Consider the following 143206-nt stretch of genomic DNA (forward strand, 5'->3'; position numbering starts at 1 on the left):
TTGCCAGATCTCGAATACATAACGGTCCGTGACGGGTAGACGAATTTGTCGTCGGACTGCGTTGTTGGCGCCACTTTCTGCCGCCGTTTCATCATTACCATTGCCAGACCAATACATCACGTTTCGTGATGATCTTACGACGTACCCTCATAATCACATCTTTGCCACGTCAAGACAAGCCGATCATTGCATAACTTATCGTCTCATTGAAAATTTCTTACGTAACACCACACGCAAGACCGTGGTTCCTTCCAAATGATACGTCGCCAAGTTGAGTTCCATGCAACTTTTCTTCTAGCCATGCACACGTCCAAGCAGACACGTCCAAGCAGTCAAGGAAATGGAAAAAGGTTGACCAAAATCTTCGGCCACGTCCAACCATGTGTCCCTTAAGCAAACGAAGATGTTGACTTTGATCATGCAGCAACCATGCACGTTGTTCCCCTCTGTCGACCACCATGCATACGTACATTTGGAGAGCCGAGAATTCTGCTGCCCCGCGTCAACCATTTCACTCTTGGCAGTCAACCAAAGAGAAAGGTTGACTCCCGAAATTTGCAGCCACGTCAAGCTGCTCATGCTGCATGCAAACGAAGAATTCTGGCCATCAAACCCACAGCCACGTTTCTCTTTTCTTTCAGCCGGTCAACCAGAGTGAAGATCTTGACCAAGCAGCCACGTTACCCTTCTTCGGTGGACAGCAAAGGAGACCTTAGATTATGCTGCAGCCACGTACGTGCATGGAGTTGCAAGTGTCATGGGCGAAGGGAACACTCCCCACACGAAGACACGGAGTCATGGAGTTGTCTCCGTTCCCTACTGCCACGAAATTTGGGTTATTGACTAACAAAGTCAACCGAGAGCAAGCGGGAGAGAGACGACCTCTTTTTCTTTTCCATGGTTATAGTTTCATTCGCCAATTTTAGTTTCATTGGCCCATCATTCCTCAGCAAACCTTCAACAGAAAATTCCTCACGGTCTCATTCCCTCCCTGCTACTCATCAACGGCCACCCACGCCACTGTCGCTTCAGTTCGGACCATAGCAGCTTGAGATTTTTGGAAATTGCCACCAGCCGCATCTCCGTCCGCCGTCGCGTCGTCCAGTCACCAGCCATGCTCGTAGCTGCAGCTCACGGTTCGCTCACTGCCGACGCCACTGGACTTGAGGCAAGTCAATATCTACTAAGTCAATATCTACTAACCTATACGACGTTAACTCCGTCGTTGCTTGATGAAGTGCGTCCCAAATATAGAAGAAACTTTGTTGAAACCCAACAAATATAGAAGGCACCGAGGCTGATTACAGGGGTTCATGGCGCACAGAAATCTCTCTGTTTTTAAACAACACATTAGATTTATGATTAATTAGATATCCCGTTAGGTGCCCTATCATGTCGCGATCAGCTTCTTTATTTCATAACCTTGGGCAATGTGTCGTGAATCTGAAAATTCCAACAAATTCTAATGACCATTATAAAAGAATGATCAATTCTCCAACATCACAAAACATCATGAACTAGTTCAATTTGCCATAGCAAAGGGCGATATGACGTGAATTTAGAATGCCCCGCCATCCAACTTTTTCCCCTCTATGTTGTATGTAATGTACTTACCTTATCACTATGAAGAAAAGATGAGGGAACAAAAGTAGTTAGTGAAAAATACATAGGATTCGTTGTGAGAAGAAGATGGAAAAATAGAAATTTTTTTATTCATTAATAATTTTCAATCTCTACCCCCAAATTTCCTCCCTCTCTCTGGTTCCCATATATATATATATATATATATATATATATATATATATATATATATATATATATATATATATATATATATATATATAAACGAAGAGATTATATAGGGAGTGAGCAGCATTACCATCCTCTGTAGTGTTAGAGATATTCAGGAAAATCATGATAGTTTCATATCTCAAAATCATGATAGTTTCTATATCTCTTAAGATTATGCAAATATATGTCTTTGATTGTGCATATCTTGATTGAAAATTCTCCATTTTGTCTTTTCCGCATTCTTACATTTTAGTGGGTATTAGAGCCTCCTTTCCTAAGGCAATCCTAATGCATTAGGTGAACTTCGCACCTGATGCACCTCAGAAATTTCTCAATTATATTTTTTTCCACTTTGTCATTCTCAACAATGCACCCATGCATCCCAAGCAAGTAAACCCATCCCCGTCTCTCCCAAGTGCATCATTCTTGTCTAAGTAAGTGTCATAGTGGTTGTTGTTGATGCCTAAATTTTAGCATTTTATTTAGTTATAATTGCATAAAAAAGGAGTAAGTTTTAAGTCTCTAGCAAAAATATCAAGTTAAATTGCATATAATTATTAGGAGCATAGTCATTAATATCGATAAACCCATAGCATTGCATTGATGCTGATGGACTGGCGTGAGGAGGGTTCCGAGCTTGCTAATTGGACTATTAACCGTGATGAGTGAAAATTGGGCCAAGTCCTTGAATATTGTAAGAGCCGAAATTTTCCGCTGAAAAATTGAGCAATTAATCTTGATTTGATTATTATTCAAATCTTGGAGGATCATTGTTCAATTTGATTTGCTATTATCAGGATCCTAAGAGATAATAGAAGTTTTCGCATTGGTAAAGTGTATTTCTTAGAAATTTAAATTGGGAATTTTAGAATAAACCTAGCACTTACACGATTAAAGGGAGAAGAGGCCACACGGTCGAGATACACGGCCATAAGAAAGCGAGAGAAGAAAATAAAGGGGGGGTCGGCCATTAGAGTTATTGGGTTGCATCTCACGTTGCTGGCCTGGGCGTCTTCATCAGAACGTTCTTGATTGGTACGCCATCACTTTGCAGGAGACAATCCAGAGAGAGACAGAGAGCAACCGAAAGCACAAAAAAAGGAGGAGACTTTGAAGCGGCGTTCCTTGTCTGGATTGGTACAAGCCGAGAGAGATAGCGGAATCTTTCGCAAAGAGAGAAAAAGTGGGAGCCACGATATCCTAACGTGCACACTACCTTCGTGTCGCACCCTTGCGTTGCCAATCTGTCGTTGTCCACCGGCGAGTCTTTTGCAGCGGCGCTCTACCTCGTCATCATGTCAAGCTGAGTCCACACCGTGCAGCATATTTCCAACGGCGTTGACGTTTTTCTCAATGAAACCCGCGATCTCGGTGGTCCTTTTAACGTCAACGACACTCAGTGTTCGCGACCGTTGCCTGCTGTTTCCTGCACAGCACATTCACCAGACTCAACGATCTCTGGCGGAACACCGCTCGACTCTGTTGCCCCGACAACTACCCCGCATGTTTACATTAATCACTTGTGGTTCCTGCAGATTGCCGATGGCCCTCCAGCAAGTCTTTATCGTCGACCAGCTAGCTTACGAAGCTTGCTGGTTTTAATCTCTTTCTTGAGGTGAGAATCAACTTGAACAAGCTCAAAAATGAACTAGAGTAGAAGATAGGAAGAAATCGTGAGCTCCGACGAGGATCCGGACGAGCTTCAACCACCACAACGTCAAGGACCAGTCAATAAGTAAGATCGCAAGGCTAGGAGGGGCAAAGGACCCCGCAGGATCGCCAAATTGGCGATCGGAATTGCCCGTTGCTCCTTATGTGCCTTTCGGCATTAAGCACGTAAGGATGCCCAAGGAGGTTTGGTCGTCGATCAGCGGCTTTTGACCGAAGGAAGCAGGTGTTGCGATCAACAAGGGGGAGCCGTGAGGTAGATCGAAGATGTGGTGGCCCGCCAGTGGCAGGCAGTGGGAGTAGGCCGGCCAAGAGAGAGAGAGAGAGATTGTTGTAGTGAGAGAAAGTTGCCTTCTTAAATGAGCTCCACCTTGAATTTTTGGAGGGATAATGCATATGTAGTCCCCCCCCAAGATGAGATCCGGGCTAGGATTTAATCTTCCAAGATAAGATCAAAAGTCCTTAATTGTTAAACTTTCTTGTGATTGGAGGAAATCAAGCACGTCATATTGGAAGGCTAGGATCAAAACCTCAATGAATGGCCAAGATTAATTTTTTGATTAGTGATTAATCAAGGGTATTTTAGTAATTTCCTAACTTTAGGGCATTTTTGTAATTTCATTCAAAAAGGGGATGGGGGTGGTCAGCCAAAGAGTTGGCCACCTCGTGGTGGTCACTAGCCATCAAAACCTTGTCGAAAAATGGTCATTTGCCACTGAAGGCGAATCAGACCAATTTAAATCGATTTTGACTAATTCGATCGATCTTTGGCAAAGAATGCATGCTATTAGATCATTAAAAATACTTGTCCTATTCGATCAAACATTTTAGTAACATCTCAAATTAGTCCAATTATCTCATAAATGATATTAGTTGCACTCAGATTTAATGGGCACGCATATTCGGATTTTCTAACCAATTAACGCAATTTCCGCAATTCCCATCCTCAATTGCCAAATTGATCGCAATCGAATTCAATTTAATGAAATATCAATTGAACTTATGATGACCTAATACATTCAAATTGACATTAACACGATGAAACGAACACACTAAAATGAAATTTATGTTCAACTATCAAATTGATCCTTAATTTATCAAATTGAACCTTAATCTAAAATGGGTCAACTTGAATTGCATCGATGGAAACACATTAGCTTGACTTTTCAAAGTTCAATTAAGCTAAATCCATCAAATTGGAATGTCCCCTAGTGAAATTGACAAAATCAATTCCGGACTTAGACTATCATTAAGAAAAGGAATTCATTAACGGTGAAATCTTTCAAACTTTGAAGAACTCTTTGAGGCTCTTGATTAGGGTTAAAAATGGAAATTTTCATCGCGTCATGCCAAACTCTAAAATTGGTTCAATGACTAATCGTGAATAGATCAAAATATCGTACAGGAAATTAAGCTAAAATATAACTAGAAAGAAAGTAGTTTTATTTTTTATTGAAATTTGAACCTAAATCTGAAAAAAAAAATGGAAAAATAGATTCATAATCGATTTTTGAGAATTTTTGTGGCCAAAGTCAAATTGAAGCTAAAATAAGATGTTTTGTAGATTTTCACCTTTTTTTTTTTTTTTTTTTTTTTTTGGTTAAAGGTTGACCAAAAGTTAATATTAATTATTAAAATAATGATTAATAGGGAAAATTTTGATTTTTTTTTTTAAATTATGACCAAAGTGAAATTAGGACTTTTTGTGAACTTTTTGTACAAAAAGCCAAATTTTGATGCGGGTTGACTTTACAACTTTTAACTTTTTTAGTTTTTGATGAAATGACTAGGAAATTAATCACAAATGAAGGACCCATAAAAAAGAAATGAAAAATGATATTTTTGCTCGAGAAACGTGTTCCATCTCGATTGGAAATCTTAATCTCAAATTTTTCCATTGAGGACACATTGGCTAAAAAACAAGTATCAATAGTTATCTCATTTACTCCAATGTGACGAAGATCTACAAAGATAGCCCTTAAAAGCAAATATTCCACAGATACAGTGAACTTAGCTCTCGTGCTACAATACAAAATCTCAAATTCAACGATTTCAAGAATTACTATTATCATGATCACCTTGATGCTCTTCTACTCTAAAAGTCAGAGAAATACACCATAAATGTCAAAACTTGGCACGGGTGGATAAATAAGTGCCAAAACTTTCAAAATGTATACTAAAGTGTCATATTCAGAGAAAAAATGAACATTTAAGTGCGAATGGTGAGAATTTCCGACCAAATAGTTGAAGTGGCTTTTTCCGACAAGATTTTTAATTGATATGGCAATTCGTTTAAAAAAGATTATCAACGTAGACACCAAGACTATGCTAAATGACTTCATTTTTTTAGCATTTAAGTTATCACTTTCTGCAAAACTTGGCATATAAGTGTTCACTTTTAACTACGAGTAACACTTACTTAAGTGATCACTTACATCATAACTTGACGCTTGAGTAATCTTTTTTAACCATGACTGGCACTTAAGTGAACATTGAGGATGACGTCGTTTTAGACAAGGATTCCCAAAGTAGACATGTTGGCAAGCTACGTAAACCGGTTTTATTAATAACATAATGCCATGTCATATTTCTAGCTAACACGTTGAATTTCTGGTAAGCTCGTTAGAGTTGGCACTTAAATATCTAATTTTAAAAAAAATGCATTTAAATGTACCTTTTTTAATTTTTGGCTTCCATTCGTGCCAAGTTTTAGCACTTTTGGTGTACTTCTCTCCTCTAAAAGTTGATGCTGCTCCATCTCTATGCACCTAAGTTCGGTTAAAGCACTACAACATTGTCTCTATTTCATCTTAGAACTTTCTAAAGATACTTTGGGTATATATAGAGAGTCGCTTCTCATAATAACACCCGATTTTCAACCAAGGTTCAAATTGTCTGGAATCAAAATCGGCACAAGCTTTTTTTTTATACTTATCTTTGAGTGCAAGGTCATAGTTAGAGATAAAATCACTCAAACATGTTTGTCTATGTATGTATCCATCAAAAAAAAAAAAAAAGCATTCACTCACTTCTTTGATTAGTTGATATGCCCACGAGAAAGGAATTTTTCAAATATATTGGCACCCACTTTTTCCTATTCCTCATACAATGTTCGAAGTCAGTCATTATCATGGAATCCATGTGCATGAATTAGCTCACCTTCCAAGCAATCTCAAAATCACTTACATATAATGAGTTGTAAACTACTATTCTATTGCTAACTTTATACCATTATATTGAAAATGACCTACTAATTTTTGTAGCAATTTTTGCATTACATTTCATAAACAAAGGCAATGACGAGCAAATTGCTTTATAGTGGTCAGTAATAATAGCTTGAGGGGCGTTTCCTGACATGCAATCAAGTCAAGCTTTAATCAACCCGGATGAAAGAGCTTGTTGTCTCATTGCAAGCAAACCACATCCTGACAAAACTAAGTGACCATGATGATTGACACCAACAAATGGAGAAAAAGGCATATCATATTTATTTGTCAAATAAGTGGTATCAAATATGACTACATCTCCAAAATATATATGCGCATCTCTTGATTGATTGTGCGTCCACCCAAAAAACATTATGCGATCTCTATTCATCATCCAAATCAAACATAAAATAAAACTATAATTTTTCAAATGCATGGTTGAAAAATAATTGAAAAGTGCTTGCCCATCTCCTTCTTACAATTTCAACATTTTTGTACTTTGTAACATGATGCTGAACATCTTCTTTCAAAATGTAAGATCTCATTTCCTCCTTCTTCAACAACTAATTCTTGAAATGAATTATTTGTTCTAATCCCTACATCATAGTGCAACTTGATTTTTCTTTTTGTTATGGAGTCAATATTCCTGTGTGATGTAAAGAATATAGTGCTTGAAGAGTGTAAGCGAAAGAGAGGAAAATTGATATTTTTATAATTAGGGATTACATCAATATATATAGTGAGCCTTGGGGTTCACTAATAATGAAGAAGACTAAACTATCCTTCAACAGAAGAAGACTAAGCTACCCTTCAACACTCCCCCTCAAGCTGGAGCATAAATATTAGAAGCCCCAACTTGTTACATAAAGTAGTCACTCTACTACCCCGTAATGACTTAGTGAAAAGATCAGCAAGTTGGTCTTTGGTCCATGTAAATTGGAGTGTTATGTCCTTATTTTGAATCTTTTCTCGCACAAAATGGCAATCTACTTCAATATGCTTCGTGCGCTCATGAAAAACCAGATTTGAAGCAATATGCATAGCGGACTGGTTATCACAACACAAAATTGAGGAAGCTAAAGATGGCATGCTAAGTTCAAATAACAACATCCTCAATCAAAGCAACTCACTAGTCACATAATCCATTGCTCAATATTCTGCCTCTACACTTGATCAAGACATTGCCTATTGCTTCTTACTTTTCCAACTCACAAAATTGCCTCCCAAGAACACATAGTAGCCAGAAGTTGATCTTCTATCATTAGTGCATCTAGCCTAATTAGCATCAGAGTAGCCAGTGACACTAAGATATTCATGATTCTTGAACAGAATCCCTTTACCTAGTGCTCCCTTCAAGTACTTGACAACACGTGGCACTGCCTTCCAATGTGTAGTGCAAGGAGCATTCACAAATTGACTAACCATGCTAATAGCAAAATAAATATCTGGTCGGGTGACAGTTAATTAGTTGAGCTTACCCACTAACCTCTGATACTTACTCAAATCACGAAGTAAGTCTCCATGTTCCGCATCAAGTTTCACATTAGGATCCATTAGAGTATCGATAGGCTTAGCTCCAAGAAAACCAACCTTACTAAGGATACTAAACAAAGAATGATCCACGGTGCAACGCCGCAAACCAAATCAAATAACCGCATCACTAAAATGACAAACCAAGCATGAGGAGACAGTTTTAACCCACATGATGCCTTGTGCAGGCAACAAACACTATTAGACTCTCCCTGAGCAACAAACCTCGAGAGTTGCTCCATACATATATACCTACTCTGCCAAGTCACCATGAAGGACATGAAGTTGATGAAGAGTCCAATCATATTGAACAGCAAGAGAAATGAAAATACAAATAGAAGGTATATTTGCGATAGGAGAAAACGTATCAGCATAATCAACTCCATAGGTTTGAGTGTAACCTTTGGCAACCAAACGCGCCTTTAGCTGCTCAACAAAACCATCTAGCTAAAACTTCACTATGAAAACCCAACGAGACCCCACAAACTATTTGTTAGCAGGTGATTATGTAAGATGCCATGTCTCATTTTCCTATAGCGCCTGCATTTCATCCTCCATAGCCCACTACCAACCTGGATGAGCAAGAGCCTCTACAATAGTATTTGGCATAGACACGGTAGATAAAGAAGCAACAAACGAGGAAAATTTAAGAGAAAGACAATCATAGGATAAAAACTGAGAAAAAGGCTTACTAGTATGTGTATGATTAGACAAAGTAGTAGAAGGGTAAACCGGGAATTGGGTTGACCAATGCAAGAACACATACCCTTGCACGATGCAATGGGAATATCAATAGTAGCATCGGGCTCAGAAGAAACTAGCGAATCAGAGACCTAGGCATTAATTGATGGAGAATCATGCATATCCAATGCAGGCAGCGATTGTACTACCTCGCGTTGAACAAGACGATGCCGTTGAAAGTCCTATCAACAAATTGAAAATCGAGCAACCCCCAAGTATACTTGGCAAGGGGACTGACGGTGAAGGAGCTGTGGCCAAGGACAATGTATCTTTAAAAGGAGTCATCGATTGGGCAAGAGAAGAGTAACATGACTGATGCTCAAAAAATGTTATATTTGCCAAGACATACAACCGCTGACTAACCAGACTATAATACTTGTACCCTTTCTAAGTTCGAGAGTACCTAAGAAACATACATTTGTCAGCCTGTAGATTGAGCTTATCATGACCAGGGGCGAGACAATGCACAAAACAAACATAGCCAAACACACGGAGTGGTAAAGAAAAAAGTGAACTTGTAGGATGGAGAGTAGAATAAGGTATGCCCCCCATGAAGTACGGAGGATAGGAGGCAATTTATGAGATAGCATGCCATAAGAATAGCATGGACAAGGAGACAACGAGCAACATTCAAGAGATGGTGATTTTTTCATTCCGCCACCTCATTTGACTGGAGAGTATAGGGACGGGAGGTTTATTGTAAAATCCTGTGAGATAAAAAAATGATTGAAAACTAGAGTAAATGACCATATATTCTTTGGCGTTATCGGAGTGCAAACATTTAATAGAAACATAATACTGATTGAGAATCTTTAAGTAAAACATACGAAAACAGGAAAAAACTTCAATTCGATCTTTTATTAAATATAACCACATTACGTGGGAATAATTATCCACGAATGTAATAAGGTACTTGTAACTAGACATATCATTGACACGACATGGCCCCCAAGCATTAGAATGGACCAACTCAAAAAAGACTTGACACACGACTTTGGACACTGGAAGGGAAAGATACCTAATGATGTTTGCTAAATTGGCAAGCATCGCACTAGATAGGGCTCATAAAAGATGAAACAAGAGAAAAATGAAGTATGTCAGGCAATGGATGACCCATACAACAATGCATTCTAAAGAAGTCAAAGGTGGTGTTCTTCTGAATGGCCATAGTAATAAGTTCTTTGTTTAGGTAGTACAACCCATTGGACTCATGCCCTCCACCAATCATCCATCCAGTCCTCAGATCCTAAAAGACACAACGAGTGGAGGTAAATATCACAAAACAACTCGAATCTCTAGTATGGGAACTAACAAAAACCAAGTTATATGGGAAAGCTGGTAAATGGTAAATAGATGAAAGAGAAAGAAAGGGACCCAAGGTTACATCTCCTTGACTAGTGATATAAGACTATGAACCGTCAGCAAGTGTAACAGAACTAGGCGACATAGGGGTAATACTAAACAATAAGTTAGAGTTACCAGTCATATGATTGGTGGCACCTGATTCTACGACCCAAGAAGTGGGTGCAGAAGAGAGTAAACAAGATGAACTACCTGAAAAAGTTTGTGCCAAAGTAGCAGTAGGAATTGAGGAATCCACCACCTAGTGGGGACATAAAAGGACTCATACTTGGCACAAGACAACATAATAATGCTAAGCAATTCTTATGACTAATCAGCAACCTTCTACACTAGGGGGTCACCCACTTCGACATAAGCAACCTGTGGACAAAGCTCGGGATATAGAGTATAGTAATAAGCCTTAGTATGTTCAGGTTGCTAATAGTGGTTGCAATAACGTGAACTTCTAACACCCCTACCGCCACAACAACCACGACCCAAAGAGAAACCAAATCTGCCACGGCCACAGGAACCATGCCTCCAGCCTCCACGACCACCAGAAGACTAAGAAACCATAGCACTTACTACAAGTGCATAATAAAGTACAGATGATGAAGTAGGCATGCATCGAAGGACCCGAGAGAAGATCTTATCAACTGATGCAAGAGTACTTTGAGAAGTAATCTACTGTTAAAGAAGAATGAGCAAGACTAAGCCCCCGGAGAAATAACATAACTCTCATACCTTCCTAATGCTTGGCCAACTTTTTAATGTCATCAATGGCAGGCAAATAAGTGTCCAATCTCTCACAAAGAGTGGTAAACCTAGAATAGTAATTGGATATAGACATATCTCCTACACGTGGATCAAATAACTCCTCCCAAACATCACAAACATTGCTCGTGTTATCTCTTCCTAAAAACACAATAGCACACTTGTCCCAAATGCTTTGGCTAATGTACACTGTATAAACTGAGGACTAATATTGGAATCCATGATATTCCACAACAATGTCTAAATGGCAGCATTGCTAGAGCACCAATCATTCACCTTCATTTTATTTGTTTTATCCAAATGAGAAGGTGAAGTCAGATAACTCAACTGTTTGGTGGCCAACAATTACGTCTCAACCGTCATAGACCAAGAAGGGTAATTGGTCTCATTTTGCTTAACAGAACTCAACTTCAGATTAGTAAGACTAATATCCATGCTCACACTAGGTTCAAAGTTTCTAGCCATAACTCAATAATAAACAGAAAACTATTCATATATCTAAAGCGACACTAAACCATCCAACACAAAGTTCTAGATCAACACAAAACCTATCAAAATTCCAACACTGCAAACAAACCCACATCACTTTTTCGTTGAGAAATGAATTCACTAATCATTATATGAAAACCGACCGATCAAACTCTCAAATGATTGCATTCACTACTCTTGCAATCCTTGGCCACATCACTTAGAAGATGGGTAATTGCGCGCACATCACCTAGAAGAACTTCATATCCTATTGCTTCAAAGTGCTTGGAAAGTCTGACACACTGGATGCTTCCCAAGAGAGGAAGGAGGAGCAAACCTCATTTGCGATGCCATTCTGGTTGCGAGAATAGGCAAGCACAACTACGGTTCAGACGATGCTAGATCCGGTTGCCAAACCTTAGCGACAGTGACTAGAGCATTGTGGATGTGCTGTCCGGCAACGGTGGTTTCTTGCCGTCTAGCAATGGTAGTTTTCCCAGTGATGTAACAATGACCATCGACGGCTAGGGTAAAAGCTGTATTTTTGTGGCTCTGATACCATGTAAGGGAAAGAGAAGAAAATTGTTATTTTTTAGTTAGGGATTACATCAATATCTATAGTGAGCATTAGGGTTCACTAATAATGAGGAAGACTAAACTACCCTTCCACAAAGATATGTTAAATGATTATGATTGAATACAACTTTTGTTATTTCCCACTTCTGAGACTCAACTAGATGTACTCCAACCATTGTTAGGCAAGTGCATCTTTTCTCTAGTCTTGATTTAATCAACTCATTTTCGATCTTGGACCCTTAACGACTGCAACAAAGTACTACACCATTTTTTTCCGTTGTTGCCTTTTCTTTTACACGAGTTCAACACTGTACTGCCAAATCCCACTTTTTTAGCAAAATTGTTATAAAATGCATAAGCCTTATCATATAAATTAAACTACATACCTAAGCAAGGTGCAAATTTCATGTTCTTCAGTATAGTGACGCTTTCATCACTAGTATCTTCGATTGCATTGATCATCCCGTCTTCATCACCACCACTATTTTCATTAGTGAAGTTACTTTCATTATGAACTTCATCCATCTGAACAAGATAAGAAGAAAAAATTATGCATTTTATGTCTAAAATATATAGATACAAACTAAAATTCGATGACAGTGAATACCTATTACTTTCTTGCAATCAAAAAAGCAGAGATGAACAAATCTTTCTCAATAGTTATGACTTATTTAATTACAAAATCTTACAATAGTCGAAAGTTCAAAGTATACAAGATAATTACATAACTATTTTTTTAGTTATTGAGTTCTTTTTAAATTTGGAAACAATATCTGCATAATATTTTTCTTTGGCCGGAGATAAGATCCACTATTTTGAAAGTTACAATTGAGCTCTTCATATATTTTTTATTGTTTCTTCGCATATCAACCAATTTCAATTCGTTCCTTACGATTTAGTCTCTCAATTGTAGCTTGCAGGAAAGAAATAAATGTGGAACCGGCCGAGGAAGTTTACCGGTTTCCTCAAGAAAAGTCTCGTGGCTGAGCTTTGACCGTGTCTCTGTCGTCGTATGGAGACAGTCCCTTCAGCATTTTCCCAATATACATTACATCATCGTATTGATCAGATGGGACAAGAATCGCCCCTCCCATGTTCATTTATTACTCTACAGCGAAACTGGCGGCCGCTGGCAGCAATGTGACCACCCTGACCCTGAAAGTGAAGAGCCCGAGTCAACATTTAATTCTTCGGTGAGGCCCAAATCTGGCAAAAGACTCGTATCTCACCGGTGTCATAGAGGCAGAGACGTCTTTCTTTCTCTTTTTTTTTAGCAAAGAGGCAGAGACGACTTTGATTATAGCACGATTGTTCACTGTCCTTCTGCTTTATGGCTCTGGACATTTGACCCGCCGCAGTTGGTCCGTCACGGTGAGGAAAAAAGAGAATGGCTTCCTGCTCTCTCTTGTCTGCAGATTCAGCTGCAGCCATCTTCTGTTCAAGAACCCAAAGTAATGGTGAGTTCGCACCGTACCCCTTACTTCATTTGCCTTTTTTCTCTTGGCTTAGTCTTTTCACGTCTGGTATCTCCTGGTTTATCTGGAAGATGACGGATCTGGAAGATGACGGAGAAGGGAAGAAAAAAGAGGGCTAGGTTCAAGGTTGTGGGTGCCCTGCTGCTGTTCTTGGTTGCTGGAGCCAAAAAATAGGATGCCATTTTTTTCTTCCGTTGTATATGTTAAGATGCTTGGAGCTTTAGCTCTGCATTTGTTCTGCGGTTTCATCTCGGTTCAGCTTAAAACATGAGTAGTTGTACTAGTAGAAGAACAAGAAGAAGAACAAGAAAATGATTTTACCTTGGGGAAAAAATACTACCTAAAAGCTTACTCTTCTTTGGATCTTACTGTTTTTGTGAGGGGTAAGGAGGAATCAGTTAATTACACCTCTCTTTGTGGAAGGTTTAATTACAAGGAGTGAACGAGGACATATACATCGTAAAATTGCCATCCCTCATCCCTGTGATATGCCGGTTATTTTTGTTCAGCAAGATGTATTTTGCTTGTTTGATTGAGTGATATTATTCAATCTAGGAGAGAAGACAGGGCAAGGGAGTTTCGTGCTGAGGACGAAATTAAACCATCAAAGGGCATATGGCTCTCGTGCTAGCGTGCGGGCATCGCTGAGCGCTAGCTTGAAGCCAACTGAAATTCCTCGTCAATGGTACAATTTAGTCGCTGATCTACCCGTTAAACCTCCTCCGCCCTTGAATCCCAGGACATTTCAGCCGGTTAAACCCGAAGATTTGTCCCCTCTTCTCCCTGATGAGTTGATCAAGCAGGAAGCTAGTCTCGACAGATTTATCGATATTCCTGACGAAGTTCGTGACATTTACCAGCTTTGGCGCCCGACGCCTTTAATAAGGTTTGACATTCTGCAATTTAATATGCTGTTTCTCTTTCCCTGACAATAATGCTGTTGCTATGAAATTGTGAGAAGTATCTTCTGACTTTTAGTTCGGTTCAGAGCGAAGAGATTGGAGAAGCTTCTCGACACTCCTGCCAGGATCTACTACAAGTATGAAGGTGGTAGCCCTGCTGGGTCACACAAACCAAACACATCTGTGCCTCAAGTCTGGTATAATGCACAGGAAGGCGTCAAGAAGGTCGTAACTGAAACCGGTGCTGGCCAGTGGGGGAGTGCCTTGGCCTTCTCATGCAGCTTATTCGGCCTCGACTGTGAGGTAAGAAATGTGAAGGTTTCTTGAGCAATTTTATCGACTGAAATCATACAATTGTGAGCTTCTCGATTTCACATTAATAATCGGAGACTTTGAAAGGCCAAAGTAAATGCGGTTGTAACTAGCTAGATAACAGCCGAACACTAGTCATATCTCATTCTTCTTTTCTCCCCTAATGCCATCTCAGACGATTCTTTAGCTATTACGTACAGAACGATTATGTGAACTCATAGCCGACTTTTGTTTATGTTTATTGAAAAAATTTCATGCTTAAAGTTGCCAGCTTGCTCGGGATTTGAGTTCTGTAGTGGGAAGCTATTCTTGCCAACCATTGTGGACAAAATCTACAACAAAGATTGAAGAATTTATCAGTAGAACTTGAAAATAGCGACTTCAAGATGCTGTCAAATTGAAACTCAACTCTTTTTACAGGTATGGCAAGTGCGTGCTTCATATGACCAAAAACCATATCGTAGATTGATGATGCAGACTTGGGGCGCAAAAGTACACCCATCTCCCTCAGAAATTACTGAGGCCGGTCGCAAAATCCTGCAAGAAGATCCATCAAGCCCGGGGAGTTTAGGCATAGCTATTTCAGAAGCTGTAGAAGTGGCAGCTAATAATGCAGACACCAAGTACTGCCTCGGAAGTGTCCTCAACCATGTTCTGCTACACCAGACGGTCATCGGCGAGGAGTGCATAAAACAAATGGAGGCAATAGGCGAAACCCCAGATATCATTGTAGGGTGTACTGGGGGTGGGTCCAATTTTGCAGGACTCAGTTTCCCATTCATTAGAGAGAAGCTCAAGGGAAATATCAAACCCATCATAAGAGCCGTCGAACCAACAGCATGTCCTTCACTAACAAAAGGCGTGTATGCATATGATTATGGTGATACAGCGGGGATGACCCCATTGATGAAGATGCATACTCTGGGGCACGACTTCATTCCCGATCCTATCCATGCTGGTATGTTAACTTTGGCAATTGGATCACTCTCTCCATTACCTTTCTGTGTTCTTTATATCTGCATTCCATTTTCTTCAGGAGGGTTGCGTTACCACGGTATGGCACCACTGATATCTCATGTCTATGAGTTGGGTCTCATGGAAGCAATTGCCATTCCCCAAATTGAATGCTTTCAAGGTACGTTTTCTCCAAACCCTGCTTGAAAAAGGAAATCTGACAATCCGCACTTCTCCCGTCATCTCTAGAAGTAACCTATGTTTGCAGAGTGGCTAATATCTTGACTTCCTTGGTTGCAGGTGCCATACAATTTGCCAGGTCTGAAGGGATAATACCAGCACCAGAACCGACTCATGCCATTGCCGCAACAATAAGGGAAGCCCTCTTGTGCAGGGAGTCTGGAGAATCCAAGGTTATACTCACGGCAATGTGCGGGCACGGCCACTTCGACCTGGCAGCTTACGAGAAGTATCTGCAGGGAGATATGGTTGACTTGTCATTTTCGGAAGAGAAAATACATGCATCCTTAGCTAAAGTCCCTCGAGTGATTAGAGACTAGGGAGGACATTAGTTGGTAGTATTATACTGATTCTCAAGTAGCTGTAGTTTCTCATGAGAGTCGCAGAGTGATGGTTCAGTTGCTCAAATGGTCAGTGCAATAATCTTTTGGCATCTGACTACTTGACGTCAATTCGAGATTGTATCGGTCCCCCTTTGCAAACTTACGACAAGCATATCGCATGTTTTTTTGGCTACTGTAATAGAATTTTATGGATATTACCTTCACAACAATGAAATTCCATTTTCACCGGGAAGTCAAGCGCGGTGTCTGTGAAATTAGAGATCGGATTTGAATCTGGTGATATCGAGTACTCCATAAAATACCAGGATCATCGGCTGTAGCGCTTAAGGTGCCCAACATCTCCCCTCGGACCTCTCCCTTCCTGGATTTAAGCCCTTGCGTATCCACTCGAAGCTCCCCTATTCTGGAATCAAGCCCTTTGATGCTCTCAAATGTGGGGAAATTTGTCTAAAATGTCCTAAACTTATCATTTGACGGCTGAATTCAAATATAAAATATTCAATTTTGTAAATTTAATGCTAAACTAATTATCAATGTAGCTTTCCTGACCAATTTTAGGTGAAAATTGTTTATGTTGATGCCAAATATCAAAACACGGTAAAGTCATTTACATAAATAATTATTGCAAATATTTTTTAAATTTTCCCCTTTTTATTTTTTTTATTTTTTTATTCTTATTTCACTCCACCAATCTACAGCCTCAGCAATGGCTTTCCCTCCACCCATTTACGGCCTCAGCAATGGCCGGCGGAGGTCACTGGCCACAACCTTCCATACTTCTTCCTACTGACACTTTTGTTTACCCTAACAAGATTCCGAAAGAATTGAAAATATTAATAGCGGGGGTAATTGATAATGCGCCAGATGCCAAGGATGTCATATCGGTGAGTGCCGAACGCTTTCGCAGTGACAGAAAACCATGACAGAATCACCGCACATAGATTTGGTGAAGGGAATTACGACAAGGTGGGATGGAGAAGAAGTAAGGTGATACCTGTCTCAAAAACAGGACAATTTGGACTAGCTGACAGAGGAGACAATTATGAAGGACGGCAATATGGACCGAGGGACATTCAAAACATATAAAGAGGAGGCGAATCGACAGTACTACTGCTTTCTGTGACAATCAAACAAGATGAATTTGGCCATGGATGAGCTTGTCCTCAAGATTGGAGCAGAGGCAATAGAAGTCTCGGCACTGCACTCGCGAGCCGAGTCGACATCACCAAAGTAGAGACTAAGCTACCCACTTAACAAACGTATCCCCTCAAAGATGTCTCTCCCAGTGGAGAAGAGAAGGGCAGCATAGCTCAAAGGATGACCTGCCTTCACATTGGAGCAGAACTGGTCGAAAAGGATGACATGCTCTCAAAGTCGGAGCAGAAACAATGAAGGCCAAATATAGTCCTAGATATTTCTCTGGATTAATTTGGCCTATGCATTGCCTAAAAAGTATAAGCTATTAGATAAGACTCATTTAAACGCTCCATTGAAAAGGAAAAAATGCCAAATACAGTCCCATTGTCTCACAACTGTACCTTCTTCCAATCAAGAAGGATGAAGTTTGCATAATTTTACCTTGTTACAGACACTAGATTCACAAAGATTAAACTCAGATGAGCCCTTTTTCCCCTATTTTAGCTATGCCAAAGTTTTGGCAAGTTATCCTATAAAGTAGACAGATAGCTGGATGAAAGGATCTGATCTCAAGGAAAAATAGATACCAGACACAAGACAAGGTACGCTTTTAAAACTCTCTATTTAGTGAAATTATAGCTTACGTGAAACTAGTTATTCAAACTCACAAGAATTTTAATGATCTCCAGAGAAATAAAGCCACTGAAGAAGAATAAAATAACATTGTAAGGAAAATTTCATATTATATACAAGAATAAAGCATACAAAGAGCATCCACAAGGGTATACATAGACCTGATTCGGCAGGACACCAGAAAACTCTCTTAAAAAGAAATCTTGAGGAAGACTAGGATCTGCAAAGCTAAAATATAAAGCACGAAACCCGACCTAAGCAGAGCAGGTCTCTGCAGGCTGTCCCATCGACCAGTGGTAAAGAGGGGTTTGTGTTGCACGTCAACCATGTAATCTGAAGAAGCAGACCCTCTGTCAAACATGCTTCTTCCAAACCGGTTTCTCGTAGCATTTACCTCCGAAGAATTACTCTCCAGCGTCTTCCACAGCCCATTCAACCTCTCTAGTTCCTTTTCTTTCTGATGAACTTCACTGACCAAGGCTTCTGCTTGGGCCTACAATCAACAGAGAGACTTCTAATGTCTTCCTCCAGGAAAGTTGCCTGAATTTCTTATGTAGGAAGAAGTGCACATCACTTATTAAACAACTAAATTACCTGCTTTGCTGCCAGTTGCTCCAGCAAACTGTGCAGCTGTTTGTCCAATATCTTCTCTCTCTGAGCTGCAAAGGTCAAACAATTTTTAGATTAGAGTTGTCGGTGGCTACCATTTCTGTAGTTCACAGACAACTATGAAAGACTCCAGCAATAATATTAAGAGTAATAAAGGACGTCCTTGCTTCAATATTAGTTCTCTTATCACTGCATATATCTCTTTTGCTCAATTCTCAAGCCTCAAACATGTCCCTTCCCCACCCCACAATTCAAGCGGCCAGAGAATAAAAGAAAATGTAGATGAGAATGAAGGTGAAGGGGAAAAGAATTATCAGTGAACAAAAAGGCAATGATGATTGAAACTGATCTAGTGACATTTATGTTTAATTAAGACATACAAACCAATGGGCCCTGCGACTATAAGACTCCATCAACAATTCTCAAACCTTTGACGGAGGAGCAATAAGAAAACTGAAGAATTTTGATACTACTAAATGGATTAGCTCTTATTACTTTGTATTTCTCAAAGTTATCCCACAAAGCTTTCTCATGTAGTTTGTAGGGGCTTTATATACGAGTAACTTCCTTCTTTTAATAGCTTAAGTTTTTGGTTGAACATTCCAATGTCTTCACCTAATAGCTTAAGCTTTCAGTTGGACATTACAATGTCATATCAGAGCCCCAAGTTTTAATCTTCATGCCCTACTATTTCATTTTGCCTCCTCTATTTCCTGTCATTATTTATCCAGTTTGCATGTAAAAGGAGGTACTAAAGTAATTTAAGTCGCTTGAATAATGGGATTTATTGGATCTTATACACATCCAATTTCGCTGCACATGGTGGGACATTCGAACAGCGGTATAGAACTTTTTCTATTTCTTTGTTTAATTTTAGTATTACTATCTAGAATAAGGAGTATGTGACTTTCAATTCACTGCCTAAGATTAAGGGATCTATAATTAGATTAAACCCTTAAGGCTTAAAAGTAGGTGAGCCAAATTCTGTCACATTAATTACTGTAGACTTTTCATTTTGTTGCTTGCTTTTTGAAACCCTAGAGAATTAGTAAAATCTGTTCTAGCTTTGATTATATTGCTGTATCTTGTTATTTTATATCGAAAACTTGATTCCCCTACATCACTTTTGATTCACTCTCACTGCCTCAGTGGCCAGTACTACACCATTCAGAACATCCACTTTATCATTAATTTTGCTCTTTAAAAAACAAAACTGTCATGTATCTATCATTCATGTACCCCTCTAGTCAGCATGTGAGACCAAAACCAGCATACCACTAGTTTGACGCCATTCACATAAAAACATCATGTCTTGGTATCCAATTCTTTTACCAAGGCGTTTCACATTCAAACTTCTCTAATGAATTCATAATGACCCAGGCTAGATACCTGGTGAAGGCTGTTTGAGTGCATTTTCCTGAATCAGTGCCCATCTCTTCTCTACATTTTTAACTTTCTCCTCCAGTGCACTCTGCAAATAAAGCTCTCGGCTGATAAATAAGGAGAACTCAGATAAAAATAGATAAAGGGGAAAGGGGGAAATCTATGAGCACAAGAACTTAGTAGTCAACTACCGACCAACTCTTTCTTCTTGTTCTCCAATTTCTCTAGCACAGTAGACTTAGAAGTTTCCGCATCCGACCCAGGTTGAATATCCTGTTGGGATTTAGATTCAACCTCTATCTCTGAACAATGATCAGATTCGTCAACTTCAATTGCTGTTTGAGCATTTTCCAGTTCATCCTTCAAATTCCTTTCATTCTCATCCATTTCCTGTTAACATATCGTTCAGCAATGATCCCCAAAAGAAAAGGGAAAGAGTCATTATGTGAAGAAGCTTTGTCTTTGGCAGCAACGCACATAAATGTATCCTAGTACACAACATATGATTCCATTTGAACAATTTTTGTCTCACAAAAGAAAAGGTCAGTTTGACTATTCTGAAAGCCCAAAACTCAAACAAAACATCCTGAAAAAAATGTGGCCAATACTTAATATGTCATATCATATAATGCAACGTACCGCATGATATTTTGGGATCTCAAACATACCACTAATTTCCTTTGAAGTGCATCAGCTTCCTGCAATTTCTCTTTGACTTTGTTCTCACAGTTCGAGATAGCCTTTTCGTAGGCAGCATTTTCTTCTTGCAGCGTCACTTCCCTCATTTGGGTCTGACACATGTTAAACCCTAAGTCAACATTTCAATCTACAAAAATATATCCAATTGATGTGAAAGTTCAACCAGTTGGCCACGCATTAAACCTTAACTCAACATTTCAATCTACAAACACACACGCAATTGATCTGAAAGTTCAACCATCCTTCGGAGCTCTGATCAAACACAAGAAGTTGTACTCACTAAAAAGAGCAAGCGCAAGCAAATCAGAGTATGATCTTCCAACGATATTCTCACTACCGCTTTAATTTCGAGCACAAAAGCAAGGCCCTTTCATCTCTATCATCATGTAATGCTTGCTTCTTCGTATCCAGGCAACATGAAAAGCGATCAAAGTCTGAAAATTTTTAGTGGCGCTAAACAATAGGGGTAAAACAAAAGGAAAAGGGCGAATTTTTCAGGTTGGAGCTCCAGCAACCACCCTTCTGATCGGTGGCTCGGTCAAAACCATGGACATCAACCACATTTATATTTAGTTGATTTCGCATGTGGGTGATGGTGGAGGGTTGTAACACACCAATCTCAGGTGCAAAAAAGAAGAGGTTCACTATCTGCAGCAACAGGTTACTGTAACATGATCAGCACAAACAGCTACCAAAATCAATCCGAGTCCTCACCAGCATAATTTCTTCAATTTCTGAGTTCACTAGCACAATTATTCCATTTCTCCAAAACCATCGCACCGGAAAGTGCAATCAACGAACAATTAGAACACTAACAATGCATAACGGATGAATTTCGCTATAGTCGACACAACCAAAAACAAAAGGAAAAGACAGCGAAATCGAGAAGCGAAGCATTGCCACACGCAGTTCGGGCGACCATTACTTGTTCGCGCGTGGCGGAGTGAGAGTTCAGCTGGAGCGCGAGCGCGGCGTTGGAGGCGAGCGAGTGAGCGTGGAGGTGCGGGAGGCGCTGGGCGATGTCCTGCGGGGGGATCCTCCCCCGCAGATCTTGGATCGCGCGGCCGAGGGCGGCCGCCTTCTGATCCAGCTCGCGCACGTACCGCCGTTGCTCTTCGGTGAAGAGGACGGGGACCGAGTCCCGCTCGTCTTCTCCGTCGCTGGATCCGCCGCCGACGACGTCCGCCGCCCACGCCAGCAGCCCCGCCATCGTCCGCCGTGTCTCTGTAGGCCGGAGTAACGGGTGGGATGAACGAAGTTCAGATCGGAGAGAACTTGGAGACGATGATCCGTCGCCGTCGGTCGTGGAACGCGTCGTTTTTGGGATGGGAATGTCGGGCCTACGTGGGCCCCGGAGAGGCTGGGCCCGAGGAAGAGCTAGTTCGTTGAGCCATGTCCAGTTTTGAGATGGAAAAGTCAGGCCCATGTGGGCCGGAGAGACGCTAGGCCCGAAGAAGGGCTGCATCGTTATGGCCTGTCCAGTTCAAGCTTCAAAGTGTGGTAAAAGATGGGGAGGAGTGCATAGAAAATTCTAAAACTTATTATGAAAGTACAATTAAGTTTTGAAATTTTCAAAAAGTGTAATAGTCCTAAAATTTGACGCAAAGTATAATGGAGTTCTAAAAATTATCAAGAAAGTGTAATCAAGTTCTAAAATTTGTTACATTGGCTTAATCAAATCCTTCTATTAATTATACTTTTTGAAAGTTTTAAAATTCAATTGTACTTTCATGATAAATTTTAGGATTTAATTGTAATTTCATAACAAGTTTTAGACTTTTCAATTCACTATTTCTAAAAGAGATATATGGAGCACCAGCTTGGGTGCACATGCATAGCATGTGTCCGTGTACTTGATGACTAGAAAAGATACTTGGTTTGCTTCAGTATTTTGTATTAATTGAGTATGTATATGCTTTACAAAAAAATGAATAATTTGAAAAATATTTATCTCAAAATATGATTGCTTGTGTTACTTGTGAATATGAATGGAACGATTTCATCGTTCGTAAAAAAAAATTTCAAACGATGAAAATATTTTCTAATATTTTCCAAAATCATCCATTTTCTAACCAAACGGAGACATGAAATTCCCATTCCGAGCTTTTATACATTTTTTAAGATAATAAAACTTGTGTTGGGTTTATTTATGGAAGAGGAATCATTAATAAATGTGGGAAGTCAAATTAACTAGCAACATTTGGTATTGGTAATTACACAACCACCTTCTTTTGGGAATTCCACGAGTTAATAGAATCTAATTCGAACAAATTTAATGAAAAATAGAAATGAAAAAAACTTTTTTTTTTTGGTAAGTAAATGAAAAAACTTTGCATTGTGCTCATTGCCGCCGCTGGTGCCGTCTCCGTAGCAGGGCCACTGCCACCATCATCATCATTTGTTAAGGGAATGGCAATCTAGGATGCTACATGTCATGACAGTTGACTCTAAATTAAGGTTGATGATTAAATTGATTTATCTAATTCCTTTTGTGATTTAGATGTTCGACTCGCTATTTTTTCAGGTTCGGAAGCCCATCTCTTGCCTTAGTATCCAAATGTCCAACTTCGCCAGCGGTCGAAAAACTAGCAATTTTTAAGTGCGATTAACGGCTAGTTAAGTTCGTTTTTCTACAAATAAAGATTCTTAAGGTTCTTGGGGTTTGCTTGATCACATGAACTAGTTGCATACTCAAAGGTCCACACTCCTTGTACGCCTACTTTGCTATCAAAATCAACGAGTGAACATTTGTTCTGATGAGAGAGCATTTAAAAGTAGAGGTGAGCATGGTCCGACTTGGGCCAATCCATCTTCTAATCCTATGATCAATCCGCACAGTGTCAATCCTCAATTTTTAAGACCGAGGACCGGACCGACCGACCCAATGGGTTCGATTCGGTTCCAAGGTCAACCTAGGACTAATCAATAATTTTTTAATTCATTTTTTTTTGTATTCCTTGAAGGGTAACTGAGGATCGTACTAACCCAATGGATTTGATGATGAGCGATATCAACTAAGAAAGGCAAGCGGTGAGGGTCAAGTAGAGTGAGTGTCAAACAGAATAAGTATCGAATGTCGAGTATGAAACAACAAGTCAAGTGAACATCAAGCCGCAAGCAACACGAATGACCCAAAGCGAACAAGGCGAGTGTCGAGTGGCCAGCAAAGAAGTTATTTTTTTCGATTTTGGCAAATTGGAGATTAAGAGAACAAATAAAACATAAGAGAACGAATACTAGAGAATGATGCCATAAGGAGCAGTTTATGCATTTTTGGATGTCGTGAGGACTTTTCATAAAAGCATTTTGCTCTTTCGTAAATTATGATTATTGACACTATAAAATATATTAAAAATCTAAGTTATTAAATAATAATATAAAATTACTTGAACTCCTCATATGTGTTCGTACATATTTTGACATTTGCAATGTGTATTTCATAAATCTAAACCAACAACGGTGGTGCGGAACTTAATGATAGGACAATAGATGACATTTATGTTTACTGTGTTGACATTTTCAACGGAATGGCCAACTCGAAGTTGTACAGTTTGCAAAATTGAAAGATTAATTGTGTCCTTATCCCTTGGCCCACAATTGAATCGAGGGGGACCATACTTTCGACAGAGGAATTGCCGCCACAAGGTTTGTTTGGTATGCGTTAAAATCTAAAAATACAATTCAAAGATAAGAACATCATGGGAAAAACAAAAACAAAAATACTTGAAGCTAGAACCAAAAAATAATTGGCCCTAACAAAGAGGAGATAACGAAAATAAATAAATAAATGAATGAATGAATGAAGAGGATGATATTATTGCATGGCAAATAATTGCTTCCCTACCCATGTCCTGCATGTGCCCACATGGAGAACCGTACGTCATGCAACCTTGGGAGACGACAAGCCCCCAGACCCATTAAAAAAACCCAATTTTGAAATAGCAAGAGCCATGCAATTAGAAAACGTAAAGCAAGAAATGTTGAAATAATAATAAATATAAATATATATATATATATATATATATATATATAAAATAACACGATTTTATTTTTATTTTATATAAATTTTCCTTTGCGTAGGAGGCGACTCCTTAGTTGGCAATCTGGCAACCCGCACTTGCCACTTGCCAGCACGAGGAAGCGGGAAACGTCGCTTCGCTTCGCTTACGTCCACGACTCTGCTCGGAGGTTGAGTTGGCAGAGCGATCGTCGTCGGCCGAGTTCTTCCCGTGACTCACTTCGGCAGAAGTCGCTGTCCCGTCGCCAGCCAATGAGGGAACTGCGTGGCGTCTTCATCTACATCTGTCCTCCTGTAGCTTCGGCGTAGTTTCTTTTCTTTTCTTTTTCTTTTAGTCAAACTTCGGCGTGGATTGAAACGATTTAAAAATTTGATATTCTCTGTTAAGAAACTCAAATAGCTTGTGAATTTGACGTTGATGCGCTGTGATGTATGTAGCACGGTTCGGCGCCATCACAAAATTCGAATTTTCCGTATATATTAGTGCATAGCTCGAAAAAGGGAGATCACAGGCCTTTCAATTTGCTAATAAAATAAAAGGAAAAAGTCGCCAAAAACTTCAATCTCACCCTAAACTTTTTCAATGACATTGAAAATCCCAATTTATCCCAAATTTTTACCCCAAACTTATTATGTGACACCAAATTTTGGGATAAATATATCATATAAATATAAATTTAAAGTACCATTGGCCGTGATAGCTCCATTGGGTAGGTTCCAGACCTTTGAAGAGAGAGGTCGGGAGTTCGAAACCCTTGCGACGCAAGTGGCAAGGAGGCTGGTGGGCAGGCCATCAGGTGATTGAAGCATGGCGTCGGGGTGGTGGTCTTCCCGCTATCGCTGCTTGAGGGTTTACGTGGGTGGGGGCTATCGACCAAAGCGATTCCTCCAACACCAAAAAAAAAAAAAAAAATACAAATTTAAAATTTTTGATGTCATAAAAAATGTTTGTAGTAAATATATCACATAAAGTAGAAATTTGAGGGCATTATGTTACATAATTATAAGTTTGAGATTTTTAATATCATAAAAAATTAAGATAAATATATTACAATTAGTAAAATTTGGAGTTTTTGGTAGCTTTAACCTTAAAATAAACGATGTTAGGGCTTGAACAAGGGTACAATTGGTTGTCTAAAAATTTAGTGATGTTTTACTAGCATTAATCCTATTGAGCTAAAAGTTGTAAATTATAGGGGGAAAAAGTACATATAAATACCATAAAAAAAAGTACTCCATTGACCAATTCATTTATGTGGTTTCGGTTCTAGTTAAGATAATAAAAAAAATCAAAAATAGTCCTAGAGCTCGCAATTTTAGGCCCTGTAAAATCAATTCAAATCCAAATTTTCGACCAAAAAAAATCAATTCAAATTCACTTTCCTTTTTTTTTTTTTTGATAAAAGAAATCAATTCAAATCCATTTTCGATACCACGGCTATGAAGACCTTTCCAACGGTGCAAGCATCATCGAAATGGGGTGTCCCACGAGGCGCATGTGCGTTTCGAAGATCGCGTGCTGATTGCTTTTCTCCTCTTTCCCTCTCTTTCCGGACAAATTTTAAAATCAATTGACGTTTTCATCTTTTGAGTCATGTATGAATCCAAAATTGAACTAACTTGTGAAAACGACATTTGAAAAGATTTGAATTCATAACCCTTTATTATGATATGAAAGATTTTATAGGATTACAATCAATTATTCTAAATATATGTATAATAAATTTATCCTAAACGAATATATTCATGTCAAATTCATCATTTGTTAACTTTTGTTAAATTTTTTATGTGGGAGAAAATATGTTTGGAAAAGGATTCAAAAAGACAGAATTTAATTTTGAATACTGAAGTACGTATTACAATATTTTAAGTGCCTATTTATGAGAAGGTCCATGAAATAATTAAATAACTGAGATCAAATAATATAATCAATGAAAAGATATTGATAAAGCGGAAAAAGCATTGATAAAAGGGATAGTTGTCAAATTTCTACTAGAAAATCTACCAAACATATCTAAAACCTTTGAAGTCCCAAAAATTAAGGAAAACGTATGTCGTAACCTCTATGTAACTTTAAAGATTTTGCAATTTTTTTTTATTTGCTCCTTTGACGTTAAGAGGTTTCCATATAAGTATTTGCCCGTTATTCTGTATCAACTTTACCTTCAAATGGCTGAGTTGGATGACACGTGATAATTAATGACGTACTAATTTAAGATTTTACAATTCGTTTATCATAATATCAATTTGTGATTTTCATTTTATTAATCAAATTTAACGGAAACGATCATTTGATAAATCGCTAAAATTTAACGGAAACGACCATGTGATAAATTTGTCGGAAATTTATCAATTTAGAGTTTTTTGTAATATTTGTCACTAGTGTACTAATAGTTTGGGCTTTTTGACGGTAAAAAAAATAATTAAATTGGGCTAAATCTTGTCACATATGTATTTTGTGATTTTTCATGATAATAATTTAAAATTTAATTAATAGATAAAAACGTAATTTAATATTTAAATATTTTTACATGAGCGATCTCGTCACCTCCTAGTCAAACACGTCAATTAGAGTATACTATCCGAAACCAAGTGGACGACCCTCAATATTTCCAGAGCATTCGCTAAAACTTGCACGCTTCGTTCCCATCGAATCGCAGCGCTCGGCGGTGGAAACAAGCTGTGGCTGGCGATTGAAATTCGTTGATGCAAAGTGCCAGTCAGTCGCTACTCCACATTGTGGGGCCCCCTTCCAGAGTCCAAAGGCTAATCCAGGGACGTTTTTCTACGTCCTCTCCTCAACATGTCACCCTCATCTCTCTCTCTCTCTCGTCCGTCCATTCAACCTCCATGGAATACCGAATATTTTTTTTTTTTTACAAAGAAGAAAATAATCAAATTTTTTTATTAATCCTGCTCTAATTATACTCTAATGCTCACTCTTAAATTTTTATCTTACATTTTTGTGGACGTGAAAGTCGAAACTCATATATGAAATTGAATCGTTCACATCCTAACTTCTTAGAATGGTGAACATTCGAACTCTCCACTTTTCTCTTTTTATGTGAGAAATGTGGCTGCTGCTACAAAGCTAATAGTCAGAAATATCAAATTAACAAGAGTGGAAATGTGATATTGGCACCAACTGTAACCCTCTAAATGTTATTTTAAAATATAATTGATTATGCATCATCCTTCATCGAAAAATTAACTTTTTTGTTCATAAGTTGATAATAAAATTCATATTCTGATAATAGATAAAGAATATGAGTGGTTATTGCCTTGTAAGGAGGACTAAGTAAATTTTATTTATCAAGTGTGCTTTCTTAACAGAAAGTTGATGGTCAATTTTGCCGGGTTACTTTCTCGTCATGCTTTGGTTAAATTTACACTTCGTTTTTCCTTCTCAACCTTATAATTAGAAAATCAAGTCCCGTAAGATTACCAACCGACCAAAAAAAAAAAAAGTCCCGTATGAGTTAAATGATATAAAAATATATATAAACAGTATCGACGAATTTCTTCTCTGCAGTGGGCCCCGCGGTCCCAACAAGGATCCGGCCGGTAACAAAGGTCGGGCGGGACGCGTGGCGACAATCGACACGCTCTGGAGTCTGGAATCGACCTCACCCAGCAATCGCCTCCTCCCGCATATATAACCGTTAAAAGGGAGGCCAACCGCGTTTTCACCACTGCTCGACACGCGACGCGAATTCGCGTTACGCAGAAACGCTGCACCGGAAAGAGGAATAAAGAAGAAGAAGAAGAAGACGAAGACGAAGACGAAGACGAAGAAGAAAAGGCAGAAGCAGCAGCACTGACAGACGCTAGACGCATTTTGAAAAGGAGAGACGCAGAGAGAGAGAGAGGGATCGCGGATCGCCGATCGAATCCGCCGACGCCGGTTGACTCGCGAGCCCATGGCCTCGTCGCTGGCGTTCCAGAGCGACCGGCCCCGCGCGTCATCCCTGCCGCCGCCGTCCTCCTCCTCCTCCTTGGGAGGCGACGATCCGGCCACCCCGTTGGGCGCCGGAGCCTCGGTCTCCGGCCGGGGCGCGGGTGGTTACGGCAGCCCCGGCAGCGCTCGCCGGCGCGCCGCCGTGAAGGCCGGTAGTCGTCGGTTCGGCAGGGAGCAGTCCTTGGGCCGGGATATTGGGCACGCCGCGGCGGAGACGTACTTGATCACGCGGCTCACCTTCACGCTCCTGCGGTACCTCGGGTACGATCCCTCCCTCTGTGCTTCTACAGGAGATCCGGCTACGTGGTTTCGTTTCTTGAGTGTGGTGCATCGCTCTTGGCTGCGTTGTTCTTTAGGAATGGATTATTGTCTGGGGTATCGACTCGGACATGCAAATCCAAATTGAACCTCCAAATTAGCTGAAGTTGAAGTTTAGTGGAATGAGGAAGAGAGTCTCCAAAGCTCAATTTTGCCTCTGTTTTTCGGAAATTCTGGGAAGACTGGATGCAGGGTAGTGGTTCTCTCTACAAGTCTACTAACATTTAAACTGATGTAAACGAAGAGGTTCTGGCTGATTACGACCTATCTAGTTTGGAAATGGAAAATGCTCTGGAAGAATACTAACTAGGCTTTTTAGGAACTGTTAGGGTGGCATTATTAATTGGGTTTCTCAGTGTTGTTTTGTCAATTATAATTTAGGTGAATATAGGTCCATGACAACTATGCACAAATTATATTCATGTGCTCGTGCTATTGGCTAACTTAATGATAGGCCATGAGGTTGCCATGGTCTATGCAGATCAATTGTTATTACCATTAGGACGCACCGAGACAAAGATGATGTCTCTGACGAAGAGTCTCAACTGTTCAAATCAAGTGATTATCTGGTTAGAGTAACATGTAGAAGCATGTATTTACATCCTGCAATTGTTGTGATCATTCTGTAGCTTCTTCGCCTATGAAATGAAGTTTTTAAGATAATTTAACTGCGATGCTAGCCTCCTTTTTTTTTTTCTTTTTTTTTTCTAGGAGCATATTCTTAGTATACGCAATATAGTGAACAAAAAAAAAAAAAAAAATACATGCGAGAAATATTGATAAACTCTCTTTTTCAAGTGATTTCACTGGCAACATACATATATATGTACACATGGAATGATGATGGTACAAAGTTACTTTGCACCAAATGTCAAGGGAGGAAAAAAAGCTCCTTTCCCCTTCTTCTCTAGTATTTGAAGATTCATTATGCTTTGATATTGCAATTTAGCTTTAAGTGCTGACTTCACCTAGTTGGAAATGGCTTTGTTTGTTCTAATTGTATGCTTTTTCTCATAAAGTGCTTGTCTTCATCTATGTTGTCCAGGGTAGGCTATCGGTGGATTACAAAGTTACTTGCCCTTGGGCTTTATGCAATGCTACTTATGCCCGGTTTTCTTCAAGGTGTGTTCTCCATATCCTTAAGGTTTCTATTCCTGCACCTTCTTGGTTTCTCATTGTTCCTCCAGAAGTTTGATTTGTTGTCATGCAAAGTGGAGAGTTTGATTTCTGCTCCTTGACCTAGTCACTTTCTCCATTTTGGGAAAATTTTGTGAAATAGTGCTGTATTCTTTCCTGCTTCTTGGTTATCAAGCTTAGCCCTCATTGATTGTCTCATAACTAAATTCTTAGAAAGCTTAGAGATCCTCACAGCTATATATACTTCACTAGTTTTCTATTACCACAATTACTAGAGTGGAAAATGGCTGAGAAGAGAAATCACAATAACCTTTTTGTGGTTTGAGATTCTGTGCTTGTACTTCATTAGTGAGCTACAGTCAATTGTGCTCAGACAAGGTGGACATAATTGCCTTGTGATATTTGGCAGTGGCATACTATTATTATTTCTCAAGTCAAGTCCGGCGTAGCATTGTCTATGGAGACCAACCAAGAAACAGGTATCTGATTTTGCCTCCAGGATAATTACATATAGTGCTGTTTTTGCCATTCCATTCTTTACACGTCGGATTACGTCTTACAAATTCCTCCCGGTTGCTATTTCACAGGTTGGATCTACATCTGCCAAAGAATATGGATGGGCCAAAGCCTGTGGTGGCATTTGTAACGGGTGGAGCATGGATCATTGGGTAATTGGATCAGCCCCTTTTTTGATGCATTTTGATTTTGCATTTTTCATATTGCTTGGTGTTTTAGGGGTAGTTGCCCCTAGATAGAAGATCCTAGACTTCTGTGTCAGGATAACTTACCCAAAAAAATTATGGAGTGAATAAGACAATGTTTAGAAAGTTCAAGGGAAATATGGGCTTAGATATTGGGCACAACATACATTTCTTGTTGGTGATCTTGATCATTTGTTTGAGTTGAAATATCATACTTTGTAACAGAGAGCAAACTTTACGGCTATTGCAAATTCTGCATATATAAATGTTGTCATCTGACACTATGCCTTTTCTGAGATAGATATAAAGCATGGGGTGCTCTTCTGGGTAAACAACTGGCGGAAAGGGATATTATTGTGGCTTGCATAGATTACAGGTGATACATCTAGAGTTTCTTTATTCATGCTATTTTGGCTTAATATCTTGACTGGGTTTAATAAACTTCACATTTCACCACGTCATTATTGTGCATGTGTGCCTGCAGAAATTTTCCCCAGGGGACTATAAGTGATATGGTCGATGATGCATCAGAGGGAATCTCATTTGTTTGTAATATTATAGCGGAATATGGAGGTGATCCTGATAGGTAAAATTTAATTTTCTTCGACACGTACTCATACTCATCGCATGTTCAAAACGTCTCAATAATCATGTGTCATGGTAAATTCTTTTTTAAAAGTATTAAAGGTTTAATTTTTATTTCAATTGCTTTTATGAAAGTTGTTTGCCTTTGGCAAGTGATACAACTGATGGAAGATAACTTCCATTAACGGTTAATGCCCAAACATCGTGTTCTTCCTCTGATCAGGATTTACCTAATGGGACAGTCGGCTGGTGCACATGTTGCCGCCTGTGCTCTCGTGGACCAGGCAATCAAAGAATCCAGAGGAGAGAGCATTTCCTGGAGTTTGTCCCAGATAAAAGCATATTTTGGTTTATCTGGAGGGTATGTCTCCTTTTCTGCTAAGAACCTTAAAGTAATTTTTTATTTCATATGACAGGATTCCTGTAATTTTTGATGTTATCATATTATGCATCCCCAGTGCAGTAACAAGATTAACAAGAATAATGAAAATGTCAACTTTGGTTCATTGCAGTGGTCCACTTGTTTTGTTTTGATCTTGCTAGAAATGGCTGTTACTGATGGTGGAACCTGAGTATGAAATGTAGGAGAAAGAAGTAGTAAAGTCCACTGATATCTAATGATTATGCTCCATCTTTCTGAAATTCTAAATTCTGGAAAGCATAGTCAGCTTCTTCTGTGTCCATATCTTCTCAGTCCAGGCATTAAAAAACAATGATCCAACTATTAGTTGTGTTTCGGAAAATACAAATGGATGTTTGGTCAGGATCTTTAAGTCGGTGTTATGAACTTTGTGAAGGATTATGGCAGTTAAAGTGAAATCAATTATAGTTTATGGATGATAGAGTGGGAGAGTGGTCAAAATTTGATAGTTTTTTAAAATTTTGTCTTGCAGGTACAATTTGTTCAGTTTAGTTGATCACTTTCACAATCGAGGCCTATATCGTTCCATTTTCCTGAGGTATTTGGTACTGCCCACTGTTAAATACTTCATAGTTCTTACTCACTCTAGCTTTTGGTTTCTCATTATCATCTCTTTCTTCAATTGTACCACAGCATAATGGAGGGTGAGAAATCATTTAAACGATTTTCGCCCGAGGTTAGGGTGCAGGACCCAAGCATTAGAAATGCTGCTTCTCTGCTGCCTCCGATTCTTCTTTTCCATGGAACTGGTGATTACTCCATACCATCAGATGCGAGGTTTGAATTCTATTTATCATCAACTAGTTGTTAGATGTGTCCTCCGCAGTTATTATGCTTATAGATCTATCTGATACCATATGCTTGATTCTGCACTTAACATTTTAAACGTTAGTTCTTCCTTAAATTATTTATTTCAATCTGTGAGAGAAATTTCTAAGTTAATTAATATTTCTGAAGCCGAGACAGGAACTCATGTGATGGCTGGTCCACATTTTTCCTCACGTTCTATTCTTTTCTCTCACTAAGGAGAATAGCGATCATTATTCTATATGTCATGGAAGAATTGAATCTAGGAGGGGATTGCTTTGTCTAGACATAGATTTACAAGCAAAATTAGGAAAACCAGTCCAGGTAGAAGCAAACTGGAAATTAAACGGGTCCTGCTTTCTGTTGTTTATATCACAGAACACAATTTCATTCTTGACTGCTGAAAGTTTTATTTAAGAGGCACCAGTGCCAAGGAATAACCCATGGACAAGAAAGTAGAATTGGTGGTTATGCCCTACCTTCATAAGAACTCCTGTTCTTTAAAGAGTAGATTTTACAGCTTCACTCTCAATCACCTCCACCACTCCACTCCATTGAATAAAAAAGAAAGATGTGAAGTCTTCACATGGGCAGCATCTCTTAATGGGAAACATCAATGACATCAATGACATGGTCAGGGCATACCTACCTTGTGTGTTACATAAAAATAAAACATAATGTGCCCAGTCCTTGACTGCAAGTGCTTCGTTACACATGAAACTACTTAGCAGTGCCAATGGTTGTAGACAAAATAAAAAATAACAAAGATTATTTATAATATGGTGTTAAGGTAAGGTACCCATGACTGTAGTTGTCCTAGCCAAAATATGGACTTTTTCTGTCCTTGGCAGATGATGCCCGAATTATGATCAAACTGTCAAAAGCTCAATACTGAAAAGTTAGTCCTTTTTTACTGATTCTCAGTCTAAATGCAACCTTATTGGTGTTTGCAGCAAAAATTTCGCCGCCGCCCTCCAAAGTTTAGGTGCTAAAGCAGAAGTAGTGCTGTTTGATGGGAAAACACACACAGATTTGTTTCTCCAAGTAAGGCTTTAAATGTCCTTTTAACAGCTCTATTATCTAGTTGTGGGTTGTCTTCAATTTTATGGAGGCCATCTTCTCTATTATCTTCCTCCAACCAGGGATGGAAGAACATATAACTAGAATATACCCTCTCTTACTCATTATTCCTGTAGGGTCATAGCAAGGTCAAGAATGCCTTCTTTTACTCTTGTTTCTACTAAACAACAACGTTAAAGTGGTAAAAGTGCTAGTCCATTTCATACAGTGAGGAAAAAGAGAGGCAGGTCTAAATCTCTTCAATGCTGTTTCAGACTGATTAGATTTGAATAAATGCCTTTGATACTTCAATGTAAGTAATTAGGCTGTGTTTGAAGATAGACAATTTTCCAGTAGACCATTACCTGAGTTTAGGTTGTCTGGACGATGGTAAAATATGGTCAACAAAAAACTTTTTCCTAGATGACGAAACCACAAGCCAAGGTTGAGTAAATTAGTTCTGCTTTCTTGAAAGGGAAATTTATTTTTCCAAAGAGATGCTCTCGTCATCTTGTCATTGGGAGTTAAATCAGATGTATGGGATCCTCCCTCTATGAATTTTCTCTGTTGAATTTATCTCTGCTGTCCCTCTCTTTCTCTGGATCTTCTTTTTGTATGTTGGATTATTTCTGCTCTCCGTCTCTTTTGAGTCATTTTATTTGCAGAACTTTTCTGTTTTACCTCCCGACTCCCCCCTCCCCGCCCCCCTCTCCTTCAAAATCTTTCAAAGATCTGTTTCCTCAAATCTTCATGGACCCAGTTGCTGTCCCTGTAATTTTGTTGTTTTAGTTCAACTTACCAATCAAATCTGTTACTATTTCTCTGTTCCTAGCAAACGTTTGGAGAATCTCACAAATGTAACATTACTCTTTTTTTCCTGAAAATGCTGTCCTTGAAATAATTTTTCATCAATAGTACAGTTTCTTTTACTAGTCTAGAGTAATGTGATACACTTTTAATGTCGTCTATAGAGCCTTTGATCTTAATTATTTGACAATGCTTCGTAGGATCCCTTGAGGGGTGGCGAAGATGAGCTATTCGATCATCTAGTTGCTTTCATACACGCGGACGACCCAGAAGCACAGGCTCAAGATGCGATGGCACCTCCGAGGAGACGCCTTGTTCCGGAGTTATTGTTGTGGTTGGCTCATAGGATAAGTCCCTTCTAGGCATTGTATCAATTCTTTCTCCTCAAAATCAAGTGATGCCCCTGGATTCTTTACCTGGATGATCTAACATCTTCATCTGTAATTCTGAGCCTTTTCCTTCTCATTTATTCAATACAAGTCAATTATTCATACTGTTTCTCCTAGTTCTTTTTTTCTTTTTTGTTCCTTTGGTCCTTATTGGTGACGGTAAACTGGCAGTAGAAAACTGGCAAAGTGAGCATAAATGAGCAGTAGAGGCTACGTATACCGGATTCACAATAGAAGAACAATCTATCCGGATCAGACAATCTGGTTTCCATGCTCGAACAAAATGAATCTAAATTTGTTGATAAAGCGGAAGGCAGATTTTTGGAATTGGAACCTTGTTGTCGACATGCTCTGTGGATCAAGCTTATGTTAGTTGGCAGTTGCTGGAATTTCAACATAGTTAACCACGTTCGATAAGTACAAATTATGTGCATGTATATAGCAATGTATGCCTATATAAAAATCGTGAGCGCTTACGTTTATTTTCTTGCCCCGGTCTCCACCTCTTGTGCGGCAACATTGCTCTAATCGTCCCCTTTAAGGTGGGTACCCGACCCGGTGATAAACGGTGAATCAGGGTGTCTGTAAAGATGAGAGATTTTGACGTACAAGTACAATTAGTTGAAGACATAGTTTAAGATGTATCGTAAGGAACTCTTTATGAAAATTGTACTGCGCAGTTGGTTCTATTATATTTCTTTTTTGATAATCCAAGCCACAATCAATTATCTAAAAGCTCATGGAATATCTTACAAGATCTTTGGACCTATTCAATTTAGGCCTGCCAAGTACCCATCTTTGAAGTATCGACACTCTCCAAGAGCTTCCGTGTCGTGTCGGACACTCTTAGACACTCTCGAATGCGTGTCAAAAAATCTGACACCTGATCAATTTTTTCGACACTCAAGTCGGAGTTCCAACATATGAATTTCTGACACGTGCTTTCGATATCGATGTCAATTTTAAAAAATTTCAATAAATAAGATGTCAAAATGTATATATGTGAAAAATAAAACACAATAATAAAAATAATAAATTGAGAAAGAAAAAAATCTAGTTTTCTCTTTTATTCTAACTCTCACTTTCTGTGATACACAATTCACTTTTTAAATTTTCTTCTTCTTTTTTTTTCCTCTTCCGACATATCTAACATGCAAGTCCGGAATGTTGATTGCTTGTTTTCTCCAAGTTTTATGAATTATTGGAATAGAGTTGAATTTGTCAAATTGAAACAATGAATGATATTAATAAATGATGGACTAATGTTTTTAGTGTAAATTCATTCTAGCCTTCTTTAATTATTTATTTATTTGTGAATTTGAATAAAATTAATTTGATTGAAATAATCATAAAAATGATAATTTATTATGTATATATAAAAATATATATTTAATATACAACATGTCCCAACGTATCGGAATTCTTTATTTTTTAAGAAACAACGTGTCAATGTGTCATGTCGTGTTATGTTACGTGTTGCGTGTTCGTGTCGGAGCTACTTAGGTGCCCATATGGGGGACTTAACCCAGATTGGTTTGTACCCCATTTGTTAGATTTGAAAGAATAACTTGCAACGATTTTTAGATGTGCACACTCTCAAACATGAGGTTCCGCGTGACCAATTTTTTTATTTTATTTTCTTTTTGAGTGAATCCATACTACCAATTACACATGGAAACTTTGAAAAACCGCATATGTAAAATACAATTTTTTTTCACGATTCACATAACACATCTATTTCTCACTCTTTTCTTAACTTTGATATTTTGTTTTGTGCAGTAATTCTTTTTATTTATTTATTTAATTGAATGAGTAACCACTTAAACATCATGGAAGAAAATACTACATATTTACAAGTTCAATTTACTGATTTTATTTTCGACCAAAAAAAAATTTACTGATTTCATTAATTATTTTATTTACTTTTGTTTGTATATCTTGCGTTTTTCTAATCACTGAAAACTCAAAGCAAGAAAGAAAAAAACTATGGGGTTTTAACGTTGTGTGTTTGACAAATAACTTTAAAGTGAGTGACGAAAATAATGCCACGCAACTATATAAAATGATTAAAAATAATTTCTTAAATTTTCAGTATATAAAAGTATTTTCCTACTTTAAAATGGAGTTCGGATGGAGTTAAAAACTGAAAATTGGGATAGGATATGGGCATGGAAAAAGGATTGAAAAAGCGAGAGCGGCCATGCTCCCCGTTCCCGCCAATGAAGAGGGGCGGTTAAATAACCGTCATTTCAATTCAATCCCTCCCCATCCCTCTTCCTACTCAAAAGCTTCCAACGCAAAAGTAAACCTCTCTCTCTCAAACCAGATCTCTCCTTGAGAGCGTCTGTGTGATCATGCCAACTCTCCATTTTCTTCTCCTCCTCCTCCTCCTCCTCCATCCATCGACCTCCATCCGACGCTCTTCTGCAGGTACGTCACGCTCTTGTCCTTCCCTCTATTTCCCATTTCCCATATGCGGAGAACTCGATTCTTTCCCTTTTTTTCCTCTTTTCCCTCTTCGCTTTGATACATAAGGAATTTTGGGCTGCCAACTAATCTGGGGTGCTGCTCGTTCAGCCGAAGAGCGCGTGACGAGAACTACTTATAGGCTTTCGAAACCCTCAATTGGTGATGACGGGAGGGTATTTACTTGTTCGGAGAAAAACCTGTTCGCGTTCGAAAGCAACGGCACAATCGCCTGGTCGATACATTTGAATTTCACATGTGACGCTACAGTGGCTCCAGCTCTTGGGGAGAGAGGAAGGGTGAGTTACTGACTGGTCGAGTCGATCCATGTTCTTGCATGTGTATTGAGTAGGCCAACGTGAGGTTCTTCATTCACAGACCATGGTTTTGATTCAGACATATTTATTGGATCAATGTCAGATATTTCCTGTGATATGATAGAGGAGTTGGTCTCAAACCATTTAGGTTATTTTAGCTCAACTGATGAGACAAAGGAGAGACTCCCAGTACGAGGCTGCCTGAGGTTGTGGTCATGTCGCATTTAACCATAATCTTCAATGGTTTATAATACGTGTAGGATACTATTGGCAGATGTACCTGGTTGCGGAGGACAGAGTACTGAGAATTGATTTTTCAGCTGTTAAAGATTCCGGCGCTGCAGTGGAGGTGCTTTTCGGTCCAGCACCAGGCCAAGTGGCCGCCAAAATAATCGGGATCTCAGTGAGCACGTTGAGTTCACGCGTGTACATAAATTTGCTACATCGAGGGCTCTTCGCATACACGACGAGCGGTGAACTGCTGTGGAGTGTTGGGCCTGTGCTTGATCAGTTCGGCTACCGACTAGGTTGCAGGAGAAATCCTACCAACTGTTCCTTCACTTCTGTCCCCGTTATCGACCACTGCGAGGCTAACATCCACGTAAACTTCTCTAATCACTCAATTATTTTTTCTAGTCAGATGATATTAATTGAAGGTATTAATTGTGAAAACATGTACATTAGCTCAGTCTCAAGGTCTGAAAAAACTTAGCAGGCAGATCTGCTTGGATAAAATCCCCTAGTTAAAGCTTGTAATCTCATATTTTGTTTAGTTATTTTCATTTTTATTTATGTGAACTCCTAGCAGCAAGGTCTACTTGCTCGCAGTTTTGAGCTTATTACTTAAGTACCAACAACCACTGCAGATAGCAAATTCGGAAGGGGAAATATACTCTCTGTCAACTCGCACTCCTCATTTTAAGTGGATTCAGGATTTGAGTTCACTTGACAAAGTCTTTACCATCACTGCTGGGAACAACGGCCAGCTTTATGTCACTGTGCCAGTCAGGGCGCTTGTGCTGGCACTCGATGTTTCCACAGGAAATGTCCTTTGGCAGAGAACCGTCGGGCCACTAAGCTTATCCAATCGTGGACTGGTCGTTGATTTAAATGGTAATATTCATAGCATTGTAAATCAATTGCTCATCAGCAATGAAACGTATGAATTGTTGTCACTATTGCCATTTGATGACTACAGTTTATGGAAATTGTTGAGCATTTATGTGCATTAGCAATTACTTGTAATTTGAAATTCTCTAGTATGCCAAGGCTCCTGATTTCTCTCTACTAAGCACCCTTTCTTTCCACAGTTTGTATTCCTATTGTGAATATTATTCACCAAAGTCCCCAATTTTCATTTGTCTTGCTGTCTTATTTGCTCCTAATTCGCTAGATTCATTCATCACAGTCCCTTAAGCCTCACTCTCAAATTGAGCAGATACATTCACAACTGACTGTGCTTCCATGCGGTGACTGATGGTTGCAATTCATTGATGACAAAGGTTGGATTTCTATCGGCTCTCTGGATGGGTGTGTATACTCAATTTCACCAACTGGGGATCTCAGGAAATTCCCAAGAGCAGCCAAATTAGACTTGGTCATCCAACTCAGTCCCGTCCTTGACTGCTCTGGTTATGCGATTTACGTCTCTCAGACACAGCTGGAGGGAAAGACCGACCACGTAGTTGGTGAATATACCATCATCTCAGCAATGAGACCTAAAAGCGCGATCTTTTCCTTGTTGGTTCCTGCAACAGGATCCATGTATTGGTCACAAAAATATTCAGGTATGGGCGAGTCTTTTGCGACTTCATGGATTCCGATACTGTTTCTATTTGTTGTTCGATGGAATGTTCTCCTCAATGTTTTTAGGGTCTGTACGTTTTTGTCTGTTTCAGATCAGTTCACCTCCTCACTTGCTGGAAGCGATCTCAATCATTTTCTTTTGGATGAGGAGATTCTTCTTGCTTTTGTAGCTGCTTCAAGTATGCATTCTATACATTTGACAGATTTTAACTATTTATTTTTTCTTGTTATGCATGCACCATTTGTGCATAGAGATTAAGCATTAGAAATAGATTGGCTACGTTTCATTTAATGAGTGCTCGTCATTTGTCATAGTAATATGTCCATTACAGTTTTTATGCTGTTATTTGTGAGCTGCTGTATATTGACTATGTTTTTTGCTCTTTTGACATGGAAGCAGAAACTGGCAATCCTCTGGCCTGCCAAGGTAAAAGTAATGATTTGCACCGAACTCAGCAGCTCCTCCCTTAGCTTCCCTTTGCTTCGATGTACAAATTCCACATAAGTCTTCTTTTGATGCAGGGCAGAAACTTGCGTCGAGCTGCTTCAGAGCTTGGTCAAAGCGTCACAGCGTCAATAAAGGTGCAGTGAGAGTGCCTAGTAAAGATGAATTGCGCACAATTTGGCGGTATCATTGTTCATTGCTTTGCTTCTATGATTTCAGGTGATGACAGGAGGATACTCTTGTTCCTTTTCTTCGAATCTGCCGTTTTGCTTGTCCTAGCCAGTCTCGTCAGGTTCTGCTGTGTGTTTTGGAGGAAGAAAAAGCTTCAGGGCGGAGATCTTGGGAGTTTCCTGAAGAAGAGGGTGAGGACCGAGCCCCATTATCTCTTTCAATTGCTGCTGCAGTCTTATGCTTTTTCGTTAACCACTCTGCCATTTTCAGCGTACTCTCCAACTCAAGAAGAGAGCCTTCAATAGGACAGTCTCGGAGCTCAAGCAGAAAGCAGACAAGGAAACACTGTCCAGTGAACTGCTTGAAGAACTTGGCAATCTAGAAAGAAAAAAAGATAGCATTGAGAGGAAGCTGTCGACAACCTACAGTTTAGGCAGGGACCGCGCAGCACGTTCAAGCTTGAAATCGCTCCTTCCCTCGCACAAAGCCAAGGGAAGGAGCTATTCCTTTCAAGATGCAAAGAAAGAGAGTGTCACAATACTCTCCACCCTGAGTGACACCTCCTCAGCACCGTCATCTTCTTCTTCTTCTTCTACAGGAAGCAGCGGTGCAAGAGAAGCCGAGGCCGGGAGTTCTAGGGATGATCAGGTTTCGGATGCCAAGGGGAAGGGGCCAATTGAAGAAGAGAGCTCGAGCAGCAACGGTAGCTCTCGGGAGGGTTACTGGAGAAGCCCGTCTGAGCCGGAAACAAGTTCCAAAGAGTTCATGGATGTCTTGAATGAAGAGATTGAGGTGAAAGGAGAGTCAAGGAATGGCAAATTACTGAAGAGGAGGAGGACTCTGTCTTCAAATAACTAAGAATGGGGAAGGCAAGAACAGCCATGGCATTGAAAGAGCAGATAGTTACTAAACATGCCGTTCCTAATTTACATGCTACTCTCTAGGCTTAAGAGGGGATATGGCATTTGTAATGAGTGCTCCTAGAATATTTTTCAAATGATTAGTTAGAGATACTATAGTTTTCAGTGTATTAACAATATCAATGAAGTGCGCGATCAGTTTTCTAAAAATTATAAACCTTTTATATCATGGTATTCTTGACGAATGCCTGAGAAAAATTAGTTAACTCAAAATGAAAAAAAATGATCAGAATTTAATTGGAAGATTGTTATTATCTGAGGAAATAAACGTTGTGCTTAATTCTACAGAAGGATGGATTTCGAATGAATATTACTGAGGCTTGATGGAAGAAGTGTTAGTTTTCTTGACAGCTTTCAATATTAACTTGGAATGGGCAGTAAATTAAAAATTGGACTAGAGAAAAATAAAAAATAAAAACGAAAAAGTTAGAATATAAATTGTGGTAATTAATAAAATTTACAATTAAATTGTTGGAATAATTAAATATTAAACTACACATTCAATTAAAAATTTAAACTTTTAGAATAGTTAACAGTAATCTCACCAATTCTCACCCCGGTATTAGAGTCCAGGTTTGCCAACAAGTTTGGATAAGAAAAAAGTCACACGAGAGAGTTATGAGTTGTTATGCCTCCTATTGTCCCATATTGGTTATGGAATAAGCTAGTGGTTGGTTTATAGATGTAAAGGAAACTCTCATCTTTTGAGCTAACTTTTTGGGTGAGAGAGGTCTAAGACTTATACACTATTTAATTAATATTAGAGCTGGACATCTTGAGCTAAACTCTTTTATTAAATTTCTCCATGCTTAGTATTAGACAAAAAGACCAGACTAAGCATTTTGCCTCCCAAATTAAATTTAGTTAAAAAGACCAGATTAAGTATAAGGAGGAATAATAGAATATAGAAAATTATTTTAAAAAAAGAAAGAAAAAAAGGGGAATGGCAAGGCCTCTCCAAGTGCTTCTACCGCCGCCGACTATCATTGGAGGGGCCAATGGAGGTCGTCGGCCCTAGGCAAGGGTAGTTGATCCTCTTCAGCCCATAGCGAGGGTTGGCATTGCCCATATTTAGGTGAGGCTCACCCAAGCCTAATGAGGGTTGTTGCCTCTTGCTTGAGCCAACAAGGCCTCGCCCAAGGTTGGGAAGGGCCAGCCACCCTTGCTTAAGACCGACTAGCCCCTTCGGCGATGGGTGGTGGTAGCAATGCCCCACTAACAAGGTCTGCAATTCTTCTTCTTCTTCTTCTTCTTCTTCTTTTTTTCTCCAGTTTTGGTTTTTTTTTTAAAATAATATTTTAGCCTTTTTTAGTTTTTTAATCTAAGATTTGGAAAAAAAAATAATAAAAAATATCATGTTAATATTTTCTATTAGGCAAATTGATAGTGTTCACCCAAAAGATAGATTACATCAATTTGATAAGTTTTAATATTTGATTATATTTTTTTAAAAGTTTTATGGTTTAATTGTACTTTTATAACAGGTTTTGGCACTTTCAATACACCATTCCCACATAGAAAATGAAAGGTGAGGGATTCGAATCCTCATTTTTTGAGTAAATGATTAGGGTGGGAACGATTTAGTTTTAAGTGTAGATTTTGACTCCCACACCCTATAATATGATCTCCAATACTGTCAACCTTAGTTACTCGAAAAAATATTAGGCACTCAAGTTGTAGCTAACTCAGCAAAATATTGATCTATTTATCTTGCGCAAATCATAAATGTTTAAAACTCTCACTGACCCCATTCTCTCTCATTCGCTATCACTCTTGTATTATTAGACATGCTGTCTCTCTCTCCTTCATTTCTCTCTCTTATTCATTATTGCTTTCATTAGACACACTGTCTCTCTCTCTCCTTCATTTCTCTCTCTTATTCATTATTGCTTTCTTCCTTTTCTTTTTGCCTTCGGAGGCCATAAAGAAAAAAAGAAAAAGAAAAACAAAGGACAGAGAATAGGTGAATACGGTGAAGAGGGAGAAACAAGAGAGAGAGGGGGTTCAGGTTATTTAAAGAGTGGGCCCACAGAGGGAGAAACAAGAGAGAGAGAGAGGGGTTCAGGTTATTTAAAGAGTGGACCCACAGACCCAGATGTTTTCTTTTTTTTTTTGGTAGCCAAGGAACCTCCGTGCGTTGCTTGCGGCGGAGTAAACCTTGGAGGAACAGTAAAATCACCACCACCCTTGTTACCTCGCGCAAGTCGTGAGTTCCTTTTTCGCAAGGCAGATGACGTAGCGATTCGAACTCAGGACCTTTCCTGAAAGGAACCTGCGCTCACCCACTACGCCGCCACCATAGGTGATTTTTTCCTTTTCTATTTTGCATTTTGACAAAATTGCAAGGGACACATAGCTCATGAGCAAGACAAAATTGGCCTACTTCAAATTCTCTCTCTCGCTTAGTCTAGACCATTGCTCGGTAAGCCCATTTACATATGAGAATTAACATTTCATTAATGATTAGTATGATATTTGTGTAAACCAAATTAAACTCCAATAACGAGGAAGCTGTCAACCATGCAACGTATGTGGAGTTGAAGAGTGTGTTGAATAGAGCTTTTGGAGAACTTGTGCTACAAGAGGTTCCTTGTCAACAGACTACTCACACTCCTGATGAGGCAAGCCCCCACCCCTACTTGCACCAACCCCCTAAGGGCAGGGACCAAATTAAATCCCTGGGGGCGGGGACCAATGAATGATACATTTGATTGATTGCATGATGTGACATTTGCCCCTCCCGTATTTGCCAAGAGACAAGACTATATTTAACTTGTTTCCTTTTCAAGGGAGCTTTCGTTTTGAATAATCGATCGATTGCTTTGCCTTCAATGGCTTTGCCTTGTGCGTACAAGCCTTTCACCAGTTAGTTCCCTATTAATCAGCTCATAAAGGTGTTTGGATGGCCTTTTTGATAGCTTTTAGCCATTCTAGCTAATCATCCACATTTGAGCTAGTTTCGATAATGCTCGTTTGATTCACATATAATCTGCACATACCCATACAACTTTACGATGGATAGAATGTGAAATTGTTTGCTCATATGGTTTTAAGACCAATTAGTCAACCATCCATAAAAATCGATTTTATGCGAGTAAGAGGACAAGCCAAAATTATAATGAGTGGGTGGGAGAATTAATGGATGGTGTTGGTTGCTATGTTGATGAACCTCGCATAAGAACAAAATACAAATGGACCTTTCTCCTTCTTGACTATGAATTCTAACATATTTACTTTTGGTGGAGCAACGAGCTGCTATTTATTTACAAAGGATAAATTATCCAAAAAAATTTAAACTTATAGCACTTTTGTCAATTTAATTTTCACATTTTGTCAATTGAATTCATCCAAATAATTTTAGTTAGAAATCGCTAATGTGAGAACATGCGATGATTGGCATTAACGTAAATAATTTATAATAATATTTTAATATTTTTTAAGCACGCCTTCAAAAGAATGATGCCCACAAGCATGTAGTTGAGAACAGTTCCGATTCGTCGTGCTTGCCCATTGGAAGTTGGGCCTCTCATATTCGTCTTTTCTTTTCCATTTATTATAAGTGAAGACGGAGAGAATGGGGGAATTAAAGGGGAGGAGGATGGAGAAAATCCACGCCTTCAATCGTTCATCTACAAATACTACACCACACTTTGACTTTTAGTTGAGCTTTCAAAGTGAAGGTCCAACTTCTCCCCCAACACTCTCGACTCATGTTATTTATTGTCGAGAGTCCCCCAACGTGACATCGTTCGGATGAAGCATATTGAAAATGGAGCTGAAGAAGCAGCATCCACACGGTTATCTATATGCTATCACTCGCGGCGCCTCCGCCTCCGCGTCTGCCTCCTGGTGCATCGGCTTGTTGATGATCACGGCCGCTTTCTTGGGTTGCAGTTGTGGTCGTGAGGATCCTGGTGTGGCTGGAGTCAATGGGGAGGACGACAAGATCATTAACCGGACGAGCTTCCCATCTGATTTCGTATTTGGAGTGGCATCAAGCGCCTACCAGGTAATCAGCGTGGAGATGGACAAGGCATGCAATGTTGATGCATTGAGACTGCGCACGTGCACTGCTGGATCAAATGCTTTCTTCTAATTTGTCGGGTTTTGCGTAACTAGATTGAAGGAGCAGCGGACCAACAGGGAAGAGGGTTGAGCATTTGGGACACCTTCACCGAACTCTTTCCAGGTTAGATGCACACTACCTTTTCGGGTTAGAACATACGGTTTTTTTAACCTTCAACGGACATGTGAACGTAATTGTCGTTTCCCCTTCTTCCCCAGATAAGATTAGCGACCACTCTTCCGGTTTTATAGCTGATGAATTCTACTACAAGTTCCAGGTAACGTGCGCTAAATTGAAGAAGTCATTTCGAGATGCAGTATTGCAGTGTGGGACCACATTTGGGTCGTCGTCTTTGAAGACAGCGATGGAGGCTTTTCTAACATTTTCCATTTGCTTCACTAGTCCCTCCCTTCTAACTCGATGCACGTGATACATGCCCTTGTCTCCTTTCCACAGCGACTGGTGGCCGTAAACCATGATAATCGACACCACAAGTAGTTTATAGAAATAATCTGTTGAGTCATGTGTTGTTGCTTAATAATTGATTTTCTTCCATGTGTGTTCTTTAACAGTCATGTGGATGTACAATTTCCTGACAAGTTATGTATGGGTGCAAATTTTTTATATATAGGAGGACATAAACCTGTTGAAAGCAATGGGATGGGATTTCTTCAGATTCTCCATCTCGTGGCCTCGTATTGCACCTCGTAAGCTCACTCTCATGCACCCTCCTTTTGTCTTATTCCGACATAATTAGGCTCCTCCTGTCAACATCAAGGAAAAATATGATCCTTCGTACACCACGTAGACCAACACCATTTGGTTCGAGACTCACACACTGTTAACGACTCGATGCATGTAATTATATGCCTTCCCGACCATTGTCCCCACAACAGATTACCATATATTCTCTTTGGTCTCTCTACATTTACAATTAGTCATGCCGAAACAAATATGAACTGCGGTTTTGCCCTGCACTCAGCTCTTGTGCATGCACTATGAAGCGTATAATTATATCATTCGGATGGTATCTTTTGTATACTAGATGGGAAGATAAGCAAGGAAGTCAATAAACAAGGTGTCGCCTTTTACAACAATCTCATCGACAGCCTTCTTGCTGAGGGTAACCTCTACTGTCTAGTCCTTTCACGACTCATTGAATTGCTCTTTCCAAAGTGTAGTAAACTTTGAGCAGGCATTCAACCTTTTGTGACATTGTTCCATTGGGATGTTCCCCAAGCACTTGAAGATGAGTACGGCGGGTTCCTGAGTCTTAATATTGTGTAAGCCTTGAAATATTGTTGACTTGGAGTTTCTAAAAATCGTGTGTACATGCATCCCTTGAATTAATTGCCGATCTTAATCAAGTAACACCTTGATCATTTGGGTTATTTACTAGGGAGGACTACATCGATTATGTAAACTTTTGCTTTCAAGAGTTCGGTGATAGAGTGAAGCATTGGGTGACAGTAAACGAGCCCAATTACTTTACGATATTGGGGTATGCGATGGGTATCAATGCACCTGGTCGATGTTCTAGTTACATAAATAACTGCACAGCCGGAAATTCAGCAACAGAACCATACATCGTTGCGCACCATTTGCTTCTTTCTCATGCTGCAGCAGTGAAACTGTACAGGGACAACTATCAGGTACATGGACACCTATCTTGGTGTATTCCCCTTATTCTTTCGGCAAACTATTGACTTGGATATGCATGTTTGGACTTGACTATTTGTTTCGTGTATTGATACACAATCAGGCTGCTCAAAAAGGGAAAATAGGCATGGTCATTGCAACTTACTGGATGACCCCTAAGTATTCAACGAACGCCAGTAGGAAGGCTGCCTCTAGAGCATTTGACTTTGAGTTTGGATGGTATGTCTTTGATTTATAAGAAAGTAGGTAGCGTTTATGAGATGCTAGATAAGCATTATGAACGAGTCACAGAAGCAACTGATCTAGCAATTGTACCTCAACAAACAAGTTATTGTTTAACTTCCTCAGCAATTTTGTGTGTCCCGTTAGTAAGTGCATTGCGCGTTGATGGTGCAAGGTTTGCTCATCCTATTACCTATGGTGACTACCCGAAGTCAATGAGGAGATATGTGGGCGAGCGGTTACCCAAATTCACAAAAACACAGTCGGAGGCGCTAAAAGGTTCTCGTGACTACATGGGGGTAAATTACTACACAGCGAGATACGTGGATGAATCCGCATCCCCTTTTACTGCTCTCAATCTAAGTTACACCACTGATTGTCAATGTAATATGACTGGTAAGCATGCGCCACCATTGCCCAAATATTTTATCCCCTAGTGTTCTTCTTCAATTGATTCCCTAACGAACTTTGTTTATCATCTGCGATGCTACCAGTTGAGAAAGATGAAATTCCGATTGGCCAACCGGTAATGTGTCTACACAAGCATGAGAAAGAATCTTATACATAATCAATTGTTCACGCATTAATCGCATGCTAAGAATAGTGCTAATATAGACATCAACTAAACAAAATTGCAGACTGCCGAGGAATGGTTGTACATATACCCAAAGGGTATTAGAGAGTTGATGCACTACGTGAAGAAGAACTATCAGGATCCAACCATTTATGTGACCGAGAATGGTAAATAAATGTATCTATGTCACTAACGGTGACTTTGCTTGGGTTGATGGGTCACCTAGTAATTTGCCTTCCATACATTGTTTTGTCCAACCACAGGAATGGCAGATGCAAATAACAAATCGTTGCCGCTTGAAGATGCACTTACAGATAGATTGAGAATAAGTTATTTTCAGCTGCATCTCTCGAATCTCTCCAAGGCTATCGAGTAAGTAATTCGATATCAGTATTGGGTATGCATAGATGGTAAACAGTGATGATATTTGATAAAAAGTACCATATACACGAATTCGTTGTTGACAGGGAAGGAGTGAATGTAAAAGGATACTTTGCGTGGAGTTTCCTAGACGACTTCGAGTGGGCGGAGGGTTATACAACCCGATTTGGCCTCGTATTCGTGGATTATGGGAATGGACTGATGCGACATATGAAGCACTCCGCGTATTGGTTCCAAAGTTTCCTACAAAAGGATAATGCAACCGTTAACTACTCCTTGCGGAGCGATGCCTAGCAGATTTACTTCTTGCATGATCGTCGTCTTCATCGATATAAATGAGTGGAGAGAGTAATCACTGGGATTGTTTCTTCAAGTGAAACAGATTGGATTTCTATTTACCTTGAGGATAAAGGGGCTGCGTCCCTCCAACGCTTGTTGCCAAATGATAGAATAATTTAGAATGAATTATTGGAGTACGGCGGTCTTATTGTCAGATGATACAATTAATACTGATATGATGCATTTAGAAGAGGCCGTTGCTTGTATTGTACATTTGCCATAACCCCTTGACATCAATAACGATCAAACATTATTTTTTTCCTATTGCACGATGATAATTTTTCTGCCTTTGCAAAAATTAGGTTTTCTCTATCAAATTGGTTCGGGTCTTATCAAATTAGTTCATTTGGTCAAACAAAGATGAAAAAAAAAATTAATCCGATAAAAACACATTACAGTTTCCTGATCGAATTCTTGATAAGCACTTTGCACCACGGAAAACAAGCATGGCAGCCGAGTTTTAAGTCTACTAGCCAGAACTTCAGCAACAACCTTAATGATAAGACTACAAAGGCTTCTAGGGCTGTGTTGGTCAAGATTTCAAGGTTGGGAAGCTAAGGAATCGGTGTAATCTCTGTCTTTGTTTATCTCTGGATTGAGGGTCCCTGATTCGAAAAACTTCTGCACCTCTTGGAACACATCTTTAATATTACACCCATTTTCATGGTCATATAGGCAGGCGATTCATACAATCTGGGCCTGTTTGCCTTAAGTGATCCCAGTTCAAAAACAGCTTTCCGAACTTCCTTCATAGTAACATCCCTAGTCTAAGCATTACTACCTTCAGCATTCCCCAAAACAGGACAGTTTGCAATAACTGGTTCGAAGTTTCGAGGCCTCTTCATAAAACCGGGCAGTCATCTGCTTGAGTTGCTGTGATTCTCTGCACCGTTCTTCATCAGAGATTGTATTATTTGGTATTTGATAAGTCTAAGAGATTCATTATGTTTGGAACAAAGTGGTAATAGACAATGGGAGGTCCACAGCGACAATAGCGACAAAATTTGGTAGTAAGAACCGCAATGGGAAGTCTTCGATCCTGCTGATAAATTTGGTTGGCACCCAAATGTTAGCCTATGCTCCATGCAAATGGGAGTACCACAAGGTGTGAGCTAGATTCACAAGCCTCAGAAAAAAAAAATTAGTGGAGAATTACGGTTCTACCAATTGCTGTCGACCTCTAGGCTGGGCATAGTCTAACTTCTTGTTGCTCTGCATGGGTTCGGACACCATTTAACCATTCTAGGACTTTATGATCCATCTAACCATTCTAGGAATTGTATAATCAGGCAGCTACCGAGGAGCTAATATGTCAGAAAATTTTCACAGGAATCACAGTTTCACTTTAGTCGTAGCTTTGTTGCGTACAGATATTTTAGTGCCTCTTTCGTTTAATCAAATTACACCTCCATGCTTAGTACTAGACAAAAAGACTAGACTAAGCGTTTTGCCTCCCCGATTATTAGTTAAAAAGACCAGACTAAGTATGAGAGGGAATAAGGAAATATTTAAATATTAAACTACGCCTTCATCTTACCAAATCTCATATGGTATTAGAACTGAAGGAACTTGCTTGAGGGAGAATAATAGAATATTTAAATATTAAATCACGAATTCATCTCATCAAATCTCATATGGTATTTAGAGCTAATGGTTTTGAGTTTAAATTTTACCAAGCTCTATTTGCTTCCCTATTTAAATTTCCATGCTTTGTACGAAGCAAAAGACCAAATTAAGAGTGAAGGGAGTGCTAGAATAATTAAATATTAAATAACGAGTTCATTTAATAGTTTAAGATTTTATGATAGTTAGCAATGATCTCACAAAATCTCACATAAACAATATTCTAAGGTAACTAAAATAGTGCATTACGTAATAGGAAATGATCATTTAATTAAGCACTAGTACTTCTAATGTAAGAAAAATTACAACTGCCCTACCAATGATTAATCTGGTGTTTTCCATGTTGTACCCGTCGTCATGATTCGAGGGATAAGGTGCTGCTGTTGTCAAGAGTTCACTTTGGACACATTCTGCTGTAGTCCATTCTTGCAATAACCAATCATGCATGCAAATAGCCAATTCTTCTTTTTTTCACAACCAAACTGCTCCTACTGTCTTCTATAATATTGAACATGAACTCCGATTGGTACTGTAAATGCAATTAGGGTCACTATGTCATGAACCATGATCGAAAGAACCGGATAATGCGAAACTCTACTCTTCCATTACTTCAAGACGTTGACGTTGGACTCTTTAATGTATTTGGAGTAGTTTGTTGTAAAGTATTTGTCTCCAATTCGATGGTAGATGAGGACGAAAAGATAGCGGAAAGCTATGAGGTGCTTTTCTTCACATGAAGCAACGGAGATTTCTAGTAATTACTCGAGGGCACTATCTCCATATGTGGGTGGAGTTTGTCCTATCAAATTGTCTAGCATATCATAATCTAGAGCTATTCTCATGTTGAACAGTAAAACAAAATTTCTCTTATGTGTTCCATTCTTTTTACAAGAATATAACCACGCATATATACACCAACGTAATCATCCTCGAATCTCCAACAAATCAGGAGATCTCCTATAAATCACTACAAATCAGGAGATCTCCTACAAATCAGAAGATATATATGTATATATAAAGACCTTAAATAGAAAAACTCTCCTATTAAGGCCCTAATTAACAGCTCATGTTAACACTCCCCCTTAAGCTGGTGAGAAGATATCTTTGATACCCAGCTTGACAAGTGAGCTGTGGAAAGCTTGACTCAATACAGCCTTTGTAAGTATGTCTGTCAACTAGTCTTCAGATTTGATAAATGAAAAACTCACCACCCTATCATCCAGATTTTGCTTAATAAAATGCCTATCAACTTCAACATGTTTAGTACGGTCATGTTGAACTGGGTTGTGAGAAATTTGAATTGCGGCCTTATTATCACAAAACAATTGCATTCCTGACTTAGGTGGAAAACCAAGTTCTGTCAACAACTTCTTTAGCCACAAAAGCTCGGATAGTCCTTTAGCCATCCCCCCAAACTTGGCTTCAGCACTTGACAAAGCTACTACTTTTTGTTTCTTGCTCCTCCATGTAACCAAGTTTCCTCCCACAAATGTGAAGTAGCCTAATGTCGATCTCCTATCCGAGGTATTGCCAGCCCAATCAGCATTTGTAAATCCTTCCACCTCATGGTGATTATTCTTGCAAAGAAAAGTCCTTTCCCTGGTGCTGACTTCAAGTAGCGTAAAATCCAAACTACGGCATTCATATGATCTTCACTAGGAGCGTGCATAAATTGACTTACAACTCCTACAACATATGCAATGTCAGGCCGAGTGTGCGATAGATAAATTTATCTCCCTACCAACCTTTGATATCGGTCCTTATTGGTCGATACCTGATTAGGGAAAACTCCAAGTTTATGATTATGTACTATAGGGGTATCAACAGGTTTGTAATCCAACATCCCCACCTCAGCCAACAAGTCCAACACATACTTTCGTTGAGATAAGAATATACCCTCCTTTGACCTAGCCACTTCAATACCCAAAAAATATTTCAAGCCCCCCAAGTTCTTCATCTCGAACTCATTTGCCAGTTTCCTTTGAAGTTCTATGATCTCCTCAAGGTCATCCCCTATGATGATCATGTCATCTACGTATATAATCAATGCTGTCACTTTGTCATGCTGCCGTTTCAGGAACAATGTATGGTCCGAATTACTTTGAGTGTACCCATACCCTTTCATTGCAGAGCTAAAGCGACCAAACCAAGCCCGTGGTGATTGCATTAATCCGTACAACGACCGCTCGAGTTTACATGAACGCATTCTTTACATCAAATTGATGTAAAAGCCAGTCCAAATTTGCTGCAAGTGATAACAATACCCACACAGTGTTCAGTTTTGCAACTGGAGAGAATGTTTCCTGGTAGTCCATGCCATAGGTTTGGGTATATCCCTTTGCTACCAGATGTGCCTTGTACTTCTCAACAAAACCATCTTATTTATATTTGATGGTGAATACCCATTTACATCCTACTGCCTTATTTCCCTTCGGTAACTCAACAAGTCTCCAAGTCTTATTTTTCTGTAAAGCCTCCATCTCTTCTTGCATTGCTTGAACCCACTCAATGCCTCTTGTACTCCACTAGGAACTCTACTTGCAGAGACATTCGAGACAAATGCCTTTAAAGGTCCCGACAACTGCTTTATCGAAACATAATTAGTAATTGGATACAAGAGGCATTGAGGGATCCCAAGTGGGTTCAAGCAATGCAAGAAGAGATGGAGGCTTTACAGAAAATACCCCCTCTTTTGAAGTGGAGGGAACTGTTCTTGAGATTGTTTGTGTGTCTCTTGCACCAAATCAACCTGATGATTAGATTCCTTAGTGTACTGTTGCTCATTTTCCGTTGTCCCACCATGATTCGTGACCACACCATTGCTGGCCAATGCTGCTTGCTGCAACATGTGAACTCGCTTGTCAACTTGCACATTAGCTTGTGTGTTACTAGTCCTTGTGTCACCAGGTGTTGGCATTGCGGGGTCATTTTTTTTTTAAAGCCAAATTAGCCACAACCCCTGCCATCACACCACCTTCCCACCAATTTGTCCTTTCACTAGAAGTCTCCCCTTGAAAGGTACAATTGGGTGTGGGAAAAAATAATTCGGACTCAACGAATGTGACGTCCATTGTGATGTGGGTTTTCTTGGTAGCCAGATTATAACAACGATATCATTTCTTATGAGTGCCATAACCAATGAAAACACACTTCACTGCACATGGATCGAGTTTTGTCTGTTGGTTCTTGTGGAGATGGACATATGTCACACACCCAAACACTTTGGGAGGTAGTGTCATGATGGAAGTAAGAGGAACATAGGATGCAAGTGCTTGAAGTGGGGTCTGAAAGTTCAACACACAAGAAGGCATTCTATTCATCAAATGTACCGCTGTAACCACGGCGGCATCCCAAAAACGAGATGGAACCTGACCACCTATGAGGAGTGCCCGTGCCGTCTCGAGGATATGGCGGTTCTTCCTTTCAGCGATACCATTATGTTGGGGTGTCCTAGTGCAAGACGTTTCATGTATAAGCCCGTGGTCTTGAAAGTAAACTGCAAGATGCTGGTTAATATATTCCCCACCATTGTCGCTACGGAGGACTTGAATGTGAGTCCCAAATTGTGTTGCAATCATCCAATGAAACATATGGAATATTGTTGCCACTTCATCTTTATGCTTCATTAAATAAACCCAAGACATTCGGGTACAATCTTCCACAAATGTTACAAACCAACGAATCCCAGATAGAGTAGTAAGCAGTGAAGCACCCCACATGTCCGAATGGACCAAAGAAAACGACCTAATGCTTTTATTAAAACTCAAAGGAAAAGAGGCACGATGACTTTTTGCCAAAATACATGTCTCACGTTGGAATTCAGTAATTGACAAATTATGAAACAAGTCTGGAAATAAATGTTTTAAATACCCAAAAGACGGGTATCCTAAACAACGATGCCATAACCAAATCGCTATCTCTTTATTAGTAGACCCACTATTTGTGTGATGTGCTCGGCCTACATGAAAGTCATCAACATAGTACAACCCCCCCTTTTAGTACCACGACTAATAATCTCCTTCGTGAGGATATCCTGAAATAAGCAAAAAGATGGATACATAAGAACACAACACTTCAGAGCATTAGTGAGTAATCGGTTAGATAGAGAGGGCACTAATAAAGCGTGAGACAATGATAAAGAAGGTGTAAGATCAACATTGCTAGCCCTAGTGACAAGATAACTAGTGCCATTCACATTATAGATACTCTATCTCCTCGGAGTGGTGTAGCATATAATATCGTTACGATTGGGTGTCATGTGATATGTTACCCCAGAATGAACAATCCACCCCTCCCCGCCACACTGAGAATTACTAACAAGTGCACACCCAGTGTTACCTTCAGGAGCCGCATTAGAAGTATTGGTAGCATCTACTTGCAGTATCAAGGAAAGGGGTGAGGTCCCGATAGCCAATGATGCCTGCTCTCGTCCTATAGCATTTTCTGTCTTTTTCTTGTTCTACAACTCCTTCCACCAATCCAGATAACCGTGCAATTTAAAACATGTATCTTTTGTATGTTTAGTATTACCACAATGAGTACAGCCTCCTAGATGTTGTGGTTTAGCCTTCGAACCTTTGTTAATCCTCCCTCCACCAGATGTACTATTAGGAGTGACCATCTAGAGAGCTTTGGACTCATTGTTGGCCTCGAGGAAGTGTGAGATAACATTTCCACCACGTGACACTAGGGCTGCCGTGGTGCTAGATGGTTCAATTGAAGATAACATAATAGCTTTGCGTACATCCTCTCGCCTCACCCTGGCGTACGCTTGCTCCATTGTCGGGAAGTGATGCATATGTAGAACATCAACCCTGACTTTGTCAAGGTGGTCATCAAGCCTGCCAAGGTCTTCTTGCACCAGAGCGTTGTAGCACTCGATATCACGAGGACAAGTCATGGGATTAGGCCGTCGAAAATCAACCTCCCACCATAAACCTTGAAGATCATTATAATACTTTTTAATTAGGTCGCATGCCTGCTTCAGTCGAGACAAACGTCACTTTAGATCATACACTTGGGAGACATCAGTGCCATAAAAAAATGTAGGAGCCACCGAATCCCATACCGCCTTTGCCGTTAGGAAACGAATAAAATTCCTAATCAACGCTGGGTCCATGGAATTGATGAGCCATCCTTTAATTGTACTATCGTCAGTCTTCCACTTCCGAAAATTAGAGTCGGTCGGAAGTGGGGGTGGAAAATTGTGGCACCCCCGAAACGGCCCCCGATCCGTTAAGGTCGCCACATATCATGTCCTTTCTCTTTACCTTAAAGTCTATTACTCTGATACCATAAAAATTTGATAAGTCCATAAATCCTGGGGGTTTATATCATTTCTATCAGTCCTTGCGTAGTTTATATAGCGGAAACATATTCAACATCTCCATATTCCATATTCGAAAACAATGCACACCAACTCTAAAACTTTTTATAAGATAAAGCCAAACACTTTTATTTACATAAGTTTGATAGACATCATCAATCAGTACACCAAAATTTGCCGTGGTTTTTCTATACCTGACTACATACTCAAAAGATAACCGACTCCCTTTTTCTTTTCTTTCCAAACGGTCATGTACAAAAGTCTATCAGGCAGTGTTGACGGTCCAAAAATGCTTCATCTGCTAACCGCCACTCTCGGTCACACCCAACTTGGTCCGTCAACTAGCGGCAGCGGCAATATCCCCAGCATGATCCCACCACGGTGGACGTGTACTGACAGAAACTCCTGAATCACTAGGCCATCAGGTGTACCGATGTCATACATGACTAGAACCCGCACTCGAATAGAAACCAATCCTTGTATCTCGAGGTGATGATGCTCGTACACTCACACTCAACGTCGATTGGTAGCAGAGGCATATCTCCTAGTCTAAAATGTTAGTCTCCAAACGGGGTGAGTACAATCACTCAGCAGTAAAAGATTCATGAAGCTATATCACGCAATACCAACAATATCTAGATTCATGCAAGATAGACAAAATCAAGTAGTTAAAGGATAAGCATGCATCAAAATCATGAAATTCTTCAATGCAATGGCAAATGCAATTTCAAAGGAACAAAATGCATCATGTCCAGTTACACAAGTCCCGATCATAAAGCCAAACTGTAGTGACACGTCCCATTCCATGCCATACAATTTAATCCCATAACCAGACCACACTTACACTTAATATAATCATCAGATTTGATCATTCAAACGGTTTTATCCCCATAGAGGACCAACATTTGCATCCCCCGAGATTTTGCATCCACCTTGGCATCGCGAAAGCCTCTGGCATTTAGCCACTTAGGGCCACCGGGCATCCGGAGCGTATCGTACCTCCAGGCATCTTGCACCCCACCTGGCATCATGAGGAAACCTCGAGGCTCACCATGAGAATGGTTACTTCGGCCCTCCGGATTTACGTACCGACTAGCATACAACCGGGCATCCTAAAGCTCCCGAGGAAAAACCTTTGGCATTCAGCCACTTAGGGTCACCGGGCATCCACAAGGCATTGACTCATTCGATCCTTTGGGCATCCTGACTCCCGAGGCATCGTTAACCCGAGGGTCCAACGGCAACAATTAACATCTTAATTTCCAAAAACATGTTCAGTATTATGACATTGGAAATCACATGAGTTTCATTAAAATCTTTGGTGTTGAATGATATGCCAAAATCCATCAAGTTCAATATCAACTCAAGATGCATTCATCTTTTTGAAATAAGTTGAGCAAATTCAGAGTAAAACATCTTAAAAACCAAAATGCATAGTTTTTAATAAAATCTCGGAATAACCCCTAAATGAATTCAGAAAATTATGAAATTTTGGTATGTTATAGATGAGGCCTAAAGGAAGAAATTTTGTGAAAGACACTACGTCAGTACCCACAGAAGAAAATTCGTTTCACCACCTAAATCTTGTCCGTTTGTTTTCAAATTTTGATATGTTATTTCTACGGATGTGCCCTACAACTTTCATTCAGGGTTTGAAGTCCAATTCTATGTATAGAATTACAGAAAATTTGTGAAATCATCAAAGGTCAAGCTGTTCTCTACAAAATAGTGTACTGATTTCAATAGATTCACTCCTATCTTCATGTTTTCACATTCATATGGCTATATTTGGACATCTAACTCAATCTAATGGGTATTCTATTATGTAAATTGTTCCTTTTCTTATCTTCACCATTAGAAATCAGAGTGATACAATTAAAAAGACTTTCTATCTAAATTTCTCTAAAACAGAATCGGTACATACGGTTTTCTTCATTTTTAATTCAATCAAACCATTTGTTTATGTTAAAATATGTCTCGAGTTTGAGATTTGCTAGACTCTTTCGAGCTGCACAAAAGAGGAAATATAAAGTAAAATAAAAAAGGGAAGAAAATTACCTCATCCGCGGAATCCAAAAGTGGATATCTTCATGGACACATTCCACGCCAAAGGATGAAGACGTCCCTTGCACGAAGAAGCCTAAAGAATCATAGTTGGTGGGGCCCAAGGTTAAAGGTTTGACCTTAGGCACACTTTCACGCTGGTTCTTCCCTTTTACGGCCACGAAAACAAAATAGGTGGGGCCCAAACACACACACACACGTTCAGCGTGAAGCCGAAGCAAGGAGTGGTGGTGGGCCCAGGTCAAACTTTGACCTAGGCACACATATAAAATAGAATATATTTCCTTCTTTGATGGTGTGTGTCAAGCGGCCGAAGACCTACGTAAAAGGAGAACCTGCACGTCACCAAAGCATTTGTTGTTGATCGAAGCGCCGTTCTTATTTTTTTGAGTACCGTGGTTTTTTTCTTTGTTTGTGAGAGATATTCATAGGTTCTGGGTGCTTGGCTTTGGGTCTTCGTGTTTCTTGTGCGACAAAGCTTCTCCGTGATTTACATCCAAGAAAGATTGGTATATTTGGTGTAATTGGGGTTTAGGAAACACCGAGTGAGTGTTTGAGTAACTCAAGTGTGTAATCTCCTTATATCGCTTGATCTATAGTAAAATTTGCTGCTGCTCTCCCGTGGACGTAGATCTTTACGACTGAACCTTGTAAATCGGTGTCCGATTTATTTTCTTCTTATGTCTATAGTTTGTTCGATCGCTCGTTTTATCACAACAGTTTCTCTACTAATCTATCTTACAACACTTCAAGTCTCTTTCATAGCATCTAAGAACACTTTCAGCAAGTTCTTATTAATAGAGAAACCTTCCACAACTCGGCTCAAAGCATATATTCATCCCTAAGCTCACTCATCTCAATATATACCACATCTTTCCACTCGGCAACCATTTCCTCACCTTGCTCGATCAACACACCATCTTTCACTAAATTTTCGAGACAAGCAAGACTCAAAAGCAACATGCAATGATTTCTAACTTCAATCTAGTTCCCATCAAGCTCAATCCAACACATCACAACAACAATACATTTAGTCCTCCACAGAACAACACTCAAATCTTCATCTCAATCATCAAAAAATCCACATGTAACTCCCAATTATGCATTTTCTCACATCTACTAGCATTTCACAGATAATTGCAGCATGCAAAGACATAGATCAATGAACTTTCACTTGCCTCTAGCTCTTCTACTTGATTGCAAGCAAAACAGGGGCTTGGCTCAACGGCGGCGAAGACCAGCGGCGTCAATGGCGGCAGCTCGAGCATGGATGGAGGGGCAACCTCCTCCTTCTTCCTTTCGATGTTCACTCCCTCGCTCGAACTCTCTCTCTCTCTCTCACTTGCTCGCCTGCTCACTCTCAATTTCTCTCTCTCTCTCTCGGCTAATCCGCCCCTTTTGCTCCTTGCTTAATTGATTAATTAATTTTTTTCTTGCATGCAGGTGATCCGGTGACTTCAAGAGAGAGATAGGTGGAGAGTGGCGTGGCAGCAGTGGCCCCCACCCCCTTTTCGGTTTCCCCTCCTCTTTGTCGACAATTAAGGGGGTTCTTGGGCTTGGGCCTGCAATTTGTGGCTGAAAGGTCCTAATTAAATGGCCCAAATTCTCCAAAGATAATCCCTTAAATTTCTGCACAAAATGAGGCATTTCGGTTTTCATAGAAATCAACTAATATTCCCTTAATCAATTTGCTTCATGTACAAGTACATGACCAAAGTCCTCATGTGGAGAAGGGATTCAACTTAGCGGCATGGTGATAAAAATTCATTTCCTCCTTGCCGAATCGCTCAAAGAAAAGACATGCATGGTCCTCATGCACGGTTCAACTTTTCAAAATTTTATTCATAAATTCGGCATATGTGTTCCTCATGCATGGCTGAATTCCATCAATTGATCAAAATCCAAATACTTCTCTTGTTGTATGGTTGGTCGGTCCAATAGATAAAAGAAAACATTGCCGTTGCATATTTGAGGGTCGTCGAAATTTGCAGATGCCACAAAAATCCCCATTGATATATCCCAATTTGTCATTCCCGGAGATATACATCTTGACAACTTGGGACCAAAGGCCATAATTACGGCCATCCAACTTGACTGCAATTGGTGGGGCGGAATTTTCAGCATGAGAAGGTGAGGCTTGATGGTGAGTCAAGATTTGTGTCAACTTGGACATCAATGTTTCAAGGAGTGCATCAGTAGTGGAAGTCCCTCTCGGAGCCTGATGCGGGACTACAGTGCCTTTTGCTGGAGCCGGAGGAACTATCTCGATGGGTGGCTTGTCATCTGCCATGAATCCCGATAAAGGGTGCAATCAGTGTGGCAATCTGCACAAAACCACCGCGCAGCTACGCCACATCAAGGAATTCAGATCGTGATTAGAACACAAAGTCCCTAGATCATTTGCTCTGATACCATGTTGAACAGTAAAACAATTTTTCTCTTCTATGTTCCATTCTTTTTACAAGAATATAACCACGCATATATACACCGACATAATCATCCTAGAATCTCCTACAAATCTGGAGATCTCCTATAAATGACTACAAATCAAGAGATCTCCTACAAATCAGAAGATACATATGTATATATAAAGACCTTAAATAGAAAAACTCTCCTATTGAGGCCCTAATTGACAGCTCATGTTAACATCTCATACCATCGCCACTATCTACATCACTTGGACCTCTTCATTTAGCCTTTAATTTTTGTGATATGGAACAAAGAGAGTTTCCCCACCCATTCAACTTGAACTTTGTATCCAAAGCAATAGAAAAATAAAGCGTGAATGTCCTTAATATTTGAGAAATATCACCCAATACTACTTCATTGAAGAATAATTATTTCAAACCTGGACGATAAAGCATCCATCGTTACTTAAAATTCGCACGAAATTCCTAAACACTTCAACTTCTCTCCAATCTTGTTACGTTGATGGTTCGAGACCACACTTCCATTATGAGTAGGAGTAGAACGTCAACACACACCGTCTCCTTGCATGTCTTTGTTTACATCTTGTACTCACGTTCTTACTCTAGAGGAAGTTTCTCAATTGGCCTTGCTTGAGTGATGTGGAGGACCTCCAACTCTCGAATCCTTAATAAAGTGGATCTAATATATTAAAGCCACTGATATCTGCCGGCCGCAAAATCGTAAAATTGGCAAAATCATCTTGCACACACCAGTTAATGTAGTAGCACACACACTTACATAACAAAATACCCATAGCAAACGAGATTTTAACTGTTAAACCATACTCTGGATCATAAAAGGCGTTGATGTTAACATTACCTTGTATTTTATTGGAGATGCCAAACACATTGGTAGCTCTTATTACATTTGGAGAATCATAGGAAAGTACTAACTACTCAAATGTAAGAGGTTGATGACATAATTCCTATTCCTTTTGGACCCAATGACCATGGCAGATATGGCACGCGTGATTCATAGGGTTAGTCTAGGAATTAGAAGTTCAAAAACTCAAAAGTTATGCGTAGATAGCAGATGTGCTAACATTGCCCTTTTCTTTCTTTATCGCAACTATCTCCCCCTTTGATACTAGATAGCACTGCAAAATTTGGGTGTGGTAAACTTGAAGATAGAAATTTTAGAACTTTCAAGACGTGTGATGATGAAATCCTCTCGTTTTGTCGAGCTCTTTCTGTTAGGGAAATCCCTTATGATGTTTTGAAGATGACAAAATAAATCAAAGGCTACTAACATGTTTAATGGTTAAGGAAAAGACCATGCAGATGATAGAACATGTAAATGATATTGTCAAAGTCAAAAGATTGTCAGAAGACTGAACGGAACACATGTCCAAAGTATATTCTAAAGATTTCCAGACTTCGTGTCAAAGTCGAAGACGCGACTTTAGTGTCAAAGTACTGTTCTACATCGAAGTCTGTTCACTCTAACAAATTCGGATCGAACGTGAATGATGAACCGAAGACAGACTCTATCTTTGAAGCCGAACTAGGTACGAGACCTTAAAGCTAAATCTGTTCATAAGTAGAATATGTTTCAGACTCAAATTGTAAAGTCTATCGCACTCAGACTCAGATTGTAAAGTCTATTGCTCTCAGACTTTACATCCAGATTCGATAGAACGTAACTCAAGCCCAATCATATAACGGCTAGTGATCTGGTTTGGATTCCACATCAAGATTGATTTGATTGATTCAATCTAATTGATTGATGATTGGATCTTGAAGACAAGAACTTTCCATATGAAGAAGCTTTACTTATGGAAACCAATATTCCGTTTATATGGGCGATCGGAATCAATTTGGGATTTTACCTTTGTCACTCAACGGCTACCAAATCTTCTAGATACAACTCCAATGGGTATATTGGAAGACGATTCTCGGGATACTTGTCCAACGGCTAGTTTGGAAGTGAAGAAGTATTTAAGGAGATGAATGACCGATGAGCAAGTAAGAGATAGAGCGTAGAATTTATAATTCCAAAGTCTGAGCGACCTTCGATCATATACTTGTCTTTTGAGAGCTTAAACGTTTGTGATCATGAGAGAAATACCAAAAGAGTGACTTAGTGAGATAGTGTGATCTACTACTAAGTGTTTGCACTCGAAGTTGTAATCTCTTGTTGATTGCATAGTGGAATCCAGCCAAGAAAGCTGTTAGCGTGGGAGAGTGGACGTAGGCTTGGATTAAGCCGAACCACTATAATTTATGTGTTCTTATTCTCTTCCCTAACTCCTTTATTTGAAGTTTATTTTATTCCGCATATATTTGCCAAGATTTAGTTTAAACACCTATTCACCCCCCTCTAGGTGTTCATACTAGTACTCTCAATTGGTATCAGAGCCAAGTGCTTGGTTTATAAAAGTGTTTTTACTTTTGAGCTAAAGATTCTTTATGGCTAGTAACTTGGCACCAGGACTTATGGAAGGGCAAAGCAACACAAGGCCATCATATTTTGATGGAAAGGAATACGGCGTGTGGAAGAACATAATGAAAGCATTCCTAAGATCCAGAGATCCCTTGCAATGGGATGTTGTGGAAAGAGGAATCAACCCCATTGCTGCGTCCACATCAAATAAGAATGGCAAAGACAAATAAACCAAACCCCCCGCTCCTATGTCTCGGACGGAGATGTTCAAAAGAGAAGCGCTTGATGCAAAAGCAATTTATTCTTTATATTGCGTCTTGTCTCCTGCTGAATATAACAGAATCTCTTCATGTGAAACAACAAAAGAAGTTTGGGATAGACTTCATGTTACATATGAAGGGACCGATCATGTAAGAGAGACAAAAGCAAACTTCCTACTCGGCAAATATGAATCCTTCAAGATGAAGCAAGGAGAGTCAATTGGAGATATGTTCAGCCGTTTTACAGAAATTGTAAATGGTTTAGCATATCAAGGTCAGCAAATTTCTACCCTGATGAAGGTCAACAAACTCTTGCAAGGTCTCTCAAAAGATTGGAACCATGTCAAGACCTCAATCCAGGAAACTCAGAGGATTATGCCACTTTCCGTTGATGAATTGATTGGCACTCTTCAATCCTATGAAGTGGAGCAACTCAACGATGAAGATCCCGAAGGTAAGAAATTCATTGCTTTAATATCTAATGCTGTTTTTGATGAAATAGACTCAGAAAATGACATGGACGACGAAGAACTTGCTTTTATGATTGAGAAATTCAAAAAGTTGAGTAGAAAAGGAAGCAAATTCAGTGGAAGAAGAAAATACAAGCAGAATGGCCAGAAAAGAACAATAAAAGAAGATGATGAGCAAGGAAATCTATACTTGATGGCACATTCGGAATCCGAGTCGATTCGGACACGGACTCGGGAATCAAAGTCGACTCGAACACAGACTCAGAATCCGATGAGGAAATCAAGGTAAGCAATTCAAAAATTCCTCTCAAAGTTTCAAAGTATATAAATGAGCTTTGTTCAAATCTCAAATCTTCTCTTAAAAGGATTTTCGAACTTAAAAAGGAGAATTCTCGGCTTAGGCAACATGATCTTTCTCAAAAAGAAAATTTTGAAATTTTGCAAAAAGATTTTCTACAAACAAAAGAAAGTCGAGATTTACTTGTCAAAGAAAATGATTCTTTGAAAAAGAATTTTCAAATATTTCGACAAGATTTTCAAATGGATCAAAAACATTAGAGCATATCCTTTCTATACAAGTTCCTTACTATAATAAGTCGGGACTTGGTTTCAATAAGGAAAATGATTCTCTAATTGATTTTCCTAAAGTCAATGAGAGACTTAAACAAAGTCCTCCAAAGACATTTTACAAAAATCATTTTCAAAAAGTATTTGTAAAACCTGTTGGTCGAAATGCCCTAAGTGTTCAAATTGTGGAGATTTGGAACACTTTTTGAAAGATTGTCCTAAAGTCTGGAGACCTATTAAGAAAGATTGGATGAAAGCAGCATATTCTACTAACTCTCATGGACCCAAGAAAAAATGGGTACCAAAGAAAAGATGAGTTATTTTTGCAGGAAATAAAGGAAGAGAAGAAAGAGAGTTTGATTTAATCATATTTTGCAAAGTGAAAATCTGTTTTACGTGATGATGCAAGATATTTTTAGATATTCAAGGAATTTTATTCTCTATGTTTTTATCGTACTATGACCAAGTGAGAATTTATTTTTCAAAATATCATTATGCATAATATTCTTTCTTTGAGTACTCTGTTATGATGAATTAAGAAAGAATATTTGGAGATTATATATTTTGCTCTAACGTCATGGAATGATCCAAATTGATGGATACCAAAAAGGAAATGAGTTGATTGCAGGAAATTCTTTAAGGGATGAATGATCGAAAATCTATGAAAATCATGGTGCAGTCAGAAAATATCTCATGCGATAATTGGTAATGATTTCTTTTAACGGTATATTTCAAACATTTACCATGGGTAAGAGAATATTTTTTATCATCCCACCTTCCAAATTTTTACGTGTATTTATCATGATTTTGGATGATTGTTTATTATATTGCGAATATCTTTTGTCATAAATATAAGGTATTGCATTTTTGGCACGTGACAGAAATATCTATTTTCCTTTTGCAAAATGCATATCTGAAATTTATGCTCAAGGAAATCTCTTTGATCTTGAAAGATATTATTGCATATTTATGGATATTCTTGCTATATTCTTAAAAGATATATTATATCTAGCAAGTTTGATCCGCAAATCAAAGGAAAATATTACGTGACATTTTTGCAAAGATGATTATGTATTATATAGAATTTTTAGATCACAAAAGAATCTTCCATATGAATTTTGGAAAACTCAATCAGAAAATCATGGAGATTCTATACTATCTTTTGGAGGTTCAAAGATTCCATTCCTTGTGCAAAATTTTTACTTATTGAGGAAATCCCTTATGCATCATACAAAAGGTTGAATAGTTCTGAATTTTAATATTTGATAATTTTATATATGCTATTCAATTTATCTATTTGAAGAAAAGGGTATTATATATCACATGAATATTATTACAGCTTATTTGTTGAAATAGTTTGTTAAGTTGATGTAGGTTGAATTCAAGAAAGGTTTAATTGAAGAAAATAAATTTTTGCCTCGAATTTCAAAATGCAAGTGATCGTTGCAGATGTTGTTGCTACAAAGGAAATACTGAAAAAAAAAATTATGTTCAACAAGCAACAATTGTTTCTATTGCAAATATTGTCATGATCACAAGGGGAGAACGTGAATTTAAAAGAAAGGAAAAGAATCGTAATCATCTCAAAAAGGCAACAAATTGAGGGGGAGCTTTGATCAATTATGGAAAAATCTTTTGGATTGATCGTGATCTTATTATGGATGGAAGGAAAGGTAAATGTGTTAGAATTTATTCTAAAAATCCGGTTAGTGCATCTTTTATTACCTTTTGTCATTAACAAATCTCTTATTGATATTATCATTTTATCATGACGAAAATGATAAATGAATTTTATGATGCATCTGTGATTTTTATTGAATGTTTGCTGATATATATATATATATATATATATATATATATATATATGATCGAAGTGAGCTATATTGCATATCTTCAATATTCGATTTACTTTATAAAAGCTGATTTTTGGAAATTGTGATTCACGCAAGACACATTTGTTATCATTTTATATTCTCTACATGAATCTATTATTATTGTTTTTTGATTATGACAAAAAGGGGGAGAATATATGAATATGCATATGTGTTGATTGGTTGATATTATCTATGGCATAATATTGAGCTGTGATTATTTTTCTATATATTGTTATGCTCAATCTATTTGCTATCTTCTGATATCCTTTGATTTAAATTAATATCTTTAAAAGTATGTTTACAAATCTGCATATTCAGAGATTGTTTTGTCATCATCAAAAAGGGGGAGATTGTTAGGGAAATCCCTTATGATGTTTTAAAGATGACAAAATAAATCAAAGGCTACTAACATGTTTAATGGTTAAGGAAAAGACCATGCATATGATAGAACATGTAAAGGATATTGTCAAAGTCAGAAGATTGCCAAAAGACTGAATGGAACACATGTCCAAAGTATATTCGAAGATTTCCGGACTTCGTGTCAAAGTCGAAGGCTGCTAGACTTTAGTGTCAAAGTCTGTTCTACATCGTAAGTCGCTCACTCGACAAATTCAGGATCGAACGTGAATGATGAACCGAAGAAGACGAGACTCTATCTTTGAAGCTGAACTAGGTACAGACCTTAAAGCTAAATCTGTTCAGAAGTAGAATATGTTTCAGACTCAAATTGTAAAGTCTATCGCACTCAGACTCAGATTGTAAAGTCTATTGCTCTTAGACTTTACATCCAGATTCGACAGAACGTAACTCAAGCCCAATCATATAACGGCTAGTGATCTGGTTTGGATTCCACATCAAGATTGATTTGATTGATTCAATCTAATTGATTGACGATTGGATCTTGAAGACAAGAACTTTCCATACGAAGAAGCTTTACTTATGGAAACCAATATTCCGTTTATATGGGCGATCGGAATCAATTTGGGATTTTACTTTTGTCACTCAACGGCTACCAAATCTTCTAGATACAACTCCAATGGGTATATTGGAAGACGATTCTCTGGGATACTGTCCAACGGCTAGTTTGGAAGTGGAGAAGTATTTAAGGAGATGAATGACCGATGAGCAAGTAAGAGATAGAGTGTAGAATTTATAATTCCAAAGTCTGAGCGACCTTCGATCATATACTTGTCTCTTGAGAGCTTAAACATTTGTGATCGTGAGAGAAATACCAAAAGAGTGACTTAGTGAGATAGTGTGATCTACTACTAAGTGTTTGCACTTGAAGTTGTAATCTCTTGTTGATTGCATAGTGGAATCCAGCCAAGAAGGCTGTTAGCGTGGGAAAGTGGACATAGGCTTGAATTAAGCCGAACCACTATAATTTATGTAATCTTATTCTCTTCCCTAACTCCTTTGTTTGAAGTTTATTTTATTCCGCATATATTTGCCAAGATTTAGTTTAAACACCTATTCACCCCCCTCTAGATGTTCATATTAGTACTCTCACTTTCTACCATTATGGTAGCTTAAAACATGAACCCTAATTGTCTTATTCTTCCATAATCCGTCTTTTTGCCATGGCAATTTCATCCATCTTTAACCCCTTCCTTCCTTCTCTCTTATTGACGGTTTCGTTGCTGTCTGATTTCGCTTATTTTCCCTCATCGACCCTCACTTTCACTTGCTTCTTCCTTCTCTTGTGACTCGAGGTGTTTCTTTGCCCATCCGTACTCTTCGCCATAAATAGTTTTTATCCTTCTACCTTACCTCTGTTCGTCGGCCAATCTTTTTCTTCAGAAATTGTCTCTTGCTGTTAGCATGGACGTTTCTTGCCACTTACGACATTACCCATCTTAATTGCAACCCCAACTTAGGTCATGGACCACAATGATGAAGAGAATTCATCCCGACTTGCTGCACTCTGCCAACGACTGGGACGATTATGCTCGGAACAGAACATTGAGGTGTGGAATGTCGAGCCATCTCTTGCAACATTGGAGGAATGCCAATTATCTCTTATCGGTAAAATCTTTCCAATCCCTTTATAAATTTTCAGGCTTTTCAAAGCACTTTGAAGAGGGCATGGAGGACAGAACATGTTGATATTTCGCAAAGGGAGGCGGGTTTATATTTAGTGAAATTTAAGTTGAAGACAGATAAATAGCGAATTTTAGAGGGCGGACCTTGGCTATTTTCCGATCATCTAGTCATTTTCAAGTCATGGATTCCAAATACTCCGCTGCATTGCTACGACTTTTCCACTTGCGCCTTTTGGGTGCAGGTTTTTGGTTTGCCTTTGGAGTGTTGCACTGAAGAAATGATCCATAAAGCTATTAGAAATGTAGGCCGAGTGCTACATGTAAAGCTTGATATAACAACTGGTTCTACCCTGAGAGCGGGCAGAGCAAGGATTGAACTTAACTTATCCAAACCGCTGAAAACAAGTCAATTACTTAGAGTCAATAACAAGACTATATGGTTGGATTTCAGGTACGAGCGCTTATCACATTTCTGTTATTCGGGTGGCAAATTAGACCATTATGTAATGTCTTGCCTAGATGTTCCTTTCGATGACGAAAAACTGGATGGCAAGGAAAAGTTGCCTTGCGGTCAGTGGCTTTGCACAAAGGTTAAGGCGCATAGTCCTTATTGGAAGTTCTACTATGAAAGGTCGGATACAGAGGAGCAAATGGAGGAAAGTGTACCTGAAACACCACCCACGACTGCTCACCACCTCCCTTTACTACCGCCACCAGCCACCACAGAAGAAGCTCCCCGCTACAGCCCACTGCAATCATTACAACTTCATCAACAGCTAAACAGGATTAGCCTTCCCATGGTGGTATCTTGCCACGCAGCATTATTACCACTGCCCTCATACCTGCAGCAGAGAAAATGAAGGGGGTTCAGATTCAATCAAGTACTTTACTTCAGGATAAGAAATCCAAAAGCACTCGTCATACTCCAAAGATTGGTCATGCCAAGAAGCCCAAACGCTATAATCCTTATGACATGCAAGTTGCAAATCTAGCTTACTTTGATGAATCACTGCTGTTAGACACACCTATCATGGAAGCATGCGAAAATGGAAGTTGGGCGAAGGTGGCTGGCCCTCAACGGCCACTTGTTCACAAATGAAACTCTTAAGTTGGAATTGTTAGGGTTTGGGCAATCCCCTGATAGTCTAAGCACTTAAAGCCCCTGTGGCAAAAGAAAAGCCCGATCTACTCTTTTTTATGGAAACTAAAAACAGAGAGGATGTTCTTCAACGACTGAAATGTAGTTTACATTTTGTGCATCTTCAGGTATTTTGTCTAGTTGGTTTAACTGGGGGTTTGGTAGTGCTCTAGAATGCCAGCCTTTATTTGACAACTATTAGATCTACTCCGCACCTTTTTGACTTGCTATGTAAGGATGTTTCGGAGGACAGCACATGGCGTCTTACTTGTCTACATGCCTCTGCAGTATATCACTTACGCCAATAGGTTTGGTAGGTTCTGAGACAAATCAGCAATGAAAACCACTTACCATGGGTATGTTTAGGTGACTTTAACGAAATCTTGTATCATTGGGAGAAGGTGGGGAAACAACCAGTAGATTCCCATCACATGTCTTCATTCCCTCCAAGCTATTTTGAACGACTGTTTACTCATTGATCTAGATACTAAGGGGTGTGCTTTTACATGGATGAATAACCGAGAAGGAGATGCATTAATAAAGGAACGTCTTGATAGGGTTCTATGCAATATGGAATGGCGCTTAATGTTCCTTGGGGCAAAAGTGTATGCTCTACCTGTTGTGGCCTCAGATCATAGTCCTCTTTTATTAAATACTAAGGCTCCTATTGGCAGAAGATAGCGGCACTTTATATTTGAGGCTTTTTGGAACTAGGATTGCAAATGTCGACAAATCATTGATAGCTCCTGGAATTCAAATACAGTGTAGCATTCGGATCTCTTGGCCAAGTTACGGGTGGTTGTTGCTACACTAACCAGGTGGAGTCGCACAAAATTCTCCAACAATCATATCAGAATGGCAGAATTGCATTAACAATTACAGCACATAACCAACCAGCTGTATGCATTTTATGATAAATCAATAACCAGCTGTATGCATTTTATGATAAATCAATAGTCATGACTTTGAAGGAAGAGATACACAAGGTATGGTAACGCGAAGAACAATTTTGGGCCATGAGATCTCAAATAAATTGGTTGAAATGGGGCGACAAAAACACAGTTTTTTCATGCCACTACCATTCAAAGATGGCAACGAAATCGCATCAGTATGTTGTGTGATGAAAATCACATGTGGATTAGGGATTCCACGAAGTTAAAAGAGATGACATCTACTTTTTTTTCAAAGTTATATACCACAATGGGCAACCGCAGCTATGGACTTGTATTAGATCAATGCCCTAGTGTGGTCACGCCGAAGATGAATGATGTCTTAACAGCAAAGGTGACTTATTCAGAAGTTAAACAAGCTACTTTTCAGTTAGGAGCCACCAAAGCTCCAGGTCTAGATGGGCTGAATGGTTTATTTTATCAGACATATTGGGACATTATTAAAATGATCTTTTCAAGGCAGTTCAGAATTTTTTTACTTCAGGTTTTTTACCTTCTGCATTAAATAGGACTGTTATTGCCTTGATTCCTAAAATCCCTAACCCTGAATGTTTGGATCAGTATCGCCCCATCAGCTTTTGCAACTATGCTTACAAGATCATTTCAAAGGTGCTTGCTAATTAATTAAAACCTATGCTACCAACTCTGATTTCTGAGGAACAGTGCACCTTTGTGGGTGGTTGATAGATACAGGACAATATCTTACTAGTTCGGGAGGTTCTTCATCAGCTCAAGTCAAAGAAAATGAAGCAACATTTTCAAGCTATTCTTAAGATGGATATGCATAAGGCGTATGATAGAGTGGAATGGGATTTTCTTTACGATTATCTACACAAACTAGGATTCCATTCCAATTGGATCAGATTGGCAATGCCATGTATCACAACAACATCCTCTTGTGTCAAAATGAATGGTGAGTATTTGCAATACTTCCATCCTACCAAGGCCTTCGACAGGGTGATCTCTATCCCTATATCTTTTTATCCTTATGGCAAATCTATTATATTATCTTATTAACAACGCAGTTGACATAGGTGTTCTTAAATGTATCAAATTAAATAGATGGTGTCCTATTCTATCACATATGTTTTTTGCAGACGATACTATCTTCTTTCTTGATGGTACGATTCACGAATGTCAAAATCTATCCAATCTATTGCATCAGTACTACTTAGGGACGGGCCAAGCTGTTAATCGCAACAAATTTGGTATTTATTTTAGCAAAACTTGCCCTGCTACTTTATAGGAGAATATGGCTAGGGAGCTAAAGTTATCAGTATTGCAAAGATGTGGTAAATATTTAGGAATACGAGGCGCTCGAAAAGGATATGTTTTTATGGATCATGGCTAGAGTTCATACAAAACTGGAAGGATGGAAGGAAAACCTATTGCAAAGGGTGGGAAAGAGATTCTTCTTAAGACCGTGGTACAAGCTATACCACAATACGCCATGTCTATATTTAAATTACTCATATCTCTCTGCAAATCTATAGAAAAGCAAACTGCATGATTCTAGTGGCAGAATGACACAAGTAAATCAGTAATACATTAGCAAAATTGGGAAACACTGGAACAAAGGAATGATGCTGGTGGTTAGGTTTTCAAGATCTAATAAGTTTCAATAAAGCCATGCTTGGCAAACAAACGTAGCACCTATTCCATCAGCCTTTATCCTTATGGGGTAAAGTCTTTAAAGGACTCTACTTCTATTTGTCGAATTTTTACACTGCAGAAAAAGGCTCTCGCCCATCCTAGGGCTGGCAGAGTCTTTTGAGTGGAAGGGATGCAATATTACCCACTGTATGTTGGTCAGTAGGCGATGGGCGATCAATCAACATATGCGAGGACAGGTGGCTACCTATCAGAATACTAGGTGGACCAAAAGTTCGAGAAGATCCTCAAATGATAGCTGATCTTATTGATCACATCACAAACACTTGGAAGTGCAATCTACTCAACAGATTTTTTGACTCGAAGGTGATAGATCAGATCACTAGCATTCCGGTCAGACCTACTTTTGCCAAGGATGAACTTATATGGACTGCTACCAATCATGGTGTTTATATGGTAAAAACTGCATATCATGCAATTACACAGACAACAACTACTCACATAAACAGAGCTAGGGGTGTGCAATGGGAACTGCCCGAACTTGGAACCGGCCGGTTTTGGGCGGTTCCCACAGTCGGCGGTCCGTTCCCGGTTCCTAATCTTGGAACCGGTGGCCGGTCAGTCTGGTTCCCAGTTCCAAGGTGGGAACCGGACCGAACCGGACCGACCGGACCGAACCAAATTTAATTTATATACATAGAATTAATAAAATGTATAAACATGATAACTTATTGCAACCAAAATTGCAATTTGAGGTAGGAACCTCTTATGTGGTCAAGAGACTATTAAAACCATTTTTGTTACTCTTTTATTTATAGAAAAAATCTCCTTGTTAGTAACGTGGGCTGTGACTTGAGTTCTCTGTTTTCAGGATTCCTCGAGTGGTACTAGTAAATTAGTTATCAAGAGAAAGAGGGAAAGTAAGAGACTCTTTCTTTTTTAATTGATTTATTGGGGATTTTGTGATGAATGGTTATTCTACCTGCTTGAGGAAATTAGATGATATACTCTTTAGCGAATAAGATTACAATTTTTTGACTTCCAGTGATTAAAATGTCCCCACGTTACTTGTTTATAGGATTACAATTTAAGCCAAGTCCAACATTTGGCCAAATTGTTCATGGCCTTTATGATTAAAGTTAAGTGCGAAACACACGAAGTGTGAATTACACAAGTGAAGTTTGAATATTTTACACGTAGGAACTTGTGTGATTAGTTTCATTGAATCGCCTGAGAGAACTGAATTGGATTGATCGGTCCGAAGCACGGTCACTCTTTAGTACAAAAAAGTAGAGTTAATTTTTGTTGGACTAGACAGTCACTTTTTAGTGCAAAAAAGTAGAGCCGATTTTGTTGGTCCGGTCCGGTTCCCGGTCCTAGGACCAAACAGTCCAATCCACGGTTCACAATTTTGGGAACCGGTGCTCCTGGACCAGTTCCCGGTTCTAAGGTGGAACCGGACCGAACTGGGAACCGATCACCCCTAAACAGAGCAGCTTCTACATCTTATTAGAACCCTACCTAGTTATGGCGGAAATTATGGAAAATGTCAACTGCCCCAAAGATTCGTACTTTCTTGTGGTTACTTTGTCACAATGCTTTAGCAACCAGAGCCAATCTACATCAACGACATATCATAGACAACCCATGCTATACACTATGTAATCAGAAGACACCATAAACCCTAGAACATTTGCTTGCTCTGTACATGGACTCATCGTGTGTGGTCACATCCCTAAATCGATATTCACATCTTGCCTCATAGCGTGCATTGATACATGGATCATGGAGAAAGTCAGAAAACAGAACCTCTTACCTGGTCTAGCAATGATCGCTAACGTTCTTTGGCAGATCTGGTGTGCTCGGAATGGATTCATCTTTAGGCGTGCCACTCTTGATCAGACTCAAGTGGTTGAGGTAGTGCTCGCTCACTCCCATGTGGCTCGGGTGTCTGCTTTATCATTGACCTGCAAGGGCAAATCGCTTCAAAACAAGGGATCACTTTGGCGGCCACTAGATCTGGGGGTCCTAAAGGTAAATATTGATGGTTCTCATCAACTAGGAAGTAGGGAAGGTACCATAGCTTGCGTTTGTAGAGATCACCAGGGAAGACTTACTGATGGATTCTCCAAAAGCGTAGCTGCAACCTCGACACTGCAGGCGGAGATCCAGGCCTTTTTCGTTCGCTCTACGTCACTTGCTTCGTCAAGACTTCACTCACGCGACTGTGTTGGTTGAATCGAACAATATGCTTCTTGTTGAGATGTTGAATCGACAGAGGCAGCTGCCATGGGAGGAGAGGTGTTTGTTCTCTGAAGCTACCTTTTTGCTTTCCCTTTTCCCTAATCTCACTTTATGCTATTGTCGACGTGAAGCAAATGTGGTGGTTGATTAGGCTGCAAAAGCCCATAATCGGGCTTTATCAAACCAGAATTGGGCTGTTTTTCCCCATTTTTACCTCATGGATTTGGTTTGTGCTAATGCACTTGCTGCAGGTTGTACAAACTTTATTTCTGGCAGAAGAACATCATAAATGCCAAAACTTGGCACGGAGGGACATTTAAGTGCCAAAACTTCGAAAATGACACTTAAGTGCCAGTTTTGAAGTAAAATTGATCACTTAAGTATCACTCTAGCCAAAATCCGGCCAAATTGCTAACGTAGCAATTTTTCGGCGAGTTAGGTGCAAACGGCGTCATTTTGCACGTTGACGTGGGTACAAATTGCAAAAACAACGTCGTTTTGTGTCGAAGTGTAAACAATTAATATAAAAATTAACTTACTAGAAAATAATATAAAAATTAATTAAATTTAATTTAAACTTAATTTTATTTAAAATATTCTAAAAATTAAAAAAATTAAAAAAAATAAATGGTGGGGGGTCGAAGGGCGGCCGAGGGCTGAGCTCTCGCCGCCGCCACCGGAAGGGCCGGCGATGGAGCCGGGAGGGTCGACCAAGGTTGTTGGCCCTCGGCCGACTGGCGACCCAAGGGCTCGCAAGCCCTCGTCGGATGGGGGTGAGGGCTCACGGGCCCTGCCGCTGTTGGCCGGCGCCGCCGACCCCTAGCTAAGGCTCGGCGACCCCGGCGATGCTCCCCCACCATTGCCTACCCTTCCGGCGATGGTAGGGAGGCGGCGAGGGCCCACGAGCCCTCGCCCAGATTTGGGGCGAGGGTCATGACCCTCACCCGGATCCAACGAGGGCTCGCGGACCCTCGCCACCGATCGATCGACGTCGCCAACCCTTGCCCAGGGCCTAGCGACCCCGGCCGATGCTCCTCCCATCATCGCCGGCCCTTCCCGATGACGGCGGGGAGGTGGCAAGGGCTCGCGAACCCTCGCCCAGATTTGGGGCAAGGGTCGTGGCACTCACTGCGATCCGGCGAGGGCTCGCAGCCCTCGCCGTCAGTCGGCCAAGGGCTAGCGACCCCGACTAACCCTCCCCCTCCGTCGCCGACCCTTCCGGCGATGGTGGGGAGGCGGCAACGACAAGGGCTCGGCCCTCGGCCGCCCCTTCGACCTCCCATTTTTTTTTTTATTTTTAAATTTTAGAATTTTTAGTTTTTAAATTTTTAGAATATTTTAAATAAAATTAAGTTTAAATTTAATTTAATTAATTATTATGTTAATTATTTACACATCGACACAAAACGACGTCGTTTTTGCAATTTGTCGCCACGTCAGCGTGCACCTAACTTGTCGGAAAATTGTCACGTCGCAATTTGGCCGGATTTTGGCCGGAGTGACACTTAAGTAATCCATTTTACTTCGAAATTGGCACTTAAGTGTACATTTTCGAAGTTTTGGCACTTAAGTATCCCTCCGTACCAAGTTTTGGCACTCAAAGTGTCACAAACTCCTTTATTTCCTCAATATAGTTTCTGCTGTTTCGACCAAAAAAAAAAACTTGAAGATAGAAATAATGAAAGGTTTCAATAAAAGTATTAACAATTGAGGACATCACAAAGATAAAACAGAAATTAAAATTTATCAGATAGATATTTGATACTAAGTAATGCTTAAATTGATTCATAAAATTTAATTACAAAATTAACACTAATCGATACGTAGAATTAAACTAATTGAGACTATTGAAAATTGAAACTGCAAACCACACTAAATTATCAATCACGAAAATCTTGCAAATGTGGGATTTGATTGGAGACTATATGCAGGAAATTGAAAGAGAAATGGCGTTTTTTCGTTCTTCCCCTCATCGCATGTTGTTCTATTTTATAGGAGAGGATGGCCTGGTTGTAATGATGGCTTGCTTTAAAAAAAAAATGGATTTTCTACACATTTCATATTTTGTGAATCTATTTTACCACGTTATTTTGCAGGGTTTGTGCCAATGTTGCTACATGCTGGTTTTGCTTTTGCCATGTTGTTTTGCAAACTTTATATTAATTCTCTTTTCACCTTATTAACATCATATATTATAATAAACGAATTATTAACTTATGGTCATGTATCTTGATCCTTGTATTAACTGGGCCAAAATGAATCTAATGGTGCTATTATTACGTAAACAATATTAAAAAAAAAAAAAAAAAAAACTCAGCTATGGGTAAGATAGATTTCGATTGTAGTTTGTAATCTAATACTGATGGAGTGAGTTGGAGAAAAGAGGAGAGGTACTCAAGAGTAATAGGGATTACAACTAGGCAGGAATATACATTATACATGAGGTCATGTAATAATTATTACAACTTGATGGTAATAGTTATTACTGTAATCAAACACCTTAACATGCAGTTTGCATGCAATTGACCTATAATGTGATAGTTATTATTGTAATCAAGCGTGTTGAGAAAGTTGACTTTGATATCATGAGAAGTTATTATAAGGATTACTTAAAATGTAAGATGGATAGGGAGAATTACCAAAAAAATCCTATATCTATTGCAATTGCATCAATTTAGTCATAAGCTTTCTTTTTAGCCAATTTAGTCATAAATCTTTTACAATTATGTCAGTTTAGCCCATCCGACCAAAATTGGCCGGTTGACATTGATGTGGACGCCGACCGTCCGGCTGACATGGCAATTTTTAAATATTTTAAAAAAAAAATAATTCTTTCTTTTCTTTCTTTTTCACCTTCTCCTTCCTCTGGCTGACAACTTTAAAAAATTATTTGAATTTTTTAAATAAAGAAATAAAAAAATTCAAAAAAATTTAAAAATTTGAAAAAAAATTTTTAAAAAAATTGCCATGTCAACTTTCGCCAGACGGCCAGTGTCCACGTTAGCGCTGGCCGGCCAATTTTGGCTAGATGGATTAAATTGGCACAATTGTAAAATGTTTATAACTAAATTGGTTTAAAAAAAAAGTTTATGACTAAATTCGCACAATTGCAATAAGTTTATGACTATTTTGATAATTCTCCCAAGATGGATATGTTATCACACAATAATAAAAGGGATTTCCTCTTAGACTTTGGGTGCCATTAAATGGCTTTCAGGCCGCAAAAACCTTATGATCTACAAAGACCCAAAGTGATAAGTGGAGACTGGAGAGGTTACTAGCTAACCAACTCATCTCTAGGATTAACAAGATCATTCTAATTCTTTAATCCTTAAAGATGTGTTACGCGATTTGTATCTCTAATCATGATGAGATTGGATATGATATAACACGAAATCCATGAATTTTGTTATATTATATTCGTTATTTGATGAATTGCAATAATAAAATTAAATATTTTTATATCTTATTATGCTCATTGTCTAGTATGAGAACTTCGAAATATACAAACAAATATAGGAAGAATCTCTCATGATTCAATGCTAAAAAAATTACAAATGCATAAAAGAGACAACTTCATTAATCAATCCATGATTATTGATTATCTTAAATCTTAAACAACAAAGGAGTTCATTGAAGCATTCTAGAACTACATGTTCAATTATGATAAGTAAACAAGCTATAGTAACAACGACTAGATCTCATCCGGCGCATGTCAAATCTAGGAAGAGAGATAATTCAATTTCGCAATTCTGAACAATATATTAATTTATCTTTCTCACCTACTTCATCTTTATTTACTTTTTTTTTTATTATTTCTTTTTAAGTCCATTCCATCATTCCTTAAAATAATTTAATAAGTAATACCCTATACTATATACCTAAAAATATGCGATAAATATAAATACTAAATATATGTTATAAAATAAAAATAAATTCAATTTTATAAATACAAATATAAATAAGTAAATACGAAAATTGTTGTTATTTTGAACTTACCTTTTATATTAAAATTCAAATGTCATTCAAACAGACTTATTATTCTGCCTTTTTATTAACTTAAGAAATTAATCACTCGTAAAAAAAAAATAGTTTTTATACACCATAAACATAAACAAACCCTGATTCTTCCATAAGACATTGTAATTCGGGTAATATCACTCTCACATTCAATCTCACCCGGTCTTAGGCAGCAAACGCATCCCGACCGTCAAACCTCGAGGGGCTCACCGTCGCCGCGACGCACGCAATCGCACCACCCGCCTCCGAAGACCTCGTTTTCGCACTCGCTTTGTCCCGGAGTGCACACCTTCCTTGGTCTCTTCTGAGTTCTGACCCCACCTCTCCGGTAGTCCCGTCGCGTCGCCATTCTTCGCTTCGATTCGGTAAGATCGTTAGTGCGCGGAGGCCATAGCCAAGCAATTTCAAACGGAGCCCTAGAAATTCCACCCCCCCTCCGCTCCTCCTCCTCCTCCTCCTCCTGCCAGCACTTCGCCGGGGCTTCGGTGGCGGCGGCGCGGCCGGCGATCTGCGGATGCGTTCCCCTCGGCTTCCGGTGAGGTTCCACGTCCCGAATTCACGAGGCTTCGCTTCGCTCTGCTCTGCTTTGCTTTTGTAGTGGCGCTCGTTGTTTGCGGGGTTGTGCGGGTGGTTGCGTTCTTCGTCTTCCCCCGTGGGACGCGACGCTGAGTGATTTCAGTGAGATGCGCGGTGTTTGTGGCCAGTTTAGGTGTCGAGCGGCAGTCTTTCGTCGTTTCTTTTGCGCGGATTGCGGAATTTGTGGATACCCTTTTTCCTCCTCCGAGAGTTTGTTCAAGAGTAGAGATGATCGTGTTTCTATTTTTGTTTTTGTTGTCTGTACTGGTTGTTTAGGAGTGTGCTTTTGCGAGAGATGTGCCGATATGGTTGTTGGGCTGATACCCTCTAGTGTGCACTCGTGCAGGGATAGCGGATTCGATCGAATTATATAAAAGGGTGTTCTTTCTCTATGGAGACGGGGGACGTGCTTGAGCTCCCGGCATCCTCCAACTCGGGTAGTGGGAATGAGGATGATGGGCGCCTTAGTAATGACCGCGAGCCGGGTGAAGTTGATACCCTCCAATTCGATGCTGAGGATAAAGAGGGACAGAAGGAGGAGGACCAGGGGCAGGGCGACTGTAATGTTGGACATGAAGAGGGAATTTTTGTCATAGACATGGAACTTGACGAGGAATTAGTCGGCAGTTCATCTCTGGCCGGAGTGAATGTTGAATCGACCGAAACTGATTCTGTACAAGTTGTGGAGAAAAATGATCGTTTGAGCTCTGGTCTGCAAGCTGAAAATGGTTGTGCTGCTGTTGAAGAGAAATATGCTCATAGCAGTCATGTGGTGTGTAGCAATTGTATCCTAATATTGACCGTCGATATTTCATCAAAACTACTAAATAGGAGAGACAAATGGGTGCGGATATCAGTGGCTGCATAGAAGATTATCCTGCTGTAGGTTTAAAAGTTTTACCTCTAATTTGTAGCTCCATGGTACTTTTGTTTTCTGTAACTCAACGCCCCAGCAACGTCCGGTCACAAAAGAGCGCGAGTAACGTGTGACGAAGAGCAACCATCTGTTCATGTTGCGTATAGTTCATTGACAAGGTCAGCTTAGAGGTTTCCAGCCTTATCAGTTTAAGTTTTGTTTAATTTGTTGACTTTCACTGGTGGAAATAGATGTGTTGTCTGCTTCAGTGGAAAATCATTTTGTTGCTTTTGTAAATGAGTGGATACTATTGCAGAGCAAGCAAACAAAAGCTTGAAGAACTGTTGCAGCAATGGTCTGAGTGGCACACTAAGCATGGTTCTTCCCAAGTTAGTATTATATTTGTCTATTTGTCGAATCCCTCTGATGGTATTAAAGTTCTTTACCGTCTTTATACCTTTATGTTATTATGTTGATTCATTTGCTTGATCACTGGGGTAGTCTCAACATGATAATTACTTTGCTTTCCTTGGTGGGATTGAGAGCTTGCTGTTTTGGCTAAACGTTGGCTGAGTCAAGAACTTCATTGTCTTCAGGATACAGGTGAAGCTTTAGAGTCTGGTGAAGAAACATTCTTTCCTGCGCTGCGAGTTGGCATGGAGAAGCAGTCATCAGTAGTGAGTTTCCTTTATGTTTTATTTTTCTACTGCATGTTCTTTATCTCTGTATAAAGGTGGTAAGAAATGCAGAAGCTTCATCGTGCTTGACAAACTTTGTATGACTCTTAGATACTGGTGCTTGCTTTGACATCTCCTATTTTTGCAATCATTGAGATTGGATTTACCATTTAAGATAGCAGAAGTTTCAATTACGAGTTCCCTTTCGTGTGTTATTTTTAATTTCTCTTTCATTTGTCATTTTATGTGCAGTCATTTTGGATTGACCATCAAACAAGAAACGTGCTCAATGATGGGGTTATCACTTTAGACAGTAACACCGTACCTCTTTATGACCGTGGTTATGCACTGGGCTTGACTTTGGCTGATGGATCAAATAATGTAGCTGGGTAAATTTCTACTGGTATTTTGATTACAATAGACACAGTCTCTTTTCCCTGTTTCACACATTTAACAGAAGTGGGCAAGCGCCCCAACAAGCTGCCACAACTATAAACAAAGTCCATTGCCTTGGTGGGGTCAACTGCTTGGATATTCTCCTCCCTTACAGTTTTGTGATTCTTTATAACATTCATATGTTTAAAGGTTTTTTCATGCTTAAAAATTGACTAATGCAGACACAAGGACACAAGTTTCATGTATGTTTTGTAGTCCACCCTACTTGATTATCTTTTGACTATAAATAGCATTGCTTTTGTTTCCTTTTGCAAAGATGACTTAGTTGCTTTGTTCTTGAAACTGTTAATGACCCCCATGGTCATTTGCTAAGCTATTTTAATGTGCTTTCAAAATGTGAAAGGCTAATATGTTTCAATTTCCCAAGAGGCGTGAAATTATTGCAACTCATTCATCTTCAATTCATTGAGAATTAAAATTGTGCACTTCTTATGCTTAACAAGGAGGGGCCCTAGGGGATTGGAAAGGAATGTCTCTAAAGAGAACCATGTTCAGTGATGGAGTTTTGATCGATGTTAATTTGAGTATGAAGAAATCATTAATTTTGCGATACTAATGGAGATTAGGTGGCTTGGTTGATCTATATGCACCCCCATTTTTTCGCATGCGTCTCGATTCTTCCAGTGGGAGACCTGCAAACCAACGTATTGCCAGTACTTAAGTACCAAATTGTATAACTTGATCATTCTCCCATGTCCAGACATATGAGCAATTAAGATTAATTTGTGATGCCATCTTCTTGCCAACCTGTCACTATTCTTACCGAACATATATGATGCCAAAAGAAACATAAAGAGTGCCTTTGGTGCCCTTGTTAAGTGATCAAATCAGAAAATTGGCAATTTGGAATGCACCTGACCTTTCTTGCCATGTGTATTCAATGCCGTGAATGAGCATTTCCATGTTATTTGTGCTTAACTAGTGTGTGTATTGCGCCATCAACATCTTCTATGTTAAGGAAGGATGTGAAAATCTGGTACTCAGGGACAGGAGTACGTTGCTGGTCATATGTGACTTTGAAAAGCAGTCACGTTGGAATTACATTTATGGTGTTGGATTGGTTGTCGGTATGGTTATTAAGTAACCTGGTTCAATTGACCATGTTCAATGTGGTTAATGAGATGATTAAAGTATTGCAACTTCACCATTATTTTACCTCTTTAAGACTTTTACCTCTGGATTTGTCCCTGACCAAGTGTTTGCATTATAAGTTAGTATGACCATGTACTGGAAAGAATTTTCTGTGACGTTCTCTGTTTGGTCTGTGGAGAAGATCTCCTTTGTTAACGACTCTTCTGTTTCTCTATTTGGATCAAAGCGGACCTTCATGGAGGACCTCATTTATAAGATTTGTGGATAAGCGTCCATATTAGGAAACCATTGGATATTTTTCCCCTTACCACCTGATATTTATGCTATAGTACATTCCGGTGGTTAATACATTGATTAGTTTTGATGAATTTTAGTAACTGGAGTTGTAGCATTTGTATCCTCATATGACTGGCATATATGAACCAAATTGTATATTTATTTTGCAGACGTCTGGAGATAATCGAGGATGCTGCTCGCTGTTTCAACTGTGGTTCTTACAGCCATTCCTTAAGGGAATGTCCAAAGCCTCGAGATAATGTTGCTGTCAATAATGCTCGAAAGCAACACAAGTCCAAACGAGGTCAGAATCCTGGTTCTCGTAATTCTACCAGATATTATGAGGACCCTTCTCCTGGGAAATTCGATGGACTGCAACCAGGCACTCTTGATACTGAGACACGGCAGCTTTTGGGTCTTGGGGTAAGATGATTGCTTGGCATTGATCTCATTTGAGGGTAACAAGCAAGATGTGCCTAAGTAGTGAATGTTAACTCACCTTTTAATTGATATCGAAATGAGTTTATAGGCATTCTCTTCATTTGTGCATATAAATTCAGTTAGGTCCAGCCGTAATGCTCTGAGCATATTTTTGTTTTGTGGAGTAATAATTAGTTGCTTATCTGAAATGCAGGAGCTCGATCCACCCCCTTGGCTCAACAGGATGCGGGAACTTGGTTACCCTCCAGGATACTTAGGTAACTCAGATATCTCCTTTTCTACTTCTAGGCGTCATGGTATGCAGGTTTCTGTGTGGGAATTAATTTGTTTTTTTCATTTGACTCTTCTCTTGCTTTAGTTTTTCTAAGGTGTGATTTCATTGTCCTTAAATAGAGAGGACCCGCTGTATTTAGATCTGAGCCATCGTACTGACTGGATTGAAACATTAATCTATTTTTGTCAATGCAGATATTGATGATGAAGATGATGTGTCTGGGATTACCATATTTGCGGATTCGGAGGTCTCAGAAAAGGGTGAAGATGGGGAAATTGTGGAAGCAGAGCGAGAACCAAAGAAGAAAATGACAGTCAATTTTCCTGGAATAAATGCACCTATTCCGAAGAATGCTGATGAAAGACGTTGGGCGGCTGTACCCTTGAGGCCGGAATCATCTAGACACCATCGATCTTATCAGAGATCAAACCATTCCACCGGGCTTGTTGAAAGGGCACATTATCATGAGCATAGATGGTCTGGGTATGTGAGAGATGACTTCCCTCCTGGTTGTGAACCGGGATACAATACTTCCATATCTAGGTACCCCTCAGCATCGGATCGTTTCGATTCTACTTTGTCTTCTCGCAGTCCAAGAAGTAGTGTTCAATTGCCAGGGAGTCCTCCAACTGGATGGTCCTCATATGAGAGAGGTGGAAGGAGCCCATATGGAGATTTTGCCAGTCGAGGTCCCCATAATTCACCTGCCGATTATGGCTTGTCTAGATATGAATATTCACGGGACAATAATCGGGATTATTATGACTTGGATCATCCACATGAGGACAGGAATCATGGCCATTGCCACCATGGTCGGAGATGAATGGCGATGACTTGGATTTGGATTTTGCTGGAGAGAAGATACTCTGGTGACAGATTAATTTGTGACATCGCCATTGCTGACTGACAGATATGATACCTAGTTTAATATGTTGTACTAAGATGGTCCTAATGCTGCGCAACCGCTTTTCGTTTCTTTCTTCTTCTTTTTTATGATTTTTTTTCCCATTTCATTTTTGTCATAGGGGCTAGAGGACTCCAAACAAATCAAATCTCTTAAGGTACTTAGCTGATTCTTCTAGCTTGCGGTTTGCTGCTGGAAACATTTACAAGAATGCAATAGGAGGAACATTTTAGTTGCAATCTAATTGGGAAGAAAATAGATGATTTAAAGAATCTCACATACATCGTGTCTTTGGTATATGGTTTCTGCGTTCGAATAAAGATTTCACAGAAAATAATCTGACGCTCAGGTCTTGGGCTAGTCCACGTAGATGCATCTCTTTGCATACCGGGTTCAAACCCAAGCATGCATGCCTGCACGGTGAGAGAGGCATTACCCGCTCTGGACATTAGCACAAAGAGAGAGCTACATGATACATTTTATTCAAACTTTTTGTTGTAACTGCATATGATGCGGGAGCAAAATTTGAGGAAAATAAAGGCCCTTGACCTGTTCGCAAGGTAGAAATCTGGAAGGAAGAAGTAGTACGGAGATCAAAGGCTATGTTGTTCAGTCTTTTGGCTTAGGTGCTTCAGAATGTCTCTTTGACGGACTGGAAGGCGGAATTTGGATGCCTCTTGGTAAGAAGTTCAAAACTACTTCGTAACTGGTACGCCGCTCCTCGTCTTGTGGGGGAAGCATCGAGTAATCCGGAGCGATCTTGACTGGGTTTGTGGCGCTCGCCGTACTTCCCAACAGGAAGAGTTGGAGGAGAAAGAAGCAGCGGATGAGTTGAATGCGAGGAGGAGCCATTTCGGTATCGATCTTGACGAGAGACAATTCAAGCTGAACGTGGATTTTGGGTCTTATATAGTAGAAAGCCGGACGGGCGAAATAAAGAAGAGTTGGTCGAAAAGAGTGCAAGAGATTGTGACGTGGGTGATTTACTTGCTTTTATTGGGATACGATTTGTCAATGGTTGACAAGGATTGGGTGAAACCTAAGTACACCAGTTTCTTTTGAGAAAAATTAGCACACAGGAAACATAAATATGTTGACAAAAGGACAGACCAGATTAAGGAAACCTGGAAAGTTTGTACCAAGGAAGATATGGATTATTTGCAAATTAAGCATTTCTTGCTGTTCTCTCTTTCACGCCACGCTTTTAATCGTCTTTCACTCATGAGGCAGGACATTTGGCTGTATGTGCAATTATGCATACATGGGGGAACTTCCAAGGAATCGCACCATACTTTACCAAAAGTTACTTGACCCTTTCAAAAGCATTTCTTCCCGATACCTAAATCCATTTCTTACGGAGAACGTGAACATCGCATGCCATATACTACTACCCGTGGACTCGCTTCGCAAAACAAAGTCTCTTCAAAAGAAAAAAAAAATTTGTGCAATACTCGGAAAGGACAACAAAATAAAGACATACAGACAACGCAGTAGAACCAGCATGACATCTCTCAGAATCACTAGAATGTAACCTCCAAAAACATTGGATCACTAGGGATTCTTCCCGTTTTAATGTCATGATACATCACCTCACTGTGTGTTTATTTCTGCAAAAGGATCAATGCTTGAAAATAGATCTATTATGTTAAACTCACGTATAATTCTCAAGGTAGATGAATTCCAGTTTTATATACAGGTGACCCACCTCACTTTTGGCACAAAGATCTCCCCTATCTTTTTGAACTACCTATATGTACAAATGACAGATTAAACACTACTCGCTTTGCTAGCATTGATGATAGCGGCAGCTCCTCAGGCTTTGTCAACTATCCAGCGGAATTAAAGATGAGAGTAGTTCTGCATGCTTGCTGATGCTGACATCCCTGAAAATGTCAATAATTCATTTATTTCATACCAACAAACTAGTATATAATTTTGTAGTTGGTCGCTGAAAGTTGATACTTGGTGGAATGGATGGAAAATATAATGCACTTTCATGCAGATAACAAATCTTCAAAGCACAGCAGGGACAGGTTCTTTAGATAGGTTGTCATGCCTTGCTATAAATATCTGAGTAAAATGCAGAAAGAGGGTACTCTAGAGTTCTGAGATGATTGTAATTTGTAGAGCAACAATGACATATAAATACACTAAATGCAGAGAAATGCTGAAAAAGATCAAGGAATTTCTTTTATCTGTCTAGAAAGCACGTCATATTTCACAATGTGCCTAAATTGGCATAGTGATACAAAAGACCAGTCAGATATCCTGTAAATTACCCCAACAGTGTAGTTGCATAGTAAGCTGCCATCATATATCCAGGAAAGGAAAGATGGTGCTTGCAACTTATTTTTAGGAAGCTGTCCAGATTAGCAGGGAAATGTTTCTTTAATTGGTTAACTTGCTTAAAAATGTTAACAAGCAATTCTAATTTCAAGACCGTGATGCAGCATGAGGAAATATGTCATAGCATTAGCTTACATTACCATAAGTTTCAGCCTCACATTATGTCTCTATGTCCCAGGTTCAGGCTGATGATGTGTAGTGGAAGAACCTTGAGTCAACTGGTGGTCATGAACAAAGTTCTTGTGCCGATAGCACACTTCGCAGACACTGAACTCTGGGCAAATCTCACATCTCCAACTCTGCTTCAATGCAGTTAACTTCCTGCAAATGCTACAGGAAGCCCGACCAGTTATATCCTTTGGGTTGCCAAGGTAATGCAGGATCATCATGGAGGAATACTTGGCATGTCGGAGTGTGTTGAATTGGTATTGATTTTCCTGGCAAAACTTCAAAAATGTATGACGACTGTCAAACAAAGAATTTTCCAAAGTGGTATCCTCATCCTCTGTATCAGAAGGCACACCATTCACCGGAGCCTGAAAGCATATAAATGATTTAATTGTAACTATAAACCAATAAATTTTCATAATGTGCATCACTGTGAGTTGTAAACAACAAACAAGGAAGACTATAACTTCTGCAACTAACCTCAGAGACCGAATGTTTTACTTTCTCATTTAACATGTGGATGTCAGTTCCATAGAGAAGTTGCTCAGCATCATGGCATCTGCAACAGAAACAAAAAAGTTTAGTTAGTCCCTAGCAATTTGTGTATGTGGGTCAGAATCGCATTTTAATTGTGTTAGCCTCAAAGTATCGTTGCTTATAGCTAAGCAATTATAATGAGAATCTGTCAATTCAAGTTGATCTACATGTTAAGTGTATCATATTGTGTCATATTCAGGTTTTTTCTTTGTATTTGGTATTTTATCTTGTGTCCTCCGTTGTATAAATGGGCCATGTGTGACATTGCCAAGACTAATTTCTAGGTCACAGATACAGATTTTAAGAGAGAGGTTAACATAGGTGATATGAGAAAGACCACAACAACCAGATATGAACATAACGATGAAACAGATCCTACAAATGAAAGGAGTGAAACCGGAACCCTCCCCGTGTAAAATTATGCTCCTTGATTATTACCACAGAAAAGCAAGAGAACAGCCTCAAAGTTTAAAAGACTGATTCTTCTGAGTAATGACAATTCGACAAATTATGCTACGTAAAATCGATTGCTTAGCTATTTGATCCCCAAGATTATCTCTTTAGATTGTGCCTTAAGCCTGAGTGGAGTATCTTAGTTGAAAGGGACTTGAACAACCAGTTTTTGCTCTCACCCCGAGTGAGATTATCTTATTTGAGAAAACCAGCAAAATCTAAGGTTGGAATGAAGGTGCCACAAGACTGGTAAGAAAGGGCAACTCAACAGTGATAAAGGGCTCTCTCTACACAAAAAAAACACCAAGTGAAAATGTTAAAAATTTCAATACTAATAAATGTCATAAGGCCTCACATATATGAGCACCAGAAGTGACTAAACACACCACCTAACATGTCATGTGTTTCAGATGGCAAAAGGTTAGTCATCTTTCCTATGCTAGTTTTCTTTATGGGATGCAATATGTTTATATGATTGCGAAGCATGCTAAAAGCTCCACTTTCCACTCAGTATGAGTTCTCCGCTCTAGAAACCAGTGAAATCGGTTTTTGGTCTAGTTATCATAACCATGATATGCTTCAAGAAATTTCAATGCATGAGCTGTGGTAACCACACCACATTTATTGACCTTTTCTATGAAATTTCAAAAATGAAAGGTGAAAGAAGCATAAGGAATATAAGTGGAGAAACAACTATAATGGGCATACTATTACAGGGAGCCCCATGAACACTGGCAAGCAATGTCCAGGAACAGAATGATACAATGGGAAAATCTTATTTAGATATTACCTCTTGCATAGCTGAAAATTTTTGCATTGACTGCAGAACCATCGTTCTGTAGACAGTATAACTTCACGGCAGTGAGAGCATACATACTGCAAATGGACAACAATGAAGTCTTCCTTGGCAGGCAGGATTTTTTCCCCAAGCTATTATCAATAAGAGAAAAATAATGAGAGCATAATTTAAAGATACAGAAAAGAAGGTAAAATCAACCAGCCATGAAGTTGCTGAACAGATATCATCATTTCTCTAATAAATGAATCTTATTCAGTCTATGACACAAAATGACAGCATTATATACTGCTCAGTTAAACAAGCTGATGCGGATCTTGACATTTAACTTAGCCTCTCGTATGTTCAGAAAAACACAGGATTAGAAAATGCCACTAGATTTGGCACCATCTAATGAAATAGCATCTTTTTCTTTTTGGTAAAAAAAAAAATCAAAAAGAAAAAGATTGCTATTATATCAGAATGAAATAGCAATCTACAATGGGATAGTTCCTCATGTTAATTGTCTGGAACCATTGTGTCCATACAAAGTTTCAAGCAATTAGCCAAAACCTTGTAGATATCTCGTGACTCCCATTTCTTCATGAGTTTAAGAAAGGTCCAAACAGAACCTAGTGAAACTCAATTATAGCTATGGAACTGTAGATCTCATGGAGTTAGCATTATGCAATTGACATATGTAGACAGAATAGGAAATCTTCAGGGAAAACATAAGATTGCTTATTGTCGTACAAGGATCCCGCAGAAGTAAAGCGACAACTCAAACAAAACATGACATGACATGCAGTCATCACAGCACCAATTGCAGAGCACAAAAGCAAGTTAGAACCTACAGTCCTCAGCTTTAACAACTTATATGGATTTTAAACTAGTCCAGTTTCATCCATGCACTGAGCATCCTCTGCATGCGTTAATTTTGTTAAGAGCTTTAGATCATTGGCAAAGAATAATTGATACTCAGTTATTCGATTGCAAGTTCAGCAGTAATTTAGGAAGCAATTTGCTTGCAATGAAGTGCAGTTGAACCTACACAAAATAGATCAGAAAGCTCCGGTATACAATTTGACATTTGGAACCTGGGTTGCAAAGAGGGAATTCTTCTTCCTCATATTAAGCTCTGAATAAAAGTAAACTGAATAACTGGGAGGGAAACAGAGGCAGAATCTGTATACACGTTCATACCAACAATAATAGGCTAATTAAACCTCCTTGTTGTTCGGGTGTCTGGCTCATAGGTTATAATCAATCTAGAGGCCAGAGCAACAGTACTATGTATAACGTTTGAGATGAACAAAATGAGATACCTTTTGCATGAAAAGAATGTCTTTTTTGGCACCATCAGAAGAGCTTTTATGTCCCATGGCTTTCAAAATTCTTGAGGAAATTTTTTGTCCTTTCTTTTGCAAGTCATCCACATCTTTTTGTTCAATATCCTTGATCAAATTCTCAGCAGAAGCAGACCAATAGTCGCCTTCAAAGTATGGCAAACGAGCAGCAGTTATCTTGATCATACCTCTTTGAGGAGGAAGAAAATAGTGATCGTAAAGATTTGAAGTGCTTATGACTATATTTTCTTCAACTGCCTTATGCAGCATTGACTGATACCTGCAAATACACAAAAACTATTGGTGTGATAGTGATACATTAAATACAATCATAGGAATGTTTAGCTTTTAAAATCCCAGAAAACAGAGTTTGACATGATAAGCACCGTATGGCCAAAGGAAAAAAAAGAATAACAGAATAATCAGTGGGAAAAAGATGGGCATAGTCTTTTGAGAAGGCATGTACATGAACAAATTGATAAACAGACGACTGCGGAAGGAGAAAGGTAAATGGGACAAACCATTTCCGCAGTTTCTGATTATGTGGAGTTTTCTGATTTTCAGGATGACAGTAAAACAAGTAATCTTCCCCTTTCAGAGGAGGGCATGCCCAGATAAAGCAGCTTCCAAAACCTCGTTGCTTGCAGCATTCGAGATAGCCAATCTGATAAAAGACGACAAAACAGTACTTCAGGAAAACAGTACAGAGCATGCTGAAGCCAGAAGCTGACAGAATAGCAAGAAAGCAAACTAATTACCAATAATTCATGGTAAACAAAAGTCCGGAGTGATTCTCCAGTCACAGTCACTATCTCTGGCTGAAAGTACTTGACAGAATCAAGGTACGAGATGTACACACAACGTTGATTAGGGTGTCCACAATCCGAGCCAAATTCTTGGACATACGCGCCAAAAATGAGGATGTCTACCCCTTCAATCTTCTGAAATAAAAGAATTACCTGAAAATGCAAAACTTCATATAAATTTTATTGGCCTACTCACAAGTATGATCAGGGGCAGTACCAAAAAAAGAATTGATCTTTCCATCTTTCCAAAGGTATTGGCTCCAAGAAAGAGTGCATAAAATCTATGCAGACATGTGTGCATTTTAGTATGTAGAACTTAATTTACAGTTTTTACAATTTATGTGCATAACTCCCCTTGCAAGATTGAGAGGTAATTAATCCTATAAAAAGAAATAGTTTTGATGAAGGAAAAGATCATTTTTCCCTGCTTTACTCGCTCCGTTGATATAGGGACAAGAGGATTCATGAGTACATAATGTATGCACATGTTACATATAATAGCTATTCTTATGATCATCAATGCTACTAAATGAACGTGTCTTATACACAAGAGTCCTGCATGAGGGAACGTCAAGTATCTTGTCAAAAACCTGGATATCAAAACAATGCAGAGCACCATTTTAAGTACTAAAGGATACAGACTCCAAAGAAATATGTATACATGATGGCACCAGACCATTTACCAGTACATAATATAAACAGCACACCATGTCTATTACCAATTCTTATAATCATTGATATAGCTAAATGGACATGTTTTTGAGCACAGGAACACTAAATGGCAGAAGGTCAAGTAAAAGAGGTATGTTTTCCAAAATGTAATATCTGATTTCACCTTTAAACAGTATGGAAACTCGGCTGGATAATTCAAGTGAGGAAAGGTATCCAAAAATTGCTTCTTCACTTCCAATTTTCTTTTAGCAGAGACAACCACTCTCACTACAAGATCTTCAGCACCAGGAACCTAGACATCAAAATGTAGGATCGAAGTGAAAAGAATATAGAAGATCCATATTTCATTAATAAAAATTGCAAACATAATACATGAACCTCCATCTAATGGAAGTTCTATGATTTGTTGACATGATAATTACTAGAGGTAACACATTTTCACAATTCAGTAACATTGTTGTGTATCAAAGCCTTCACTGATTAGCACTTTACCTCGTAAAAGCCCTTTTTTGAGACTTTTGCTCTCTGTTCTCTCTCTTCCTTGAGACGCCTTTGAATTCTTTGCTCTAAGCAACCACCGAGCTTGGTTCTTGGTAGATCTCCAGCTCTAAGAATACCGACCTTCAGTGGTGGAATGAGAGTAGCATTTCCAATTTCATTTAAGGAGCAAATGGGGCATATATACTCAGCATTTCCTCCTAAATTTCTTTTATCGTTAAAAAGGGCACAAATCTGGTGTTGCCAGGCTCCACACTTATCACATTGAACCCACTGCACCAAAATGCCACAATGAGAGACTAAACTTCTGATCCTTATAGTTTATGAAATAGACATTTGATCGAATTAACTTACTGATTCTTCAATTTCCTCATTATTCTTTCTCTTGTGAAGCTTGGCCTTGGAAACAGAAATTCCCCCGCACTTAATGGTTCCACCTCTGCAACAATTGTGGCACGATGCGCAGAAAGTACATTGTACGTCAATTTCATTTGACGTACAATAATAAACTCCATTTCTTTTTATTAAGACGTTGCATGATGAGCAATATATGGGTGACGGAGCAAAAAGAAGCTTGACTGCTCCACATAGCTGGCATGAATTCTCACGTATGGAATTTGGCAGATCATTTTTCATTTCCTTTTCTGATACCTGTTGTCAAAAAATGCATGAGGAGTTATCAATCAACATTTATATTTATTTCAATTTATGGTTGAAAATAATTTCCTTTCCTTGGATGTCATAATCTCTGATCATGAGAATGTTCTAAGCACATCACTTTTCCCATGGAATACAAATCAACATGTCTATTACTCCCAAGCAGTTTGAGCTCATGTTCGCCTAGGAATTTGACACAAAGTGCAGCTATTCTTATATACGCTAAAATTTAAAGGTTCATTGAGCACTATTGTATTTATAAATACAAAATAAGTTTATCTCCCCATCTCCAGACAGCACAAATGGCAAGATTAATTAATATCTACTTCCAGATTCATGCATACTGAAGCTCTCCATCCAGTAGAAAATACTCGAGCCCAAAAGTTTTAGGTTGAATCATAGTCATTGGAAGTAGTCTGGGATTGCATTGCAATGATAGTTCTTTAAAAAGATTTCTGTCATAAGTCTGCGGGCATCTGAGATGTTCCTTTGCTTTTATTCTATTGAAATGAGCACAACCACATGCATGAGTTTATAACTATCTTGGATTAAAAAACAAAAAAAATCAAACAGCATAGGCTTCTCCTCCTCCTAGTTGTGCTCCCACCACAGTGACCCCTGAAAACTGGTTTTATGTCCAAATTTCACCCTAGAAGTTCCTATGCCCTTCATACTTTGCCATCTACTAATAGAAAGCTTACAACAAAAGGAACTTGGAAAAACAAATCAAAGTACATACTCTGCATCAACCATCGCAAGATATGATAATCTCTAGATGCTGAGCAGTAGCCAATGTATGAATGAAGAGTATTACCTTCATTTTTCATGGAAAAACAAAAAAAACAAAATGAAGCAAAATAACGATGTAGTCGAGGTTAAGCATTACTAGACATTCTCAAGGAGTACCCTAGTTACATACGCATACACAAACAATGCATGTTAATCAGATGAACTGGGAAAACTTAGAGCCTCAATGAGCACAGAGAGTGCATAATGCATATTCCACGAGAAGTAAATGAAGATTGATTACCAAATGAGAACCGAATCATTCCCCACTAACCTGATGAACGCATCGCTTGAGGCCTGCTATATGTTCCTTTATTTGCTCTTTGGTGAAAAATTCCATCAGTGAAACACCTCTAATCTTGGATTGCTCTGACTCAGCTCTCCAGTTAGTAACATCCATCATTGACACAGTTTTGTTCTCAACTTCCCTATTTTCCTCACCCAAATCATTCCTGAGTTGTCCCACCTCCTCAGTACCAGCTCTATGCTCTTCTAAGACAGCATGCAAACCGCTGGACCTTATTCCAACAGAGTCAACCGAATGATCAGCGATAGTCGAACCAATGTCCATGGGGTCCAAGTCTTCCACAACAGAAGTATTCAGGAGTTCTTCTGATGGACTATCATGAATTTCTACATTTGGCACAAAAGAACGATCCAGAAGATTCTTAATAGTTTCAAAAGTGGTCTGTGTATTTGCAGAGGGACTTGTACTTGGTTTAGTTCCAAGCAACATTACTTTTTGAAAAGATGTGGAAGATTCAGGCAAGTGCTGCAAGCCTGGAAGTCTTCCAGCAGTGCAGTCTTGAGCCATTAGTGGATCAAGTACACAAGAAGTTCCCTCCTTAGATGAAGGGAAACAAGAAAGAACATCCATCTTCTGACGTTTTGGGCAGGAAGGAGCTATTTCTGGGGATCTAGATATTGGCTGACTGTAAAGAGCTGATTGAGCACATAGGCCTCGAGAAAAGCAATCATTACACTGACAAGCATGGAAGTGTGCCGGATAACTTGCCCCAGCATTTGTAGCAGCTTCAGATGAAGATGGCAAAGTGCTTTTCAAAGGAAAAGCAGACAGTAATTGGTATGAAGGGAGCTCAACAAGTCGAGGCTCTGATGCCTGAGAGGATGGAGTGAAGTAATCAAGCACAAGACCATCAGAAGGGACCTCTGACTCCAATGGATTAACAGGCTTCACACTATGCTGATTGTATACTTGCAAGTTCTGCTGACAGCAGAATTGTTTCTCCATACGATAATCTTTAAATAAAGCCTCATTGCAACACTGTGAACTAACACGAGGACAGACTGATCCACCATAAGCAGCAGCATTACAGGGAATATGATCCAAGTAGATCGAGCTGCTTGAAGTTTCTGTGATCGAGGAGACAGTGTCAGCTGCAGCAGCTGGAATATGCATTGGCCCATTGTTGGAGCCAATAAGCACTTTATTAATTCCTTGCCAGTCTACACCAGCAGATCCTAAAGAAAATAACCACTTCCTCTATTAGTTAATCAATTGAAGATCAATAGTCCTCTATTGGTTAATGTATAAAGAATCACCTGATTGCTCTCGTAAGTTCACATTCTCAAGCCCAACTGCACCTCCTGATGAGAAACACCGGTCCAAGACTGCATCATAAGCGACATTATGGTTGTTTAAGTCACTTGAAGGAGCATTGGGTGCATTTGAGGTGCCCCTAGCAAATGAACCTGCACTTGGCATAATGCTGAACATGGGGAATGAGGAAGTTGCACTTTCATCCAATCTTTCAGTGGTATCTGATTTGTCAATCATTCGTGCAAGCAATATCTCCAACCGAATATTGAGAGTCTCCAGGTTCATATAGTCAACCTAATAACCATTTGCAAAATGAAAATCCATTAAATGAACTATGAATTAAATGAACTTTGTGAAGCAACTGAAAGTATAACTATCCATCTTGTGCACATGTGCAACCCAAACCACAAACCACAACAGCAGAAAAAGAGTCGGGGAGGGGGGCGGGGCTCCAAATGTTCGCCTATACCAGCCTGCTGAGGCTTATGAAAATGTACATGCACTTGCTGGACCACATGCATACCATATGGACATAATTATGAGATGTAGGGCATGGAAACCAACAAAAATAATTTTAAATGAAACAAGAACTGAAATTCCCATTCCAGCTCTGAAAAACTTAAAACAAACCTCAGAAGCAGACTCCATGAACAAATTCTCCTCCAAATCATTTGCAAGGCCTACTGCCAGTGATTCCCAGTCCTGTCTTACATTCATGATCCATGGGAAAGCTTCCATTCTGCAGGAGCATGTGAGCAGTCCTAAGAACTTATGAAAACCTTTCCTCAAAGGGTTCAAATTCCAAAGATTTAAAATTAGAGAGAAGATTTAAAAAAAAAACTACAAAAATTTAAATTGGAAACTTACATTCTCCTTCTAATCAGATCACGACAGCAACCGATTTGTGGATTTTTACGCCAGTCTCTAAAGGTACTTCTTGCAAAGTATTGGGGTGGAACATCACCTCTTGACTGCAAGACGCTGTTGGGGAAGAAACCGTTCCAGCTCTGGCCAAAATTTTGACCAAGCATATACCCTTTTCCCAGCATTTACAATTACTTTGAGGATCTCACACTGCAAATTGGAAAATATATATGTTAAGTGTAGTTATGACATTTCAATGGGATCAAGCCAACTAATTTTAGTCTTCTCATTTTAACCACTTGCATTAGGAGGGAAACATATGTGTAGTAACAACTAAAAAGTACATCAGCATCTTCATCATGATGAGTGGGTAAAATAACTGAAAAATATATTGAAGATTGAAAAGACAAAATGATGCCGGCAGCAAACCTTTTCTTTACCATGTGGGATTTGATCCAGCTCTATGTTTTTGTTTTTTAGTGTTTAACCTCCTACAAGACATTAAGTGTAAACCTTCCATTAAGAATATGCTTCCTCTTCTGACCTTCACTCGTTTGACAAGAAGCGCATACAAAATGCAGCATTTACTTAAGGAATTCCACAGGTAGCAGGTTACATGTCTAAAAACACCTTAAATAAAAAATCCCTCATCTAATCTTTGACAGCAGCAAAACATATTTCCTCTCAACATCCTACTTAATCAAGTCATTGGTAACCCTACATTTTCATGTATGCATACACATGCAGTAACGTGATTGGTGTGCATTCCCTTTATTTATATCAAGGGTCCCAAAGCATTCTCCTCAATCTCGACAGACATGAAATAGCTTTTTCGATTCTATCATCTCTGGCATTCTGTAAGTGACACAAATTTCAACCCTACTGATCAATGGAAAGACAGAACAATGACATCTAAAGGCTCGTGTTTTAACAACATTCCATCTCTGATTTTTTTGCACCTTGAGACTCTGATGTTCAAAACTGATATATCTGTATTAAATCTATTAAAGGAAAACCACCCGATACAATATTTTCCTTCATATTTTGATTCTTACATTTTCCCTTTCAGTTTCGATTGAAAGCAACACTCATCGTGAGATAGAAAAAAAGCACGGTGTGTCATTTTCGAGGGTGATGATGGCGGCTTGAGGACTGGACACGTCAAACTTAGCATCAATGGGATTACTATGATATAAAATTTAAAAAAGAGAGCTTTATGTTTTCCTTCCCCCAGAAAGAACAGGTGAAAGGAACTACTTGTTCCCATCAGCGAATCAGGTACCTTTTTTCACAATTGGAAGGGAGCCAAAATGCAAAATATAATGTTCGTGATATACCACTGCGAAGTTTTTTCAGTTTACCCCGGCGACCTTTCTCCAATCTACATCATCAGTCAGTTGAAGTCAAGCAATCCAGACAACATTCTGATTAAAGAGACAAAAGAACTAAGAAAGAGTGGCCAAATAACCAAAACACATCTTGGAAAAGGAAAATTCTAACTATGTCCATCGGAACATTATTCACACTGAAAACAATAATTGCACACTCTCAAACTGTAATAAATAAGGCATCAATTCATCCCTAGCCCATAATTCTGTGACGACTCAGAAGCACTTCTCTACTCGAATCTAATCCTGTTAAGCGCTCAGACCACTCAAGAAATCGCAGTGACAACATACAGCCTACCCTGCACGAGGCTCATCCAATCAGCTCCGAGGCGTCAACCCTCTTCGTAACCGGCAAAACAAAGGAGCTCCCGTAAGAGCACGACCCCTAATTTCTCGAACCTCGTGGCAGCCACCAACACCAAAGATTCTGCCCAAGATCGAAACTTTCGGGCACAAGCTCGCGACTTTCGAACAGATTCCAAACCCCGCACGCCAATCAAGCCTTAAAGCTCAACTGGCAACGATCACAAGACACTCCCCCCACCATCCCGACCGACCGATCGCCCCCCTCTCGAAGGACGCGATCAAACGCGAAGCTCACGAACCCACATTGTCGCAGACACGAAGAAATCGCTCCAGAAATCCCGAAAACAGAAAACGCAACGCGCGCGCACACAGGCATGCAGAGCGAGCGAGCGAGAGAGAGAGAGAGAGAGAGAGCGAGGGACTCACGCGGATGCAGCGGCGGGGGGGCGCTGAGCGATCGAACGGGAATCGATCGACGGATCGTGCCCTAATTCGAGCGAAGAGGCGATTTTAGGGAAACAAGAAGGGGAGAAACCGGAAGGTTTCGGAGTTCTTGTTTTTTTTTGGCGGCAAAAATCGTTTCCTCGCGAAGTCCAGAGAGAGAGAGAGAGAGAGAGAGAGATTTTTTTCCTTTCTTTTTTATTTTGTGTGGGTCGCGTTTGACTCACGTAAGAAAGGTAGGGTTGCAGAGTTCAAGGGAAAACGACCGACCGTTTATGTACGGGAAGGGAGATGGGGCACGAACGCGTTTCCTTGTCCGAGGTCTAGTCTCTGTCGAATCTCGGAGTCCACGGTTCCGAGGCGGTTCGATGAAATTTGGGAGGAATTCTCCGGTGAGCTTAAATTATATTTACCGGATAATTTTGAATTGTCAGATCTTTGTGAGATTTGCGTGAAGGTCGAATGATATTTTACTATTTTCGAAGGTTCAAATTCAAGTGTGATAATTTTTCAGTAGTCAACAAATTTGAGCTACTCGAATAAATAAATAAAAAAAAAAGGAAGATATGAGCATGTATCTAGAATATATCTTGATGGTTGCATTTTGATTATACGTGTTTCGTGTGATATGTGTCGATATTTTTGAAATAAATAGTGCTATTGAATTGCAAAATGTGCGGAAAAGGATTCATGTGTAAAAATGAATTTTCAAGAGACTTGCGTCGATTTTTATTATTGTAAGATCTAGTGATGAGCTAAAGTGGTGATGTAATTGACCCTCAATGGTTTAGAAGGCATTCGTGTTTCGAATCATCTAATTCTAATTCGTGCACCTTGACTTAACATCCTAAGTGGGACGTTTTCTCACTTCTTGAGATCATTGTAGTCGAGAGTCAATTTGTGCTTTGGTCATAAAGCTATCTAATTTAAGAAGGAAATCAACTATCTTGATCTAATAAAGGAAATTAGTTATCGTACGAAATAACACAACTTCGGATAATATTTATAACATCTAATAATATCTTTAATAATATTCTCAAATGGGGGATTATCTAATGTTCATAAAAGCTAGAGCATCTAGCTAACATGTGATAGTGCAACTTTCTTTCAAAGACCATGACAAAAACGTTGTGTAAACTGGACCATACAATGGATAATTAATATAGATTTCTCGAATCAAATTTAAACGGAAAGAATTGTTGACAAACCTAACATAACAAATCAAATACAATTCATATCATCGCTTTATTTTTATGTTAGAATCATCGCCTGATTGGACAAGGGTTGAAGAAAATATGATCAAAAAGTTGACATATCTTTCTTACACAACCTTGATAAAAACTATGTAGCTGCCCAACTTGAATTTTCGCAAACTAAACTGCATCAAACTAGGTTGCTCGATGAAGGCGAGCTCGACTTCGATGCTCACAACTGCCTAGACACTAATCAGCAACTTCACTTATTAATCATGCTCAGAATTGAAAGAGAGTCGCCAGTAGGGATTGTTGAGAGTTGACAAAATTTGAGCTGAAGATGAGGTGCTGTGGATTGGAGCACTGTGACACCATAGAAAGCTAAAGCTAGGATTTTGATTTGGGTCCTTCTCTCTTGGAAGATCTTCAGAAAAGATGAACAGAGAAAATACTCAATAAATTGACTTTCTAATGTGATACAATCAGCAGATATTTATAACTAAATAAAAAGTACAGGGAAAGAAGCAATTAATTCTAACAAAAGATTAGCTATTTTAATCTAACAAGAAAACTAGTTATTTAAGGAAATAACAGAATATGAAATAATATCCTTAATATCTAAGGATATCTATAACAATATTCTCTTACACAAATTTTTTGATACCCATAATATACTTCAACAATAGGCCCAGGCAATGCTAATTAGATTGCATCCTAGGGTGATCACATCAGCCATCTCTCCCATTGTCAATAGCATACTCCGATAGGTTAAATTGGAAGTAATCTAAACTTACAAGGGTGTCTCAGTGATTGTCAAGAACATGAAGGGTGTCATAAGAATTAAATTATTCTTGCCTCTGTGAAGTTTTGGTGTGGCACCAACCCAAGAACTATATTAGCAACGACGACGACCAATGTAGGTACCTCCCTTGAGCGTAATCACATAAGTCTATTTATGGAGAAATCTTCTTGGGAGGGGTCAGTCAATCACTATGACTCGACTAATGTACCAGCTGGACATAACCCCCCTTTCGATGTGGATTTGATTGGAGTTAAAATTCTTAACTCAACAGGATTCCAATTTCTAACCACCTATAGCGAAAACCTCTCTACAGTAAGCCATTATATGGGCTAGCTACCACCTTCGTAGTCCTCGTTAGCAACAACTCTATGGTCTAACATCAATCGATTACTATGTATCGATTGCAAAGAAAGATGTATCCTCCTCATTTAACACAAGCTAATTGCCTCGACATCATGTGCGATAATCTAATGATGAAGAAGTCACTTGTTTTTTATAAGGTGACAAATTCAAGTTATGTCATTAGCAAATCTTAGGATTGTTTATGCCACAGACATTTATGACCTGATGTGAAGAGAATCCTAGTTTTGGGCGTTGCCAACCCGGCCCTTTAATTACTAGACAAATTTTTATAATTACGACTTTAACCAAACATTTCACAACAATTGTTGGAATGTCGAAAGAGATAATTCTTTGGGTAGTTTCTCCTCATGGTTTTACTTTAAAAAAAAATAATGAAGACACATAATTAGACTCAGACGGTTGGAAATCCTTGGAATAATTGAAAACATTTTTTAAAAAAAGTCTGTAGTTGTGACAAATGGTCTGAATCGCAGCAATGCCGATGTCTATCTAGTTCAAAGAGGAAACAGATAAAACCGGGTCAACGACAAAGGAAATAACAAATAAAATAAAAAAACCCGTTAGCCTAGAAACTTGGAATGGGAGGGTCCACCAAATTTTGAACTTCTCTTGTCCGTACAGCTCTCATGCTGTCTGCAACGGCTATTTTTCACATGCCACGACACGACGCAATCATGTTCCCGTCAATATATAATGCCGTGTATTCAAAATCACCCCTTTTTCTTCTCTCGCTCACGAGCTCAATGCCTCTTTTCGACAAAAAATCATACGCTAATCAATTAAGAATGTGCAAGTTTATGGTCCATTTATTTAACAAAGAACATTTTTTTTTTCATTTTCTGACATTTGGTTTTCTTAGGAAAATTAATCAATGGAATGTTATTTTAGTCAATGGAAAAGTTTTTCTTATCACAACTTAAATTTAAAAAAAAATTAAAGAATGGGAAAGCATATTTCCTAGTCTTAAAGGTCCTTTTTTTTTTTTTTTAAGGAAACGTTTATTATGATAAAAATAAAATTTTCAAAAAATCAAAATTTTAATTATTTCATATTTTTAAATTGAAATTTATTCATTTTTCTTTTCTTTTTATTTCTCCTTCTTTCTCCACCGGCCTCGGCAATGGCCGACAGCCTAGTGATCGGCCATGACATGGGCCAACGAGCTCGAGGCTCAATTGAGCTAGGTGAGCTTGCGGCTCGACCGAGGTTGGTGAGCTCGGGGCTCACTAGATCCAAGTGAGTTTGGGCTTGGTCAAGGTTGATGAGCTTGTGGCTCGCCCGATCTTAATGAGCTCGAGGCTTGCTTATTGCCATCGCTAAACAAGCCTTGAGCTCACCTATGGCCATCACCGGCTGGTTGTGGTAGAGGTAAGGGGAAAAAGGAAAATAAAAAATAATTAAATTTTCGAATTTTTCAAAAAAAAATAAAATAAGAGAAAAATAAAAAGCAAAAAATAATTAAGAATTCAATTTTTTTTATTTTTTTAAAAATAAAAATTATTGAAATTCGAATTTTGCTTGAAATAAATTCATGAAATGTGACTAAGCTAACGAAGAAAAGTCCCATGAAAACTTCCACGCTTACACATGGTAATAGACACGCCCCCACGCTTTATATAGCCCAAGAAAATTAGTATAAGGTAATCAGTCAACCTCCACAAAAGCGGTTTTGTGGAAAATTCAGCGTTTTCCTCTTTGATTTATTGATTCCATGAAACATTGATATCCCTTTTTCTTTTCCTTTTTTGTATCACTAGAGATCTCAAATTCATTTTTTTTTTTTTGTTGTGTCGTCGAGGCCTGAAATTTTTACCCACACAATCAAAAGATCCTAATTTTTGTTGCTCCCATGTAAATTTGGAATATTTATGACACGAGAAAGATTATTATGAAATTGGAGTTGTGGTTTTTTCTTTTTGTGGCTGACAAATATACTCTTATCCCGTCAATACAAGTTCAAGAAGTTTTGGTGACTCAAAAAAAAAAAAAATTAAGATATCGATGTCATGATAATTATAGTTTGAAGTTTTTTGTGGTATTTTTAGTTTCCTGTTTCATTGGGACATACGTTCAATGTTTCCGTCTCTCCTAGAGAATTTTATTACTTGGTTCAACCAATTGGGCGCTATGAAATTTCACTCTTTTTCATTGTAAAATTTCCAAGTGACACTTCAAGCCCTGTGACAAGTCCCTCGGAGATTAGATTGGGATCGGGGGTGCTAACCCGGGATATTTCTTATGATGCCGGGTACCGTTTTGAGATATATATATAGGGATGAAAAGGAATAGGATTGGAGAGAGAAGGGGTGGGTTAATAAAAGATAGAAAAATTGAATGGAGTTTGATAAGAGAGAGAGGGGGGTGAGGGAGGGTGGGAGAGCTTGTGCCCATGGATAGAAGAACAAGATTAGTATGGATCTATATACCCATACCCAAAGAGGCACAATCACGGTCTCAGTCTCAGCTTCTATGTCTAGATATGCACAGTACGAGAGAGAGATCTACGAGATAACAAGCAAAATAATTACACATATGAAGACGACACATAGGATTGACCTAATAATATCGGAAAAAGTGCCAAAAAAGTCTTAAACCTTTTGTTTTTGTGTCGATTTAGTCCTAAACCTTTTTTGTCAATTTAGTCATAAACCTTTTACGTTATGCCAATTCAGTCCTTTCTAGCCAATTTTGGTTGGATTTTCTTTTGGATGCCGATCGGTGACGTGGCTTTGATTGACACTAATGTTGATAACTTTTAATAATATTTTAATTTTTTTGAATTTTTGAATTCTTTTTCTTTTTCTTTTTTTCTTCTCCTCTTCTTCCCCAGCCGATCGCCGGACCTCGGCGACCGGCTAGAGGTGACAGCTGGCGAGGTCAAGGTCGACCTCGAGGCCTGGGCAGTGAGGCTCGCCCTTGCCAGATCTGGCGAGGGTCGAGCCTTGCCCATGGCCAACGAGGGCGAGCCCCACTAGCTCGGCGCAAGGAGGCGGCCTGGGGGGGCGGCGAGGAGGCTGGGGTGAGGGTACAAGGACTGCTGCATCATCGCCTGCTGCCTCAACCTCTGCTCCTGCTGCTGCATCTTCCTCCAGCTCGAGCTACCGCGTTAGATTTAGGGCTCAAGGTCGAAGAAGAAGAAGAAGAAGAAGAAGAAACGAAGAACGAAGAAAATCGCGAAGGACAAAAAGAAGAGAAAACGAAGATGAAGAACAAAATGAAACCCTCGGAGGAGAGGGTGCGTATGGAGATGAGATTATAGAGCGACGCGGAGAAGGAGAGGGAGGGAGAGAGACTCGACCCTCGCTAGATCTGGCGAGGTGGCCGGCGAGGTCGAGGTTGACCTTGTCGACCATCGCCTCTGGCCGGTCACCAGACCTCGGCGACCAGCCGGAGGAAGAAGAAGAGAAGAAAAAAAAAATCTAAAATATTAAAATATTATTAAATGTTGTCCACGTTAGCACCGATCAAGCCACGTCAGCCAGCTAGCGTTCAGTCAATAAAATCCGGCCAAAATTGGCTGGACTGAATTGGCACAACGTAAAAAGGTTTATGACTAAATCGACATCAAAAAAAGATTTAGGACTAAATTGACACAAAAGTAAAAAGTTTAGGACTTTTTGGCATTTTTCCCCAATAATATATATTCTATAAAAAGGTTATACAGTAGTGACAATAACAAAACATTAAAAAAAAAAAAAAAAGGGGAGAGAGCACATATAAGTCTTGGTGACAAAGCTCAATAAAATGTATCACTAAAGATGTTCTCTTTGCTTAGAAATTTGTCAATTCGCACTCTTTACCATGAATACTTTTCCAATTTTTTTCATTTTCAATTAAATAGTCAAATCAATCAAGCACGCATGAGTTTGTATACACATAAAAACTGCGTTTGAACTTCCACATATTATTTTACTTGATAGAATACGGACAGAATCTAACTACAGTTACCGCAAGCATGTTTGGAAAATCATTGATATAACATGAGTAGCAATATACATCATCTGATTCAGTTTTGTGTAAATGCATAGAATTGGATTAAATTGAGATTGGAAAAGGAAAAAAAAAAAAAAAAAAAACAAAGGCATTCGTGAACAATGTTAAGGACACTGCCTAAGCCTGAGGAACCACTTCTGATGGTGCGATCGTCGTGAGATCGCAAGGTCACGCGGATTGTTCGGAGGGAGGACCTCGGCCAAGCCAGCCCCTCACTACAATCGCGAGAGTGGCACAATTGTCCGACCAGATCCAACAGATCGTAGGTGGAGAGAGGGAGAGAATAGGCAACGATGGTCGTCGTGCTCGTCGAATAACGACGACCACTGTCGTGGCGGTCCTAGCCGACACAAAGGCCACTGCAATTGTGGTCGCTATTCATACTGATGCCCACCCGTCTCTCAGGGAAAATAATCAAAAAAAGTCTACGTATTGTATGACGATTAATTCAGTTATAAACCTTTTAATTACGTCAATTTAATTTTACACTTTTTGACCATTCGTTAATATAGTCATTCAAATTAATTTTGGTTAGAAATTGTTCACATGATTTCGATCATCTTATGTGGCACAGCCAGAGCTAACGTGAATAATTTTTTGCAATTTTTTTTAAAAATTTCTTTGCATCTTTTCTTTTCTTTTTCTTTTTCTTTTTTTTTTTATTATCATATCCTCTCGACAGCGAGTTTTTTTTTTTTTCCTTTTCCAACTCTAACCAGTGAGGTCATTAGGTAATCCTCGCCCAGGCAATGTCAAAAAGAAAGAAAAAAACAAAAATAAAATTAAAAATTAAAAATTGTTGATGTTAACAGTTTCTAATCAAAATTGATCAAGAAAACTACGTTGACAAATTCCGATCAAAATTGGCCAAGAAGACTATATTGATAAATTATCAAAAAGTTGTGAATTAAATTGGTACAATTGAAAAGATCACAATACCGTAAGTTCATGATTTTTTAAGTAATTTTTCTCTGACCTTCCCCTCGCAACCCCCTCCCCCCAAAAAAAGAAAAAACAAAAACAAAAAAACAACCGCACGTCCCTTTCTTTTTCATTTTATTTTTTTTAATCAAATGAGGTGAGTTCCAACGATTGGAAGGATTTTTTTATCTGGATCATATCCAGACTTTTCAAACACCAGATAAGATAAAACTTCTGAAATAATTCTAATTCACCGAATATAACCAAAGGTTTAAAAAGACAACTACGAAGTGTCCACGGATCGGCTCACATTCATTTTCTTTGTGCATTGGCCCCACTCTTGCGCCTGTAATCATTACTTTTACAAATTCTAGAACATCTACGATTCTACTTTATTTAACTAGAAAAGCCTCAAACGTTCCAATATTCAAAATCGTTATTCAAAGTCAGGTATAGTTTCATGTGATTCCATTTTCAAATTCTAAAGAAAGTTAAAACATGAAAAAAAAAAAAAATTATATAATCCTACCCCCATCCTATATTTATTTCACAAGTCGTGTATGCTATACGCTATATGTAAATTGTTTGCATTAACAATTTCTGACCGACTAAAATTGACCAAAAAACCTATATCAATAAATTTATCAAAAGATTTAAGATTAAATTGACATAATTTAAAAGATTATGATAAAATGGACCACCTCTTAATAATTTTCCCTAAACTTCGCCCCCCCATCTTTTCTTTTTCATTTTTCATTTTTTTTAAGGATGCTAAAGATCAAATGAGGTGAGTCCCGCCTTTGGAAGGGATATATACATTTTCTAGATCATATCCAAACCATATCCAAATCCAAATACCAGATAGGATAAAACTTCCAAAATAATTTCTACTTCACCAAATACAACCAAACGGTTAAAAGACACCAACGAAGGGTCCACGGATTGGCTCGCATTCATTTTATCTGTGCGTTGGCTCCACTCTTGCGCCCGTAATCATTACTTTTACAAATTCGAGAACGTGTACGATTTACCTTTATTTAACTAGAAAACACCTCCAACTTATTACAATATTCACAATCATTATTCGAAGTCGAGTATAATTTTTTGTGATTTCATTTTCAAGTTCTAAAGAACGTTAAAACATTAAGTTCTATTTTTTTAAAATCTAATCCTACCCTATCCTCTATCTACTTTACAAGTTGTCGTGTATGCTACACACTAGGTGCAAACTGCAAAATGCTACCTCCTCACTCACGTCCCAACCCCTCGGAATGTAGGAAATCGAACTCGTGCACCAATGAGGCTTAAGGCAAGAAATACCCACGAACGAGAGAGAGAGAGAACCCACAATTTCTTTTTAAGACAATTTGGTGTACGGCCGTGCGGAATACTTCTTTCAAGTATATATCCGGAGAGCCTGTTGCCTAAAAAGCACGCATGATTATATAACACAACAAACTCTTACAGCAGTTAAATCAAGGAACTGGAGTCGTAGATATCTTCCACCTGCAAAAACATCACGCGACACATCCTGCACGACAGAGCAATCCATCACCAAACATACCCGTTCTCATGCCTGTTTTGCCTTACAGCACTGACTGGCGAAGCTAAAGTCTCACTGAAAGTCATTAATCATGATCAGCATTCGAGACCAGAACATGCAGGTCTTGGGCTAATAACATTGCACACGGGGACAGAAGGAAAAAAAAGAAAAATTAAATCCACAGGTTTCACACACTACGCGACCGGAACAGGGAAAAATTACAGGTATTTGATACAAACAATTTAGAAGCCAGAGACCAAGAGCATCATGACATGCAGTATTATTAACACTGCCAATAGATCACCTAAACAAAAAAGACAAAAAAAAAATGGTCAAAATATCAAAGCCCTTAACATCCCGAAACCTTCTAAATAGAAAGGGGCGCCAAACCTCTCCTTCCCAAACCTAGGAAAACCTTTTGTGCTGAACTAACATAAATGGCTACTACACATCAGGGAAGCTCCAGCAGCATTATCTAAAGAAGCTGATGGGGCCACATTGCAGCCCCGGGGTTTCTTCCCGAGACTGGAAAATGATCCTACCTGATTAGGTCGTGAGAAAGTTCCAAAGTTTCTTCCCTATAGAGACTTCGCCTGGGTGCTCGTCCTCACATTCATCATCATCCCCATCTTCATCACGCGTGACAGCATTAACTCCTAGGGACTCGCTCCTGTTGTCATGTTTGTCTCCCTTATCAGGTGTCCCATTCACCTCTTCACTCAATGCCAGATCCTCAACTATCTCCTTTGTTCCATTGGCGTCTCCATCCTGGGTATCTGCCAACGAGCCACACTGCAAAATGACAAGGCATAAATAAGCTTTCCTAGAGCCAAACAATTATTAAGACACAAACAGAGTGAACGACAACTCATCATGATTCACAAAAATCAGAAAACACGACATGAGAACCAATTACTTACACGCATCAAATGTGCACTTCTGCCATTTTCACTAGCAACCGTAACAGAAAGTGCAGGAGCAGCTTTGGCATAGTGAATCTCCTCCTCTGCACCTTCTCTATCAGCTTCTTTTTTATTGTCCTTGTTCAGGTCATTTGACATGCCAGATGCAGTGGTCTTGACCCCACTGTCAAACATCAAATAAAACAGCTGTAATGTCAAAACGCACAAACACATATGACTGTTATAGCAACATGAGAAAACTGATTATCAAAAATAGAGACGTAACACAGCGACCTTGAGTAAGTTTCAAACCCCAATCGCCAAAAGAACATTATGTGATAGTATATTGAGATGCAAAAATAAATTCCGCCACCAAATGTTCATAGGAACTACATGTATTAACTGAACCACAAAAAGATATAGAAAAAACCAGAATCAGAAACCCACCCTTTCGGCCGTCGGAGATTATATCGCTGTTCACCCAAAGCTTGAACGGCAGCAGTATTTCTTTGCCGCCTTTTCCCTCGCTGGCCCTTACTCACGCTATCAGAATGTCCTTCAGTGTCATCGGCATCATGCTCACTCACTGTGGTGTTATCACGACCCCTCTTGCGGACATTTCTTGGTCTTCCTTTACTAGCAAGACTGGCTTCATCCCGACTGTCAGCATTCGTAGGAGCAGAGTCCTCCACATTTCCATTCTCCTGCTCGGTCTCATTCGAACCAAAACCTTTCCCAAGAAAGGTATTAGCATCTTTGACAACTTCTTTCATAGTACGTGTCCTGTTAACCCTTGGTCTGCCCCTCTTGCGAGGCTGACGGACACCATTGTTTAAATCAGAAGGCTGAGAATCTTCAGCAATTTCTTGTCTCTTACTGTTGACATTGCTATCGTATGACATATCTTGACCACCTTCATCCTCCCTCTGATACCCCTCCACATCAAAAGAAACACTTGCTACTGCAAAAGAGACCTCAGCATCATTTTCGGTATTCGCTTTGGAGGGTTCTTCGACATTTACAGGATCACCATGCACACGTACTTCTTGAGTCAGATCTTGAACTGGATGAGAATCGGTTTTTTTGCCAGGGGACAAGCTAAATATCTTAGTTGTGCATTTTCGAAGCCAAGACACAGTTCCAACGGTCAGAGGTGTGCTTGAACCAACTAAATTTGGAGATGTATCAGTATTTGGCCTTCCAGAAGGATTAAAGGTCGTATTTGCCTCTTCCTTTGCATAAGCCTCAGCCAGTTTTGACCGAGAAAGCTCGGCGTTCTCAATTTCAGATATAGATTGTAGATCGGAAAGCAGAAACTCGCGAGTAAGCTCCCCACATGTGTTGCAGCTACTCTGCTGCTTAGCAAAAGAAATAAAGCGATCTCTCTCCTCGATAAATTTCTCTCTCTGGTCCTTCAACTTTTTGCTAAGTGCAACAAGCTGTTCAATGTCCTTTCTTATTTCAACTTGTTCATCCTCCAGATGCTTCTTATTTGCAGCAAATCCTTCCCTTTCCTTTTGCAATTCTGCTCGCTCCTGTTTCATTTCTTCCATTTCTCTTCTGGCTACTTCTCTCAGGTAGTTTATATTGTTTAGTTCTCTCTCCTTTTCTTCCTCAAATGACTTCATTCTACCATGCAAGTTATTTTCCATCTCATCCCATTTATTCTGCATATTAGTCTCAAGCTCCTTTTTCTGAAGCTCAAAGTCCCGAAGCATTTGACTTCTCTCACTTTGCACCTTCTCGGCAAGAACTGAAGTCTCATGCTCCATTCTGGCTTCAAATGATCCTTTAGCCAGTTCTAGATCTTCCAGCTCCCTTTTTATGTAATCATCTTTCTCCATCCTGTCCCTTCGTAGTTTTTCCTCCTCACTATGTTTGAGCTTTTCAAATTTTTCTTTTTGTCGCTCTGCATCCATCCTTTCTTTCTCAATCTGAGCCCTTTTCTCATCAAGCTCATCCCACTCCTTCTCAAAAGCTTCCTTTTGCTGCTTCAAGTCCTCAGCTTCCTTCAAAAGAAGCTCCTTTTGAAGCCTGCACTTCTCTCTTTCTTCCTTCAATTCAGATTGCAAACGCACAAAATCTGACCTTTCTTCTTCACTCACATTCAGTTGATCCTTCTCCATGCGGATCTTCACCAGCTGTTCTTCATTTTCCGCTCTTATCTTCTCAAGAGCAGCCCTAAGGCTGAGCAACTCCTCTTTCTCAACAGCAACCGATTTCTTCTGAGTCTCCAAATTCTTTTCCTCAGACTTGAGAAATTTCTCCTTTTCCTTAAGATCTTTCAACTTCAATTGCAGGTCATCCTCTTTCTCCTTGAGCTTTTCCGTTTTCTTCTCCACTGCTTGTTCTCTTTTCACTAGTTTATCCTCTTTGTGCTTAATTTCAGCTTCCTTCTTCTGTATGTCAAATCCTTTTCTTTCTAAGTCCTCATCGAATTTTTTACTCTTTTGCTCAAGTTCCAACTCAAATTCATTTTTCTTCACATCTAAAACACGAGCATGCTCATCAAGAAGCTTTTGAATTTCATCCTGAAAAGGACCAAGCAAAAGGAGTGTCAAATCTTAAGAATGTTTAGAAGAATAGTTAAATTGCTACAGATATTTGATAATTAAAGTGACTGATAAGGGCTACTCCAGTAGGAATAATTTTTCTAGCACATATCTTTACGATGACACACAGGTCTCTGTAAGCCTGACAAGACTGATCAAGCCCATCGCATTATGCCATAATAGATATAATTTCCATTTAATTTATTTTTATTTTGGGGAGCACGGGCAAGGAGGGGAAGGTTGATACTGGAGAGATAGAAGATCTGGCAGTGTGCAGAGACTGAATGTTATGAAGCACCATGACCTGACTGTTAGTAGATAGATAGCGGAAGGAAGGGGAAAAAAAATAGTGAACTGCACCACAAAAAGTGAGTTATGTAGAACATATTATTCTTGTGTTACTCCGATGATCAGTAAGTCATCAAGACATCTATTTACCAGCAAATACTACGTAAATGCAAATCTCCAAATTTCAAGAACTTACTCTTTCTCTAGCATTGAGCTTTTCTTCTGTAGCAACCAACTGCTTCTCTTTTATTTCTAGGTTCTTTCTAATTGTTTCAAATTCCTGCAGCCAAAAAGAATGCATTAGATTAGAAAAGTCCCATTGTCGACATCTTAAGTGACCAGCATCAGAAAGGCTTGCCTTCTCTTTCAACTTTAAATTTGCCAGCCTGCTGCTTATATCCTCTTCCTTTCTTGACAATGTTAGATTAGCTTCATCAATCGTCTTTTGTGCTTCCTCAAGATCCTTCTCTTTTTGCTTATATATCTTGTCCTTCTCATTTGCCATCTCCTCTCTTTGGTTCAGAACCCTAAATCTATCTCCCAACCTTTCCTCTCCATCACACAATTTTCTTTCCCATTCTTGCAAGTCCTCCCTCTGCTTGGACAAAGTGGTTTCATGTACTTCACGCCTGAGAAAATTTGCAATGAGCTCATTTGTCAAAGAAGACAACCGTATGAACACTATTAAATGGCCAGAGCTACAACCACAAACTAAAATAGCTACAACTGAACATGTGAAATAAGCAATGCACATGCTTTGGACATACTCTGTCATGAATGATAACCGTTCCCTTCGAAAAGAAGCTTCTCTAGCATCCACATCGCGCATCTTCCTCTCGATTTCCGAATTCTTTCGGCTTATTTCAGCAAGTTTGGCATCCGCAGCATGTGACTTAGCCTCTACTTCAAGAGATTTTTCCTCAATGCTTGCAGCCAAAGCATTAGCTTCAGCTAATTTTGAATCAGCTGTAAATTTAATTTCAGCATACTCTGCACGCATCTCACGCAAGGTCTTCTCCAGCTGCAACCAGCATTTCCAACACAAGGAACAATAATTACCAGGTATTTTCTTTCTAACATCATCCATCGTGCAAGAAATGGATAACCAAGTGCATATAAGCTAATCTCACTGCAAATAAAAGACTACACACTTTGGAGGTGGGGTGGGGTGGGGTGGCATGGCAGAAGATGTGATCTTCTAACACAGAAAACCTGGGTATTGCACATACAAACCATTTTCTTCGTCGAATACTAGCCTTGACACATGCATGATTGCTTTTCATCATTTTATGCAAATGCTAACCATCACACAAACCTTCCTACCATATCTAAATGCTACTTCATAATTTTTTTCTTGTCACTTCCACGAATACAAAGTTCGAGGCACTAAAAACTCCCAACTTAGACTGAGCTGTAAGTTGCAAATGAGCGAAGATATTTTGCATGTGAAACTATATCTGATCCTTCCTCTTCTACATTGTTAATTTGTAAAGTTCAACATCAAAATTGTGCTATAAATTAAATTGCATACACAGACAGCTATAGTTATGTAAATGTTGATATTGTGGATATTCAATTACATTCCCAGCCAATTTGAATGAAGAACAAATTTCTCTGTTGAGAAAAACAGATGATAAAAGCGATCATGTACATGTTGCAAGCCTGTTCACTTTTATGTTTTATAGGTAAATATAAAAAGAGATGACTTCAAGATACCAACACTAATTTAATGACTAAATTATGGTCAATTAGATAATCAAAGTGCAACTACAATACAATACACATCTGTTTTTAAACTAGAAAACGAGGGGTATTGAAATCCATATTTTGAAGGCCACATGCTAATGTTATCTTTTATATAAAAGAAAAGGATAGCATCTTAAAAAATAAGGAGACAAAATATTGTCCTATGATGCATCAAAGTAGCTTTTGTGAAACCAACTAGCAAGACGTAGTCCAATTTAGGTAGATTCCCTCCCATAGCAAAGAGGGGAGTTATTTCAGAAAAGCACCATAATCTAGACATTGAGTTTGCAATTTTTAGCAATCAAGTTAAACAAAGGGCAGCAAGTAAAAATGCTTGCTGGCATCGCCTCTGAACTCATGCCATCTATTTAGCAATCATAGACATAAAAAAAGTTCAACTATACATTTTTTTGGACTGAAAAGAAAAGGTCAAGTAATTTTAAAACAGAGATCTTACATCACTCACGCACTGCTTCTCGACACCAAGAGCTTTTCTCAAGTCATCTTCTCGTTTTTCAACATCTGACATAGCAATCAAATGAGCCGCTTGCTCGCGTTTAAGAGCATCCTTTATTTCCTCCAATGCTCGTCTCAGCTCTTCATTCTTGGAAGCCCACTCTTTTTTCTCAATCAAAAGAAGTCCCATATTATATTGGTACTCGAAAAGCTGGACCAAAAATCAGGAAATGGAAAGGGTTCTCAACATTAATGCATTCCCAAAATGCAACATTTAGAAAGGCTAAGGACATGAGCAACATGCGCTGATTTAAGATGAGCAATATAAGAAATTGACAAGATGAAAACACAAATTCACAAGGTGGATCCTCCATGAATGACGCCATATAAGTGCATTTCCACATGCCACACACCACAACTTTCATGGCTTATTATCGCTTTTAAACCAAGAAAATATGTATAAATAGACATAGAATAGCCAGAAATTTACAGTAAAGGTTGCACTAAATTGACATAGAACAGGATTTATATAAAACTCACCAAGTTGCAAAAGAAACTTAAGTCTGCTCAGTTCTGATGATGTTCATAGCAAATCTTGTTTTAGTACATGACCAAAGGTGGCTCTTTTCACATGTAATCTTCCCCACTTGTCAGCAATTCTAATGAAAAGCTCACGACCAAGCATAATTTATCTTCACCTACATATTCTCTAGGGCAATCAATTTCTTGCAATGGACCCCATGCCTAATTGCAAAGTCCCTTCTATGGAGATGCCAATTATATTAATCAATTAATCTTCACTACTCCAGTCAAGTCACATGTACTTAAGGAACTTGTTACTTAATACATCTAACCAGAGATATTACTTTCTGAACAAATAGATCTATTGAAGACCCTCACTGCCATCCCTCTCTCACTAATTTTGGAGGGAAAGCTCTACATGGCTTTAAAAAACCTATCGGCACCAATTTCCCCAGACAACAGCTTTCTTGTCATATTCGACATTGCTTCAAGAATCTTCATCCTCATCAAGTAACTGACACTCCTCACCCGTTTTCTACTCCTATGACGGACCGAGGTTGCCACAAATCTACTATGAATTCCTAGATTATTACATCTCTGAGTTGGCGGAACTTCAAGATTGCCTCGATTGACAGTTTCACGGGAAGATGCAGAGCTTATTACACCTTGAAGTTAGTGTGAACAATTACAGCAGAGCACTAAAAGGAGCAAATGCAGAAAATTCAACCCTCACAGGCCACACTGCCCAGCCGCCAGAGAACAGGCCCCAACTACCAGAAAGTGAAAAAAAAACAAACAAAACAAACAAGAATTTTCCACCTACCTCCTTTTCGAGCAGCGAAACCCTGCCGGCCGGATCGCCGCCTCCGTCCACGACCACCATCCCGTTCGAGCCGAGGGGAGGGGTGACGGGCTCAGCGGGGACGATGCTCTTCCCCTTCCCGTCGGCGCTCGGGTCGGGGCCCGACCCGGATCCGCTCCTCGGGGCCTGGCCCCGGGGCGAGAGGGTCCACCCGGACCACGCCTTCCTCTGCGGGGTGAACATCTCACCACACGACAACCCGCGCAATCCCCACAGCAGCGACAGCAGCGACGGCGACAGCGACGCGGCCGAATTCAACAGATCGCGGCTCCAAATTCATAAGCAGCAGCACGAGAATTTCTCGTGCCCAAACACCAGAGAAAAACCTAAAACCCGAATCGCGCCGCGAGATTCCCGATTCCCGGCCGAGACAGCGACAGCGAGAAGCCCTAGCGCGAGAGGAACTCGAGTCGGTGGTGGCTGGCTGGCTGGCTGGCTGGCCGGCTGGCTGGCAGGCTCCTCGAAATCGGAAGGGAGAGAGAAGAGAAGAGGGGCGCTCGTCGCAGGCTCTGGCTCGTCACTGTAAAGTGACGGACGCGAAGGGGGCTCTGAATTCCGGCGAGTAGAGGGCCTTCGAGTCCGATAACGTCTCCAAACGAACTCCTTCGTCCTTCCTCCTCCTGCCTCCCCTCTTTTCTCTCTCCTCGGCGGGCGGGCAAGCCACCTTTTCGGGGTGCTTTTTTGCGGATGGCTCACGTTCTCCTCTTTTTGGTGTTTTTCCGTCGATTTTTATTTATTATTGTTATTATTATTTCATTGAATGAGTTGGTCCGACAGGAATAATTCCTTCCGCGAAATGACGGTACTGCCCTCACGACGGCGTGTGATTCGGGGGCAGCCCAGCGGGGCAGGGTGGGGGATTTTGAGGGGAGCGGGGGCGGCGGTCTCCGGCCGCCAACGTGGGGGCTCGTGGGGCTGGGCTGGGGGTGGGATGGTGAGATGACGAGATTGCCCACGGTCGGCTTGGGTGGGGTGGGCGGGCGCCGAGGGGCAATTGCGGGAATTGGGAGACGCCAGCGGGAGGCGTGCGGGAAGAAAGAGAGGTTGGGGGCCCGGCTTACTTGGGAATGAGGCGACTGGAGTCGATGCGGATAAGCGCAAACGGTACACACACCTCTCTCTCTCTCATCTCTGTGGGTTGTCAACACGTGGGTTCATTCACTCATACTCTCTCTCTCTCTCTCTCTAGAAAAGTGGGTAAACTCGTGACGTCAGAGAGGGGGACAGATTCTTTGCATTGAGTGAGAGCTGCTTTGGCAAAAACGGTGGTTTGGCAAAAGTGCCAGTCAAATTAATGAGAGGCTTAAATGGATCTGCCCCCTTGGATGCGGGGCATTTAATTGGTCTTGTTCTTCGGCGGCTACAACGGTTGAAATGGGCAATGTAACATAAGAAAGGATGTTTTGGGGATTAACCTTCCATGCAGCAATGATAATTGTGTGAGAGCTATCAGCAAAACCATTGGAATGAAAATGGTGTTGAGTTTAAGATGGTTTAGAACAGAGTCCGAGGGTAAAAGGAATTTTGAGGAAAGTTTGCTCCCCTTTGAAAGGGAGGTTTTCGAAGTCTCGCTAATTTCAACTTCTAAATACTAATAACATGGATTCATTTAAATCATCTTCATGTCATTGTTGAAACCCAATGACTAATACCTCGTGTTCCTTCATAGCCAAACAAAGGGTTTGAGTTGCAATGGCTTGAGATGACACATAAGTGGTCAAACCCTCAAGAAAAAATTTATCAAAAAAATCTTAAATTTATTGTATTTTTGTCAAATTAATCATAATCATATTAATTATGCTAATTGAATCATGAACCAAATTAATATTTTATCAATTGAGTCTATCGCAATATAAATGTTGGTTATCCTATATGACACAATTTGCATTGATATGGAAAATTTTACTAATATTTTAATAATATTTTTAAATTTTTATTTATTTTTTCCTTTATTCTTTTCTTTTTTTACTGTGGTTGGTGAGGGTTACCAAATAAGGGCAACGAAGCCGTTGCTAACCGCTAGTGAGAGTAGCGAAGCCTTCACCAACTACTAGTGAGACCCATGACATCCTCACCGACCATAGGTGAAGATGGCCTTGTTTAGTGGACTAGGCGATTGAAAATGTTTCTTTGTCCTTTTTTTTTATACTAACACCCCCTACAAAAAACAAAACAAAAAAGAAAAACTCTCCTCCTTTTATCTACGATTCATCACCTCACCGATTTGTTAGAGAGAGAACTCTAGGGTTTTGATTTCATGAGTTCTCCAGGGTTCCATGGAAGCCGAAGAAGAAGATACCTTGCATGGGGTTATCGTGCTGGAGAGCAACGACACGCGGCAAGAGCTCGAATTTGCTGAGGCTCAATGTGAGGGCGAACCTGTTCTATCATTGAGTGGTGGAGGGAGTGCGTTGAGGTACGGAGCCGATTGAGTAGCCGAGGAGTGGAGGGGAAATCGATGGAGATAGCGTTCGACTTAGGGAATCGGTAGAGGGAGCATCGCCTCGACAACAATCGAAAGTGGAGCTCGAGTCAGAGAACAAAAGAAGACAAGCAAAAATTTTAAAAACTAATTAAAAAATTCGGAAAAAAAATATTATAATTCTTCACATCAATGTCAATTATGTCACGTAGGACAGCCGGGGTTCATATCAGTAATTTCCTGTCAAATTTGATTAGGATGGACTTAATTGGGAAAATGTAAAAATGTTTACAACTTATTAGCATAATTAAAATGCTTATGATCGAATTAACAGAAGTATAATAGGTTTATAAATTTTTGGTAATTTTCCCACCACTAGGGACAAGATGCTCAAGAGACCAAAGAATGGAATTTGCCGTGACACCACAAATAAATTTTCTGATTTCAAAGATTTTATAGGCAGGTTTATGGACCACTCTCAGTTTTTGAAGTGTAGTTTAAGCATAGAAGGGCTCATCCCTCAATGAACATTTGGAATTTAGGATGGGAAAATTTGATTGTCATTTACTTTCGTTGCATTTCGTCATTCACACTGAATATTGGATAGGTTACACTCCAGCAATTGTTTTAAATATACGTATTGAATTTCCCTCGTTTTATATCTCTCCTTTGGTGATTGATAAGTTATAGAGGACTTACGGCCCAAAAAAAGAAAACACGTTGTGAAGATTTGATCAAGTCCTATCTCATATGCTGATTTGAGATCTATTAGATACATTAAACTACAAATTAGGAATAATTCAAAACTATGGCATACATTGACCGACTAGGATCTTGAGCTAATTTTGCTTAACAAATCAACACGAGTGCTAGCACAACCTGAATTATGTTTGTTGCATTATTTCAGAAGAAAAAGGAATTTTTTATGGAATTTTTAATTAATTTTGTTGGGTTGAATGTGGTCAACAAAAAGAGGTGAGAAAGTGTGGTTTTTTTTTTTTTTTTTTTTTTTGAGCCAGGAGAAAGTAGTGGACGTGCTTGTGGATGAGTTTGCACGTTGTTGTTGTACGGAAGGTTCCACTTCCCGATATCGGAACTCCAAAATTGCCTAACAGTTTCTCAAAACTAAGGTTGTCACGTACATTTCTCCCCTTTTCATCAAAAAGCTGATTTTTAAAATATGGGACCAACCCGATCAGTTTCACTTAGGTCAAGCCCGTAAAAGAGATAATCTAAGTAAAGGCACAAGAGGTGGACTTTTTCTATTTGATATGAATCTTGAGATGTTGCAAACTTCCCCTTATAATGGGACTAATGTTCTTGTCAATGTTAACCAAGCAATACTACCCTAATTTGAGATGCAGTCCAATCCATTCATGTACCCTTTACCATTGATAGGAACATCAATACCACCCTGAATCCTACTAAAAACAGCATCCTTGTTCGAATCCTCTTGCATTATTAGTCAACTCAATACCCTCATAAGATTGAGGATAGTCCTAGTCCATTCATGAGATGCATATGTATTGGGGGAGTCCTAATCAGTTAACATTTACAATGTCCTTGTCCATTTTAAATAAGTTAAATTTTTTTAAAGGGAGGAAGGTGAGAAACTAGACGACAGAGGTTGCACATCGCCGGGAAGGGCCAAAGGTAGCAAGGGTCGCAGCCTTCTCTCAGATCAAGTGAGAGTCACTAGCCCTCGCCCAAACTTGATTGAGGGCTAACACTTGATTGGCGACCCTTGCTTGATCTGGGGGGTTCACTAGCCTTGCCATCATTGGCCCTTCTCGATGATGATGGGGTGGTGAAGGCTTGCCTAATTTCTTACTTTCCTCTTCCTTTTTTCCTTTTTTTTTTTTTTAAATTTAACATTTTTAAATTTAATTTAAACAAAATTTATATTAAAAATCAATTTTTGACCAAAACAACATCATTTTAGCCTTATATTTCATGTTTTAGTCACGTCATCGTCACTTAGGAGAGAAAAATATTAGATAAAGACATGTCATTATTTTCTATTAGCCAAGTTAGATGAGTTAACAAAAATACTGGATTACACTATAGGATTTGCAGTGCACCCTATAATTAATTATATTCTATGTTCTAAAATTTGATTTTTGCAAAGTATCTTGAATTGTTTGTTAAGTGCCTATGGTTTAGAAAATTTCATTTACTCGGGGATTTCTAACTATAGGACATCTAAAACTCTCCCACAAGCTTATCTAGCCATGTAGATTTCGATAGTTTTATGGTCTTCGAAATTCTTCTGCACATCCCCACCAAAATGGCCTCAATGTCAAGGCCATATATCTTCAAAAGAATGTCCTCATTAATTGGTACCCGTTGGCACCTAAAAAGGGCCAAAGTAGGTATCCGCCATTTTAGGAGAGACATTAGCTTTGTGAGGCAATCAGATTATAAGATATCGTTTTATGATTGTGAGAGATCACGCAAATTATGCCAATCAGATTGGCTAACAGAAGGATTGTCTTGTGCGTGATTAGCATTGGCCATTGTTGGCATCAAAATTTGAAATGTCTTGCATGGATTGTTGGTATAGAAAAGGAGAATGATGAGAACGATGATTGATATTAGGGTTGAACATAGAAACTGGATCGAACCCATTGATTTTGAGCAATTTCCGATTCTTAAAATTTGGAACCAATGATAATCAGTTCGGTTCCCGTTTTAGGTGTGGACCGAGCCGCCTAGATTGAATTGATAGTTTTTTTTTTCTCTTTTTTTATTGTCAAAAGGCTAGAGAAGAGAACAAAAACAAGTTTCATAAACCCGCCTGCACCGTGCAACGATGTCCCATTCCCTGCGGGAGTTTAAAAACGAGTTCTTAAAATCCCTTGTCCGGTTCCAATATTCCATTCCCTACAAGGGAATAGGTGGAAAAAAGAAGAAGATGAGAAATTACACTGGTTCTCAGACCCACTAGGGACCGAGTTGGATTGGTCTGGTCCAATCCAATCTAGTTCCAAAACTAGGTGGACTAATTCCCAATTCCATAAATTAAGAACCGATCACTCATAATTGATATGTTAAAAGCGATTGACATGCATGTGGCACGACCAATTGGTGTACATGTGGCACAAGCGACTAGCATATATATGGCAGCTAGCATAACAACAAACCGGTTAAAAATCGAGAAAAATGTGGGGACAATTATACTTTGTATCATATGTTATCTCTAAAATATAAAAGTAGTGGGGATCGTGGTCACACTTGCCAGAAATGGATTGTCATGCATTGTAGAACTGTTTGCATGAATATGAAAGAAAATGGATATTAGCCGCATCCAAAACTTGTTGAACACACCCAGAACGTCAGGGACACGACATCAAGAACACATAACAAACATGGAGACCAAGTCTTAGAACATGTAATTGAAACTTGAGAAGCTCATGGCTATGAAGGACACCTTCAAAACCGATGCCAACCTATATGGGCGTGCACCCAAAAACTGAGCGAGCACATCATGATGAACGCATCAGAAACTTGAGAACAAGTCTTTGAATATGGAAGTGAGATCCTAGAAACTCATGATTGAACTCAAAAAAAAAAAAAAAAAACATCTTAAGCAAAAAGAAGGATATAAACTCAACCAAATCACAAGATGTTAACTATGTTATCTAAAATTTTCCTTATTTTTCTTCTATTTTACTTAACTGGCAACTGTAGAAGTTTGATTTGAGCCGATGCCGTTAGCTTTTACTTCCGAGTTCCTCATAAGCTTAGTTCGTGTTCTTTTCCTGAAGTGTAAATTGTCTGATTGATAATACAACAACTACGCGTTTTTCATGCTCGCCGATCTTGAATTTGCTCTTCATTGGAGAGTCACCCTCAGAGGGTTGAGGTCCATTTTGGCGAACTTAGGAGGAAATGGTACCAATCTTTTTAGTTGATGGGACGTGCTCTGGAATATTGGCACCTAGACATTTCCACATGATGGGATGTGGAACTAGGGGGAGAGATCAATGGACGATCACAACTCATGAAAGTCCAAGTCTTCGTTCTTTATTGGTCAATGACCTTGAGCCGCCATTTACAACTAGCTCATACTTTTCCAAAGCTCCTCTCCTTTGCTTTTGTTTTTCCCTCCGCTGGTCAAACAAGGTTAGATAGGGCCCTCCTTGTCCAATCTGACTAGATGTTCCGTGGCGGCTTGCATTTTAGTCACAAAGGCCAATTCACACACACACACAAACGAATTTGTTTCGGCCGATATCCTAAGAAAAGTAGCTATTACCTCACTTTCTCCGTGCTGTATTTTTATTCTCCTAAGTGGTGGATGATTGGATTCTACGGTTTCACCATTATTGAGTTTTCACTTGTAATGATGATCTAATGCTATTATTTCTTTTGGTTCAATGAATTATTCTTCTAACCAATCAAAGAAAAATATATGGACTTTATATATATATATATATTTGCTTGATATCTTTTGCTTTATCAGTAAAAGTTTCGAAGAACAATTCTTTGATTTGTTTGTTGTCTTCCGAATTAAATTCTTTTAAATGAATGCTCTATTTGGTTTAAATTGTTTTTTCAAAACATTTAGTTCTGCATCTATCATTTGTAAATATTTTAGAGAGTGTTGAGGAGAGTCTATATTTTATAAGACCGGTTCAGGCTGGTTCTGTTGATAAACTGGCTTGGAAATCCCTAATCTACTTTCTAGACTACTAATCTCTGGTTCAGGTGGTATCGTAGGATTATTTATGAATATTAGGAGATAAAGATGTTGTATCTTGTATGGAAGTATTCCTATGAGTACTTGGTGGAATGGTGATTATAGGTGGAAGATTAGGATTAAGGTTCATTGATTTTGAAGAGGATATATGAAATGACAAGTCAGATCTTAAATCGAAAGATCTTCTGGGAAACCTAATAGTTACCATTCCCTCTGGATGTTGATAACATTGGTTAGATTTGTATTTTGAATAACTTGTTGGTGAATTTGATTTTCTAATTTCCATTGTTTTAATGAAGTGACTTGATTCCAATTAATAAATTTAGGAATTGTTGTATTTGCTCTAAAAATGTCAGTATGGAGGAGAAGTGTTTTTCCTTGTGAACTGTGTTTGAAAGCACTTTCTCTAAAGGCAGAAGCCATTGCTTTATAATGAATCTTATAGACAAGAGCTAAGGGGATGGATCTATCGGCTGCTCTGTAATTATGTGTTTTTATTTGAAGCGTGAGTGCTTTAAGGATATTCTTATCTTTAAAAATAGTGAGAAATTGAGATAGCAATCAAAATGTATTGATCCTTTGGAGAGACTTGTCTCTACAATACTGAGTATGGATTCATCATAGTTTAAAAGACGTAAGTGTCATAGAATTACAAGAATCGATGTATTTAGACCTTATTTTGTAATAGGTTTAATTCCTACTTGGACAAAGCCTATATGAATATAATTGTATTTTTGTCTATGTTTCTTGATAGACTCTTGATTTAAAAGATGTATTTTCTGATAAGAGTTAGAAAGAAGAACATCTCTTTCTTCAGCAGTTATAACGTAATCAGATTTTTTGAAAAATTTCAATTTTGATTGTTTGTATATTTCCTTAAGCTGAACTTTAGGAATTTCCCAATTTTCTATAGATTTGTTGAAATCTTCTATCCTTACTTCTTCTATATGTATAGGACCTAGATTTGAAGCCATTTGTAATAGAGAACTAGAGGAAGACATAGATCTTCTAAGTAAACTTATACCCACAGATTGAAACTATTATTCTTTAGAACCGTTATAGAGTTAAACCAACGGACTCACTGCCTCTCTCGGACTTACAGCCTGGACCACTATGTGGAAACAAGAAAGATGCCAACTAATGGCTCTCGATCTATAAGTATGAAGACTTCAAAAAACTATCTATACCACAAATGGGTTAGGATCGAAGTACTATATGAGAGAACAATGAAGGATATGAGATTGACAAATCTAATAAATGGGTTAGGATTGGAGTATTATATGAGAGAACAAGGAAGTATAGGAGATTGACAAATCTAAGAGTATGAGAAAACGTTAAACTTAATCTAAATGTCTACGTTTGTTCGATCTATTTATTATATGGAAAAATTCTAAAGGTTCTATGTCTCTAAAATAATCAAAGAACTCTAAGAGTTCTGTGAAGGTTTGTATGATATGGTATAATAATTCAAAGGATGAAATTATTATAAAAATGAAATAAACTAAGTAAAGGAATGATGCATATATGCAAATTAAACTAAATAAAATTTCAAACATTATAAATAATATGGAGTGCCAAAGCAATATATAAGATGTAAAGTAAGAGTATAAGCAAACAAAAACCAACTTTGTAGGTGGTATGAACTTGTATTATAAAACTACAAATTACAAGTATTAAAAAATGCATAAACTAAATTATCAAGTGATCCACTGGGGCAATAATCTACACTCCAAAAGTATTGATATTTGTATTACGAGAAAATGTTAACCAACTATCATGTAAGTTGATAATCCTATATAAACTACACTAAATGTAAAACAAACTTATTTTGTGACTAGGGGTACAAGGTAAGAAAGCTTGAAGCTTGAAGGGAGTTGAGGGATACAAAAGGGGGTGAAAAGGAGGAAGAAGAGAGAATTCTCAGTATGGTTTTGAGTCCCCTTACTCTATGATGAGAAAGTGTATTTATAGAGATGCTACAATGAAAGTGTTACAATGCTAAAGAGCGTAAAGTGAACAGTATGAGTGAACGGTGCTAAGTGAATAGTATTGCAATAGTATGTCTACCACTTGCTACAATGTATTGTTTTTTTGCTACTATAACAGTGCTGACATGTGATAATCTGTCTTATCTCTAGGTAAAATTGATCCCATACCAGTCATTAAGACTGATTGGTTCTCGATGTGGTTTGGTTCCGAGGTGAAATCAGGAACCAGACCGGGAGGACCGATTCCTAAATTCTAGGACCGAGAATCGGACTGACCGATCCTGGAATAAGGAACCGAACCGACTGACCAATCCAATGGAATCAATAATTTGTTGTTTGAGGACCCAAAAAAAAAATTGTGAAAAAGCTCCCCTAATTTTCAAAGCTTGCAATGCCCAACTTACAGTCTCAAGCTTTGATTTTTTCAATGGGTTCTTCACTTCTTCTCAGCTTGTGTTCATTGGAAAAGGAAGGTAAAGCATAAAGCGAAAACTAATAAGGGAAGGTAAAGCATAAGGAGGGGAAAACAAAACTTAAAATATGAAAATGGCAAAGGGTTTTCTCTCTCTCTCTCTCTTATATATAGTTGGTCCAATTCCAACCTTGGAACCGAGAACCAGATCGACTGGCAACCAGTTCCAAGAATGGGAACCGAGAATTTGACCCCCCTATTCGGGAACTGCCCAGAACCATTTGGTTCAATCCGGTCCAGGTGGTTCTCGGTTTCGGACGGTTCCCATTGCACGCCCCTAGTAGTCATGATTCACATTCTCGCTTTTTACGCCATGAGTTAAATACAATCTTGATTTTTCTAAACCTACGATTGTCGTCCTCGCTTTCTACATAGAATTTTAACTCGCATTTCTCACCAAGACATAATTTATCACATCCTCACTTTCTTTTTCAACTTACTCTCGCAAGCTATTATCGGTTATCTCGCGAGCTTCAGGTAGTGGCCGTCGTGTGACTGCCGTGCTCTCCTCTCTCTCCCCAATTTTAAATCCGGAAGCACAGTCATGTCGACATTAGTCGCACGTACATTGTCCTGGCCCAGTCTTGACTCGAGTGTGTTCATTGTCGCTTCACAAACCACCTCCCGTTCGCCATAGCCATCGCCTCGGACGCTTGCCTCATGAACCATCTCTTCCCTCTTTTACAAATCTCAAATCTGAGATCTAGAGTTAAGCACCACCATCACGCACGATTGCCCCAACCAACCGCCATGCGGCGGTCGTACACCTCTTGCAGGGCGATTGCTGTTGAGATAGGTACTGCTGCTAAGGCGTCAAGCGATCGTCGATGATAATGTCCTAGTCCCCCCTCGCTCTCTTTCTCTCTGTTCCTGCATATATTTCTGTGTCATTCGTTTTTCATATTTGTTATGCGTTTACCTCAGCCCTAAGCATTTTAATGGAAGGACTACCAGTGAACCATATGAAAATGTATAAGGACTATTTTGGGCAAAAAAGAAGAAGTAGAGAGACAATTTTAATCTTTGAGCAATAGTATAGAGACCAATGATATGATTACATCAATTTTTTTTTTTTCCCTTTCAAATCAGTTTTTAATTTGAAATTGCCAAAATCTGCACTTATTGGACCCCTTCGTGATCAACGCATTTGGATTTGACTTACAATTTATGAACCAAATCATGCAATCATGTTTGCCTCTATTAGGGTAAATGAGATGATTTATAGATTATATAAATCGTGTTCTTCTAAATCATTAATCATGCAACCCTGGGCGAGAATTATGTGGGAAACACCAGGCTGAAATTTGGGAAAAAATTGTGATCCTCTCACGAAATCAAGGGAGCTTCTCAAAGTCAACTGTCGATAAAGCCCCGTTGGCACTTGGACTGCCACGTGGATCTCCCGATGTGTCATTCGATTATTCTCATTGGTTCGTGGGCATTTCACTTGTCGTCATCTCGCAAGTCATCAACGGGGAAAGCGAAGACCGGTCGCCGTATTCGAACCCCGCAAGAAAACCGAAAAGCCCCCCGGCCGTCTTCTTCTTGAAGTCTCGCTATTGGAAGTGGAAGGAGACAACCTGCAACCTGGGAGCAGTTGAGATTCTGTGCTTTTCTTGAGCTCCCCCACGAGAAGGGGTAAAAGAGAGACCACGCTGCCTCTTCAAGCAACCCCTTTTGATGTGAAACTCCAAAGGCTTTACGCTCCTATCCCTCTTCAAGCAAACCCCTTTTGGTGTGAAACCCCCCAAGACTGTACTCTCTGTTCTTTCTGTCTCTCTCTGTGATTGATCAGCAATGGGTGTACCGGTGGTGAGATTCCCGATCGTACCGATCATAAGAGTGATGGGAATTACCATCATTTCTCTTGTGCTTATTTGGGCTGTCCATTTCAGAGGAGGACTCGCCCTCGTCTCTGACGATAAAGATCTCATCTTCAACGTAACTCTCTCTCTCTCTCTCTCTCTCTCTCTCTCTCACATCCACACGCACAGAAAAAACAGATTTCCCCTTCCGCCATCTTCCGTGTTGAATGAGGAGTGCATATGTTGTCACTGTTGATGGATGCTCTTGGGTTCTTGGCTTTCTGTGGTGGGTACATTTTGCTTTTTTCTGGGTATCGTTTGATTCGGTTCGTTTCGCGTTCTTGCCTGAGTGCATTGGATGGTTGTGACTTGGAAGCTTGGTTCACGGATTGAGAAGGTTTTTCCAATTTGAGTAATGCTTGTGTTGTGAGTGCTGGAGGTTGGGCTGTTGTTGTTGAGAGAGGGGTATGGAGATTCCTGAGTCGGATGTTGATTGTTTAGTGAAGCTTATCAATTATAATCTCTTGATGATCATTAGAATTAGTTGACCGGTGTGCCCGTGTGGGTTAAGAGATTGTTTACACAAAATGCTACATTGATGTCTTCAGGCTATTTTTGATTAAATGGATGGACTTGCTTTAGTATTTCCCGAGCCCTATCTTAACCGATTGTAATTGGAGGTTGGTATTTCAATGTTTGTTCATGTCGACCTACTTTATCAAAGGGTTGCTATGGGCTAGGTGCAGATGCTAAAATCGTTCAACAGGCTGACCTGGATAAGATAATGACCAGTTGATTTCTTGATGTATTCACCATTTAAATTCAAGCCGCAATATCTTTCTAAGATCTAAGAATTCTTCCCTAGCTGAATGCTGTGAACTTATATACATTCATAGGTATGCCAAAAAGGATTCAGGAATGTTTAGATATATAGTGTTTTGTGGCTAATTGAAATTAAATTGGTATTTCTAGCCAGCCAGCAGAATAATACGAATAACATTAGGAATTGCTGGTGGAATGTGAAAATGGAAATTGCATGGAAGACGCTTTTGTAGAACATAGACATTTGGGCCAGTTTAGGAGCTAAAGTTTCAAACAAAATGAGAATACTGTGGTAAGGGAATGTGTTATCTTCTTTAGTTAAGTTATTGGCAATTCAAGTTCTTTATCATGAAAATAGAGAAAAGGAAATTTGTTGCTTAAACAAGAAGAAGAATAGAGACCGAAACAGATACAGGATCACATCCTGTGCTGGATTGGGGTAGACCTGAGGTTATTTATGCTAGCATACTTTGGGGGTTTTTCCCGTCACATTCCTGTTCTAAGATGCATTCAGTTCAAGAGCAATGCTTGTGCATTTGCTTTGTACATTAGGTTTAGTTTCATACAGATGATTTTTGTGATAAGAATTTTTATCCTGAATTGAAACATGTAAATTGATGCCGGAGATTTACAAAATTGCAATACACTGAAGAGCTCTAATGAGTGGGATCGCAATAATATGAGCTCTGTAGCATCTGTATCTTTCTGTATTATAAACCTTGATTCCTTTTTATTGTTATAGGTCCATCCTGTTTTAATGGTGATTGGCCTCATTCTACTGAATGGCGAAGGTAAATTCTTTTCCCTGCAATTTTTATAAACTCTGTATAGGGTCATGCATGAAAGACACGGTGGAAAGAGCATTAGATATTCAGATAACCATGACCATATTAGCTAGTACTGTAGTGGAAGGTAGACTACCGTTTACTCAGTTAAATTTGGTGTGTGCAGCCATGCTCGCATACAAGACAGTTTCAGGAAGAAAGAGCTTTAAAAAATTAGTTCATCTTACACTACAACTCCTCGCCTTCTGTCTAAGTATGGTTGGAATCTGGGCTGCATGGAAGTTTCATAACGAAAAGGGCATCGACAATTTTTACAGTCTGCATTCCTGGTTGGGACTCGGCTGCATTCTTTTATTCGGCATTCAGGTAAAATCTATTCTATTGTCTTTCGTGTTTGCTACTGCATCTTAAGCAGTGATTTAGCTTTCACATTGTTTTTCTCCTCAGTGGGCACTTGGATTTGTGATCTACTGGTACCCAGGTGGCTCAAGGACTAGCAGAGGCACTTTACTTCCTTGGCATGTATTTTTTGGGGTCTATATCTATGCTCTCGCCATTGCTACTGCTCTCACGGGCTTTCTAGAGAAGGCCACATTCCTTCAGACAAAGGAGGTAATATCACGGTATTCTCCAGAGGCCTTGCTGATGAACTCACTGGGTATCTTGGTTGTGGTATTGGGTGGATTTATTGTCCTTGCCATTCTCGCTCCTGCAAGTGGCAAGGTTGGTCCAGCCGAGTAGAGAACCCCTGCAATTCCTTTTTGCCTTTTTGGACTTGTTATAAATCCAGATTGTATTCTTGATCTTGTACCGAGGGATCATCCTCATCACGACATCCATCGAAGTCACAGTAACTCAATGTATTGTTCCTTTATAAACTGATTGTGATCTAATTTGAGGGGAAAGCAAATGATGGAAAACCTGATATTCAGAGTCCGCTTGGTGAAAACGTGAAGCAGTTTCCCTGTTTACTTTTTGAAGGGTTTACGTTCCTAATTTTATCCTCATGGTCAGCCATTCGATTTAGTCCTGCACTGTTGATTGTACATATGCCTTACTGCAGCAAAAGAAAGGGCAAGGAAAAAAATACTTTCGGCAGCACAAATTTCTTGTTCACCGCATTGAGCGTTCTGCAGAAGTATGTGGCAAATTAAGTCACCGACTCACTCTCTAACTCAAATCCAGTCTGGTAAAACTGTAAATATAGTGCTTAGATTTAAGTACTAAATAACAATCCTAAGTGCTGGACATATAAACAAAGGGCCGTCCGATGATGATGATAAGTGAAAATCAATAGATAAAGATTATCAATCTCTCACCAAACATTAAAAAATGACCATTATTGAAGTTGAACAATATATTTGACAAGATTGTAAATGAATTAAGTTGATTTTTTCACAATATATTATCAGTAATTATTTTGGGTGGCGCTATTTCATCCCGATCTTTGCTACGACACTCCCTATTACAGTGTCTTTCCTGTATACCCCTGCTGTCCCTCTTTTTGTTTGAATGCTTTCCTTTTCTTTCCTTGCGGATCCCACACATTCTTCTTTCTTCTTCTCTTTATTCTCTACTTTCAGCTCATAGTGATGCTAATCTAAAGGAAGCCGTGCCCGATGGAAGCTGCAGATGCTAGCTTCACAACATTGTATTCGTTTTTTCAGAGGATCCAATGTTCTGTACTTAATCAGGGTGGTACTTTCTGGCTAATGCCACTTTGCCTCTCTTCCCTTTGTGGGAATGAAAAGGAAGAACGGTTTTTAGTACTTTCTGTGGAGAAAATCAAAACCCAACAACATGTGTGGGTCTTTATGGGTTTTGAAACACATCCATTTTCAAACCATTTCATTAAGCTTAAAATTGACATTATTCGGGAAAAGGAAAGGGAAGTATAAAAAGTAGAAACAGCGAATATTTCTCAGAGAAATTGCGTTTCGAGGGTGGAAGTAGGGTGGGCCTCCTCTAGTGGTGCTTCACCGTGCATGACATTGCCCCATGCCCACGGCGGTGGATCTCACCAGCATAGCAGCGTAGAAAGTAGCAGCGGTGGTCTCGCTTTGCAGTGTCCGACATTGGAGATCGCTGCCCCTCTTTCTTCGCTATCTCGCCGTCTCCCTCTCTTCTTACTTCTGATCCATTTGACACACTCCTCATTCTCGGCCTTAGTCGCGACCTCATAGCAACGTCCTGCTCGAGAACCAAGCTCGTGTTCAAGCACCGAGCTCGAGTACAAGACGATGACCGGAGGCGACGACTCGGCCACGACAACTGCAACATCAATGGTCTCTCTCTGATCGCTTTGAGAGTCATTGCAGATTTGCTTGTAACGCTGACATTACCTTTTTCAGTTTTCTCCTAGTTTTTTCTGTTGGTTGTTCATTTTCCTGGTTTTTCGTACTTCATAATTCTTTTTTTTGGAAAGCATCTTTCTATTTTTTTTTTAATTATTTCATATGAGATTTTATTAAAATAAGACACTCTAGGGATGCAATTGAAGTGTATTAAAGGAGTGAACATGCGTTTTGGTGGTTTAGTTTGAGTACAGATCAATATCCAAACCCAACCCAAACTATTTCCAGCTCTAAGGCGTGATAAGGAAGTCATGCTTGCACTAAGAAAGCAAACTCCGTGTACACCACATCATTCGGAATCACTAGACATCGACTGACACATACATCCTGTTTCCTCTCAAATTTCGAATGCATGATAATTTAGCTTTCACATACAGTTCTAATTGAAAAAATCCACATAGGTTCCTCCAGAGAACAGGACTCCAGTTTCTCGATTGATTTAGCAGAGACTGAAATTACATGAAACTGGGGCAGGCTGGACCTTTGGAAAGACCGAGGCGGACTTCCGTCCCATGATGCATGTCCAATGGCCGGAAAGATTCAGAGTCACGAGGGTCTGCAGAAAACACCAACAAAAGAATATATAGCCATCATTAAGTGATTCGCAGTGAACAATACGCAAATCACATTGCTGACTAGTTCTTATCAAATTATACCATACATAGTCCAATACCCCATGTTAACACATTCACCAGAATTTGAAACAATATATAATGACTAACATGCTTGACCAGACACCAAATCATGATTAACATGCCAGCTCTTGCAACTTGCCGCTACACCGTGAGATGAACAGAGCAAGAAAGATGCTAGCGAAGAGACACATGTAGACAGTCCGGGCAGTGAAGTAATCATAGTACAATTCTTTACCGTTCAAGCAATCCTCAAAGCCAAATTCATCCAAGCTCCCATTGAGAGCCTCCAAACCAAGCATTGAAGATGGGATTGGCCCCGGGGGCCTTTGGAATCTGCAAAAATATCTAAGTTCAGTTCAAAAAGAAAACCTACTTCATGGTAGAATCTGCCTAAAGAATACCGTAGTCAAAAGAGCAAGTGAAAACTATCTACATTCTACACACAGTGAGGCACCACATGCAAACTTTATGAAAGAAAACTATAAAATGCAGATAACTGCACATATGAGTTCCAAATTGTGTAACAGCCATGCAACTATGACAGGAATAACTGACAAAGCAGCATATATATATATATATATATATATGCTAATTTTCATCCCCAGCCTACCCAGCATTATGTCAAATATCTTCTGCAATAGTGAGAAAGATGGGCAAATGCATAAGCATGCAAAATCTTCAACCTGACAAAATACAATGTTTGGATGATGTTGCAGTAGTTGCCGTGATATGATGCAAGGAGGTCATCTAATACAATGAGGCCTTACAAAAGAGGAACAGCGTTAAGCAGAGCAAAAAAGGTTTTCCATGAGATGTCCAGTGAATAATATTAGTCCCCCACACACCTCAAGGTTTCTGGATAGGATATCTCTGTTATTTGTAATGTAAGACGAAATTTCGACATCTAGGAGCTTTCATTTGAGAATTTCTTGGAAATTCTACAAGATCTATTCTCCTTTTCTCACCAACATAAGGTTAGAGATAGATTTTTTCAACTCACATTAAGTGGAATATATTCCAATCATAAATGCAATGGTTCCACACCTAAACAAAATATAAATAATAGCTTGAAGTCATACAAGCCCACATTTTACTAGGTGGGAGAGAATAATTCCGTAAACAAGAAGGGGAAGATGTGAACCATGTCATAATTTAACGTCTAGGATTCAATGATTATAGAATGCCGTACTCATAGGCAGTGAGAAAACAAGGGATTACTCACAGGGAGTTCAGATCAGCATAGCTGAGCCACTTAATTAGCCAATTCATGAACATATAGGATTGAAGAGCTCTCTAACCAAAAAGTTTGTTGGCAAAGTACAATGGAAAGGAAAACTTTATGATCAGCATCTGACAGACTTACTAGGCCAGTTACATAAAAGACGCTGAAATAAATAAGATGGGATTGTTCAATGCAAGCCTCAGATATTTAAATCCAGGGTTGCTGTTCATTTGGGGCAAGGGATTATAAAGCTGACATCAGCTCTTGATTTTCAAGAAAGTGAGGCACCACAGTTGCAATGACTTAATAAATTTACTATAAAGAAATGAGGAGTCATAACTTGCAATTACTGTAAGCAGTCAAACATAGACACACGATAATCGAGAGAGCTCATTTATATTAAAATGAAGTTTGGTCATTAGTTCTTTCTTTTTTTCCTTTTCATACATACAGATTCTCCAAAGTTAAGATAAAGAGAAGCTACTCCCTTTTAACACTCAATCAGTTCCTATCAAACCCCTTAGTATTATCTACAACAATCACAATGATAATCACAACAGTCCGATGCATGACTTTGCCAGTTTAAAAGTATCCCCAAACTTGGGCCAGACTAGATCTCACCGCCATCTTTTATTTCTTACCTTTTAACATAGGATCCCTGTCAAACAATACCAAAGGATACCTACTCATTTAACAATTTCTCATAGAAAGGACTAAGACAAAAGAAACTGCTGTTCAAGGTCAACTTGTTTTGAGGGAGCACCCACAAGTTTTGTACTCAGTGGATGACAGCCACAGGCAAAGAGAAGACTATGATCTATTCCACTCGCAATATAGAAAAACAAAGAGGCTCCCACCAATCTCATTGTCAAAAATTTGACTGTGGCTAGCTAGACAACAGACATCTGCAAACTATCCCGAAATTCAAAGGACTCCGTATGCTTCCCCAAAAACTGCAGCTGATAGAATCAGAAGTTCAACAGACACTCATTTGGGTTCAGACTGCAAGACATAATCACTCAGAGTTTCCACTACAAAGCTTAAAGATCTAACTTCACTGAATCAAGTATCCTCTTCAAGAAAAAATGGGACAAATGAAGGGTCATACCGGGAAAGGATTTGCCTATCCAGCTCCATCTTCAGGGGGAAAGCCGACCCATAAGTGTTGGCAAGCATTCTCCTTTTCATCTCCTCTTGATTATCCTTTAACTGTACCCATCGGTTCACGGAGAAAACAAACGTTCAATAAAGCAAACAATTTGACACAAAGGCCGAGGTACTTGTACTCCAGACAAACAGGGAGGCAAAACCCTAAAACTCAGACGCTTCACCATGAAAAACCCAACACTCCAGCATCAAAACCCAGAACAAGTCCCAAAAAGTTCACATTCCAAACAAAGCAGAACATCAACCGACTGATTGGGCAAGTTCACTTCCAACGAGCACCAAGCCCAGTTCACCAATTTCACTTCCCATGCCTATAAGAACCCGCCCAACCCCAAGTTTCTCTCTTTATCCAAGCAATTCGCAGACAACAACATGTTGATTCAAAACAGCAGAACCGCAAACGGAAAGGGAGAAAAAAAAAGGGGGGTTACCGATTGGTAGGCGGATTCGAGAGGGTGAGATCCGACGATCTCGCTCTTGACGCCTTGGAGGCCGAACCGCAGGGCGTCGGCCCGGACACCTCCGATTTCGTGGGCGATGGTCTTCGGCGCCTCCATTTTCGTCTGCTCTCCGATCGCTGGTTGCTGATCCCGTCTCCTCCCTTTCTCTCTCTGCGAGTTTTGGCTTCTGCTGCTGCTGCTTCTTCTTCTTCCGCAGAAAGGAGGAGCCAAATAAGGCTGATACTGACTTTCTATGCAAGCAAGCAAGCAAGGCCCGGCCCACAGCCTCTCCTAACATCTCTCGTTTTTGTATAGTTTTTTTTTTTTTTTTTTTTTTTTAACAGTCGGTAGCTGGCAACGTAAACCCGGGGCGGCGTCGCAAGTAAGGCGGGCAATGCGCATGCCGGGATTCGAACCTCCCCCCTTCTGCAATTAGAGGGGGAAAAGCCCAAGCCAGCGAGCCCACAAACGGGGTGGGTCTCGTTTTTATATAGTTAATGCAGGTTTAATTGGGAAAAAAATTGTATTTTTATTATGAATTTTTGGGACTCCAGAGCTTGCCATTATCAAATAGTTCACGTGAATTACGTTAAAAAATATTTATGGAGTTTCATCAATAGAGATCAAAATTCTTGCACCTTGGCTTTGATATGGTATAAACTTCGATTTGGATGGGCTTCAACATGGTATAAACCATAAGTAGAATCTTGAAAGCTCACTGGAAGGCATTTGAGGCCATTTTTTGGGCGTGTTTCGAGTAATTTTTGAAATTTGAGCCCTAATATCTTGGAGGGTCCCTCTCTAGGCATGGCTATAAAAGTCTAACCCGATGTTTAATTTACCATAGTTAATCAACTATAAACATGGAGGTTTGAGATTGAGTGCTATTTTTTGGTCTCCTTAGCTCTAATATCTTAGAGGGTCCCTCTCTAGGCATGACTATAAGGGTCCAACCCAACGTTTGATTGACCATAGTGACTCAATTGACTACAAACATGAAGGTTCGAGATTAACAATTCTATCACTTAGGCTTCATTAGCTCTAATATCTTGGAGTGCCCTCTCTGACTATCCAACTTGAAATTTGATTGACCACAGTTATTTAATCGACTATTAACATGAAGGTTTCAAATTGATAAATCCATTATGTTAGTTTCATTAGCTCCTGCTTGAAAATTGCACGAGACAAACTAGAATGATATGAAATACTGGATAGGCAATGATTGGAGTAATGTATGGATGGGTTTAGCAAAAGAATGTCAAAATGTTCTTCTCAACATCACGAGTCTCGTCTCCATTAATTTTGATGCAAACAGTTATCATCCATGGAAATCTCAATTTGAACCTATTTTTATTTGTAACAATTTGTTGGGCTATGTGGATGAGGTTTTTTTTTTTTTTTTTTTTTTTTTTTTTTGGTGTCCACCAAAGTTTATCAATTATCAAAATGGCATTGTGATGGTCAATACCTCTGATTCTGCTCAAATCAAGATAGATCGTAGTTTGATCAACTTGACTCTCATGATAGAAATTTTTCATGAAATTCATAACTTTTGAATATCTCTAGAGATTTGGCTTCCTTCAAGATGATGTTTTCCTAATCATAAAGCAGCTAGGGAAATTGGACTGGAACTTGATTTTCAGAACATCATTAAAAAGATTAGGCAATGTTGGACTATTTACGACATCTTAAGTCAATTGCAGACTCTCACCACAATCAATTACTTCGTCTCTAATAGGACTTCGTGATTCAAGCCCTCAACGGGCTCTGTATGAGTATGACACCTTTGTCACCATGGTCACCAATGGCTCAATAGTCATTTCCTTTGGTGCTCTACAATCATGTCTCCTCATCCAAGAAGAATGATTTCTCATAAATTGATTGCCTCATGTTCATCTAATATTCATCATGCGTTGATCGGTTGGTGATGATCACTTATTGCTTACTAAGCAAGTCGATAAAGCCTTTTTTCATACATGTTCTCGATCTTTGCTGTTATCTCTTATCTATCATGTTCTTAATCTTGCTTGCCATCTCCTCTCAATTGCTCAACTTTGCCATAAAAATTGTTGTTCCATTGATTTTAATGGCTTATCCTTTTCTTTGAAGGATCAATGAATTGGGAAAGTTTTCCTTCAACCGGATTCTTCTTATGTCTTTATTCGATTTCCAACTTATTGGTGTCATGTTGCTCGCATTGTATCGTGACTTCCTCTACTACACTCACACGCTGGCATGCTTGTCTTGGCCATCCTAAAAAACAAGTTTTGAGTCTCATTTGTAATTCTAGTTCTAAGTCAATATCTTTCTAATCTTGTCTTGAGGACAAATCTCATTGATTGCCTTTTAAGTCTGCTAGTCATCGTGTATCTTTTCCTTTAGCTATAATTCATTTAGATGTATGAACGAGTCTACTTTTATCTAATTTAGGTTTCAAATATTCCATATTATTCATAGATGACGAGTCTCGTTTTACTTAGGTCTTTTACATGAAAAATAAATTTGAATTGCCTACACATTTTCATTGCTTCCATTGTTCATTTGTGCAACCTACAATTTTTCATTGTTTTTGTCGTTTTATCAAAAATTTCTACAATGTCAAATTTAAATTTGTACAATCTAATGGGGGAAGTCAATATGCTAGTAATTTGTTCCGAACATACTTTTATGAAAATGGTATTATTTAACGATTTTCTTATATAAACACCCCATCTCAAAATGATTAGTCAAAACGTAAAATTAAACACTTAATTGAAATGTTCAGAACCTTATCAATCCATGCTCATATACCTCCTTTATATTGAGTTGATGCTCTTCTCGTCTCTATTTATGCTATGAATCGACTTCTCACTCTTGTCATATATGATATTTCTCCTTTGGATTTTATTTTGATTACTCATTCTTTTATGTTTTTTGGTGGGTTTGTTATCCTTTTCTTTTGCCCCATGTCTCTCATAAGTTGACACCTCATTCTTTTTTTCATGTGTATTTCTTGGGTACACATCAATCATATAAATAATCGTTGCCTTGTTGGTCAAGTGGTGGTATTTTTATCCATTGTTATGTTGGATTTGATGAGGATAATTTTTTCCCTTTACAAAATCCTTCAACTCTTAGTTACTTAACCAATTGTTCAAGATCAACCTATTCATTTTTTGTTTCCTCCATCAATTTATTTTTCTTTCTACCTCTTTTGGTCTTCAAGCTCCTCATTAGCCTCTCTCCTTTTTTCTTGGTCAACCTCCTAACTCGCCTCTCTCCTCTCAACCCTAGCCTACTTCCAATTCCTTTTTGCATCCGCCGCCCCTCTCTTCAAACCCACTCACCATGTCCCAACCCGACTCCTCTCTTGACCAAATTCCTCCCACAACAGATCCAAAAATCCTGTCTACATCTCTATTCAACTCTTTCACTTTTGTTTTTTTGCTTCTTATTCATCTTATGCAAACTTATACCAAATCTAGAGTTTCTAAACCCATAATTTTTTTTAATCTCTCTCCCTCTTTTCATGAAGAGGCACCAACTTACTACTTTAAGGCTATTCTTGAATCATGTTGGAAAGAGGCCGTGGTAAATGAATTTCATACCTCGGTCAATAATCGCACGTGTGATCTAGTACCACTTGATCATTCTAAGAATTTAATTGGTCGTAAATGGATTCTTAAGGTCAATGAATAATTTGATGGAACTATCAAATGCTTCAAAACTTTCCTTGTTGCCCAAGGATTTAAGTAGTAGGTCAGATTCAAATATGATGAGACATTTAGCCTAGTCTTCAAAACCATTACATTTAGCCTAGTTTCTCTCATCTAGAGTTCTTGAATCACACGCTCCATCTTTAGAAAGCCATATATGGTTCAGAACAAGCTCCACGTGCACGCTTCATTGCATCTACAACCTTTTATTATCTTTGAGTAGCATGGCGAGTAAGGCCAATCCTTTGTTATTCGTCTATGCTTCTTCTTAAGGTTGTATGTCGACTTTCACATGAATTTGCTATGAAGGATCTTAGACCACTTCACTATTTTCTTAGCATTGAAGCTATAATAGTAAGCTTTTTTTTTTTTTTTTTTTTTATCTCAAGCCAAGTATTTTGATAGCCTTTTGCACGAGTTTGACCTTATTGAGGTCAAGCTTGAATTTATCCTCATCTAGCTTTGAAGACTATTATCTGCTAACAATGGTAAGCTTCTCACTTCTCTAATGTTGTACAACAAATAATTGGTGCTCTATGATATGTGTCCATGACTAGACCTAATATTAGTTTTGATGTGAACTTGGTTAGTCAATTCATGCATCAACCTAGATCATCTCATCTCCAGGCAGTCAAACATATATACTAGTATTTAGCAGGCACATCCACCCATGGATTGCTTATTGAATGATGTTCTCCCATTTCATTGACTACTTATGCGAATGCAGACTCGGCTAAATGCTTTGATACTTGACAATCCACCTCAGATTTTTGTTTCTTTTAAGGTGCCAATCTTATTTCATGGATTGCCAAAAAACAACGCATTATAGCTTGTTCTAGTATTGTGGCTAATTATCGTGCTGTCACTCACTATATTGCTAAGACTATTTGAATTTGTCATTTACTTGTGAGCTTGGAGTCTTCCTTGTTAATCTTCTCACCATTAATTGTGACAACATATTTGCCACCTATCTTGCTCCTAATCCTATGTTTCACGCTCGAACTAATCACATTGAATTGGATTTTACTTTGTTCGAGAGTGGGTTGTTTCCAACGATCTACGTGTCCACTGCATTTCTACAACGAATTAGTTGGCAAACATTTTCACCAAGAGACTACTTAATTCACGTCATGCGTTATCAAGACTCAATCTCTGAGTTGTTACACCTACTTCTGATTGAGGGTGTATTAATGTGTTACTTATATGTAGTATGGGTTTTTTTTTTATAATTATGTTTCTATCTATACCCTAATTGTAATAAATCACTCATATAGATACATATTGTACAACCCTAATTAGGACTGGACCACCATAAACACTTTGTCATTATTTTCTCTCTGACTCTAAATTACCAACAATTAGCATGCAAATTATCTTAGTAATCGATGCTTTCAAAAGTAAGATTTTTTCACTAATTTTTTATGCATAGCTTCATTGCTTGGTATTTCTTAATAAACGATCTATCTAGGATAAAGAGTTATAAAGTGATTTCTCAATAGCCACGTTATATACAATTTGGATGTTGAGACCCGAGATCCCATAATCAAATATTTTGTATATGGGGAGCTTGGTAATTGCTTTATGATTCCAGTTGTACAAAGAGACTTCTTAATTATTAAAGTACTGAATAAACCTATTCAATAGGTGGGTTTGTGAGGCTTACACCTATCCTTGCCTAAGCTGTCCATGATCACAAAATAACAAACTTCTTTTTATATAAAATTGATCAGGCTTAGTTGGATCAAGAAACTTGGGTTGGGTCCAAAAAAGGGATTGCTTGCCTAGACTAGCCCATTTCGTCCTTCAAATTATAAAGCTTAGATGGCCCATGGAGCCTCTCAACCACGTTTATACATGTATCTTTAATCTTTACTAAATGTGAAATTGGATCGGTGATTTTTTAATTTCATAAATTTTTTACCCAGTAAACTTGCAAATGTTATTTTTTCTAGACTAAATTAACCAAAAGTAAAGTGAAACTAATAAATCACCTAGTGACCTTGCTCGGTCTCTCCACTCATTTATTTTTCTTTTTTGCACAAAATTCGCTGAAGGTATCCTCAACCCCTATTGCATATGCAGAATGGCCCAAAATCAATTAATAAGATTAAATGTGAAAATCAATGAATGCAATGGATAATGTGTTGGAAAATCCGTAAACTCAATTATATATATATATATATATATATATATATATATATATATATATTATATGCTTGGTAACCTTACAACACCATAACATTACATGCAGGAATGCAATACACATATAAGAATATTTTTGGAGTAAATCTCTATTTTCCTTCTTTCTTTCTTTTTTTTATAAATGCAAGAAAGACATTTTTCTAAGATTTATGGGTTAACAATTAAATTCATCCGACACTACGAACAACTTTATAAACATGAGCGAATTGCTCGACACAAACCACTTCATTCCACGAGCAACTTTTAATGGTTGTGGAAGATCTATCATTCAAAAAAATCGAAATCACCTATAGCACACAGTTAATGTCAACTTTTATTTATAAGAAGATGGGGAAAAGCCACAAAAAACAAAAATAAAAAATCAAATTATGCCTACTGCGACATTTACTTGAACTTTTTCTTGCAACATAAAAAACCCTAAATTTGTACCTATACAACTCATTCACCCTCCTCTATCAAGGTTCCGTTAGATGATTTTTCAATAAAAACATCGTTTTTATTTTAGTTAAGCCGTGTGAACACCATATCGACATCACTTGTTTTCTAGCATCAATGTAGGTAGATTTTAATAGTTCTCTTTGACAAAAAATTTATGAAGGGTAAATGTTTTACGATAGGCATAGTTTAGGCTTTTAGTGATTTTTGCCTTAAAAAGAATCTAAGAAAAACAATTTACAATTTTGTTTTCCATAACCTTGACAGATCATGGTGAGTCTATGATCAAATCAAGATCGACGATGGATTTCTATCACATAAAACCTCCATCAAGAATGCTCAATTTCCCGAAGTAGACTATCAAAAAGTTTCCAGAAAGTTGAGAAAAGGACAATAAAACTTGTACAAGGTAAAGTGGCTAAAAAGTTGAGAAAATGACGGTAAGCTCTGTAGATGCCTCTTAAATTCCCACTTCCTATCTTGTTTTTCCTTAGGTCTTTGGCATTTGTGGTTTTGCAAATTCGGGAAGGCAATAAAGAAGATAATAGAACACATGAAGGATCATAACGTACTTCTGCATTGATGTCTGTAGCAGAAGATTGAACATAACCACTGACGATTTAATTTATTTTTTCTTTCTTTGGCTGACTGCGCATCGATTACATGACATGGCACTAGCCACCTTAGCTGTCACCTCATGTTGGTATCCATGTTTTAGCAAACTATCAATGGTCCTAACCTGAGAAAATATTGTTTATACTAGATTTGCCAACTCGGCATTGAAACACTCTACTCAAAGGGTGACGCGTGTTAAGTGGGGCCACTTATCAGAAATTTTTGGAAGTCCCTCTTTTCTCGCTCCATTATTGATGACATTCCTCCCTCTGTTACTGATGTCCATCCCGGGCTCTCTTTCTTACCTGCCGTGCTTTGCTCTGCAGATTATAGACTCTCTCTCTCTCTCTCTCTCTCTCTCTCTCTCTCTCAGTTCTGTGAAAAATTTAAGAGGAAAGGAACCGGAACCGATTCATTTGATGAACTACGCTTCTACCTTCGCCATTGCCTTTGTCTCCTCTGCGTCTCAAATTCCTATTGATGGCTCGAATTCGTCGTCTGCATCTAACAAGCTCAGGTTAGGATTTTTCCCCTCTCGTTGTGAGTGGCTTTTATTATAATTGTGAAAGCATAATCATCCGTGACTTGTTTCTCCTAGCTTGTACTTTCTCATTAGAAAGATGCAGTAAACAAGACAAACTGGATTTGAAAAGTAAGAAAAGATAAGTAAAACATTGAAATAAAAAAAAATTAAAGAATAGTAAGTTGGATTTGACAAGAAATATGACATCCTCAATCTGATCCCAATCTACGGAACGAGATTGCGATGATGATCAATCTATGGGAAAGAGATTATGAGGGGGATCGACAAATTACAAAAAAGCTAAGAAGTCCACCTTGGAAAGAAAACTCCATTTTTCATTGGTGGACTGCGAAATTTCGGAAAAGTAGAAATGGGTCGCGAACGAGGAGCCATGTGGGCCTAAGCCCAAGGAATGGCCCAATGGGCCTCACACCCACTATGGGCAGCCCAAGTGGACCCAAGCATGGGCAGCCCAAGGAGGTCCGTAGCCCACCCAAGCCCACTTGACCACCCAAGCCCACTTTGGTCTTTGTAAGTTTGCCTATTATTGAACCTATGTACATGAATAGTAAGATGGACAAGTACATATACCAAATTGCCCCTTCTAGAAGCTTAAAATTAATAAAACAAAATTGATGGGCATAAAGGATGGGGTTGGCACCCAAGGGAGAAGAAGAGAGAAGATGACCTCATCCTAAGCCTAACTTAGCCTAGCCTACCCCCTATTCTTTCATGTGCATAATCTAAACATTAATTTCATTGGATTGACAATTCATGAGCTTTTCTTGGCCAAGTAAATGCTTGAATAAGAGGATTTTAGGGAATTGTTGTACAAGATTAATTAATGCAATCTCTCTTTCATTCTCCCATTCTGTCTCATTCTCTCTTTCCCTCACTTTCCATCACCTTCTCTCTCTCTCTCTCTCTCTCTCTCTCTCTCTCTCACCCCCTTGGTCGAGCAACCCCCAAACCATTTCTCTCCCATCTCATACCCATTTTCTCTCATTTTCTCTTATATCTTACCTTGCCATCCACTGTCTATTGCTGTCCGTGTGTCACCCTCCCGTCACTGTTGTGCCATGTTCCTTGGCCATGACTCGATGCTGTCCAACTTGCCCTCATGCCACCTTAGCCATGAGCCTCACCAAGCCGTCCGCTATCCATCACCACCGTCCTTGCTGTCCAACCACCGTCGTGCTTCATCATCCTCTTACCGTGAGCCAACGCCACCATGAGCCCTTATCACTATCGCCACTGTTTGTTGTAGCTTAGATTCGGAAGTGAGTGGCTTTCTAACCCCTGCTTAAGGTTGTGATTACATTTATTACTAGGATACGTTTAAATGATAAGTGGATTAAGGTGATAGGTTATCATAATAGGTGATAAATAGTGGTGATGGACTATAATGATAAGTGATAAGTAGTGGTAATGGGCTATCATAATAGGTGATAAGTAGAGGCGATAAGTGATAATTAGGCGTAATAGGTTATCGTGATAAGTTACAATTAAATGTGAGAAGCTATCGTGATAGGTTGTACTTAAATGCGATAAGCTATTGCAATAAGCTATAATGTAATGTGATAAGCTATCGTTAGATGCGATATTTTTTCTTAATTGTGATAAGTGCTCATTATATTATAAATTCTAAAGTGGTTAGTGCTTGTTGGATGCTAGTTTTAAAGTTAGTATTTGTTTATGTAATCCCTAATTTGAAAAGGGTAAATATTTTTGGCATTTTATGATCATAAGTAATGAGTACTTATAAAAGGCTACCTAGAAAGATAAATTGTTGAATTGTTTAAAAGATATCATGGTGTGATATATTATGAGATTGATCCATGACTACTTTGACAAATGATTAATTGAGATGTGATCACGTGGTATGATAGCATGATATAATTGTATGCGATTAATACTATTGTATGAGGTATGAGTATTACACACTCTTTTATTGGCTAATGAGGAAGATAATAATTAGCTTGAGTGGTGATATGCTTGTGTGATCACATAACAGACATAGTACTCATATGATTACAAGGGACAATAACCAATGGATTTCAGTTACCCCCACGTCAACGGAATGCCGTTCGCAGATGGATTTCGAAAATGAGTTCCTTGATTAGAATGCCGTCTTCGAGTGAGGTCGAGGTGTTGTCGTGCCCGATGGGGTGGGACAATGCTTAATTAAGTTGAAAGACCATTGACACAAGTATCGATTATGGCCGAGAGCAGTTGTAATAATCTAGATTCATGTGATGCATCGTGCATGGAATTATTGTTATTAATGTTTAGATTATTAAATTGTGATCATTGTATACTTAATGAAATGGTGCACTTTTGTATAGATTATTTATGCTATAATTGCACACGTGGTAGGATGTTGCATGTTAAGTGGCCTATTCCTTGTCTAATAGATAATGCAAAGTAAAGGCTTTGCTATTAATCTATCATTGATATATAAGTTGCAATTTTAAGGCAACTCTGAGGTGAATTACCTCCCTTCGCGAGAATTAGGAAGCTCACTTATTGAATTTTATCTCACGTTGTTGTTTAAATATTTCAGACCCTAAGCATGTTTGAGCCATTCAACCACTTTCGATTCAAGGTCCATATGAACCAGAGTTTCGAGGTGACATAAAATCTTATTGTGGAGATGGACACCCGCTATGAAAGCTACGTCACCACTATATAGGTAGATGAAGAGTTAATGGACCTAGTACCCCCACTGCTTTATGGCCTAGCATATTTGGGTTGAAGAAGACTTGTATGGCCCCCTCTGAGGCTTTGATAGGCCTTCACATGCAGGACCTGAGAACCTCAGTTGGGACCCAATGGATCTAGATGTCCCTGACGGAGTTGTGATCAATTCGGAGACTAACCCCGATTAGGAACCCGACCTTGAGCCATGGTATATAGAGCCGATAAGATATTAGGTGCATGTTGCATGTATCACTTTTTGAAGTCGCCTTCATTATAGTAGAAGAGCTAGGCCAATCCAACCCCTTTTGAATGTGGATGAAGAAACTTGCTCCGTGGACACATGTGTATGGCCAAGTCTTTTTGATGTAAAAAGGCAGTGTGTAATAGCTAACGTAGTGTATATATAAAAGTATGTTTGATATGTATATGAGTATTTTATGTTAATCATATTGTTATGAATGGTTGCGTGATTTTATTTTTGCTTCTGCTTATGTATAACTGAAAGATAAAACAAATGGGTCGGCAACGCCCTTGGGACGTTGCAATCGAATGACTGAAGTGACCAAGGGATGCTGCACGTCCGAGGGTTGGGGTGTGATAAGAAATATTGGGCTATGAGTTTTGATTAAGAAACAGTGACCCAAGTGCATGCTCTTCTTGCCAGACAAGTAATTTGGGAATGCATATAATGGATGAGTTGTTGGTAGAAATTATAAATCAAGATCACATAAAGTAAAAGGACTATTCAAACAATCACGAAAGTTGGTATAGAAGAGGTGAAAGATGGACAAAAACAAAATAATACATGAGGCTTGATGACTTGTTCTTCTTAGAAGGAAAAACATATGTTAAGTGTCATGTGAGATAAATATAATAAAAGTGAACATAAATTCTTTTGCATTTTGTGGAAATGGTGTTCAAGACAACTTGTTATTGGTCATAAATCAGGCGGTTATTGTCAAAGACTTAAATTAGACTACCTTGTATTTGAATAGAGATGTGGCATTGTGAACACTTTTTAATTGTGTTCTTTGAGTGTGCTTAAATATTATACTTTAATTGTTTTGCATTTAAATATTTTAAAGCCAAATTTGAAAACCAAAACGTATTAGGGTCGAGGGATTAATCAATTTGCATGCAAATTTCAGTAGCCAATTCTAAACAACCAAAGGAAGCCACTATAACATCCATTCATTGTTTGATGAAATTGGTTAATAAACAACATTGGGATTTAAAATGATTTTCATAATAAACATCTTTCTAGTGAATGGGCAAAATCCATTCATAACCCTAGCGGCATGATGTATGGTAATTGTATCTACATAAAATAAATGATCTCATTAGTAGAAGTAATATGGAGAAAATATAAGTTAATATACTAAAATATTATATACCAAAATGCGGAATGGGTAAAATTCATTCGTAATCCCTTGAGGCATAATATATGGTGGTTGCTTTTTATATAATAAAAAATAACCAAATTAGTATAATATAAATATAAATAGAAAATTAAGAGCAACATACCTTATCATAA

At 39.0% G+C, this 143206-nt stretch overlaps 10 protein-coding genes across 14 annotated transcripts; 6 read left to right on the forward strand and 4 right to left on the reverse strand.

The window, feature by feature from the left end:
- Positions 1-13288: 13288 nt before the first annotated feature.
- On the forward strand, positions 13289-16554 carry LOC104422074 (tryptophan synthase beta chain 2). The gene is made up of 6 exons (XM_010034298.3): positions 13289-13552; positions 14126-14456; positions 14559-14775; positions 15205-15742; positions 15821-15919; positions 16039-16554. Exons 1-6 carry the CDS (start codon positions 13483-13485, stop codon positions 16296-16298), a joined length of 1515 nt encoding a protein of 504 aa, XP_010032600.2. The 5' UTR covers positions 13289-13482; the 3' UTR covers positions 16299-16554.
- A 1608-nt stretch (positions 16555-18162) lies between these two features.
- Positions 18163-22080, reverse strand: LOC104422075 (uncharacterized protein At4g38062). Its single transcript, XM_010034299.3, has 6 exons — positions 21709-22080; positions 20753-20875; positions 20280-20474; positions 20091-20172; positions 18687-18751; positions 18163-18585 (listed from the first exon to the last, which is right to left on the reverse strand). The coding sequence occupies exons 1-6, from the start codon at positions 21991-21993 to the stop codon at positions 18283-18285; spliced, it is 1053 nt and encodes a 350-aa protein (XP_010032601.2). The 5' UTR covers positions 21994-22080; the 3' UTR covers positions 18163-18282.
- Positions 22081-28494: 6414 nt separating this feature from the next.
- On the forward strand, positions 28495-35092 carry LOC104422076 (probable isoprenylcysteine alpha-carbonyl methylesterase ICMEL2). Its single transcript, XM_010034300.3, has 11 exons — positions 28495-29020; positions 30123-30199; positions 30624-30693; positions 30802-30882; positions 31217-31291; positions 31400-31501; positions 31724-31861; positions 32394-32459; positions 32555-32698; positions 33682-33772; positions 34795-35092. Exons 1-11 carry the CDS (start codon positions 28722-28724, stop codon positions 34954-34956), a joined length of 1305 nt encoding a protein of 434 aa, XP_010032602.1. The 5' UTR covers positions 28495-28721; the 3' UTR covers positions 34957-35092.
- Positions 35093-37337: 2245 nt separating this feature from the next.
- LOC104423659 (protein GAMETE EXPRESSED 3) lies at positions 37338-41046 on the forward strand. The gene is made up of 10 exons (XM_039302854.1): positions 37338-37413; positions 37561-37748; positions 38041-38367; positions 38633-38879; positions 39269-39553; positions 39665-39751; positions 39973-39999; positions 40095-40154; positions 40237-40379; positions 40459-41046. The coding sequence occupies exons 1-10, from the start codon at positions 37338-37340 to the stop codon at positions 41044-41046; spliced, it is 2028 nt and encodes a 675-aa protein (XP_039158788.1).
- A 3825-nt stretch (positions 41047-44871) lies between these two features.
- On the forward strand, positions 44872-48518 carry LOC104422077 (beta-glucosidase 17). The gene is made up of 13 exons (XM_010034301.3): positions 44872-45117; positions 45228-45297; positions 45393-45451; positions 45806-45881; positions 46220-46297; positions 46370-46457; positions 46574-46826; positions 46937-47052; positions 47231-47451; positions 47550-47581; positions 47694-47796; positions 47893-48001; positions 48097-48518. The coding sequence occupies exons 1-13, from the start codon at positions 44878-44880 to the stop codon at positions 48302-48304; spliced, it is 1653 nt and encodes a 550-aa protein (XP_010032603.2). The 5' UTR covers positions 44872-44877; the 3' UTR covers positions 48305-48518.
- Positions 48519-77682: 29164 nt separating this feature from the next.
- LOC104422079 (zinc finger CCHC domain-containing protein 8) lies at positions 77683-83185 on the forward strand. 2 transcript variants are annotated; one of them, XM_039303668.1, is made up of 10 exons: positions 77683-77924; positions 78312-78750; positions 78919-79000; positions 79138-79210; positions 79418-79498; positions 79751-79887; positions 81493-81745; positions 81957-82020; positions 82232-82520; positions 82629-83185. In XM_039303668.1, the coding sequence occupies exons 2-10, from the start codon at positions 78357-78359 to the stop codon at positions 82858-82860; spliced, it is 1605 nt and encodes a 534-aa protein (XP_039159602.1). In that variant the 5' UTR covers positions 77683-77924; positions 78312-78356; the 3' UTR covers positions 82861-83185. The 2 variants fall into 2 exon arrangements, with proteins under 2 accessions (XP_039159602.1, XP_010032604.2); XM_010034302.3 differs by having other exon boundaries at positions 77685-77924; positions 82232-83185.
- A 1284-nt stretch (positions 83186-84469) lies between these two features.
- On the reverse strand, positions 84470-96725 carry LOC104422080 (histone acetyltransferase HAC12). Of its 3 annotated transcripts, none has more exons than XM_010034305.3 (15): positions 96531-96725; positions 94414-94620; positions 94177-94285; positions 93549-93840; positions 92260-93467; positions 90897-91193; positions 90537-90815; positions 90208-90336; positions 89325-89525; positions 89088-89230; positions 88546-88846; positions 87236-87375; positions 85936-86014; positions 85446-85823; positions 84470-84824 (listed from the first exon to the last, which is right to left on the reverse strand). In XM_010034305.3, the coding sequence occupies exons 2-14, from the start codon at positions 94593-94595 to the stop codon at positions 85455-85457; spliced, it is 3729 nt and encodes a 1242-aa protein (XP_010032607.2). In that variant the 5' UTR covers positions 94596-94620; positions 96531-96725; the 3' UTR covers positions 84470-84824; positions 85446-85454. The 3 variants fall into 3 exon arrangements, with proteins under 3 accessions (XP_010032607.2, XP_010032605.2, XP_039159198.1); XM_010034303.3 differs by having other exon boundaries at positions 85428-85823; XM_039303264.1 differs by having other exon boundaries at positions 85423-85823.
- An 8705-nt stretch (positions 96726-105430) lies between these two features.
- LOC104422081 (protein CROWDED NUCLEI 1) lies at positions 105431-113369 on the reverse strand. Of its 2 annotated transcripts, XM_010034307.3 has the most exons (8): positions 112650-113369; positions 111306-111515; positions 109870-110123; positions 109461-109731; positions 109299-109382; positions 106710-108793; positions 106281-106446; positions 105431-106152 (listed from the first exon to the last, which is right to left on the reverse strand). In XM_010034307.3, the coding sequence occupies exons 1-8, from the start codon at positions 112869-112871 to the stop codon at positions 105907-105909; spliced, it is 3537 nt and encodes a 1178-aa protein (XP_010032609.2). In that variant the 5' UTR covers positions 112872-113369; the 3' UTR covers positions 105431-105906. The 2 variants fall into 2 exon arrangements, with proteins under 2 accessions (XP_010032609.2, XP_039159889.1); XM_039303955.1 differs by having other exon boundaries at positions 109299-109731.
- A 10396-nt stretch (positions 113370-123765) lies between these two features.
- On the forward strand, positions 123766-126633 carry LOC104422082 (probable transmembrane ascorbate ferrireductase 2). Its single transcript, XM_010034309.3, has 4 exons — positions 123766-124213; positions 125642-125690; positions 125851-126050; positions 126132-126633. The coding sequence occupies exons 1-4, from the start codon at positions 124070-124072 to the stop codon at positions 126423-126425; spliced, it is 687 nt and encodes a 228-aa protein (XP_010032611.2). The 5' UTR covers positions 123766-124069; the 3' UTR covers positions 126426-126633.
- A 1604-nt stretch (positions 126634-128237) lies between these two features.
- Positions 128238-131729, reverse strand: LOC104422083 (cyclin-B1-2). Its single transcript, XM_010034310.3, has 4 exons — positions 131494-131729; positions 131004-131104; positions 128909-129006; positions 128238-128594 (listed from the first exon to the last, which is right to left on the reverse strand). Exons 1-4 carry the CDS (start codon positions 131617-131619, stop codon positions 128494-128496), a joined length of 426 nt encoding a protein of 141 aa, XP_010032612.1. The 5' UTR covers positions 131620-131729; the 3' UTR covers positions 128238-128493.
- Positions 131730-143206: the final 11477 nt, after the last annotated feature.

This window comes from Eucalyptus grandis, chromosome 10 (assembly GCF_016545825.1).
Source record: "Eucalyptus grandis isolate ANBG69807.140 chromosome 10, ASM1654582v1, whole genome shotgun sequence".
NCBI classification, from domain to species: domain Eukaryota; kingdom Viridiplantae; phylum Streptophyta; class Magnoliopsida; order Myrtales; family Myrtaceae; genus Eucalyptus; species Eucalyptus grandis.

Coding starts and splice junctions, on each gene's coding strand:
- LOC104422075 (XM_010034299.3), bottom strand. CDS start 21,993: ATGGCGGGGCTGCTGGCGTGGGCGGCGGACGTCGTCGGCGGCGGATCC. Junction 18,752..20,090: donor ACTCAAACAGCCTTCACCAG/GTATCTAGCCTG, acceptor TGACCTTTGCAG/CTCAGAGAGAGAAGATATTG. Junction 18,586..18,686: donor AGCAACTGGCAGCAAAGCAG/GTAATTTAGTTG, acceptor TGTTGATTGTAG/GCCCAAGCAGAAGCCTTGGT.
- LOC104422079 (XM_010034302.3), top strand. CDS start 78,357: ATGGAGACGGGGGACGTGCTTGAGCTCCCGGCATCCTCCAACTCGGGT. Junction 79,211..79,417: donor CTAAGCATGGTTCTTCCCAA/GTTAGTATTATA, acceptor CATTGTCTTCAG/GATACAGGTGAAGCTTTAGA. Junction 79,499..79,750: donor TGGAGAAGCAGTCATCAGTA/GTGAGTTTCCTT, acceptor TTTTATGTGCAG/TCATTTTGGATTGACCATCA.
- LOC104422083 (XM_010034310.3), bottom strand. CDS start 131,619: ATGGAGGCGCCGAAGACCATCGCCCACGAAATCGGAGGTGTCCGGGCC. Junction 131,105..131,493: donor TCGAATCCGCCTACCAATCG/GTAACCCCCCTT, acceptor CGATGGGTACAG/TTAAAGGATAATCAAGAGGA. Junction 128,595..128,908: donor CTTTGAGGATTGCTTGAACG/GTAAAGAATTGT, acceptor TGTTTTCTGCAG/ACCCTCGTGACTCTGAATCT.
- LOC104422074 (XM_010034298.3), top strand. CDS start 13,483: ATGGCTTCCTGCTCTCTCTTGTCTGCAGATTCAGCTGCAGCCATCTTC. Junction 13,553..14,125: donor TTCAAGAACCCAAAGTAATG/GTGAGTTCGCAC, acceptor TATTCAATCTAG/GAGAGAAGACAGGGCAAGGG. Junction 14,776..15,204: donor TATTCGGCCTCGACTGTGAG/GTAAGAAATGTG, acceptor CTCTTTTTACAG/GTATGGCAAGTGCGTGCTTC.
- LOC104422081 (XM_039303955.1), bottom strand. CDS start 112,871: ATGTTCACCCCGCAGAGGAAGGCGTGGTCCGGGTGGACCCTCTCGCCC. Junction 111,516..112,649: donor TTTCGCTGCTCGAAAAGGAG/GTAGGTGGAAAA, acceptor TTTTTGGTCCAG/CTTTTCGAGTACCAATATAA. Junction 109,732..109,869: donor CGGTTATCATTCATGACAGA/GTATGTCCAAAG, acceptor AAATTTTCTCAG/GCGTGAAGTACATGAAACCA.
- LOC104422082 (XM_010034309.3), top strand. CDS start 124,070: ATGGGTGTACCGGTGGTGAGATTCCCGATCGTACCGATCATAAGAGTG. Junction 124,214..125,641: donor ATAAAGATCTCATCTTCAAC/GTAACTCTCTCT, acceptor TTATTGTTATAG/GTCCATCCTGTTTTAATGGT. Junction 126,051..126,131: donor TTCTTTTATTCGGCATTCAG/GTAAAATCTATT, acceptor TTTTCTCCTCAG/TGGGCACTTGGATTTGTGAT.
- LOC104422076 (XM_010034300.3), top strand. CDS start 28,722: ATGGCCTCGTCGCTGGCGTTCCAGAGCGACCGGCCCCGCGCGTCATCC. Junction 31,502..31,723: donor TATGGAGGTGATCCTGATAG/GTAAAATTTAAT, acceptor TCCTCTGATCAG/GATTTACCTAATGGGACAGT. Junction 32,460..32,554: donor TATCGTTCCATTTTCCTGAG/GTATTTGGTACT, acceptor ATTGTACCACAG/CATAATGGAGGGTGAGAAAT.
- LOC104423659 (XM_039302854.1), top strand. CDS start 37,338: ATGCCAACTCTCCATTTTCTTCTCCTCCTCCTCCTCCTCCTCCATCCA. Junction 39,554..39,664: donor TTGGTCACAAAAATATTCAG/GTATGGGCGAGT, acceptor TGTCTGTTTCAG/ATCAGTTCACCTCCTCACTT. Junction 40,380..40,458: donor GGAGTTTCCTGAAGAAGAGG/GTGAGGACCGAG, acceptor TGCCATTTTCAG/CGTACTCTCCAACTCAAGAA.
- LOC104422080 (XM_010034305.3), bottom strand. CDS start 94,595: ATGCTGGGAAAAGGGTATATGCTTGGTCAAAATTTTGGCCAGAGCTGG. Junction 93,468..93,548: donor GAACTTACGAGAGCAATCAG/GTGATTCTTTAT, acceptor TATTTTCTTTAG/GATCTGCTGGTGTAGACTGG. Junction 90,816..90,896: donor ATGAGGAAATTGAAGAATCA/GTAAGTTAATTC, acceptor ATTTTGGTGCAG/TGGGTTCAATGTGATAAGTG.
- LOC104422077 (XM_010034301.3), top strand. CDS start 44,878: ATGGAGCTGAAGAAGCAGCATCCACACGGTTATCTATATGCTATCACT. Junction 45,118..45,227: donor TGGCATCAAGCGCCTACCAG/GTAATCAGCGTG, acceptor TTGCGTAACTAG/ATTGAAGGAGCAGCGGACCA. Junction 45,882..46,219: donor GTGGCCTCGTATTGCACCTC/GTAAGCTCACTC, acceptor TTTGTATACTAG/ATGGGAAGATAAGCAAGGAA.